We start from the raw sequence: 144179 nt of genomic DNA on the forward strand, positions 1-144179 counted from the left end.
GGATAACAAAGTACACAATTTAAGCCCAATGTCATACCAACTTTCATCACTGTGAGCACTGTCTTTATCAGAGGAAACAACCATCAGCACGCTGTGGTAACCGAGTGGTTACTAAGCATGACATATAACTGCAACGTCCCCAGGTTCGACGCAAGCCTTGGGACCTTTGTTGCAATTCATACACCCTCCCCACTCTCACCTATTTCCACTCTGTCATCTGTCAAATAAAAGTGAAAATGCCAAACAGATTTTTAAAGAAGAAACTACCATGACTTATTTTAACATGATAAAGAGAAGGCAGGTTTCAAGTGTAAAGTATGCATATGATTGCTTTAGACTACAAAATCTCTGATGAGTCAAATTTAAAGTTGAATTAACTTGAAATGAATGAAACCTTTGTATTTTAGTTTGTGACAAAGATTAGTTGATGGCACTAAATTCCTGAGGAAACAGACACACGGGTGGATACTCCAATGCTGCCATCTAGTGGTGTATATGAGTTACAGCAATGCAGGACAGTCCGGCCTAAGATGTAAAGGGATAATCCACCAATTTTATTTGTCACAGTGAAGTCTGTATTGCAAACTGGGTGCGCAGTGCTTGAGAGACCAACCATTTATCAGGCAGGGTGGGTCTAACTAAAGATAAAAGATGCTTTGGCTTTACATATATGCAGAGATTGAAGGTTTTTGAAGTGACTCACATCAGGGAGTAAAGTCAGATTACTCAGCCTTCAGTTTTGACTCTTTTTTTTAAATCTCTCGTTGATATTCCCAAACTTAATCACAGTGAACTAAACCACTGGTGTGCCTGGCAGATATGCAGCACACAAGTTACTTTGACTTGACTTCTGTAACTATAACTTGTAAGGCAAGAGCACAGTCATCACCTCACTTACCACATTGTCAGGAAGTCAAAAGCAACTGGGCATATTGTAGGGTGTTGACAGGACAGGCAGCTGCTTTTAACTGACGAATGAAAGGTTCTGTGACACTGGTATTAGCAAATGGATGCTGAGAATCTTCAATGGCAAGACTGAAAAAAATTAGGATGTCTGTGATTGTGATAGTATTTTGATAATATAGATGCAACCACCTAGAACCAACCAGTTATCAGTCAGCTTCCAGCCTCTTGGAGTCCCCCTCCTTCTGATGTTATCTGACAAGGCATATCTAGATTGCACTGTTAACACACCCATTCATTCAACTGCAGGGTGTCACCATGTGATGGCACTTCCTTCATAAAAACACATAAACCAGTGAAATACACTGAAAGGCCACGTAGCATTTAAAAAAATATATTATTAATTACATATTTGGATTCCCAACTGTTTTCATTCTCAAATATCAGAACGTTATCACATGTAAAATAGAGTGCATTCTTTATATATACATTTTTCATTTAATTACTAAGAACTAAAGGACGGGATATCCCAGCCTTTCTGTGCAAGCTCCTCTGACTTGACTCATAACTTTAACTTGTAAGACATTAACTCACTAGCAGGAAGTCAGAGGCAACTAAATGTCCTGTGATATGGGTCAGCAGAGAGTGAGAATCCTCACCGACAAGTCTGGCAAGATAACGCTCTCCGATCATTATGATAACATTTTATTCATAAATCACCTGAGGCCATTCAGAAAGATCATATCTGCTGCAAAATATTTGGTAAAGGAACAATCAGTGTGAAGACATTCATGCATGTACACTGTCGCTGGTTTCTTTTGAAACTGCTTCTTAGCTGCATTACAATGAGCTCAAACTGGCTCTTGGTCAGGTGATCGTCTCTAGTCTAAGTTTGGTTACAACCGACCAGATATAGGACATTTATTTGAGCATGAAAGTTGCTGACCTTGAAATTAAAAACTTGACTAAGAAATTGTTGACACAAGGTCCACTTACTATTTTTTCTTCCCAGAGCTTTCAGCTTAATCTCAGTCTTTATTGCCTGATAGACTTTACTCAGTAGTCATGAAGATATTTGTATCTCCAAGAAAATTAGATTTAAAAAAAAATCATACCATATTACAATCATGTACTTTATGTTTTTGTATATGTATAAGTATTATCTTGTATTCAGTTTTTTAAGAAATAAATTATCACATACAGTAAAATGCAGAAATATGATATGATCATATATACAAGGGGGGTACTTGGGTTGGAAACCGGATGGTTGGGGCTCAAGTCCCCGTCCGACCAAGTATGGAGTGTAGACTGGTAGCTGGAGAGGTGCCAGTTTGCCTCCTGCACACTGCCGAGGTGCCCTCGAGCAAGGCATTGAACCCCCAATTGCTCAAGGCAGCCCCCTCACTCTGACATCTCTCCATTTAATGCATGTAAAGGTCCTGTTTGTGCATGTGTGTGTATTTTGGGTTTGTGTGTATATGACAATAGAATGAAAAAATGTAATCTTTATTATTAAAGTATTTCTTCCTGTTATTATTATTAATTATGCAGAATGGATCATTAAATAGAGACTGTCTGTGTACATTTTACTGAGAAATGAAAATATTTTATCTTTGCCTGAGATGTCTTCGCTAAAACAGATATCAATATACAATATTGAAAGAATAAAAAGCATACTTCCTGCATGTATCAGTGCAAAGAAATGATTTTGTCATTATTAAACTTTTTCAGAGGATGGACTCTTCAGTGTCATGCAGTCGCGACAGAGACTTTGTGGAACCTCCTGGAAACGATGCTGGGGCTTTGGCTGTGGGAGAACGTGGCCATCAGCAGTTTGGTGCCAGGTGATGTGGCCATGATGGACACCGTCTTCTCTATCCTCTCTCCGGGCTGCAGGAGAATCAGTCTGGTAGAGAGAGGAGAGAATCTTAACGAAGATTTTTTTTGACATGTCATAGTATTAAAAGCACAGGTGTATTTAAAACTTGGGGGAGGGGCCTGTTATTGCACATGTTGATACACTGCATTAGCTTATTCGGACACTGAATGGAACTGAGCCATTGACGATGTCATAAATTTCACCTGTGCTTCTCCAACTTTTACAAGTCACAATGAGAAAAAGGTTTAACTTTCCACATCTCAGCTCCCACAAAGACCCACACAGAATATTTCCCAAGCAGCTTTGAAACAGTCTGGAGATCCACTGTTCTGCACAAGAGTCGGTAATAATATTGGACAATGAATAAAAGGGCAACTGGCATGATATTTGATCCTCCACAGCACAAACGATTAAAATATATCTCTGTGTGTGTGTGTGTGTGTGGGCGATGTTGGCGCAGTGCTGATTAATACCACCAATTATTCAACGAATCCTTTGCCAGGTAGAGATATTTCTCTGGCTCCCTGAAATAATGTTCTGCTCTTTCTCAAGCCAAAACAGCAAATGCCAAAGCCGTTTTATTGTTCGGTATTTAGCACAGTGATGCATTACCTCTTACAGTAACTACATGCTTCTGCTGGATCTTTTCTCTAATTAGCAAGCTTATTCCTCTCTGGGGTAAAACTTTTGCTTCATTGTCTATGCCAATAAAAAAGCCACCATAGCTCCAGGGGACTGAAATAAGAGAGAAATAGGACCAAACCAGAGAAAGATGGATTTAAAACTTTTCAAACTTTTATTGGAAAAGTTTGTCTGGTTGAAGCTAGAAAATAAGTAAAGGAAGGGTGAAGCAGAGGAAACAGGAAATTAAAGGCACAGTTCACCCCTAAATCAAAAATACATATTTTCCTTTTCAATTTAAATCGTTTTGGTGTAAAATGCTGGATTAAGTGTTGGAGATGTCAGCTGTAGAGATGTCTGCCTTCTCTATGGAACTGGATGGCAATTGGCTTGTGGTGCTCAAGGCACCAAAAATATATATTTAAAAAACTGAACAGCAATGTGTCTTTCAAGAAGTCATGACTCAGTCACTCCAGATAATCCACAGACCTTGTTGTGAGCAGTTTCGTGTAGGAACTATTTTCTTTCTACAGAACTACACCTGCCAACCAAATCACTGTGCATCTACTGTTAGCGCTTATAGCACCACTGAGCTAGCTAATGTTACAGCTCAGCCAAGGGGAATGCCATTAATGTTTATATCTCGCACTGTCATGAGCCATGAGTAAATGCTCGCCTCCGTCTGTGTGATTATACAGTTGGTGGGTGTACTACAGAAGTAAGAGAATAGTTCCTACATTAAACTACTCCAACAAGGTCTGTGGATCATCTTGAGTAATCAGGTCATGATTTCTGGAAAGACACATTGCTGTTGAGTTTTTTTAAATGTATGTTTTGGCACTTTGAGCACCACAAGCCGAGTGCCATCTAGTAACATTGCGGCTGATATCTTCAACACTCTGCAACTCACACCAAAACAATCTAGATTGATAAATAGCACTACAGGTAAGGGAAACACATGTATTTTTTTGTTCCATTTAAATACACTTCAGTGGCATTTAGCACTGAACAGGCAATACAAAGTGGCAGGAGCAAAACACACTTATGACAGAGCCTGAGCCTGAGCCTGGCCACTGAGACTGGTCAACACAGACAAACCTGGCAACTCAGAGGAAACAGATTGTCTAAGTTCTGCCGGGGTAGAGGTAGATGACACACAATGCAGCCTGTTTAAAGACAAAGGTACCAAGACCATGACACGCTGTCAGACCAAAACAAAATTCAACATTTACTTGAGTCTGAAAATGCACACAGTGAGCAAAGTTGTCGCACAACTAGATTTGAAGACATACTGTATTTGTAAAGTTAAGTGAATAAAGTTTGTTCTTAAATGAACAGGAACACTAAATATGTCAAAGCATGTCACACGTTTAAAAGAAATCAGAACAACACATAAATATGTCATCTTTTTTATCTATATCTTTTTCCTTATATGGTTTTTCTGTGGTTTTCACCATCACATCCAAATATTAAGTTATTGCCACCTTTCCACATATATTCTTTTATTTATTCATGTGTTATTTGCAGCTGTTTGATATTCTTTTATTATACAACTGTATGCTATTACATGCAAAACATTTGTTATCCTTTTTTCAGTCTGAACTCCTACATTTATACTGTATCCCTTGTGCAATCTGTTTTGCCAATAAAGAAAACAGAACTTTGAATGTAAAATAAGGATAGGAAAAAGAAGAGGGGATCATTGTATGAATATATAAATAAATTTAACCACTGAGGGTGATGGTGCTTCACACTCACAGAGCTACATGACCACATACGGATGTATCAACATTATGTTCCTGCTGCTACAAAAACACACCTGACAGCATTCCCAGACTGCATTCCTCAGACACTTGAGCTACAAACCATCTTTTCCTCCCGGCTCAAACATAAAGACATATTTGTGTAACACCGACACAGGAATGTGACCACAGAGCTGGTTGTCTTTATTTTTTTTATGACACTGTTGTGGTCCTACAGAGCCATGCAGGCAGCAACCACGAGTATCACTTGAGAATGATGATTTATTGTGTCTTTTGAAGTACGACTGTAAACAGACTTACCTGGCTTCATGTTTGCCCTGTAACAATCCAGATCCCTCAACAGTCAGCACAGCTCCCCTCAGAGATTTGGTAAATGTGTTGATGAAGGACACCTGAGCTGTGTGCTCCTTCCTCGTCTGGATGCTGTCCCCTCCTTCAATCTGGGAAATAAATACAGTTATGTGATAGATGTAGAGGCTAAATGAGAATTTTGTCTTCTTTCACTCATGCAAATCACCTGTTACTTCATGAAAAACTAGTTCTGTTGATGTGGTTGTGCCATGTCCACAAGAAATTGTATGATGAGAGCTGTTATCTACAGAGCTTCTTCTGCCTGGAATGTGTTCCCTGCCAACATCAGGCTGATTATTTTGTTTGTTTGTTTGTCTGTTTTGTGGAAGCTAATTAGGGTCCAAATTAAGAATAAAGAGTATGTTTTTTGGTGAGCCAGTGTCCTATACCCTCTACGCCTTTTACCCTAACACCAGCTCCACACCAATGCAGCACAATGCAGTGCAAAGATATGCTAACTGAGGAAATGATCAGACTTTGATGAAGATCAGTGGGATTTTGAATCAGGGCTGGGTATCAGTACTCTATACCTTTAAAGGTACTGACCATAATAACCCAGTACCAAGTCATATTGAAACTTCTCGAGTCAAATGATACCCACATTCAATCTTTTTCTGAAAAAAATACCGTTTGTATGATTTTTCTTGCAGCCAATCACTGAAAGTGTTCAAATTAATGCAACGTGACTGGCCCACTTCTGCAGCAGTTATACAGTCTGTGGTGTGGTGAAGTCAAGCTCAGTGTATCTGATGGAGCTGGCAGTTAAGCGTGCCGAGATGCCACCAAACCGTTGGAAAGTATGGCTGTACAACATGCCTACGGCATCTGGTGGCATTTATGCAACAGAGTGCTTCTATTCACGTGATAGGTACTGAATGAAGTAGTTTAAAAAAATGTATCAAATGAAGCACTCTATTGGTGTCTGTATCATTTTAAGGCTACTGGTATTAGCACTGGTATCATCATTTTTTAACAATACACAGCCTTATTTTGAATACCACAATCCTCTCCCTTTGTGCGCAAACATGAACTCGTGATCTATCTATGTATTTGTATTAGGATTAATTGGGAAAAAAAGTATATTTATAAAAAAACACATTTGACTTTTTCACACTGAGTTCAATTAAATGTGCAGGAAAACCAAGATAGGCAAGAATACTGTCTTATGACAATGCGTCACAGCTGACCAAAGACTAACGCTTGGGGACTGGAATTGTGATACCACATTTCATGCGAGGAATTGATAACTGATAATTGATTACTTTCGTTTTTGGCAGAATAACCCGAGTATGACACTCTCTGCTAATTACACATTATGAGAGTACAAATCAATACTATTGACCTCAAGTCAGGTGGGTGTGATCCAGATGTGCTTAGATTTCTAAAAATCATCCATCTCAAGTAGAAATATATGTTCTGCTCAAAAGGGGAATATCAACTCAGCTGCAAAAATTAAAAAAAACATTAAAGTTACAACTGCCAGTATTTTTTTCGCAGCACAGTGGTTATTGTGACCTCTGAGACTGTAAGAGTGAGTATGACAGGGGAAGTAACTGACTTCACTACTGTTTATGGCAGATTCTGTGCATCATATGATGTGATAAAAAATATTGTGATATGACTTAGTGAATATAAAAAGTTCTGAGATGTAAGTCACCACACTATAGAGAGGGGCGATTGGTGCTGAATGCTTCTCTGATATGAATTTATGTCTTTGTTCCTCATTAAAATAGCTCCATCCTGTCACGGATGGCATGTGAACTGACAGAAGACAGAAGATCAAAGTGAAGAACAATAAAGAAGAAAATATAAGGAAGACAGCACTCCATCATTTATGTGTGAGCTGCAGCGTAGGGAGGCTGGATGCTGCTGTACCTCTATGGTTATCTGTGGTGATTTTATGTTGAACTCCTGCAAAGCCAGGACCCTTTCTTTGGATATCACGTCCTTTATCACCACTGCCACGTTCACAATGTCATCACCTACCAGGACCGACTCGTACTCAGAGGGAGGGATAGTGTGGTGCAGCATCACAACTGCAGAGAATGTAAAAGATGTGGGAAAAATGAACATCAGAGAAACAAATCGTGGTTGTTTTAAAGTTCAAATGCCAAAGTGTACTGTGACTGTCCACATTCATACTGCCCTCTCCTCACCTTCACCCGGCTGTATGCGCACTTCTTTGTGTGTTTTCCAGAAGCTCTCCTGTGGGTTGCTGTTGTACTCCTTCACCTGAGCATTGAGGTGTTCCATCAGGATCCTGGGGCTGCTCGACAGGTTTGTGACCGTCACGCGCATGGCGATGCTCTCACCCACAGATGGCACCCCATCCATATTTAGGGACACCTCCAGAGTGGGTGATGTTCCTCCTAGAGATGAAGGGGAGAGATGTGTGCGTTGTTTCAAATAGCTAGCAGATAAACCGATGAAGAAAAGATCACTTTTGTTACATGTGTTAGATGAACTACTGCTACTGGTGCAGGGTGTTCATGACAGTTTTAGTCCATGGATACATTGGTTTTTGTGTCTGATTAAACACAAAAATTATGTAGACATCTCTTCAAATTAGCAGGTGGAGCTGCCTCAATCACAGGTGATCAAAACTGCTACTAATACTGATATTTCTACTAAGCACATTACTACTTGATAGCACATTTATTTTTAGAGATGGTGCTTACCTGCTCCACCCACTGCTGGAGTGGAGTGCAAGGCATACTGTGTGGAAGTACACATTGCTGTAAAAGTACGAGGGATTTTGTCATTGCAAAAATAGAAACAGTATCAAAGCTTATAACTTGTATTTGTGAACACTTTCAGTGGCTATTGTGCCAGTGGGAACTGACCTGACATTAACAGTGTTAATACTTCTTAGTGGCAATAACCTAAATATACCCTGTTGCCCCTGAGGCTTTGTGACAATATTACCCATTTTCCACCAAAAGTAGCAGGTACTTGCAGGTTTTTTAAACATAGGAAAAAAATGCTAAAAATGAAAAATAAAAACAACAGTAATCTATTAAGTGGCTGGTAGATTTTGGAGTCCACTAACCACAATGGCAGATTGACAAAAACGTTAGTTTCCAACACTGCAATGGACCTCTTTCCCATTTCCAGTGGACCAAAGTCATGTACATGGCTCTGCAGTAGATGAGTATGCCTTTCTGTTTTTGTTTTTTTTTTTTTAACTTGTGTGTCACATTTGACAGAAAACAGGATTTTTAAACAGTAGAAAACAGCATGGAGCCCAGTGAAAATCTTACACTGGTTACATCTTTATATATATATATATATATATATATATATATATATATATATGTATATGTATATGTATATATATATATATATATATATATATACATATACATATACATATATATATATATATATAAAAAATGTTACTTATTTAGACTCTCTTTTCAACTTGGTGACAACTAGTTTTGAACAATATTCCAGGTCTGCTTGTAAGGAGACAGATGGAATTTATGGCGGCACATCACTGCATCACAACAGAAAAGGAAGACATAGCTGCAGCCATAATAACAATAACCCACTTAATTCATTTACTTTCTTTATCATACATAAAGATGGGATTCACAATTTGTAACCCTTACATTAAATTTAAACACCTCTCTTTTAAACTAAAATTTCAAAACTAGCTAAATGCGAACTTAGCTTTTCCTTTGGAGCTTTTGTTCAGACCAAATGGTAGAGGGGGATGATCGTGTAGGTATGGTGGGCAGGTCATGGAGCTGCTCCAGCTGCATACCTATTCAGGGCAAATCTGGGTCCACCTTGGTGTCATGTTTCTATCACTGCCAATGTGATCTGATTGGAACTAGAGCCAATAAATCCCCCTGACTACTGCAGAGTCATGTGTCCCGAGAATGAATGTTGATTGTAACCTTTTCCACTGAGGTCTAAAGCCAGAAGTTAGTGGGTTTTTTTGTGCAGTGGGAAAGGGGCTTATGAATAGTATGAAAGCTTACGTGCTCCAAGTAACACTCGCGTGGACTGCTGAGCATAATGTGACGTAAACCCTGCAGTTAAAGGGAGAAAAAATTTTTGTCATGAAAAAAGCAAATCAAATTCACGCCTTCAACAGACCACAAGAGGCAACTTCCATTTTAAGGTATTTGTGTGCACATATGTATGTTTGCATGGGGAAAGGAGGGAGAAAATGCTTTGTTACACAGCCACTGACCACTCTGCTTGTTCACTGTCACATCGGCTGCAAGTTGACCCCCTAAAAAGGACAGAAAATGGGGAGAAAAACTTTAAAATATGTGAAGAACAAAGATGGCTGTGAAGATGCTTTATCACACAACCACTGACCTCTCCATGCTGAGCGTCCGACAGTGTCTACTGGCTGCCCCCCTGAAAAGGAATAGAAAATAGGGAGAAATACTTTAGCGCAAATGTGGAGAACAAAGACAGAAAACACCCTACTTTACATCGTGCTGACTCATTTCACGTATAGGCTTCTTTTTAAAGACGACACACTGGCTCTGGTCTTACTTCTCTTGGTCTTATAAGTCTGTGTCAGATCCTGTGGTGTGTCTGAGCCGATGCTCTTGGTGTAGATCAGCTTTCCCACCCACTCAGTGTCCACCTTCCTCCCCACCACGAGTCCATCACGCACGATCAGCTGTATGACGTCAGCATCAACAGAGGCATAGACAAAAGACGTGTCATAAAGGGCGTCAAGGCAACATTGCTGGATGGCGACTACCGGGCAAGGGCCACAGCAGAATATCCCTGCCGAGAGAGATGTGTGTACTGTTACATACTAGTTAGTTATCATTCACAAATAAGTCACACTATGTATTGGTTTTCACTTTCTGCGACATTTACTCAAGAAGGAAGCGATTACATTGAATTTTTAAGTACACAGAGCAAAGTAAATGAGTTTTGTCCAAATTTGAAAACTTTAAAATGAAAAACTAAAATCCAATTGACAGCTGTTTAAACCCTCTTGGGGCAGGGGCTCACCTGCGCTCTTCTCCTGGGGGGTTGGGTCCACTACCTGCCAGCCATCAAAGCCTGCACCAAGGTCTGGTCTCCTCATCCAGCACTCCACCCACACATGGAAGTTCCTGCAAGAGGACACACAGGTATGGATGCACATAAACATTTACACGCACTCTTAACAAATGAGTATCATAGCAACAATTGGGGCAAGTGTAGTAAACAAGTAAAAGACAAACAGATATCTTTGTAGTCAGAGAACAAGAGGGACAAACCAAATGCTGTCCTTTGACAGGCTGAGCTTTTCCCCTTGGCTCGAGTAATATTCTTCAATTTTCAGGTTGCCATTGCTGTCATGGGCTGAGTTAAAAGCTGTCACCACCCTGGAGGGAATCCCCAGCACTCTCATCACTGGAAAAAAGGCAGTCTCAAACATTATATGGACCAGGATATTGAAATCATCTATACTGACAAATTAAGGGTTGAAATGACGTAGTGATGAAGATGATATTGTAAAAGTCAGTCCACACAAAATACGAAAACAAACAAACAAAAAAAACCCCACATATTTTCTCTCTTTGCCCTAATGGTCATGCAGATACAGAGTTTAACTTCCCATCAGGGCCTATCCGCGGACACCAACAGAGGTAAATGAGAAAATAATGTCTTGGTTATTTAAGTAAACCATCCATCCCTTTGATCACATTCACACAGTATGAATTGAGCTAGCAAGATCAATATGTATCCAACAAAAGGCATCAAACACAATCAGGCAAATATTGCAAAACAAGTGAGATTTGATTCCGACCGGATTAACATTACACAGGGAGGTGGGGGATAAAATATTCACTGTGGTCCTTGGTATTTTAACTTATTGTTCCAGGTGACAAATTTCAGGATGTGATCTGAAATAGACATATAAATATATGTACTATATGTTAGTGTTTCCATCTGTCACATTAGCAAAAACATTTTTGACTTCCTGCAGAAAAAAAAAAATCAACTTTATCCAAAGATGTTGCTCCGTGCACGATTGAAATTAGAGGAGGACCAGCCATTTCACAGAAAAACAGCAGGTAATTGCATCTGTAATTATCAAAGGGATGAGGGTGAATAAATACCCACAAACATGCCCCAGATGAGATTAAAATCACTGACCATGTTAGACAATCTTCCAACTTCCTATCGAACAGTGTTCCTCTAAAAGATATTTCCTCATTTGTCTCCTATAGGTGTTCCACTGGACTAAGATTTGGTGATTATGAGGACCACAGCTTATGATGCCGCAACTTTTGCAACTTATTAACAGTGCTGATTTCTGGAGGAATGAACGGTTAATAAATGGGATGAAACCAGAGCCCTGCACAGGATTGTTTTCTTATTCCAGCTCCTGCTGAATTTCTCACCATTCCCATCCGCTCCCGCAGTGTTAGCTACTTTTGGTTTAGTAAGCTTACTTGAATGAGAATGAAATAATTTTGTCATGCAGCATACCAGATTTTCCAAATGTTATTGGATCAAATTGATAAAATTCTGATAGTGAAATGAATCATTTCATTGGAGTTGTAATGCTCATATTAATCCACCATTTTACAGTTGCAACAGTAGCGATAGAGTAAGCTACGGCTGAGCTTATGATATGAGCACAAGTTTGACGAACTTCGCTGTGACTGGCCAGTGAGCCCCGTGCACTCTTGTGGCACACACAGAGAGGGCCACTGAAAAGACAGACTTTAGCACTGACAGCGCCTTGCTTTCAACAAATCCAGGGACCTGCAGTTTATTTTCTGTCCACCTGCTGCCAACTACAGATTTGTGCAGGGTCCTAATGCAGTCCTCTAGATGAAACCAGTAAATATCATGGACCAATGTAAGTATCACTGTTATAGTCTACAGCTCCATCTGCATGGGACTAGTATCACCTGGGGGCCTCATGTGATTTAGAAATTACCTCCCCACATCTCTGTTTTGCACAGTGCGTTCACACAGCATAAGTTACGTCTGTATTCAACTCAGATTTTTTTTAAAATTATCCTCCAGATATGATGCGTACAGTCATTTGTAACCTCCTTATTTTCTAATTCTGGCACACATTGTCCCATGTCAGAAGTCCATCTCATCATCTTTCAAGATTTTGCTCTCCTGATGGTTTTGAGCTTGCTCTTTTTGCGAATGGGTTTCCATACTGTGCATAGAGATGAGCCCCCTGCACCCAAAAACCTGTCAAAGATTTACAATTGCCAACGCAGCCTCTGTAATTCTCGGCCCAGAAAGAGGCAGACAAAAGCCAAGGAGAAAACAAATAACCTAAAAATAACCCCAAAATGTTGATTCGCAGTGGACTAATGTGCACATGACCTCTGTGTTTGGTGAAATATGTTAGGTAATTTGCAGTGGAAGTTTTAATTAACAAATTCTGGACATGGCAGATTCACACAGGATTGAGATAGCAGACGTGACAATGTAGTCACATATAAAATAGCCACATGCAAACAGGGCTTTAAACTCATGTAGGTGGGATTAGCTTGTCCTGCTTGGAACTGTAAGAAACTGAAACCTTCAATAACTTTCTGACTCCTAGACATGCTCAAAGGCCAATTCAAATTCAAGAGATGTAGTGCAACTGCTTGACATTACAGATAGCTCAATAAGACTTAAATGTCACCTATGACTTTGGCATAAATATACTCGTGTCCTAATTATTCAAAGTACCTGTGCAGAGGACAGATGCAAAGACCCAGCACTGTCCATAGCGCACGGGGCTGCAGTTGGACGAGACCCAGTGGTGAAGGATGTCAGCGCTGCCGCTCCACTCTGTAGGCTTGACACCACCTTTATAGCTGCCGTGCCACTTCCCCTCCAGGATACCTAGGTCATCGTTACAGTTCACCTTGGGCAGGAGGAGACACATTAGACACTGCAGGGGAAAACTGCCTCTCAATAAATTCCAGTCATGTTATTGAAAATATTAGTAAAGAATTTGGCATGGGAAGGAATGCATGTGCAGAGTGTTGTTTCTCACCATAGCACAGATCACCCTGCTGAGGTAGACAGGGTTTGATCGCAGAATGTAGTCTTTGTTTTTGTCCTTGAGATGCTGTGGGCTGACCTGCAGGAGTGTCAGACATGCGTCGAGGACCCCAGGCTCATACTGCGCACATGGAAACACAAAAATAGCTGTACTATAATCTTATCTGCAAACAATGCTGGGATTATACGTGATCCATGTAGCTGCATGTCAAAAGAGCATCACATACCTGACCAAACGACCAGGGCCGCCTAGTTATGTTTAGATGAGTGCCCATGTACACCAGCCCGTAATCACTCTTGATATACTCTTGTATTTGGGCATCCAGTGGCATGTAAACTGGATCATCTGAAAGGCAACGGCAGTGACAGTGGTGTGAAATGACCTCTATTTCAAGGTAGCAGCCAAAAGTGTAGACAATAACAGGAAGGAGTATTACTACACGGACCCACCTTTCAGCCAAGGGTTGCAGAGAAGCACAAATGCTCCCATCTTATAGCTCTGTCTGGTCTGTGTGGTCTCTATGTGGATGACGAGGTGATAGACAGCCACTGAAGACTGAACGGGGGAGCAGATGTAGATGGTGACTGACTTAGGATGCACTTCGCTTGGGTAGATTTTGGCTGACCAGCGTTTGGGGTCAGATCCGTGTTTAAAGAACTGAACTGGGATCCTCTCTGACATATCACCTGTATGGTGAACAAAACCAGTTAAGTTAAAGTGGGCCTATGTAACTTTTGAATGAAACAAAAAACAAAATTTTCCTCTGAAAAACTTTGAATTCTTAAGCAATAAAACACACAGTTGTTTTGCTGCTACAGCCTTACTTGGTTTGCGTGTCTTATGGTTAGCTAATATCAGCAGATGGAGCATCACAGGCATTACAGACACAGCTGGCTTGGTGATTTTATGCTAAGTGCTACCGCTGCACTGTGTTTTAGTATTTACAGTTATAACATCATGATCAAGTGTGGCCACAGTGGCCAGTGTTGAGCAGATGTTACATACCATAGCCTCACTTTAAGCCTGTAGGCATGGCAAATGGACTTGCACTTGTATAGCACCTTTCTAGTCTTCTGACCATTCAAAGTGCTTGAACACTACATGTTAGATTCATAAACTGGGGGCAGAGGCACTTTTACACGCACATGCACACCATGGCACAGCCACCAGGAGCAATTTGGGGTTCGGCGTCTTGCCCAAGGATACTTTGACATGCAGACTGGAAGAACCAGGGATTGAACCATCCATTTTCTGATTATTAGATGACCCACGGTGCCTCCTGAGCCACAGCCACCCATACAAGATAAAGGCAAGGCTCATCCTTCCTTCACTTTCCTTTCGTGTGAGATGAAATAACTGATACCACTCTTGTGCCTTTGTGCTAAGGGACTGTTTGGTATTTATCAGAGGAGGGGAGTGGCTCAGGTGTGGCTTCTTTTTTCCTTTGTTTTTTTTTTTTTTATGTTGATCCTCAAGCCTCTCCAAGTTAATGGAGGAAAATGCATGACCCTCCTTCTACCTTAACCAATCATATTTTTTCTGCTCACACCAACTGTATGTAGTATCGGAGCCAATGCAATGAGCAGATAGCAGGGATGGAGTGAGAGTTATCACCAAAACAAACAGGTACTTTCTTTAACAAAATGCAAATCAAAAAGAGTATTGGTGCATGACAGCCACCCATCTGACCGCACAAAACCAACAGAATCTAATATTACATCACACACACACACACGCACCACAATATGCCCACAGCAAGCATGCGCATACCATTGACAGTTTTTCCAAATAAACTGTAACATACACAACCAGAGCATCAGTAACTTGGCACGGTGGCCACTAATAGATTTGAAAAACTTTGATGATCAAAAGTTACTTGAAAACAAAATCCTGGAGCTAAAAAAAGCCTCGGTTACTTCAAACTAGACAGAGGTCAGAGGTCACCATACGGGACACACTTTTGTTATGCATGCACCACGTCCAGTAGGTGGTTAAGGTGAGGCACAAGGTCCAGCAAGGTTAAGATAAGGGTATAGATACCAATTTTACTGAGACCTGTTATTAGTATTTCCCAAAATGTTAAACTAGTCAATGCCAATAAAAGAAAAATGTTAAAGTGAACACATTGGCTCAGTAATATGAGTAATGTCTGTACAAAGTTTTGCCTCTAAGCTACTGGTCATACCAGACCAAGTAAGGCTGTAGAAACATCACCCCGGAGTGTATCGAGCATGGGTGCTTTTATCATTATTCCGAAGTAGGACTGTGTTTTTTCTTTCATAAATGACATGGTCTTGCTTTAAATGTGAGCAGACTTAATCCCATTGATACCTAGCCAGACCTCCAGGACCAGTCTCTCTGTGCGAGGATTCCACGAGCCACGAAACAGCAGAGTAACTTTGAATGGTTTCCCTCGTCGCACCACCAGGTGCTTTTGGCTGAGCCCCTGTGTCTCATGGGAAATGTGGTTGTCATGAGCTTCGAAGTTGACCAACTTTAGTTGGCAGTGGCTACTGTCAGGGCCTGGAAAAACAAATGACATATCATATAAACCAGACTGATCTAAAGAGTGTAGGAAAAACACTGCTTTCACTCCCAAGATACATCAGAGTGATCTGTCACACACTAGAGAAATGGAGCAGGAGCTGAATATAAAGGAAGAGGGAAGAGGGCAGTTTTGGAGATAAAATTCCAAGAAGACTTATTATTGTCATTGAAAACACTGGACTAAATATCTGTTAACTCTGCTGCATTTTCTTATAGCTGTTCATATGGTGAGAAACTGTTCTGTCTCTCTGTCACATACAGTACCTGCTAGACCATCCTCACATTCTGTCACTTTGCATGCTATCTACAACTATATATTAAACTTTATGGCCTGTCTTTGGATTATTAGCTCCTCAGTGACCAAACATCTTGTGAATTTAACCACTAGTTTCAGTAAAAGAAATATACATACTCTTCAGGAGAATATCCTGGTAGAAATCTATCTATTCTATTTGATTTATACTGAGATAATACTTGCATGTAATGAATCTGATCTGGAATAGGTTAGTAAGTTTGTAACAAAGTGTTTTGCCAAGCCAGAAATGACACAAGTGAGTCTCAGTGAGCCTGATTAGCAGAATGAACTCACCACAGCTGCTGTGTGTTGTCTTCTGCATGTAGTCCATGGTCTGACAGCAGGAGTTACAGGTGACTGAAGGAATTACTAACATGCTCCACCCTCCCGCAGCACCGATAAGCATCTCACTCTCCCTCTTTTGCCGTTGCCATCCATATAGGGTATGCACCTTCCTCTGGAAGCAAGACAGCGTATTTGTTTGGAACTCATCACTGCAGGTGCTGCAAGTGAACATTCACATTTTGAAATACTCAGGTTTTTGACAAGAACAGTTGAGTGTGTTTCTTTCCTTGTAAGTACATACAGTAAACAGTTTTTGGCCTTTTAGTTAAACAATGTACTGAAAATAATTCAACCGATACAGCTAATGGACCTTTTTCACAGCAGACATTTTGACTTGTGTCAGTAGAAAAAGCACAGGTGAAATTGATAACATTAAGGATGGCTGAGTTCCATTCAGTGTCCCAGTAAGCTAGTAACATTTAGCCAACATGGACAATACCAGGGTCTCCCCTAAGTGGAACGCAGCTGTCATTAGTGTCATTGAACACACCTGTGTTGCTCCTACTCTGACGTGTCAAAATGTCTGCCGTGAAAAAGGTCTATACCAGAGCTGAAAGGCCCAGTGTGTCGGATTTAGGAGCATCCACTGGCAGAAATGGTGTATAATATTCACAACTATGATTCCATTATTTTGACACACCTGAATATAAGAATCATTGTGTTTTGATTATCTAAAATGGGCATTTATATCTGCACATAGAGCGGATCCTCTTCTACAAACACCAGCTCTAGATAGAGCCATTCATGTTTTCATGTCAGCCACTGCGGTTCTCCCACATGCAATCTGTGACCTCACTGCTAGGTGCCACTGAATCCTACACACTGACTGGACCTTTAAAGACATGTCAGTCATTTTCACACACTGACGGCCAACTCATGCTGATCAGCATACATGCTGCAATCACACGTTTTCATTAGGAAATGTTTCTTTAGTTTGATTTCAAAAGTGACTGATTTCCTTTGTAGGACATGTATTTGTGTGTACTTTTTTCTTGAAAGTGAAAGAGAGATTACTAAGACTCCCCAATACACACTGATATCATCATAACAACATTTTTGTGCTGGCTTCTGCACACAGTGGTCCATTGTGCAAGCCGAGCACCTGTGACAATCTTTTTAAACAATTATTAAACCACTGTTTAAACTTGTCATTAAACTACATTTTTTGTTGGTTAGAAAAGCATTTAAAATCAATTTTTGCCACAAAATGCACATGAAAAGCACACTGATATTTGTGACTGTGATTTCCCACTTAAGAGGTAGCATTCTGAAGAAGAAAAAAGAAAGTAAACAAAACAAATGAGGACTGTGGAGTGAAATTTTATCTAAAAATTAGTTGGACTTTTTGGGAAACGGGCAAATTTCTTTGCTTTCTCGCAGAGCTAGATGAGACAATCAGTACCAACCCTTAGAAAAACCGCAGCTTGTTTTTACCTTTTGGTTTTTGTATTGATTAACCAAACAGGATTGTAACATATTGACAATCAAAGAGACGTCAATGACTTTAGGGTGAGCAGAGCAACATTCTAATGTGTTAGCTCTTTTTACCCACCAAAACTCAACAGAACAAGAATTACTTGGGATTTAACAGACAAAACAAGCTCTATGATGTGCCTAAAAAAATAGTGACCGGAAAAATAGAAACTCCCTGTAATAAATACAACCTCTTTGTAAAGTCATGTTACTAACCTTTTGTCACCAAACGAGTGTCATCTCTGAACTGACACTCTGTTGACTACTTTTTCTTATGCACTGTCTGTCTTTCTCTGCTTGTTGTCTTGGGTGAACAGCTCCCTCTAGCTGCACAGATGAGAATGTATTTATTTATATGTAATGAATGCTGCTGAAAAATGAGTTAATGACCTCTAAGGTACTTAAGAATGATAATTATTATGAGATAATGTGAAGTATATTTCCTCAAATTAGACCCCTTTTTCCCCCAATTTGCTGATTACAGTAGTCAGGAGGAGAGTAACCTAAGTGAGGTGGTGCAAAGATAACATGGTCAATGTCAGTAAGACAAAATAAATCATCCAAGGTTTCCTCCTACAGCCCTGCTGGTCCCTTTGCAGATGACAATAAACTTGACCATGAACTGTACAGACAGTAAAGTCCCCTGAAGCTGATTTGTGATTTAAGAAATTAGGGCTATATAGATAAAAATGACATAACTGTTAAAAATCACTATTTGCGTATGCACTGCAAATCTTTCTTACAATGCTGTGTAAATGTCTGTAGCTCCTCAAGAATTTCATGCAATCAATTCATTCTTAAAAGGAGTGCTGTGTAAGATTTAGGGGGGTTACGCTGTATCTTTCAGTGAGGATTGCAGATTGCAACCAGCTGAAACTTCTCCCGGTTAGAATTCCTTCAGTATTCGCTGTCCAAGAGGTTTTGAGCAGGAGCTGGATTATCCACAGAGGTCTCCTCTTCTCCAAAACAAACCATTATTAGGACTGGTAAAGGCCCTGAAATGTCTGAAAATAAAAAAGCAATTTCACATTTAAAAAAATCTGTGTTTTTCTGACGCTGCTAATCACATTGGGGCTGCTAACGAAGCTGGCCAATGTGAAAATGCAAATGGCCCTATCTGGAGTTCGGTTTGTCTGTTCTGGGCTACTGTAGAAACAGTGGCGCAACATGGTGGACTTTGTGGATGAGGACCTGCTCCATATGTAGATATAAACAGCTCATCCTAAGGTAATGAAAACACGATTACTATTTCCAGGTGACAACATATCATGATATTCAAACTCTGCCAATTTAACCCACTTAATCTTACACAGTGGACTTTTAAGTTATGCCAAATTAATGCAAATGATTAAATGGGACACAATATTTTTGGTGTTAGTCACTTGTTTAACAGAAAGACGAGATGTGATGGAAATCGTTAATTTTTTTATTTTTGTCAAAGGAAGTTTTGATACAAAAGGGCATATTGGGGCCCGTTAATAATTCACATGTACAAATCTGTATTTTTTTTATTATTTTTTTACCCAGTATGTAGCAACAAAAATAAAATTTGTAAAAAAAAAAAAAAAAAAAGAAATATGATTGATTGTTGAGTTGCTGGGTACGCTACAGTTTCCCTTAAAAAGCACTTTGAACAGCGACTGAATCAGGGTTGGAGTCAATTCACTTTCATTCTGTTGAACCACAGAAATTTAAGAGCATTTGTCAGCAGTTTCCAACAGTGACTTCAACACATGAAAAGTCACCTTTGTATAAAAATGAACACCTTATAAATATTAATAGTGCTAAATAGCTCAGATCAAATGGCACATTTCACTATGAATTCCCATTTTTTTTTAAGTTTTAACTGAAGGTGATTTGATTTCAACCCTGGTGCAAATCCTATCTTGAACTTTTTCAAACAAAACTCCACAAAAACCACACAAAACACCTGAAAACATTGCATTCTTTCACCACGGCCGCACACAAAATGAAATCCTGATTTGAATATTCATCAACAATTAAGATTTTTACCCCAAGAAGGCACTGCATTTGTCCTGCAGGGAACCAAAATGTGATGCAACGTGACAGGCTGACAACATGAACTGCTGACATTCAGCAACAATGTCCATCAGTTCAGCTGTCGACAAAAATTAAATGCAGAGAAAGATGAAAAATATGATACATTCTAAGGGTTACAAACGGTGCCTAACATTTTAGTGGCTTGTAACACCGCTGTCAGTTGAACATTTTTTTTTTTTTTTTTTTTAAGAAGTGTTGAAATTATACACTGATTTGATGGTTTCTACAGACCTGAAGATAAAGGAAATAAAAGATGACTGTAGTTATAGGTTTTTTTTTTACACACATTCACATGACAGTTTGAGGCACCCAAAGGCGACACTATACATGTACAACCTTAGATCAGCCATGTTGCCTGCAACATGAAGATTTCTGTAATCTGAACTGATGTGACAGGGAAGGTTGCGACTAAAGAAGATATGAAAAATTACACATCAATCAGTTCAAAATGACAAACTGTATTCCTGAATATTTTTTTCTTGATTGTTTTTTTTTGGGGGGGGTTGCATCATTAGCCAATGCAAAGGTTGCACATGCACAATAACAGGTAAGACAAGGAAATAAATTCTCTCTGAGGGAGAAAATATGGCAAAATATAAATGTGCTACTAATGAGAAGCTAATTTACAAACAAAACCCTTCTTTTACCACTAAAATACACATCTGTCAATTTATGTTTTGCTTGGATTTAACTAGAATTGTTGGTGTAAAATTGTTTCCTGCCAGAAAATGAACAACAAATTTTGTACCTTTTTTCTATTAAACCCCCCCCCTTAAAAATAAATATGAAATTCAACACAATTTGTACTTTCAACACACATGCACCTCCACACACACACACATTAAAACCCAATACTTCAGGAATGCAAAAAACATGTTAGCTTACTTAACTTAAAACGAGAAAAAAAAGTTCAACGCAGACATTTCTAACTACAACAACAATAAATGACACACATAGCAGGACAGTTTTTCACCTCATACTCTGAGTTCATGATGTAAAAACGTCTTTGTTATTGCTGTTTATTTTGACTGAAAATCAATGTGGTCTCTTAAGAACCAAGGCATGTAGTAGTACATGGAGACGGAGCCTGATGTGACTGTCGTAGAAAACAAGAAGGAATTGATCTTTTCGGGCTGAGATAAGATATCCTGGGTATCACCTCTATTTACATGGTCGAGGTCATTGATTTAAGGCATGTACATTAACTTTCTGAACTGATCTGAAGTGCATACACTGAACAATAACAGCATGTCCCTGTTCTGGATTCCTATCAAGAGCCAATCACCTCCACTTAAACCCTTCCTGAAGTCAACACTGCTCTACACTGATTAGGCTGGGAAAAGCAAAGATGCAGTTTTAATTCATACATTGTATAAAAAAAACCACACTGAATGCTTTTAGAAAACAAGAGTGTACGATCTTTGAGGATCTACTGAACTTCTCTAGCTGGGTGTCAGGGCTGTGACCCTGCTGGGGGCTCGTCGCATGACAACAGTCGGGTGGTTTCGGGAGCAGCAGTCTACAGGCATCTGGTGAACTTTTCTCACTTGAACTCTTGGCTGAAAAAGTTGAAAGAAAAATAAAAAACATGCACTTGTCTTCAAGCATTTTCTAAACCTGTAAAAACCTATCATCGACCTACACAACACCCACGAAACGCATCTAAAACAGTTACACTCTCATTCATGTTTGCATCGAAAACATTTAAGACCTTGCTTTGCTCCAAACACCTGAGTCTATGGCTAAACGCCTAACTAACTAATAGAGAACTTATTCAGTATTAGTTTTTTAAATATCTAACAACTGCAGCAGACCATCATCACCTGGTTTCCTGCACACCAACAGATCCAGCAGAGCAGATCCATGCTGCTACTAGCACATCACTAAAGAGGACAACTTGAGGAACAGTCCATGGACAGACACCACGATAAACTGTCTGGAGGGCTAAATGTTGGGACTTCATTTCTCATGTTTCTGCGTTGGAAAGCCAGCTCACCAGGGTTGCTACATAGTTAGTGTCGCCTGAGAGCTCATTTATGCTCAATAATTGGAAACTGAGATGGAGACTTCTGTCCATACTCTGTGTTCATCTGAAAGATACGGACGAAACGCAGTGGTACCACCGGAGACCTTGGCGGCAGTGTGGCGTATTTCAAGTGAGATACGACTGTGGGAGATGATAAAGAAATTTAAATAATGGCGGAAAGGAATAATCTGTAGTACACTGAAATGAATTCTTTGTCCACATTTAGGGATGTATATAATGGCCCCACAGACCACTGCCGTCTACAAGGCTGTCTCCATTTAAAGGAACAATATTACAACCTCTTCCACCGTCGTCTCGTTTGTTGTTGTGTGAAACTTTTGACTCTGCCCTCTAGTGCCATCTATTGGCTGTATCTATGCTGACATAAGGGACACAAAGTGTGAGGGCAAAGGCATTTACAACATTTGAAACTGATGTACCTATTTCCATATGTAAAGGAAGTATAAATGAGCCTTAATCACTACCACAGCAACCCATGGAGACAGGCTGATGTCTGAACGTAGCCCTACACTCTCTAAAATGCTTTTTGGGCACCATTCAGTGACAGCAGACTTTCGTCCAGACGGCCAAAGTAAATGTGTCTTTTGAAGAAAAACTATGAATATTCAAAATGTCACGGTAACTCTTTGTTGCCATTTATTTGAGGAAAGATGAGAGTCAAGCTCCCAAAAGCATCACAATTCTTATTTGTGTTCTTTATATAAATACATACTACCTCGTAGAGAGCCCATCTCTTGGTCAGTGGGTTTGAAGGGTGATTCAAATCGGACCTTTTTTTTTTTTCTTTACAAACTCTTAACTCACTGTAGGAGACTGAACGTGTGCAAATCTAATCATTAAGTTGGGGCAATGATACATTTTAAGTGTTACTGTCAGACACTAGTCTGTCAGGATTCCAGTGTTTCAGATAAAACTAATTAAGAGGAGAGAAGCCTTTTCTTTTGTGCTTATAAAGACCTCTATCACTGTGGAAAAACATATTGAGAGTGTGAAACTGCACCATAGCTCCGAGACGCTTCTGACCAGCCCAGCACTGAATCTACGCTGCTGGTTCCACTGAAGCAGCTTCAGCTGAGGGATGTAAACGTCTCCTCTTTGAAGAAAACACTTCAGACTGACACGTCTAAAAACCAGCCCAATGACTCGTAGCATGTCGGATAATCGGGGTTAAGGAAACCAGCCCTATGAGTCCATACTCCGCCCACAAACACCTGCACAATCCACTTGGATAAAACATAATCAATAACAACAAGAAGCACGCTTGATACAAAATATTAAAATAGCATTCATATAAATAATTTAAATAGCTATTCTAAAGCTAAAGTCTTGGTCTAAAATTTAAATGGCCAGAGAGAAGTGCCAATAATGTGCTGTACAATTTTGGGGACTGAGATTTTGTAGTTTTGGGGATCACAGGCAATTACTACACAAAACATTTTCCCACACCGCAAAATTGAAACATTAAGTTTGGGTTTGTTTTTTTTAAAGAGTTGCCCATAAAATGCAGATTTCCAGCCCTCTTTTAAAAGCCCCAGGGAACAGAGGAAAAGTCCTACATCATGAAGCTCACATGCTCCTCGTCTTCTTCATCTAACTGTCCCCCAACACTTGCGATAGGTCACCAAAGTCACAGTCAAACAGTTCACTGATGCCTTCATGGTCCTCCAGTCCGAAGTGGTAATCATGACTTTGAGGGGGGGACAGATTGATGAAACCGTCCAATGGGAGAGAAAAGCCATCTCCACTCAGGAAGTCCGAGGAGGAGAGGGGCGAGAGGTCAAAATCGGGCATGTCTCCGAGGCTGGAGAATGGGTCGCCTTCCAGGAGTGATTCTGTTATAGAAAGTCAAATGTGAGAAAAACCCTGAACCACAATGTGTTTTTGCTATTTAGCTGATTCAACAAAAAGTGCATCATCCATCTTGTGTTGGTGATGATGCAACACATTTTGACATGTCACAGCAGGAAAGGCACAGAAGTAATTAATAACATCAACAATGGCTGAGTGCCAGTCAGGTGTGTCAGTTCACTGGCATGGCTTAACTGGGACACTTAAACGCAACAAAACCAATGATAACATTATAGTAACACATATGACTGTGGTGTCGACACTCCCTCCTCTACACGACCCGTCTGTGTTGTGATATGAATCACTGAATAACGGCTGAGTGCTGAGGTTACAGGTTACAGCCTGTTGCTGAAATGACTTTAGACAACTGGGTCATTTGCCGTCACCACAACCAGATGCATTTAAATAAATATCTTATTGTGGGTGTTTTTATATTTCACATAAAAAAACAACAACGTAGAATTACCACCCCACGGTTGTATGTGTCTCTGTGCACACAAGTCAAGTTTCTCTTACAGTTTACATCCACGTCTGAAAACATAGACGCTTCCCACAAATCTAATCCCCAGCAACACAAAAGATCTATACAGTCAGCACAGTTCCAAGATTAGTGACACCAATTCATCTGACCAAATGTCTCCCCTTCTGTTCCTGAGACATGATGCTGAGTAATGGCCAGTAAAGTGTTTTATGCAGATAAGTATTAAGTCACAGTGATGTTAACTTTGGATATAAAATGTCATCACTTCATTATTATATCCTATGTGTATGAAATTTTGTCATTATCAGCATAAAAATTACTGAGTTAAAGCCAAAAACATGTTTTGTAAGGTCACAAGGACCTTACAAAACATGTTTTTCAAATTATTATTGTTCTTTAGATAGGTTGTTCACAAAAATGAGAGAGATGCAAGGTTCCGGTGACCTTGACCTTTGACCCACGACCACTAAAATCTAATTACTTCATTGTTAAGGTCAATTGAACATTTGTGCCAAATTTAAAGAGATTCCCTCAAGGTGTTCGTTAGATATCTCGTTCCCGAGAATGAGATGGATGCATGGTCACGATGACCCTGACCTTGACCTGCATATGCACAAAAACTCTCTGTATAAGTACTACTGGATCTTACTGCATTCTTGGATACAGCCAACCACCCAATTCTTATAGATAGCCTTCACTATCAAGTTGGCCTCTCTGGTACCTTTTTTAACTGGTTTCAGTCTTATCTTTCTGCCAAAGAATTTTACGTAACAATCTACAAATATTCATCAAAAAGCTATAAAATGGATTGTGGGGTCCCCCAAGGTTCAATTTTAGGTCCAACACTTTAATTTTTACATGCTGCCACTCAGAAACGTCATCAGGAGGCACAGCATCGGTTTCCATAGTTATGCTGATGATACGCAGCTGTACATCAACGTGTCTCCTGATGACTCAGGGACAAATGATACTGTATTTCAGATATCAAGTCCTGGATGGCAGAAAACTTTCTTCAACTTCTTCAACCAGTACAAAACCGAGGTCTTAGTTATTGGTCCTGAAGCTCAGAGAGAGAAACTCAACACAAAACTCCAAGAACTGGCACTAAAACCCTGTAAACAGGTGAAAACCCTTGGAACTGCCTTTGATTCGAATCTTAGTTTTGAACCACATATTAGGAGTATAACCAAAAATGGATTTCATCATCTTAAGAACATTGCCAGAGTGTGACTGTTTCTATCTCAAGCCAACACAGACACACTCATGTATGCTTTTATTACCTACAGAACTGATTACTGTAATGCTCTACATGCTGGTCTTCCTACGAAAAATATTGCTCAGTAACAGTTATTACAAAACTCAGCTGCATCTGTGCCGACGAGGACCAGAAAGAGAGCACACATTACACCAATTTTAAAGTCTCTGCATTGGCTTCCTGTGTGCTTCAGAATTGATTTTAAGATCCTTTTATTGGTTTGTAAAGCTCTGAATGGTCTTAGTCCTACGTATTTTTCAGATTTGCTTTTATCGTATGAACCCTCTCAAAACCTCAGGTCTTCTGGTAGTGGCCTTTTAGTCATCCCAACCCACAGTGAGGCATCATTTCATAACTATGGTCCACATCTGTGGAACAGCCTGCCTGAAGACCTGAGGGCCGCAGAGAGTGTTGATGTTTGTAGAAGCAAACTCAAGACCTACCTTTTTAGTTTGGCTTTTCATTGAACTTTATGTCTTTTTTATTTTGTATTTATTATTGTTATTGTGAATTAATTATTATTTATTTTTATTAATCAGTTTTTCTAACTGGCATATTCTTCTATTTCAGTATTTATTTATTTTAACTTATTTATATCCTCATTCGTTGACATATTTAAAAAATGTTGTCCTCCATCTGTACCCAGCTAGAGCGTGACGTGTACACCATCCACCTCCTTCTTGCTTCTAGTGACATGAAATGTTATAATTTGACTTAGGGCTGCATTGCTCACATTACTGCAGAAGACCGTCAACTCTTTCGGGTTTTCAGTGTAATTAGCTGCATTCTGGCAAAAATGAATGTTTGAAACATACTGAGCACATGGTTTGACAGAAGAGAAGTGGATTATGCAGCAAGAGCAGCTTAAGAAGTCTCTACTGATACTTTTTCCCACCATAAAATCAATTGTAACGGACAGAAATTCAAACTGACCACAGCTACTGTTCTCCATGGGTAGAGTGTAACCTAAAACATTTTTATTTAAAGAATTCCAAGAAGAGTCCATTTATTTATGGAGAAACGTGAACACTCACCTGTTTCGCCACCCAACACCAGTGATGAGGGCTCCTGCTGGGAGGCTGCCGTCACTGTGGATGACGTCGATGCTGGAGATGATAAACCCACTTCTACAGTGGCTGTGGATGTTCTGGCTTGTGATTGGTCTGTGGGTTGTGTAGGTTGTGTGGGAGGTGGGGCCAGGGAGGGGTCAGCATTGGGTTTGGAGGGACTACTTCCTGTCACGGGGCTGCAGACACCGGAGCTGTCTTCTGGACAGAGGAAGACGTCGATTGGACCCCGCGTGCTCTTCAGCGACACCTGGTAACCCTGGAGATAAATTTGGATTGGTTTGGTTTTATCATGTGAAAACCTCACAACCTCCAAATAAATGTGCTTCATAAGGCTGAAATCATTCAAAGCTGGTACCTTGCAGGGCTCTGACACTTGCATCTGGGTCTCTGGTGGAGCTCTGATCACCATGACCAGCTGGTCTGGGGAGTCAAATGACTTCCGCAAGTCCTGGCAGCGCACATAGCCCAATGTGATGAAACAATGATTAAGGAATACAAGTGGTGTCATGCTGAGACTGACAAGGTCCAATACCACAACACTATCTTAAAAAAGCTTTGCTGTCTATGCCTGCTGACAAAATTAAACAAGTTAGTAATACTAGTCCAAAGGATATTTCTTGTTCTGTGGGTCCTCTGTGAGCAGTCGGAGCTGCAGGTTGCATTTGGAAATGAGCTCGTCCAGCTGCTCCTCAGCCTCTGTGAGGTCACACACCTCCCTCTGCAGCTCCTTATGGCGGGAAACCAACGCAGCATCAACTCGATTACCACTGCCGGGGAGGAGAGCACAGATAAAGGAAATAAATCAAGGTTTAAAGACTTCAAATACAACATATCAGACACTTTTTAGTATTTTACTGCTGTAATACAGCACATCCTGTATCATCCTGCATATTCATACTTTCTGATTTTTCATCTCCTGTGTTTGTGCTTACTATGTTTTGGTGTTGCAACAGTTTATGTTTCATATACCAATCTGATGCAGTAATATTTAGTCTTTATTTACACTCACAGCCATTGGATGTTGTTCTTTGACTTCTTGGAGATGAGCTGGATTCCCTCCAGGACGTTGGTTATGTCGTAGATGCGTCTCTTCTGGACATCCAGGACCTGCGAGGCCCAGTTCAGATCCACCACGCCGTCAGCCGACTGGGACAGCAGGTTCAGAAAGCGCTTGGTGGTCAGGTTCAAGGACGTGTCATACCGCGACTTCTCTGTCGTGGTTCGAGGAACTGAACAGACAGGAAAAGGGAACACACACGTTTAACAATTCTGCTTCTAACCACACTTGACAGTTTCTTTTCTCATAAAACTACACCCTTGTTTGCCTTCAGCACAGAGTGAGGCAGCAGTGAAGAAGAGCATCACATGTCTCCGAGCTGACAGATTATATATTCATCCTGTTTATCCAATAAAATTGTGGTGTTGGCCTGAACAACCTGGCAAATTAAAACTCAAGAATGAAAACAAAACTGTGCAGTAAAGAATGAATAACTTTGGATTTTATTTCCAATTTTCGAATTAAATAAGACACGTGGCATGTCGGGGAAGTTACTTGAAGGTACTCTGAGAGATGTTTTTAATGATGGGAGAGAAGGGGAGCGTTCTGTTGATGTCAAGCGCTAAAGGATTATAAATTATAAGCTTCATAATTAGGGCTGTGACGGTATGTATTTTTTCTCACAGCGGTGACAGAGTAACATATCACTGCGGTATGGCGGTGATACGTCACAGCCATTTCTGCACGTGCATTTAAAATAAACACGTTTAAACATTATTTCAAAAAATGAGAGTCCGTTTTAGTTGTTTCAGAAGAGGTTTGATACATGAACTAGTGTGTTTACGTCCTCCGCGGAGGGATACACCGGTGAGCAACAGCTGCAGCTGGCTCTGGGACAGGTACGCTAGGTCACTCGGTAAAAGCTGCGGCAGTTTTCCTCCTGATGATATATCTCCCCAACGAATCCCACCGAATCCCATTCTGTGCAACAAAATGATTCCACCTCCGCAGGAATATGTCAGCTAGCCCCGCAGCTACACCACGAATCCTCCCCTGACCTCCGTCTCCCCTCGGCCCCTTGCTGCTCCGCCGCTCCGGAGGATTCAGCCTCTCTTCTCGCCCGCTCAGCATCCAACACATGGAGTTCCTCATCTGTGTACTCCGGCTCAAACAGGTATGGCTCTGGGTCTGTGTCCACTACAAGAAACTCCTCAAAATCGCGTTTAAAGTCATCCATTGCAGCTACTATAGTCCGGAGATATCGCTAGGCTAAATGAACAGCTGAGTTTTGTTTACAGGCTACGTCTGTGCCTGTGCCTGCTGACTGGTGTATCCCTCCGCGGATCACAGCGCCGGACGTACTGACCCCAATGCTAACCGCTGAGACCCAGCCACTGGACGTACAGACACAAAAACGATATCCATAATGTTGTCTCAATATGAAAATGATAGCAAAAGGGCATAACTCCCAAATCGTCGGAGTATTCTTTTAACATTTGGCTTGGGAACCAGATCCGCTGCCATGATAAATCAGCTTTGTTTTTTTTTGTGTGTGTGTGTGTGTGTGTGTGTGTGTGTGTGTGTGGTGATGACCTCTTCACCGCGGTAGGCATCACGTGGCCGCGGTATTGCGGTGATGCGGTTATTGTCACAGCCCTATTCATAATATAGTTAGAAAGGTTACCTTTGAAATGTAATAGGTTACAGATTATGGGTTACCCAGTTAAAAATGTAATAAGTTGTATTTTATTTTATTTACTTCAACGTAATGTAAGTCATTACAGCTGATTACTTTTTGATTGCTTTCCTAACAAATGTTTTAAACTGGACTATAAAGCTAAAAAAATGTCTGAAAATAGTTTGCTTAAAGACATTCCTGCACAGTGAAAAGATGCAAAGCAACAGAATTAATGTTTTAGTCTAAATATAAACTTAATAGCAAAAATTTTCTTTATCATCTATATATATATATATATATCTTTATATATATATATATATATATATATATATATATATATGAAAGTAAACCCATTGTTATCACCAACATTTTAATTAGTAACCTTAATTTAATTATATAATTTTTTCTCAGTAATTATCACTAGTTCCAATTACATTTACTTTGTAATTTAATTACATGTAAAAAGTTACTAGTCCCAAACACTGAACAGATCACATTTAGATAAAACGTTACTTTTCAGTTTGCTAGTTATTGTTCCATGTTATACTGTACATCCATGGGCAGTCATTTTTACATTTTCATATCTGCGTATTATTGCATTTGATCAAATTCCACAATATTTATATCCTAGAGAACAGAAGATCCTTCAGGGTTCACACTCTTAAAGAAAAAAAATTCCAGGACATTTTCCAGGAGGTTTTTTTTGACAATACAGGGCAGCACTTTGCTCACAAATGTTAGAACATCATATCATATCATTTACCGGTAGTTCTAGTATTGGCACACTGAACCTCCTTTGTCCAGTCTTCAGTAATAGAACATGGCAATACATTGAAAAAATGAATATAATATTTAAGTGTTGCTATCGCCTTCCAGTTGGTTAAGAAGTGCCCGAATGTGATCTTACATCGGGAGCTAACTGGAGTTAAGACGTCTCAACTCAAACTTGTGCTACCAGCTAGCTGAAATGAGGATATGTCCTCAAGTAATCTGAAGTCAGAAGCGATGTAAAGAACTCATGACATGGGAGCTCACGTAAAGAGAGCATTTGAGCGATGGTCTTTAAACTGGACAAAGTATAAAATAACAAACCCTGCCTTTAATATTTTTTGCCTCATCGCTGTCTTAAGGACAATGTCTCTGTCCCTTTCAGAGAGTATTCTCCAGTGTTTGTTACTTCAATGCAGCGTTCACCACCTGCATTAGCTGTGTGTTTATTTTCATTGTCTGGACTTCTTTTGCGCAGATTTATTAAGTAAATACTCTTATTGTTTTTTTTGCTCACAGGGCTTTTGTTGAGTTTGCAGTGGTGTGGTGAGTGTGGGTGTCGTCGGCTCTACACCGTCTCTCCCCCGAGCAGGGCGGTGAAACACCATGCGCCATAGATAACACACCAGCAGTTTCTCACACTGAGCTGAATAAAATGAGTGCTCATAACTTTGGTAAATAACATAAATAAACAGTCTCATTCTGCTTCTTGCTTTCATTTATGGTGTGCAGTGTTGCACTGCGGGCGGGGTTCATCCCCTATAAGCTCAACATAGCTGATCGCTGATCACTAAAAATGCCTTGATCGGCTGATACCAATTTTTGAGATTGGATTGGGACATCCTTACTAATGACTTACACCAGTAGCTCTAGTTTCTGTGTGTGGCAGCACTGTGATGTAGTTTTTACTTTTTAAGTGTAATTATGGAACAAATTATGAGCTCTGATGCCACTTTACTATTTGTAACTTTAATTAAACATGTTATTTTTGTAGTCTCCCAAAGCAAAACAAGCATGTCACTTTAGACCAGAGTCCTTTTCTCAGATTCACATTGAGTGTTAAACTGGGTCAGTGTTGTGCTGCTTCAGGTGTCTCAGTGCCAGTGGCGTCTTTTCACAGCCGACTCATACAGCCTTGCTCACTTTAAACCTGTGAAAATCTGACATTTATATCTGATATTTATTTTAGAAATGGCACAGTTATAAGTGAACTGAACACAGAGGTTGCTTGATTTATGTGGCTCTTATGTAAGCTATGATTTGTCTCTGGCAAGCATGTCATTTTTCCTCCATTTATTTCCAGTGTGTATTTTTCTCTTTCCACGAACAGTGGTGGCAAATACAAAAATCTATTGAAAATGTCATTTCAGTGCAAAACACCAAGCCTTGGGTTTTTAATTTTCTTATTTTACACTTATCCTTTATTAAGCAAAGGTGATTTCTGCTAAATTCAAAGGACACAAAAAGCACATTCTGGGGAATATCTTGACTTGAAGATTCAGAAACACAGCTTTTAAAAAGATCAGCTCCAAAGAGGTTCTGGCAAACCGTCCGGCGCATCGGGGGGGAAGGCGGCAACTTCCTCACACTGTTTACAGTGGGGGCGGGGAGCTGCTGACGTCTTCTAGGGACATTGTTGGGCGGTGGAAGGAATACTTTGAGGAGCTCCTCAATCCCACCAACACGTATTCCAGTGAGGAAACAGAGACGAGGGTCTCAGGGGCGGGTCGTCCAATTTCTGAAGCAGAAGTTGCCGAGGTAGTGAAACAACTCCGAAGCGGCGGAGCCCCGGGGGTGGATGAGATTCGTCCTGGATATCTCAAGGCTCTGGATGTTGTAGGGCTGTCCTGGCTGACACACCTCTGCAACATTGCGTGGACATCGGGGGCAGTGCCTCTGGAGTGGCAGACCGGGGTTGTGGTCCCCATTTTCAAGAAGGGGGACCAAAGGGTGTGTTCCAACTACAGGGGGATCACACTCCTCAGCCTACCCGGTAATCTACTCCAGGGTGCTGGAGAAGAGGGTCCGGTTGATAGTTGAACCTCGGATTGAGGAGGAGCAATGTGGTTTTCGTCCCGGACGCGGAACCGTGGACCAGCTCTTTACCCTCGCCAGGGTGCTGGAGGGGGCATGGGAGTTTGCCCAACCAGTCCACATGTGTTTTGTGGATTTGGAGAAGGCTTACGACCGTGTCCCCAGGGGCATCCTGTGGGGGGTGCTCCGGGAGTATGGGGTTGGTGGCCCCTTGCTAAAGGCCATCCAGTCCCTGTACCGAAGGAGCATGAGTCTGGTTCGCGTGGCTGGCAGTAAGTGGGACCTGTTCCCGGTGAGGGTTGGACTCCACCAGGGCTGCCCTTTGTCACCAGTTCTGTTCATAATTTTTATTGACAGAATTTCTAGGCGCAGCCGAGTGGTGGAGGGTGTCAGGTTCGGTGACGGGAGGATCTCGTCCCTGCTTTTTGCGGATGACGTGGTCCTCCTAGCTCCATCGAACAGAGACCTCCAGCTCTCGCTGGGGCGGTTCGCAGCCGAGTGTGAAGCGGCTGGGATGAGAATCAGCACCTCCAAGTCTGAGGCCATGGTCCTCAGCCGGAAAAGGGTGGATTGCCCAATCCAGGTCAGGGGGGAGGTCCTTCCTCAGGTGGAGGAGTTTAAGTACCTCGGGGTCTTGTTCACGAGTGAGGACAGGATGGAGCGGGAGATTGACAGGCGGATTGGGGCGGCGTCAGCAGTGATGCAGGTGCTTAACCAGTCCGTTGTGGTGAAGAGAGAGCTTAGCCAGAAAGCGAAGCTCTCGATTTACCGGTCGATCTACGTTCCAACCCTCACCTATGGTCACGAGCTCTGGGTAGTGACCGAAAGAATGAGGTCGCGAATACAAGCGGCCGAAATGAGTTTCCTCCGCAGGGTGGCTGGGCTCAGCCTTAGGGATAGGGTGAGGAGCTCAGACATCCGGAAGGGACTCGGAGTAGAGCCGCTGCTCCTCCACATCGAGAGGAGCCAGTTGAGGTGGTTCGGGCATCTGCTAAGGATGCCTTCTGGACGCCTCCCTTGGGAGGTGTTTCGGGCATGTCCAACCGGGAGGAGACCTCGGGGCCGCCCCAGAACACGCTGGAGGGATTACCTCACCCGGTTGGCCTGGAAACGCCTCGGGGTTCACGCGGAAGAGCTGACGGAAGTGGCTGGGGAGAGGACTGTCTGGGCTTCTTTGCTGAGGGTGCTGCCCCGCGACCCGGACCTGGATAAGCGGAGGACGACGAGTACGAGTACAAGCTTTTAAAAACCTTCCTAAATCCCACCTGCTTTTATTTAGCTTCACATAATTCATAGCAACTCTTACATTTCACGACCACTGTGTTTTCAAGGAAGAATTCAGGCTAACGGGATGAAATGAGTGTCACGTTTAAAGCAGTTTCAGTCTTTTACTTCACTAATGCTTCTGCTCCAGTGTCTGCTGCATGTAAAATCAACTCTTTAATATACTTTTAGTTGTTAAAATGCATTTCTCTTACTGCAGTTTATGTTTGCACTCCTCGCCATATCATTATACCTTGTATCTAGCCCATTTTAAAAACACATTTTATATGAAGGTTTGTTATGCAGTGAAAGAACAATGAGTACACCAAGAATGTTGAGCCAATAAAGGACTACAAAACCCATGATCCTGTCCATCTTTTACACCCCAAGTATAGTTTCCTTTTTGTTTGTTATACATATAGTGAAACGTTACTCCTGTAGGCAACCATTTAAGCTCCTTCCTTATGTTTTAAACTGGTGAACCACAACAATTGATCAAGGTCAATAAGGAGGGAGAACATAACATAAATGAATCACAAAATAATGATTGGCTTCCTGTATGAGTCTTAAGTCATTTTGCCAATAGTGTTAATTATTTTAGATACCGATAGTCAGCCTGTGAAGACAAAGAGAGGCTGGCAGGCTGTTGTCTGTGCTGATAAAAGAACAGCTGTTTCTAGGACAATGATGGCTGTGACAAAGGTCAGAGTCTGTATGGATTGGAGGGAGGTAGGGCTCACACACAGCTGACGTGTTGCTGCTGCTGTGAATTTTGGGGAACAATGAAAGAAAAATCAGCAGAAAATTGTGTGTGTGTGTACCTCTGGGAGGGGCAGGTGTGGAGGGTGGCGCTTGGCCTATGGATGATCGAGTGGTGCTGACATACTGATGGTCACTGTCCAGGTCCAACTTCCTCTTTACCTGATATGATTGTAGAAAGAAAACAGACATTGTCAAAACTGCCATCAACATATATATACTACATGTTGTTACAACTGTGTACTAATTATGTATTAGGAGAAAGAAAGTGAAAATGACTGAAAAGAAACTCCCTACTACATGAAAAGCAAAACGTCTTAGAGCAACAGGTGGATAGACTCTTAAAGCTTTGTTTGGCAGGCAGAAACACATTCATGTAAACATGTTAACACATGTTAAACATGTCACCTCCTCAGCTAACCTCCTCCTTTATTGCCCTTTTACTCTCTCTGACCTCTGCCTCTCCCCCTTCTTCCCACACCTCCCCATTCTCCTCACCGGAGGTCTTCCCAGAGCAGGTCGTCTCTTGTCCTGGATCCCCACGTCAACGGGGCCCTGTGGCGTGGCAAACAGCAGGATTTCCCCCGTGCTGCTGGGTGCAGCGGCCGGGTGGAGTCCCTCATTGCTGGGGCTGGTGATGATCACAATCTGGTGGTCCTCTCCCAACTCAATACTCCCAGAGTTCAGCAAAGTCTCAAAGTCAGCCAACAGATCCTCCGATGTTTGGCCCGTTATCAGAGTCTCTGACATGGCAGTGTGTCTCTGGGTACCCCTTCACTGGACTTTGGGGGCTGTAAGCTAAGATGGTGCAGTTTGGGTCTCAGCACCCACTTGGATTGGCTGTACTTGAATTTAGGGAACAACGATGAAACCTTCTGAAAGTTTGCTTGCAGGCATTTATAGGCAGCTTCAACATTTCTTTAAAAAGTTACCCTTTCTAAAATGTCCATCTTACTGCTTCCAAACAAGCTGCTAGAAATACATTAACACTAACAATGTTACTTTATATTAAATATACAGTAAGCTAACAGCTGAGAGATAACTTAAGCTGGAGGCAACACAGCAAGACAGGATGTTCTGCCAAACAGGAAATTTGGCAAATTAACTAATGTTGCTAACTGCATACCAACTCCTCGCCGTGAGCCGCTGATATGTTATCAAAGACAGAGTCGCAAATTGTCCGTGGCCGTAGTACACGCAGGGGGTTAGCGAGCTAGCAAAGGAGCGAGCTAATCTTTTGTTTTCATCTCTCCTGTCAGTACAGTAGAGCCGCGAGGCCTGGCCACACTGCCCTCCACACAGCTACCAGCCCTGCTAACGAGCTAGCTAATGTCCTGACAACAAAGACTGACACAAGTTCACAAACAACCCGCTGCAGCCGACAAACTAGCTATGGAAGTCTGTAAAACAATATTATCTACGCTTACACATGAGACGGGGCTTAGTTATATAGATATTAAAACTTTATAGCAGCATTCCAGGAGTGAGCTATCGAGATAAAATATCGACACTGTAAAATACATCACCACAACTCTGAGGCTCTGCTGAGAGTACATGTAACACAGCGACAGCTAGTTAAGCGGAGTACACTGTGGCAACGTTGGATATGAATATGTAGGGCAGGTTAGCATGCTAGCTGAGTTATTAGCCGCAATTCTTCAACCCCCTCGTTTTGTTGGGGCACGCAGGAAGCAGTCTGACAAAACTGGAAATATGAGGAAATAAAGCGGTTAAATACACGCGAGTCCGGTAAAACAGCAGCAGCTGGTCCGTCCGTGAGTCTCACCGGGCGAGGTCCATTTATAAAAACGCCGTTCCGTCCCCGTTATCGGCTGTTATTGTTGTTATTGTCCCAGCTGATCTACATCTAAACAAGGCTCGGACGGTTTTCGCGCGAAATCTTTTTTGCCGCGAAATCGGCACGTGGTTCAAATTGACAGTTGCCATTGGTCGAGAAGCTGCATTTTCCGGAGGGCGGGACGGCCTGTCTCTGATTGGTGTAACACGGGTGTCTTTCATTTTATCGAGCGCAGAGTCATCGATCGTACGGTGCATTCATGCTCCACGGAAAAAATAGAACTTGCAGCACGTTCATTTTTAATGACATGATTTTTGTTTTTGTTTGGTAACTGCACAGTTTTCATGTACAAACATGACCTTAACATCTTTCATTATATCAAAAACAGACAGAAACAAAAACAAACAAGTTAAATCAAAACAAACAGGAGATTGAGGTATGGAATTGTATACAAAATATGTATGTATGTAGAAATATAAATAATAATAAAATAAATTAAGGGTTGTGCTTTTTTGTAAATCATACTAATCTCTAGTGCTAAACAGTTCCATTGCAATTTTATGTCGAATTAGCTTACTGGCTTTCAAATAAGAAAGAAACTCATGAAACACAGTACAGGTGGTTTCACCTTCATATATTTGGATTTGTGTACATAAGTAAAGTAAATAAAGTTTAAGAACGTTAGTTACCAGAAAGTCATCCTTGCTGTTGTCCATGATGAGTCCATAAACAATGTCCTTTTGAGAAAGGTTTGGGGAAAGTCAGTCATGTGCATCAAGACATAAAGCATAGCCTACATTGAAAAAATAAGTTATAAGTAGTTTCAGTATCATCACAGAATACACAATTATTGGCTTCAATCCCAAATCAATATCAATATAAGTCATGGATGGATACACTCAGTTTTAAGATTTTAAAATGAATTTCTTTTGCCTTTGGAGTTATAGGGAATTTTAGATATTTAGTTCCTAACATGTGAACAGTCCTTTTTAAATAAATTTGTGAAACTGAATATATTTAAGATACAACAGGGTATGAGGTGTAATAAAACAGATTTCTAATTGTTTTGTTTTGTTTTGGGATTTTTACATCATTAAAGTCATAGCTTCTAAGCAAACGTTTTGAGAGATATTGTTATACTTAAATCTCAAGTGTGCCAAAAATATTGTGTCACATAGGACAATGCTGGATTAACTTCAATTGTAATGGTTTGACGGTTTCAGTCAAACAAACAAGCTGTAGCTACTTCGTGTCCAAAGTGTTGGGTCCAAACTCTAGTTTGAGTGTTTTCAATGTACTCTCCTATAAGTCGATAGGAGTGCGCCTCAACAGGCAGACCCTGCTAATCGAGCACCTATCGCGCAGCAGAGGAGCTACAAGATGGCGCAAGCAATATTTGAAGTGCTTGAAGGTAGGCGTAATTTGTCAATAACCACCTAACTGCAGCTGCAGTAACATGTAATTATGTATTTTAAACATCGTCAATATACCAGGATCATATCGGTGTACGTAAAACTCACTGTAAATTGATGTGAATGCGTCAATTTGTGTTATAACAATCAAAACATCCCAAAGAAGGAAGAGTGACCAAACAAACAAACAGATTGATTATTGTTCAGACGTTATGGAGAGCTCACGACTGTAAGTCGGTCTCATCATATTGCAGTCAGGTCATGAAATGATGTCTCCTAATCTTGCTGCACAGATTTTGACATTTCTTCAGCAGCCAGGCCCTGAACACAACACACTGTATCACAGCTACAGTAACATAAGGACTGATATTGCGTCTGTGTTAGAAGTGAATTCACAGCAACCCCATGTTTTGTGTATTTTGATCTCTTAGAGTATTATTATTATTATTATTATTATAATATTTGTGTACATTCTTCCCTAAATATATTATAAGAAAAGGATTGAATTTGCAGGAGAAAACATTTTATAAAGCTGCTAATCCTGATCCTTAAATCATGACTCATTTTTCATTTTACATCTGAAGGTTTAACAGACTGTGATGGCAAAGATCCTCCCTACTGAAATGTATTTTAACAAGACACAGGTTCCTTCCATCTCCAGGGCCTAGCTTATCACCTAGACCCCTCAACGACTTAATACTATGTTCAGATTTTCTGAATGCAGCTCTGCAGCATGTGACTTATTACATGTTTCTCCACCCTCCTCTTCCTCTCTCTCTTCAGGCATGGACAACCAGACAGTGTTGGCAGTCCAGTCTCTGCTGGATGGCCAAGGTGGAGTTCCCGACCCAAACAGCCAGAACGTTTCTGGGACGTCCACGATCCAGTCTATGGGTATGTGCAGCAAATATAGTAAATGACAGCTGAGTGATAACCCAACAAACAGAGGAATACAAATCCTACTGTCAGAACAGTGTCTTTGCTTTATGGAGCCAAGTAAAACCACAAAACAGAAAGACAGGAGTATGAAGCCAGTGACCCTTATTTGAAATGGGCTTGTAAAGGAATACTGTCTTTAAAGCATTATTGACTCAATTAGAAAATATAATGTTGACTAAAACAATGGCCCCACTCACTAAATGTGTGGCATATTGTGTGTGAGATAACACCTTTGCTCTTTTTCCCCCAAAAGGTTTGTGTTCTATGTACTTACATTTGGATTTTTTTTTTTTCCCAGCTCGTCACATGTGGCAGTAGTTTTGGCTGTTATTGAACTGTGACTAAAAGATCTCCCCCTTAGTACTTGTGCACCAGCAGCATTTACTTATAGTCTATCTTCCTGATGTTATGGCACTGCAACTTGTGCTTGTGTCACATATAAAAATGCATGGCTGATTTGCTTCAGAATATTATGACAATGTCGTCATACTTGCCACCTCATTATAGTGGGAGGGTTTGTGTCTCTGTGTGACCCTGGGAACTGTTGAAGGGGGGTATCGGGTCCTGATAGGGTGTCACAACACAAACTGGTCACAGATGAGCGGTAGGATCAGAGGGTGTGGAGATCAAGGACCTCTACCGTCTTTGATGATGCCGTCACACAGGCTTTTTTTCTGCCCATGATAATGACCTGTTTTTTCTATGACTGCAATATACAGCACTCACAGTGCCTCAAACCTCTGTCCTTCCTACAGATGACGAAGATGTGTTCCTGTGTGGGAAGTGTAAGAAACAGTTCAATTCTCTGCCAGCCTTCATGACACACAAGAGGGAGCAGTGCCAGTCCAGCGTCCCCTCCCTGTCCACAGTGTCCTTGGCCTCCACCAATGCCTACACACCGGTTCCCTCAATCAGCTCTGGACCACAAACTCCCGCCAACAGACAGGTAAAGCTAGTGAGGGTGTTTTTATGTGGGTGATTGATAAGGTGGTTGATCAGAAATATTGTTATTGAATTTTTGTAAAAGAGAACAGCATTGAGAGCAGGACTATAGAAACAAAAACCTTAATTTCCTCTTAGACTATGACAAATGTGTCCAGTTGTGATGACAGTCTTTAGCAAAGTAGGTAAGAATGATACATTTTTACACACTCATGCATGCTTACTCTCTTATATTACTCATATGTTTGTGTATTATTCCCCACTTACACATCAGGTATCCACCTACATCACAGTCCCTCCCTCCCCTCTGACACACACTCTGGTCCAAGGCAACGTGCTGGTCAGTGACGATGTTCTGATGTCGGCTATCTCAGCCTTCACCTCCATCGACCAGCCTATGGCCACCATGCAGACGCCTATACAGGTAATACAGCACAACGTTACACACTAAATGCTTTGCCTTCCGTCACTTGTATAAGTCCTAGCCCTATAAAGCGTCATATCTTTGCCAGGCGCTGTTTATCATGCTCTCTTTTTAAAGTCAGTTAAATCACCAAGTGTGAGATGATTCAGAGCAAATTTGGGACTGATGAAAATGTCAATTATGAGTCATTCTGAGCGTACAGTGTCCATAAAACATTTTTTAACGCACTGTTAACCAAACAGCTTCCTTCACTGTATTGCAGAGTAACCTGAGCATGCACACAGCTGGTGTGTCATACCTGCAGCACCATCACCACCACCACCATCATCACCATCATCATCAGCAGCAGCAGCAGCAGCAGCAGCAGCAGTCCTCCCACCCCCTGCCCTCCAGCCAGACACCGGCCCACCCCCTGCCAGCTGGACAGCCCGCCCAGCAGCCGCTCACCTCACAGGTCCCAGCGAGCCACAGCAACTCAGTGGTCCAGGTGTACAGCACGCTGCCCCATATGGCCGGGGGTGGTGGTGCAGAGATCCACACGTTGGGTCTGCAGCCTTTCCATCCTGTACAAGTGAGGGTTACCATCTGAACCATTCAACTCCAGACTTTCTAATGTTGCATGAGGAAAAAAATGTAAAGATTTTGTAGCCGCAGTAGCTAAAGGACCAAATTTAAGAAAACTCCAAGTAAAATGAGCTCAGAAATACTAAATTACACGATCAGATAAGGAGTTTGGTCGTACACACAGAAGACCGACACTGAAAAGCAGTCTGAGACAAAGCACTGAGCTCGTTTGTCTCCCTCAGGTGCCCAGTCAGTGTGTGGAGAGCCAGTCATTCACCACCCCTCCTGTCTACAGCCCTGGGAAGCAGGGCACCAAAACAAAGACCTGCAGCATCACCACCAACCTGACGGAGCTGGGCGACTTCGAAAAGGTCATCATTCCCAAAAGGTCGAGGAGTAGCAAGAAAAGCTCAGATGGAGCCACAGGTATGTGAGGGACATGAACAAAGACCATCACAAGTCTGACCTTTTTAAAATAATAATCCACAGGTGAGATTCTGTTTCACAAACTCTTTATATGTGACTATTTTAGTAACTACAGGAAACATTTCAGTGCCTGCATCACCTTAGAAATCCAGTATGTTGGCACTAATGTTGACAGAGGTGGTTTCAGATACTGTGCACCTCCTTAATGTATTTAACTGCAAACTGCCCCAAACCTGAGTCTTCATTGCCCTTGGAGATTTTAAAGCTTTATTGTCTGATGTTGTTAATGATTCCTGCAACTGTTTCTTATAATTGCCTGTTTATTGTGTCGCTGTGTTGCTCCTGTTTTGTTACTGTTTAGCTGATTGGGTTCATGTAATTGTTTTTGTTCTTTGTTCTCTTGAAAAAGAAAGCCATATCTCAATTAGTTTGCTATATTTTATATGGTTTAAAATACTAAAAGAAAAAAGGAAACTGCGCAGCGTAACATAATAGCCATAGTTTGAAATGTATGATGATGGTTGTAGGATAAAAATTCATTCACTGAATTTCCCTCCTTAGCAGAGCAGCTGAAAGGAAAAGTTCCGAAGCTGAAGTGTAATTTCTGTGACAAAATCTTCTCCAAAAACTTTGATCTTCAGCAGCACATTAGAAGGTGAGATACTGGCTACTATGGCAGACTGTGTTCATCTAAAAATGGACTCAGTGCCCTTCTAGAAATGACTTTCAACTATTTTCTTTCTACAGTCACACTGGAGAGAAACCGTTTCAATGCATCGTCTGCGGCCGAGCTTTTGCCCAAAAGTCCAACGTGAAGAAACACATGCAGACGCACAAGGTTCGAAATAGTTTGTGATAATAATTTTTTTTCAAAACTGTATATTCTTCACACAAAACCATCCTCACAAGTCATCACAGTTTGGTTGATGTCATAAATTCTTACAAACAAATAAAAACAGATTTTAGGCAATGCTAGCCCAAAAATTCAGAATTGGCTGTTTGTTAAGACCTGACCCCCTTAACTACTGTTGCTACATCTGTCACTCTTTTCATTTTTGCCCAGGCACATATGCAGTTTACAGTGATAGTGAAAGATTAACCTTGCAGAATTCATAGAAACAATGAGTCATTGATTTCAGACAGAGGTGCACAAAGGCAGGCTCCTCATTCCTAGCTGGTGACCCTTTATTTTGCCAACTGAAATGATGACTGTCACCAGCAGATTTCATCTGGTGTAGCTAGTTCATCAAATAAGATGATGTTGGGTCCATGAGTCTATGTAAAACATAGTCTGCCACTGACCTGCCGAATGTTTCAAGCGGAATCATGTAACTGAACCATGTGAAAGTGTCTTTGGTATGCACTTGATACAGTTGATATCATGCTATATAAACTGAGGCTAAAGCTGCATGTCCCGGGATAGCATCTAGCAAAAGTTAGCATCCATGTAGAACACATAGAAAGAAAGAAAAAACACTATTCTTGTATTGTAGTGTGGGCCTACTTAGTGCTATAATTATTAATATGATAAGGAAACATAAGATCAGACAAAACCCTGTTTGGATGCTTTGAATGTACAGTTTATTTTACTTTAACTTTTTAAGAGAAAGGTACTCAGGATGAGGATTAACCAGTGTGTTTGGTGAATGCAACACTTTGGATAAGATTGCCAGAGTGTAAATTCCAAATCAGACGACAGAGCAGTGATATGAGTCTAACCTCTGATTTAGTGACATCCAGTACCTCACAGTGGGAGAATACCCCGGAGTGGAAATGCTATTGAGAATGGATTTTTTTCTCTCAGCATAACCTGTAACCCCACAGATCAACATATGCTCCTTTGCTTTGAAAGTAATGCTGAGTTACTTCTGTAGGTAGTAAGCTAGTGAGCCAAACACACTTAAGTTTTTAACTTCCGTTAGAGCACACAGACACACGGTTTAATCCATTCCCAATCTCTATAAACAGATTCTGCATACATATTTAGGCAATGGGCCAAGATTTTTGTATCAGAAGTGCCCTGGTTTCCATTTGTAGTCCCAGTAGTATTGACCAAACACGTTCTAACAGCAGGTAAACAATCTGTGCGGAGAGGTGAAACAGCTTGGCCGAAATGCAATTTTGGAATCCATCGACCACTGTCTCATGATTAGTTAGATTTAGTTTAGCTTTTTTAAGAGTTGATCGTTCATATGCAGATATCTGCTTGTAGAGATAAGCCAAAATGACCACATGGATGATTGAGTCTTGGCTCTGAAATCTGCTGGCTACACCAGATTAGCCTGAAATATTGGCCTGGGCTGGTGTTCCTCAGGGCTCAATGTTGGGACCCAAAGTGAAGTAGAGTCTTATCATCATCAGACAAATAGCAGATAGGTTCCAAGACTGTTCCATTCCTTACACCTTTGCTCTTGTATTTTTGGTTTTGAAATGCTGAAAAGGAGAAACCATGCTCTGACTCTCTGTAAACTCTATGTACTTGTGGAGAAATCCAAAAGTTGACAGACCTGCAGTGTCTACTTTGTTGTTAAGCTATGATTCGACGGTCACTGTTTGGGGAAAGGGTTAAGGTAAGATTGTTAATCAATCACGCTGGTGAAATGTATCTTAAAGCACTTCCTTCGATTTTTACATTTTCTCAAAGGTGTGGCCTATGGGTGTGGCCAGCACAGTGTCCAGGTTACCAATCACAGTCAAGGTGATACCAGTGTCCTCCAATGAGGAGGAAGGGGGTGGGGAGCAGCAGCAGCAAGGTGAACCAGAGGAGGAGGGGTCACAGCAGCAGAACTGTCAAACACAAACTGAAGAAGAGGTAGTTCAAACAGGTAATATCTGTCTATTTTCTGTATTTAGTGAATTGTGGGTTGCTTGTACTTTTGTCCCACACGAATGCTGATCCATTGTAAAAGTAATAACAGCTACTGATCCAGTATCAGATTTACAGCTCTAGCTCTTACAGTGAACACAATGCTTCATTACAGAAGCTCCAGGGGAGTTGGAGGAGAGTGCGGCTGAGGCTCGGGCTGACCAGGAAGGCAGCCATGGTGAAGCCACACAGAACGGGCATCCTCAGGTACAGATGCAGGTGCAGTCCAACCAGGACCAACAGTGCCAAGCTCAGACCAAACAGATAGTTGTAATCGACAGCTCCTACCAGTGCCAGTTCTGTGCCAGCAAGTTTAAGACCTACTTCCAGCTCAAGTCTCATCTGACTCAGCACAAAGGGGAGCAGGTGAGTTCAGAGTCCATGTTTGCTTAGTTTTTGTCTTGTGAGAATCGATTATCTGACAGAGGAGCTCATAGTCTCCCACCAGTAAACTATTGCATGAGACAAGCAGACTTTTTAATTAATTCATATTCGTAATAGAAAGCTGTGGCTACCTAATAACTGTGCTCACCTCCCTCCAGGTTTACAAATGTGTGTTGAAGTCCTGCTCCCAGACCTTCCAGAAGTTGGATCAGTTCCTGGAGCACATCAGGACGCACCAAGAGCAGCTGACCTACCGCTGCCACCTCTGCAGCAAGGTGTTCCCCTCACTGTTTGAACTGGGAGTCCACCAGTACTCCCACTGCTTCTGCCCACAACAGAACACACGCAAGGAAACCACCATATACAGGTCCGCTCAGTCACACATCCTTGTGTTTTGGTTACATATTAATTATAGCAGAACAATAGGAAGAGCACTGGCGTTCCAAAGTCAGCTGAAATGGCCTTAGTGTTTCAACACAAAATATAGGAACAAGGAGTTGGGGCAGGTGAGAGGAAGTCTCCCTCATAGATGAAGCTTCTCAGGAAGAGAAGAAAAGTGGACGTACACTTACATAAAGTATGACTTCTGGAGAATTAAAAGAATGGCAGTGTCTTGTCAGTCCCATGTGCACTGTCCTGCTGCCAGGAATACTCACTAAGGCACCACATGTGTTCTTATCTGCACCAGTTAACCTAACCTGCATATCTTTGGACTGTGGGAGGAAGCCGGAGTACCCAGAGAAAACCCACGCTGACTTGGAGAAAACTCCAACTCCACACAGAAGGGCTCCCCCACCCTGGTTTTGAATTAGGAACCCTCTTGCTGAGAGGCGACAATTCTCACCACTGTACCACCGTGTCAGCCTTGAAAGATTTGAATAGTTTAATTTTCACAGTATCTTTGACCTTCTGTCAAACCTTCTTTCCTCCAGGCTGCAGTTGGTCCTCAACTCATTTAATGTTCTTGCTTGTCTTGACTGGTTTGTTTCTGTTGTTGGAGGTAATTGATTTATACATCATTCTTATCTCGAACGAAAACCCCACTTGTTTTCTTGCCTTTTCAGATGTGTAAAGTGTCAAAGCAGATATTCCACCCAGGAGGCACTGGAACAACATCTACAGACCGCCTCGCACAACTTTCCCTGCCCACACTGTCAAAAGGTGCTCCACACACTGATGTGAACACATCATATGCCTTTGGAATTTGTGAAGCTGTCCTTGTGTTAAGAGCTAGCATGGTCAGCTAATGTTGTCGTGACATTTGGACTCTAAAACTTTAAGTAGTCATTTGTCTCTCATGCTTAATAACTTGGCCTTGAAATCCGCAGTTCACTAGTTCAAGTTTGAGGTGTTCTTCTGTTTTTCATGTCACATTTTAAGACCTTGGTGCAGTGTCTGATCTGTTCTCTTGCTGGCCATCAGGTTTTCCCATGTGAAAGGTACTTCAGACGCCACCTCCCCACTCACGGCGTTGGAGGGAGATTCAAGTGTCAGATCTGCAAGAAAGCCTTCAAGACCGAGCACTACCTCAAACTGCACACGCGTATTCACTCAGGTCTGAGAGAAACTAATGAAGCAGTCTTCTTTTCCCTCTGACATTCTTTTATATGGAGAATTTTAGCCAAGCCACCAGACAATACTGTATTGTGTTCCATAGCTCAATATCAACACATCATTCAAAGGCTGATGTGTTGATATTTTTTGCTGTCTCTTGCTGAGTTTCTTTAGGTAGCACTATTTTTAGTGTCTGTTTAGCCACGGTGTCACTGTCACTGCTCAGGCTAACAGCCCAGTTCTGTTTTTATTTCCATGACACCAGGAACGTTTGCTGCAAGAGAAGGAAGAATCTATTGTTAAAACAAGGAAGTGCTCAATAAAGCTGTAGCAATGCTGGAGTAAACAACTTTATGTTGATGTATCTCTGGCTTAGATGTTAGCATTTGAATATTTAAGGAGACTATACAATTGCAAGAATTTTGCCAGAGCAAACATTTAAGTAACTCTAACATTTAAATTAGAGTTACGTTCACCCCCACCTGTACATCACAGTATCTGTACATGTACAAGTCATGAGTTAAGGTAAAGGTGTGATTGTGATGCTGATTCCATTTTCTAGGTGAAAAGCCATACAAATGCTCCCTCTGTGAGGCGACGTTCAACAGGAAGGACAAAGTGAAGCGACACATGCTCATCCATGAACCCTTCAAGAAATACAAGTGCCCCTTTAGGTGAGGCTCTCCAATGGAAACGCTCTGTTAGCTTTTTGTAAACTCATTCTTTCCTGCTTCACTACTTGATCCATTCTTTTAATCATTCAAGCCTCAACTTGTCTTACTCCTGTCAGTCTTCATTCATTCTCCATTCACTTTTCTCACAAGTTGAGTAGTGTTATGCTATGTATTCTGTTCTTTTCATCAGGACACATGTAGGCTGCACCAAAGAATTCAACAGACCAGACAAACTCAAGGCCCACATCCTCTCACATTCTGGTAAGTGAATATTATCGATAAACATTTTGATTTAAGATTTGACAGAATTGTTTGTATCAATAAAACTTCAGTTTGTAGTTACATTACATGTTTATTTAAGACATGAAGTTAAACTGGGTAAACCCTTAATGTGAATCAAAAACGACAAATGGCATCATTATTAAATTGATTCTTATGAACCCCTCTTTCCTCCAGGTATCAAACCCTACAAGTGTCTATTTTGTCAGAAGGCGTTCAGCCGCAGGGCCCACATGCTCGAGCATCAGCAGTCCCACACAGATAACTACCGCTTCAGATGTTCCACCTGCAACAAGGGATTCACCAGACAGAGCTATTACAGAGATCACAAATGTCCTGCAGCAGGGGACGGGACAGGAACTGAAGGAGGGACTGGGGAGGCAGAGGGAGACGAGATCGTGGGAGAGGTGATGGCAAAGGAGAAGGATGGAGAGGATGACGGGAGGAGGAGCAGGTTCTTGAGAAAAGAAAAAAGGCCAGGGACAGGGGGAGACGACGGAGAAAAGGACGCCAGCTCAAAGGGCAGTCAAGAGCAGGTGGACACGCACGGGGAGGACGAGGAGGACGAGGAAGAAGAGGAGGAGGACGAGGAGGAGGAAGGAGATGGGAGGAGGACTGATGAGGGTTGTCAGGCTGCAATGACTATCACCAGCATTGAAGGGCAGGCGGACAGAGAAGAGGAGGATGATGGGATGGAACATGGTGGCGTGGCACTGGAGCAGATTCAGAGCAATGACCAGAGCTGTTTGCAGCAGCCATGTTTGTAGTTTGAAGCATCACTTCCTGGACATGGACCAAACAAACGAAGCTATTCTTTATTTAAAAAAGTCAGGGAAATTATTTATTTGTTTTAAATTAAAACGTTATTTAAATTATACACACTGCTTTTACTTCTGTTACTGTAAATTAAGTACAGTATGTTTCCTGGTAGATCTATATTGCCAAAATAACCAGTGGAGAATTTACATGTTTTTGTGGACAAATTTTGTGCAAGTTCAGCCACCGTGGTTCAATTAAAATGTCATAATGTCAAACTCAATGGCATCAATCATTCATTTTCGTAACAGCTTATCCTCTTGAGGGTCGCGGGGGGGCTGGAGCCTATCCCAGTTTACACTGGGTGAAAGGTGGGGTACACCCTGGACAGGTCGCCAGACTATCACAGGGCTGACACATAGAGACAGACAACCATTCACACCTATGGGCAATTTAGAGTCACTGATTATCCTAACCTGCATGTCTTTGGACTGTGGGAGGAAGCTGGAGTACCCGGAGAAAACCCACGATGACATGGGAAGAACAGGCAAACCCTACTGTGTTTGATCCAGGAACCTGGTTGCTGTGAGGTGAAACATACCCACTAACAGGAGCCCACATTGGCCAATGCTGTCATTACATCAAAGAGGTTGGGTATGTTGTCGCAAACCAATGGCATGGAAGCTGTAATGCTCTAAAAGTCAGAAATGTACTTGTTCACAGGGCATTTTCTGTTGTTTAAATGTACAGTTAATGCACTAAGACGTTATATTTTTACCTGTTCAGACGAACAAATTTGAGTTCTCAATACAAACATCAAAATAGACATTTAGAGCCCTTCGGTGTTCCATAGACAAACACACACAAAATATGTCTCGTGGAAAATGGGTTGACTAAAACAAAGTTCACCTGAGGACAGTTTATTAAGTAAAGCAGCACATTATGCCCTATAATTAACGGTGTATGTGGTGGTTCAGTATGACTGAAAACAAATTAATACATAAATGAATGCTGAAATAAGTACATGGTTAGGCTATTATCTTTATAAAATATTTTTTTGTCACATGAAGTCATACAAATAGCCTACAATATCAGTGAAATGTAATCCTATAAGTTCCTTAAATACGTGTGTGTGTGTTGTGTCATTTTTACTCATTTAAAAAACAAAGGAATGATTAAGTCAATGCATTAATGTCTGTAATTCATCACAAAATAAATGTTAATCATAGATTAAAAACTTGCAGGGACAGACACACAGATACAGGATGTATTTTCCAGTCACTGATTGTTTCATTCAGCCAGGCACAGACACACACACATTTTTGATTTAATTTATTAAGGTGACAATTTCTATATTACACATCTTTCATGTACATCAGCAATTAAACAGGGAAAAGAAAATATAGTGTTACCATAAACCTCTTATTAAAACCTTTCTTTTACAAAAGAAAATTTGTTATTGACACCATTTACAACTTGTTTTCATGTACAGGAGAGTGACAGTGGTTTAGTTGTACATGGTGGATTCTGGAGAACAAAAAGAAGAAGCGGTGATTCGTGATATTCACACATTTGCTTAACTGCTCTGCTCCTGGGATTTTAACGTGTGATCAACTCAGAACAAGATTAAAATAACACTTTGCATCAAAGGGGGGACAATGTGAGGCAAAGATGTATAGAGGCAACTTCACCAAACCACTTTTCATCATACATTCGTTATATCACACTGACTTTATCTCAGTAGTTGTTTTCCCAGCTGAAGTCACACTTAGCCATCAAAACAGGCCGTGTGAGATCAGCTCAAGTCTTACAGCTTTTCCACACTGGTACAGTTTCTTCAATAGAACATCTCAAACTCCTCTTGATCTGGTTACTTCTCCACAGCAGGGTCAAGAGAGTCCATGTGGTCAATCACCTCTGCTCGCATCAAGTTGCTAAAAAGGATACCTGATGTTGAGGGTGGAAATAAGGCTACCTGAAGGCTGACGACAAACACCATCGCACCACGCATGTGGAAACAAAGAGCCTAGAGTTACTAACGACCAGGACAGGATTCCCCAAATACTGAAGAAAAGAAAGTGGAGGGATATTTTTTAAAAGTGCTTCCGCTTTGTCAGACCAACACCTGAATCCAATGTTCCTCAGTAACTGCACTTGTCTTTTCAGTGTGTACTTAATTCAAAATGACACTCCAAAATGAGCAACCACACTATGAAGTGTTTCATGTTTTCATAGGGATAAATAAGATGAATCATCTTTTATAACTCTGTTACTGATCAGATGTGTGACATCATCCAAACCAAACACGTTTTCATACACACTTAATGTTGGATTCCACACTGGTAAAGCATCTGGAGGTTTCTTCGTGCACACACATCTGTGACCATGAACAGTAATCTGCTAAAATTGTCAGCTCTCAGGTTCCATAAGCAACACTAACATAACAATCTTTACTTGAAATCATAACTTGAACACATCTTCAGAGTTGAAAACATAGCCACATGTATAATTTTAATATGCTGTCTGAAAAACAAAATGACACCAGAGGAATTTAAAGAGTTATGAAGTGAAAATACTTAGAGGTAAAAATGTAAAAGGGAAGACCAAAGTTTTAATACCACACTGCATCTGTTTAACAGCGATTTATAAATTCCTAAGAACATTATTTATTTTCCCCGTTCATTTTGTGATGGGCTTTGGGGCATGAAGAGTTAAAACAAGGTAACAACTCACCTCTAAATGCTACATGTGTATCAGGAGCTACATGCAGTTTCTTTTTGAGTTCTGCAAAGTATATGCATTCAAAATGTCATAAAAGTTTGTTTTTTTTAAACCTAAACTGAAAAAAAAAAAAGATTTGGTTTGACTTGCATTTGGTGTTTTTTCCACTTGTGTTTTGCATTTTATTGTTTTGAATTTTTAGTTTAAGTCAAGTACATCTTGAGTACTGAATACATAAATATCTTAAAATACCGACTTCATTCCCAAATGTATTCTTTCAGGATCTGATCTGCAAAATCAAATGACGATGAATAACTTATAAAATACTCCCAGAATACTCTAATTCAAAATGTCCCACCTCCCACGACAGCGTACAAACTCCAGCCCTATAAAACTAGGGTCAGTTAAACTTCTGTTGAAGTCTTCCACATTTCCCACCACTGTAAATAATGGAGGCTACAACACTTTTCACAATCATGAAGTGATTCACAGATCAAATACTATAGAACCAGGCACACCAAACTGTCTCTCTCTTGTTACTTATATTAGGCATGTTGCCCAAATCTCTTTGGAGCACCAAGATTGTCTGTTATTGAAGCGTTAATTTGGAGCACTCTTCATGAATTCACTATGGCATGGCTATAATCTTATATTGTCACAGGTTACTGTTCATTTTTTTTTTAAAAAGGATCCACTTTAGTCACGAGTAAAGATGAAGCTCAAAGTGTGAGATTTGAGGATATAATCAGGAATGATGATGTGAATGATGCTAAAAGGGGATGCAACAAACAATCTTAGAGCAACAAAGTTTGCTTTTTTGGTGATAGTTAACCCTGTTTTTTAAAAAGCACACCCTCTCAATCGTGCCTTAAAATGTACATTTTGACATTTACCAGATGCTTTAATGCAAAGCATTTCAATAAGATGAAATCAGGTGGTCAAAGACACCTTATGGAGACTGTTTAAGAATATGTGACCCTTCTGGTTATGAGAATTGGACTGTAGCCCCAAAAGCTACTGCAGTCCCATTAACAGACATGACAGTGAGAGTCGACATGAACAGACCTGCCAGTGTGGTCAGCTTCCCCTGGAGGACCGACTTCTCCTTCTTTGGTTGGTTTTTGTTTTTCTCTGGTTCTGTCATTGTTGAGCGGCTGCATCTCCGCCATGACTCCATCCTTGTTTTTGCCTCTTTCCTTTGTCGTCCTCTTCTTGTCCTTCTTCTCACCATCTCCCTCCTCACTGGCACCAAGCAGCGTGAAGATGATTCCAGTTTGAGAGTTCACACCTACAGCAGTGACCAACATCTTACCAGAGCCCTCCATGACATCAACATGGGGTCTTTGTCGACGCTCTTGTTGACATGATCTTGTCAATCTTGAGATCGTTTGCCTGAATCAGGACGCTGTCAGTAGGGAGGTCACCATATTTGACTTGTGGAATGTCCCCGACACCCACAACTCTCTGACACTATGAGCTTGTTCACCTGCCCCCCTTGGACTTCTGCTCCTGCTCTAAGTGGCTCTGGAGGACCCGGAACTGCTTCTCTTCACTCCACTCATTAAGAGATGTAACCAGGACAATGCAGACCACTGAAAGCAGAATGGCAGCGCCTTTGATGCATCCAGTCTCAGCCTCACCCTCCTCCTCTATGCCCCTAGCCGCTGTGCCACAGTTTAGTGGCACAGACCGCCTGTTACCATCAGGCAGTCTGTAGAAAGAAAGGACTAGTGAAATGATTGCTGCCACCTCCACGATGATTAGCGTCACATCCTGCTTCCCACACTAACTGCACAAAGGTTTTTGACTTTTAAGGACGGATCTTGTTCTGTCTAAACTTTTCTTCTGTTAATGTCCTCTGAGTTTCCATCTAAACCTCCGACCGGTGATGTTCTCAGTCTGGCACGCAGTCTGTTAACATCTCCATCGCTCTCCCTGATCTTAGTTACTGCTTCTGCTCCTCTTTGATCCATGAGTGAGCGCAGCTCCTGTAGTAAGCAGCTGCACTCTGTTTCATGGTTGGCCTCGCCACATCAGCCATGTTTGGACCCATGACAAGAATTGTTGGACATGTCTCCTTCCTCTGGCTCTTGACAGAGGCCTCCCAAAAAACACAGACTCAGTGGTCAGCTTGAGGTGCAGATCTGGCCTGACAGGGACTACATGGTCACTAATGGTTAAACTCTCTTTCTTCCTCACCTCTCTAGTGTTCTGTTTTGAGTATGTGTGATTGGGTGTGTCTGTGAGGGTGGCTGGGCTGGGGATTAATTAATTCTCAAGACTCAATATGTTTTTACTCACATATGTTGTATGCAAAAGTGTGTTGAGATGACTTTGTATGAGATGTGCTATATAAATAAAATCTGATTTGATTAAACAGATGTCATGGAGGGTGACTTTCCAGGATCCCATGCATAATGTGCCGCACATTCTGACAGATGAGAGCAGCTTCTGTGTTTGGTTTAAAGGAATACAAAATTTTGCACATACCAATCAAGCATTGAGAGGCCCGCTTCGAGCATGGTGTACACGGTAGTTGCGAATCCCAGTTCTTTTGCAACAACATGCAGGCAACAGTCTCACGCACGCACCCATAGAAGTACCATACAGGTGTGTGCATGCATGCATGAGCAGAAACACATGAAAAAGCCCACTTTGTCTGAAGGGGCTCCCTGATTTGAACACTGGTGGTTTTTAATTCCTTCAGACTCCCGTGCCCACTATTCACACTTCTCCTGGTTTCTCTCATTCCTGTCCGAAGCCCTCTGTCTCCTCGATGGCAAACATCAGCTTCTCCTTCAGTTGCTCGTAGCTCTTGTAGGGTGGCAGGTCCAGTCTGTTAAAGCTGGGAAAGCAAAATTTAAAAAAATAATAAATAAACTGTATTTTAGTGGGACTCCTCTCTGATGTTTAAGACCCATGAAGAACTACATTTTCCTTTACCCAAAAATCCTTGTGCTGTCCGGTCTTTTGTATATGACTGGGATTACGTCTCCACTTATAACAACTAGTCAAGCAAACCAACCAAACTGAAGCGTGAAACACTACAGCTTCCAACAATGACGTGCTACAAACAGCCTTGGTCGGACAGAGGCTTAGTTAACTCACAAGTTAGGTTTGACCCACACTGAGTCAATCTGCTGTGGGTTCTAGTGTAGCTTGCATGAACTCACCATGTGTGACTTCTGGGAAGCCAGTTTTCTTTTCCCACCTTCTCGATACAAAACTTCTGGGGACCATTGCTTCCTATAGAGTGAAAGACAGGTCAGTTGGAGTTAGAATGATCATGGTTAACTTAACACACCATCACCAGAATGAAGACAGTGATCTGAAGAGGAGACCAGAGACGTGATAATGTGGGCCACAACAAAAAAAAAAAGAGATAAACACTGTAAATCACCACTAGTGGTGCGCTGTACTGTTTCTGTGTTGTGTAGAGTAGAGTTATGAATGACTGCATCATCACCAGGGGATAATACCAGTACATTCGAATGAAATACAGACTTCAATAACCCGTGCACAAAACACAGACATGTGGGTTAATTTCTAAATTACTTGAGGTCCCCTGGTAATACTAATCCCATGCGAATAACGCTTTAAATGGTTATATATTGATATTTAATAATTACCCATAAGGTCGGCAAAGCCTCCTACAGGCAGGCGACAGGTACCAGTGACAAACTGCAGCAGTCTCATCCTCTTCTCATTGTCCATTTCCTTAATAAACTGCAGGACAAAGTGGCATGCTGTTTAAAACACTGAAAAGTCTCCAGGAAAATTATACAATTATACATATGTTAATTATGTGCAGTACACAGCAACATAAATAAAGGAATGTGGGTAGGGAAAGATGTGTTAAGGGAATAGGAGGGGAAAAGAAATGGAAAAGGGAAAGGGAATTTATTTATTTTTTTACTACTAATAACAACAGGCATATTAAATGTATAACCAAAAAGGGGAAAATTGGTGATATCCCATGAAAATCAGTGCTAAAAGCAGCAAAGTGTAATGTGCCCACAGATGCACATAAGTTAACTTTTAGCACAGTCCAAAAACATTGCCATATTTTCTTGAATTTGTCAAAGGAATCACAAAGTATGACCTTGAGCTTTTTTTATTTGAAAGTGCTGCCTCACACGATTCTCAGATTTAACTCTTAACTCAGGATTACTGGGTTTACTTCTTGAGCATGTTGTGAACAGGTTCACAAATTATTAACAGCACCTCACTGGTCAGTGCTAGAGACCAGGGTATCAGCTGGAGGTGACTGCTTGGCTAAATGTAGGGAAACTGCTCTCAGATAATCAGTATTTTCAGTCAGAGCAGCAGATAAATGGAAGTCAGTTCCCGCCCATATATACACCAAAGTTTTTAAAACAACACTTAATCATAGCTCATAACAGACCAGTCATGTGATCACTGATCTAAACCTTTGTATGGAACCAACTGTTTTCGAGACAATATAAGCATATGTATCCTTAATGTCTGTGTACATTACATTAAAAAGTTTAAGAGACTGCTGCTGATGTAAACTGACCTGCCAGAACCAGACGATCTGTTTGCTGCTTCTAGCATAGTGTCTGTAGATGGTGTTTCTTTGCCAGTCTGCAAGGTCGATCTCCTGCATACCACACAGCATCACCTGTAGCAGGACACATGTTATTCATATGTAAATAAAAAAGAAACGGTAAAAAAGCTGTTACAGTGAATCCAGCTTATCTTTTACAACCCAATTTACAGCACAGTGTGTGTATTCCAGATGTCAGTCTCTTTTGTGCAACCCATGACACATAAGTTTCCATCAGTCCATCCGTACCTCAAGCTCTTTAGCATCAAAGTACTGCAGGTATTGCTGAGGGAGGACCTCATTAAAGCCTTCAAAGAAAGCCTGGGTCTGCTCTTCCACTCCTCTCGACAGCCTCCACTCTGCTACCAGCCTGGAGACAGAGACACACACACACACACACTGTGGTATTATACTCTGTTTCATTAAACTCAAAAACACTAAAATGACACTAACAGTGAGCTTCACGATGAACTTAATTTTCAGAAAAACTACAGTCTAGCCTAATGAATGTGTGGAAAAAAAGTAACCCCAACCTAACCAATGAATTATTATGTGCTGAATTAAAATAACCAAATCAAAACAGTAATCCACCTGATGTACTCCTCCTTGTTCTCCTCAGTGACTTGGATGTCTCCTCCTCCTGGTTTCAGTTCATGGGTGGAGATTTCACCCAGGATCTCTTTGTCAACAGAGAAGAACATCTCCAGCCCACACTCCTCGATGTCGTTATCCCTAAAGAGCAGCACGGACAGTTACAGCACAACTGTATGGCATCTATTCCAACGACATCTTTCACAAAAAATGGGTGTTTGACAGACTCACAGCATGTTAATCAAAAATTAACAAGTTACGAGAAGTTGCAGTATAATCAAAGGTTCATTTATCCAGATCAGTACGTCCTGAACACATTTTCTCTAAAATCTTATTATCCAAAACTGAACTGAACTGAAAGTAAAAATTAGTCCAACACTGAGGGTTTTTGGTGAAAATGCGTGTGTTAGGAAGTACTGAGCACATACTGGATAAATGAGACTCTGATAGCTTGTGATGTTAGCAAAAGGTGGTTTCTATTTCAGGCGAGTCTCCGCTGCTGAAATTCCATAATCTTCCTCTTAACTTTACCAGCAATGAAGGTAAGTTCTATTGTCCGAAACCTTTCACAGACTTGACACAGACACAAGCTCGAAGGCTAAAGACTTAACCTGGATTAACCATTGATTTTGTGACTAATGTACATCTTCTGGCCATTGTGAGACATCACGAAAGTGCATCATCCACAAACACTATACATTTCGTAGTGCAATCCTGTGTTGTACAATGACAATAAATGAACCTTGAATAAGAAGGATCTATATTGTTTATCTTGCTCTAACACTACCACCTCTCTCACGCTGGTGTCCACATGGCTCTGTGTACTCACTTGATCCACATGAGGGAGTTGTAGAACTCCGGGTCTATAGACTCAAGGTCTTTGAGGGCCAATGGCTTGTTCAGGATGCGCTTGTAAAATGGCAGTGAGAAACCAGTGTCGATGAACTTGCCGTGGAAAAGAGCCTGAGGGACAGAAACACACAAACCACTTACTTGTTGTACTTTGTTCTGTGCTAAATTCTAAAACTACTGAGACAATGATCTTTCTTGCCATACTGATTAATATAAACAACTAAAACAAACAACTTGCCATGGCAATGAAGCGTCCTATGAACTTGAAATACTTGAGGTGGTCAGGGTTGATGTAGGAGGCGGGGTTGATCTGGAGACAGTAGTTATCTTTCCCGGCATATTCAAACAGGCAGTACATGGGGTTCAACACTTCATGTGACAACAGGAAGAACCACTCCCTGTAAGAGAGAAGACCACACATATGAGAAAAGGACAGTACCACATACATTGCCAACTAATCAGCAGTTTGCTAACATATTAAACAGCAGGGAGCATTTTATTGAGTGTAAATTTAAATAAAAGAGGTGAAATTATCCAAGAAATGCTGTTAATGTATCAGGAAAATTGCCAAAATCAACTAATACAACTACAGCCTAGATCAGCCTCGTAGGAACCAAAAGTAGGAACAAATTTCAAAAAAATCATGCTACAAAATTTGAGAAAAATCCTCCCCTTAAAAAATACTTAAATAAGACGTCTGCAATAAAGGTTGTGGTGAAGTAAAATGTTAAGTAAATATAATATACAAGTAAATATAAATATATGCCAATTCATTTAGTAGCAAAAACTCAAAAATTACTGGTAAGAAAAAATGAAAAAAAAAAAAAAATCCAAATAAATAGATAGAAGCAGGCCAAAGCAACTGCTACAAACATACAGTTTATGAGACACAGTAACACATTTTGCTCAACAAGTGTGATCACATATTTGGAAGAATTTATGCTGAGCAATGTTCTTACTTACCTGGCAACACCTCCGTAATCAAGGCCTTCTTCTCCAGGAAAGATGATCCATAGTCTCCTTCGCAGATCTTGAGCGTTAAAGCTCATTATCTAAAATACAGACAATGTAGTGACAGATTAGTGATGTAGTCACTGTTAAAGCTACAGTTGGTAACTTTTATGAGTATAACTTTTGTCGTATTTGCTGAAACTGTCACTATATTCTAAAAGAAGTTCATGAGACAGTCTGTGAAAGAATCCAAGTCCCCCCTCCTCTCCGTACTCCCTCTAACCTCAGTGTATTCAAATCGACCATGGCGCATCAAAAACAACCAATCAGAGCCGAGACGTTGCTAATGCAGCTGTCAATCATGTCAGTCACCCACAGTGAACTGTGGTCAAACTGTCAAACAAGGAGGCACTGTTACTGTTACAACATTACCTGTTATTGGCATGCCTATCTCTCGCCTCTAATGATTTCAGAAATATACTTAGTGTACTGTTTACCTGTAAAATAAGAAAGTTGGTCTGGCTGGTGGGTGGTGCTTGGTTGATTGTTTCCAACATGCCGGCCGGGTCACCACCTTTCTCATTTTACAGCTTAACAGTACACTAAAATGTGTTTCCGAAAACATCCGAGGTGAGAAATAGGTGATGCAGTAACAGGATCTTGATTCATATTTGATCAGCGCAGCCTAGTTTGACAGTGTGACCACAATTCACTGAGAATTTACCAAAATAAATAAAATAAGGTTGCATTAACTACAATTAAAACATGGATGTACTTCATAAAATGTAACACTCATGACAACATCACTTTAGTTAGAGGGAGAGAAGGTGAGGCACATTTTCTAAATACCAAATAAGGGAACAGTCTGAACATTAAAGCGAATCTTCCGGAAGTTCAGTGAGCTCTGTGTGACTGCGTGGGTCTCTTTACCTGCTGGAAGGAGTCCTCAAACAGAGTTTTTCTGGTTACAGTGATCTTGATGTGTTGAGGCATTGACAGTTGCTGGAGAAAAGGGAAAATGTCAAAAGCATTTAGCGGTCAAATTTGCTTTTAGCTGTGACAGCACATATTATCTCACAGTGTATAGGCGCCATAGTGGGACTGGATTTTGCAGAGCTCAAAATGGCTCCTTCTAAACAGGGCATAAAATGAAGCAGTCTACTGATGCTTATGGTACTTTTCCTAAATCATACAGCAGGGAAAGAAACATGTGCACAAGGAGACCTTTACTTAAGTATAGCCCCTTTCACACATGCACTGCAAACCTGAAATTATCTAGACATCACCAGGAGAAGCTGCATGTGGGAACACAGATGTCTGAATCAGTTGGAACGGCAAAAGACTTTGTTGTTTATGAACCAATTACGAACTGGCTACAGGACTGTGGTTTGTATCATGTCCTGCCTCCTGCACACTCTACCCAGGCACCACTCCTTGCATAAACCAAATAACGTACTGAGAACGCTTCAGACATAGACAATCTCCTGCTGTGTGCTGCATGTGTGAGGGAAACTCAGGACAATGTCCAGACCTGATTCTCTGGACGCTGTCCAAAGTTTATATGAGAAAACAGGTTATAACTTATCAGTAATCCTGCCAAACTGTTAACTGTTCACGACTCTTACCTGGCACCAGAATCTGAAGTACTGTACTTTGGCTTTGAAGTCTCGAACGTAGGTGATCTGAGGTCCGTTTTCACTGGAAAGCAAAAGAAGCACAGAGATTTAATATGTTTTCATACCTTAAAACATATTAAATGTTGTTTTTACTTGTTTTTATCCCACATCTAAATACATTATATTATTATTATAGTACACATATGTTAAGGTAACTTGGCCAGTATGTTACCACCCCTGTCAGCTCATAGTGTCACAGTCTTACTCTCATTCACCAAACTGGTTTTTCCACCACTGGAACCAAAGCAAAGTCATTACTCTCAACTCATGTTATGCTCACAAGTTATTATCATGACTCAGCTGAGGAGTTCCATCTGTGAGAATGACAAAATGAAAGCAAAGAGACTAGGTGACCCATTAGTCATATCAGGAAAATGCGTCACAAGTTCTAAAAATAAAGAGGGATTTCAGAGGCGGGGATGTATTTAGCTAAAGCTCTGCATAATCAGAACTACCTGGTAGAACGAAGCTACCTGCTGCTGTACCAATAATATAAGTGTCAAATACATGTTAATACAAGCAAAATACTTATTAAAGTAAATATTAAGTCTCATCTCCAGCTGTAAGAGTTCATTTTAAGTTAATTCATAACATTATGGCAGAAGCACTGTTGTTTTCTCTGGTTGGAAGCACACATCAGACTAAAGCCAGAATGTTACTGCCAGTCAGTCTCGTGTATCCAAGGTGTAACAGTTACAGAGGAGCTACTAGTATACATGTTTTACTATTTTTCCTACCCTCAAAAAAACAAAACAAAAAAAACAAAACAAAACAGGAAATTCCATCCTAATCCATTAAATAAATTTGATCATCCCAGTTCCTCAGTGACACTGTTGTGATTTAGCTTTTTATTTATTCATGTACTCACTTCCTCTGAACCGTCTTCATCTGTTCAACCTGTTAGTGATTTCCTAATTCCTCAGAATGTCTTTTGAAAACAGGAAACATGAATATAAAAACATTATGGTGCTATTAGAAGTCCTTTGTTACACCAATTTGATGCCTCGAGGCCTTAATGTAGAGCCAAACAATATAAAAATATTCTACTTCTTCTTCATCAGTAGTTAAGTATCTGCTCTAGTTATCTAGAAAGTGGGATTTTTTTTAAATACTTGATGGTTATTGACTTATTCAACAAAGTTCACAGATAACTTGATGCCTCTTCAAGCCACAAAGTAACACTGCTGTGTGTGTCTCGAGACTTTGTAGGAAGTAGAAAACCAAGTGGTAAACAACATACAGCGAGGATTTTCCAGTGCGAGGGTCGATGTAGGTGGTCGTTCTCCTGTTGTGGTCTACGAAGTAGGGAATACCATCTACAGTGAACCTCATCTCCCAGCCCTCTGGAAGTGGCTTCTCATTCAGCAACCTGACAAAATTAGATAAGATCAACATTTACTGACATCTCACATCAGAAGAACCAAACAAAGACACAGCAAATGAAAGTATGTCATATCCAAGTGTAGTGCTAAATGCACTGAACTGTAATTTCCATCTGATGTGCAGGTTATCTGAAGGGACAGCAGAGGAATATGCAAACTAACCCCTGTGTTCGAGGGTCCTCCCACTGTGTTGACCGCGTAGGGTGATGTACAAAATAAACTCTGCCATTTGTGTCTGTTCTTTTTTCTGAAAAGGCATAGTTACAAAACAACAACAACAAAAGCTTAACAGTTAGTTGACTGTTCAACCTGTATACACTCACAAAAAAAAGGCAATTTAGGTGCTCACTTGTCAAATATAAATAAGTCGAAAAGTCATAAAGCTCTTACCCCATCCATGTGGCAGAGGCCCGAGAGGATCGAACTCCTTATTTTGAGTGGCTGTGACCTGGTCTTGTAGCTACACATCAGAGAATCACAATCACTCATATGAATCAAAAAGCACCTAAAGGACAGCTACAGTGTTTTGTGATTTGAAGCACAAACAAACAAACTGCAGTGACTTCAGTTATAGGACATATCATGAGGGAGAAGTCAGATATAAAGAAAAATATCAGCTTGAACTAAAGTAACAACTTTAAGCCAGTTGGCTGTTCAATGTAATAAGTAAAAACTCATTCTCAGCAAAAACAACTAAATCTCATAAACTCATGGAGATGACACACATCTGTGTCATCATAGGACAACTGGAGGGCTGGTTTCAATAAAAGTCACCACATTCCAACTTATTACCACCGACATTACCACACAGTGTCACATTACAAAGAGGATGTCTCACCCCAAATATGAACCTCTGGTTGAACTGCTGCATGGCGCCCTGTAGCTGGTTCCGCTGGTGCTGCCACTGCTCGTAGTTACGCACCGTCTCCACTGTGGGGCGCTGCCACGTGGTGGTTCGTGTGATGTGATCGACAAAGTAGACCCTCCCCATCTGGTCGACGCGACGCTCCCAACTAAAGACAAATAAAATAAGGGAAGACGGGGGAGAAAGGAAAGAGTGATTATTGGTAGACAGGCTAAAAAATCTCAAAGTCATCATGCAATCTGTACATCAACTGATCAAATATAATACTGTTACTGGAGTTTAAAAATCTACATTCTGTATAGAGCTTAATAAAATATTAGACAACCAACCATGCCAATAAAGTCTTAGAAATAGGCAGTAAAAATGAGCTAACTTGTGAAGGAAGACAGGAAGGGTGACTCAACATTACGCAACTAGGTCAAATGGGAGGGTTGGAAAAGGTATTGATAAGTAAACGTGACACTGTTTCACAATAACGTAAATTAGGAATCTAGCAGATGAAAAGGGCACAGGATCAGGGCTCAGAAAATTACAGGAGACAGTCCAGCCAAGAATGACCATCACTCCTGTGTGGACTGACTTAACAAGACAAAGAGCAACAAAAACTTTGACAAACTGCCTACGAAATGACTTTATGTCTGCAATTAGTTTCTCACCAAATACACTGCGGATATCCTTGACAAAAGTATAGAATCTCCAATCTCAAAAAAACACTTGGCAATTACAATATTTTTCTATTTTGAAACCTACATTGTTTACATCCACGTTCACCCGCTCAATGCTTTACTGGTACATTGCCACATTTCTTGGCACCAACTGCAGCATGAACCCTTTACCCTCATACATATGTGTGTCCTTGTGCTCATGCAAGTAGAGGACAAGATATAAACAAAACTCCACACGTAGTAACTGATCAAATGCAGGCCTGTCTTGTTGCCAGCATCTTGACCAATTCATTCTGAATTCTGATGATTCTGTACAAGTGTTTAACAAAGCCTCGATGATTTGTGTGAGAAAATATCCAAGTTGGTGGAACAGCAGCAACTGCAATTAACAATACATCTAGATTACATAGTCAGAATCTTAAAACAGGGCATGAGCCAGTGTGTAGTAACCACATCTTATAAGATGGAGAAACCCTCTTATTTGATCTAAAAATAGATCCTATCCTATGAATAGAAGCCAATGAACTTAAAACTTCAAACAAAAGTACTTTCTGAGTCTAAGAAAAGACAGATCAAAAGAGAAGAACTGTTTACCCAGGGGGCAGTGGTTCAGGGCGTTCCCACGTTGTTCTCTTTTCCACATGATCGACAAAATACAACCTGCCGTTCTGATCCACCCTCTGCTCCCATCTAGATAAAACAACAGCAATAAAATGAAGGATATTAGGTAATGCTGCACGGCTCCAGTCATCCTATTACAACAGCAGCAAATAGGCAGTGAAGGTCATGATGTCGTCACAATGACAGCACTAAAACAGCCTGAAAGAGATACTTAGGGAATTAGAGTGTAAATGAAACCAAAGAGAGACAACAGGGAAAACACTGTGATGATAATGGAGTGAGTTAGTGACAGCTACAGTAATGATCGATGCTCAGACACACCCGTGTTGTGTTTTACAGACAAAAGGTAACATGTCATCCTTTACTTTTCATAATGATACACCATCAGTCTAAAACATTTCTCTGTCTTCACATTTGTCACTTTTGCCTGTTGCCATAGTTAATGAGGGTTTTTCTTCAATATCTCATTATGGATTTCAGTGAAGACTTGATGTGATATCTAAACCAAACCAACTAGTAATCCAACAATCCTCATTGTTGTCCTCGCACATCCTTGTGCTTTTCATGTGCACACCTCAAATTATCCCTACATGGCTTCAGGGATTGATAAGCATTCACTAAACTTTGCTTTATTGCTGTATTTTGTTGGGCTGGTAGTAAATGCTCTTCCAGAATCTGACAGACTTTACTTTCTGCTCAACAATGACCCAGTTGCTCTGCAACACATTGATCCTCCTCTGACTGATAAATCAATTTTTTTTCTTCTTGAACTTTCTGTTGATGAAGTTGGTGTTTCTGTAGCTGCAGCTCCTGTCTTCCTTTCTTTGTCTCAATTCATTACACAACATAGCAAAACATAATGAGTTGTTTGGCTTGGGTCACTATAATATTGCTGCTGCTCAGTGTGAGACTGGGAGATCAGCTGATACTGGTCACTCTTCCATGTTTATAAACTTACAATAGTGATATTTGTGTCAAAAAAATACATAGATTGTTTGCAATATTCTTTAACTTCTCAGTTCTTCTGCAGGGATTAAAAAAAGTGAGCTAACCCAGGGGGCAATGGCCCAGTGTTGACAGCAGGGACCCTTGGAGTGACAGCAGGGGTGATGCTGCTGGTTGGCTGTCTGGTTGCTGCAGCTCCAGAGCTGGCGGCCGGAGGGGAGTTTCTGTCTGAGCCCGCCGAGGGACTTGATTCTCGGGCTGATGACGGTACTGTGGCTAGTGCTCGCACCGGTGTATCAGATCCGGACTGACCATCGCTGCCATCAGCTGGTGCAGAGCCGTTGCTGGAAGATGCTGAGACAAGAATTAGAGAGTTAAATCATAGATAAGATTAAAGGCCTTTGCACACCAAAAATGTATTTTTAAAAAAAAAGACCGAAAAAACCCCAATATGACCACACATTGTGTCAATCACATTTAGACACCGACTCCAAAACTTTCGTCCTTCATTGAAGTTTTGGCACAGATTCCATTTTCTGCGTATTTCCTGGAGTGTCCCTACCAGATATACTGCCAGCCGCTGTTCAGGATCAACTGGATCACTGAAATTTGTGGTTTTCGTTTTAATCTGTGACTCCAGTACTGCTAGCAATGTATCTATTGTGCAGCTCCTTTATCAGCAGGTAAAACTCTCCTTGCTCTGGACGCCTTATCTGGTTTTCTTTTTCTATTTTCAGAAAGTAAGAGGACCACAAACTCATCTTCACTGCTTGGCAACATTTTGTCTCATATTGCAACTATTTGCAACAAACAGAACAACAAAATGCATCTGACTCAGTGTGCAAGGTTTCTGTACGTAAGGATGATGAATTAATAAAAACATAGGTAAAACATGGACTTGCTGTGCAAAGGCCATAAGACAGCAATTACAGAGTAACAAAGACGAGTAAAACATGCAAAAACATTTTTGTTTATCAAGTCAGGCAGGCTCTGCAGCTTGAGTAGGCAAAGGAACACCAGTAGATGTGATGAGAGACCTTCTTCCCCTTAACAGATATAACCACTGACACAATTATTTGTGCTGCTCCTCAGTGTTGCCTTGAATGTATACGGCTCATATTAAAGTAACCTGGTTGCATAAAAAATGTCAGTGTGTGTGAGTCAAGTCAAGTGTTAGTCCAACCCCAATTTAGCCTTGGAGTAACTGCTTGACATTGATTATATAGTGACATAGTACACAGTCAGTGTAGGAAGAAGATAGTTTGACCTTTTTAACCTCCCCGTCTTAGCTGAAAAGTGTCTAGAACAGTTCAGGGCAGGACCTTCCTTCAGTAAATGTCTGACCTGGTGAAGAGGTGGGTCTGCGTGGGGTTGGAGGAGGAGGTCTGGAGGGCCTGGGTGGTCGGAGAGGCCTCGAGCCCCCAGATGACACTGAAGGAGACCCCTTGCTGTTTGCTGACCTCCGGCCACTGGGAGAAGACTTGTGATCAACACCATCCACAGCTGGGGAGCTGTCTCTACTCGGCCTGTGAGAACAGAGAGTGGACGGAGATAAATAAAGCAGATGAAATAACGACAAACTGAGTGAAACTCAGCTGAAGATGGGAATAGCTACTGTACCTTATGGTATGATCTCCATTGGGTTGTGATTCCCCATTTGATGTACCTGAAGTAAAAACACACAAACATAAATGAAGCAGAAATAGGAGTTCCTTTTTACACATTAAAAAAAACAGTAAAATGTGGTTAATGTGACAGCACTTAACCCTGTTGATATAAATACAAAGGTTTTGCTTGACTATTCCACATCCTTGAACTTCAGTCAACTTATTGCGCATACCCACCATATGCAACCAGAAATTCGTTCCTATTTATTGTGCATTGAAGCCGACTAATTCGCTGGACAAAGCCGGCAGCATGACAACAGAGTGTGACGTGTATAGTGGGCATGCACTGTAAGACATGATACTGACAGCATGAAAAACATAGTTTCATGATTTTCCTGGCATTTTTAACCAGATAAGTATAGTGAAATAACTATATTTCTTGCATGACAAATAAGCCTAAGCTTGCAAATATTCAAACAGGCTGTTCTGTGACTCACTGTGATGATCGGCCTCGGCCTTGGCGAACATCTCAGGGTCGACAGTCATGCCGTCCAGGCAGACAGACAGATCTCCCACCACATCTGACTGGTCTCTGTCTGCACACAGCTGTAAGGTCTGCACCACCTCAGAGACTGCATTGAAACAACAAAAGCACAAGATGGTCAGTTTAAGATGATGACGAATGAAATATATCACCTGCTATTACTGATGTATGCGCATCTTCAGCCAATCAGTGACAAGATGCATTTTGCCTTCAAACTTTATCAAATTCAAACTGGCAAGATGCAACAGCAGTTCGAAAACAGATTACTAACATCAGCAATTAACCTTTAACCTTGCCTTTAAACCTCACATCCTAGAAACTTGGGGATCACAGAAAATACCAAATGCATTAATGCCCTCAGTGGCACCACACTTTACAACAGTTATCATTTACTTGGCTCAGTGTAGCTCAAATTACAATTAATTCTTTGAATAAATGAGAGCAACACGACAGATCTGCTGTTCCTGTTCAGGCTGAATGTCTTTCCTTGCTGGAATAATCAAGGGTTTAGTTGTAACAAACGCAAAAAACAAGTTTAAATCTACAGGTAATTTAAAAATACAGTTAAAGGGATCAGCGTGTATTTTCTTGCTCTGACACGAAACATCAATCAGCTATTTGACATGTGATTTGTACCCACAGTTCTCAGTCATTAGCACTGCTGGACAGGCTCCATGCATAAAAAATGACTGGGCAGGGAACTGAATGGAGTCTTTATGAGGAACAAGCCAAGGGGGGGAAAAAAAGCCCAAAAATCTACCAGGGCAAAGTGGGATGACAAAAAACAGCAGCCTCTTTTAGGAGTGTGAAGTGGAGTGCCTTGTTGATTTATTATTTGCTCTTAAAAGGCCACATAAATCATATCTGTAAATGCTTTGAAGTACTGTCTGTACCGTTTTCACAGCCTGGAACTGTTTTAGATAAAGTAATCTTTTCCAACATTTTTGTCACCAACCTGTACCACACCAAACAGGTTTCTGCCAAAACCCGTGGTGTGCAGGAAACGATACAGTTTGTATTTCTGGGAGCTGCGATAACAGTTTGAGATAAATGAAAGACGAACCTGGTGAGCAGTAATAGCCATAACTACTGAACAAACAAATACTCCATTTTAAGACACCCTAATTAATTATCTGAAAACCCAAGGAAACACCCCTACACTAAACAAAACATGTACTATTCACCATCCAAGATGTCATTATAAAAAAAGGCATGGTATCATTTTTCAGACGCCATATACAAGATAAAGATCATATTGAACAAATATTTTCACAAAAACTGTGAGAAAACAATGCCTGGATGAGTGTTGTACAGTTTCACATGGCACTCCAGCTCTGAGCACTTATCGACCTACATCATTTCAAGATGACATTTTTACAATCTGGCATGACACCGTGTCTTTGTACGCACTGCAGGCAGCTGAGATCAGACAAAGGTTGGCTTGTAGTCTAGCTATGCCTTGTGCCATTAACCTTGGTTGTTTTGAAGTGGAGAAAAGTCAGTGTGGGTTTGGTTTCATCTTAAAAACTGTACCCCCCCCGTGGAGGGGCAGCAACAGAATGTATTACGTGTACACTATACTGAGAATTATTTCACCACTTTTCCTTACCGTCAGACAGTCCTTTCCTTTGGTGCTACATTTTGTCAACCGTATAACCTTTGTATTAAGTTCACTGGGTATCCTCTTGTCTCCAAACTAAACAATGTTTCGTTGTCATAATCACTCATTGTTTTATTTTCTCATATTTGTTCTCCTTATGAACCACTAAAAAGTCTGATCCAAAAAGCCTATCTGTGGTGAACTACAGTGCGTGGCACAGTTGTGCTTGGAATCGCTGTGTAGGAATACAGAGGTTCTACAACTGAGAAAATGTTGTACCAAAGGAAAGGGGCTATCTGATGGAAAGGTAAAGCAGTGAAAATATTCTTAAAACAGCATAGACTTAAACTGATGTATCCATTTTCTAGGTTTGCTGCTAAACCCATCCCATTTAAAACCCATCTATTATGTCCGCACTTCTGTCTGCTTCTCCAAACTGGGGGTCTACTGACCGCCATGTACTGTATGTAATACACTGACTATAATGAAGTACCTAACACAGCCCCGCTTCAAAATATCTGAACTATCCCTTTCATAGCAGAAACAATGGTGCAAGAAGAAAGTTTATGATGCAGCTTATTCATTAAACATATATACTGAACAATGGGAATAAATAATCTGCCTACACTGCAGACTGCAGGTAACAGAACAGTATTTGAATGAAAGTCATCTGGGACTAATGTATGTCTCATTACACATCTGTAAACATAGCACATTGTGTGTTTATGTCAATGAAATGAAAATTATTTTGAAGCACCGATGCACAAACAGGTCATCCTGAGGGAGTTTGCTCATAATATTGTGAAAGAAACAATGAAATCAATATTATGGAGTGGGCCGGAAAGGAAAAGAATATGTAGAACAGCTGTGTGTGTGTGTGTGTGTGTGTATCATACACTCACTTTTCATGTCGTTAGACTTGAGCGTGTCGCTGACATCCAGCGTGGCCATGCCTAGCAACACATCTGACTTCAGCGTCTGGTGGCTCCACACACGAAACACCAGTTTGCTGAATGGAGTCACAATCCTGTGGAAACAAACAATTCAGTTGATATATCCAAAGCATCGATACTCCTGGATGACAGATGTTCACTGAGGATATGATTCAGAAAGCTCTCCAGGATCTCACCAATCCTGTTTCAAGATCAGTGACTTTTCAGTGAGCACTATTTCCTCCCTTTTTTTCCCCTTTCAGCAGAAAACTGGTAACGTGCTATTCCCTCATTAATGTTTTACAAAACGCGAACAAAGGTATAGCTTGATGTCACAGCTCCCGCCACACGACGACTGCATCCAGTTTAATAAGCATTTAGTTTAAACAGGGTTACAACACATTTTCATAGACAAAATTTCCTAACTTTTCCATGACTTTTCAAGGACTCATAATATATTTTTTCTTGCCCTACTTGCCCATATTATAATTTTCAACTAGCTGGCATACCGGGAGGGAGATGTCAGATGCTGGGAGAAAATGAAGAGATGTAAGTGATGGCAAACAAACATTACATCGATGACTTTAGAAAACAAATTTTCAAGACCACTGTCACAATTTCATTACAAACAACTAACATTTCCAAAACTTTCAATGTTTTGTTTTAATGCCATGATTCTTCCAGGCCTGGAAAATGGGATTGCGAAATTCCATGACTTTTCCAGGTTTTCCATGACTGTGGGAACCCTGTTTAAATAATATTGTGAAACAAAGTGGTATTACTGACAGCAACAAAATGAACTTCGGCAGGCTTTAAAAATGTATTAATCCATTTGGTAGGTGACACACCATTGTTTTCAGGTTAAAAAAAAAAAAAACAGTCGCTAGCTGGTGGTTTACAATGCATCAGCCACTTTGGCTGTGTGAGCTGCAAAAGTCTTTGTCTTGTTGTAAAAACAAAAAAAAAAAAGACAATGAAGCTATTCAGGGACAACAAGTGTATATAACCACCACTGGTTTAGCTAGCAGCACCCTCAGAGAAAAAAAAACATATGCAGGCACACCGGCTCAGGTCCGATTACATCCCATAGTAAACACTTGTTACATAATAACTAGGCCCCCATGGGTGCGAAAGAAACTGTAGGAGAACTATATTAAGAAGGTCACTGTGCCCAGCAGAAGCTCCTGGACAGGCTAAAATTAAGAGGACATCTGATGTGCGAAAATGTTGGGCCGCAGGAAGTCACACAGTGTGGTGCGAGTGCTCTGAATGCAAGTTTCGAAACAGGATTCCTGTAAATGAACCAGACACGCTCTCTCACCACTGTGGGGCATTTTCCTTGTCAGTGCCAACCCTTTGGAGATAGCATATCTGCTCTTTTAACTGCACACACACCACTACCCTCAACTTGAGAGTTACAACACAGAGAAAATCTTTCCAGTAAACCGAGTCCTGGTGACTCATTCAAAACAGAAAAGTGCTGCAGGCAAAATATCTTGATCAAGATCATATGTTACACCAGCAATTTTAAACAATTACAAGGAAGTCTATTTCTGCTTTGGAGAAACTCCTCAGGGTCTGCAAAGCCAAACGCTACAGTCAGCAAGATATGCTTGGTTCTAAAAGCCAAACCACAGATAACTGAACTGGTTTCATTAATCACTTCATTCACACTCTGGGGAGTATTGGCTATCTCAAGAGCAGACACCACAGTTTATTACACCAAAACCATCAACAGACTTGTACACTGTGGTTGATCTGTACCTCACACAGCTGCACAGACACTGATTACTATGTGCTGCTTATACCTTTCTTGATGAGCAACTTAAAGCTGCTTTTACGTTCCCGCAATAACCTTCAACATTTCTTGCACTGTATCAATAATGACTTGTCACCAAAGGACAGAAGTTGTAATTACCCTAACTGAGTCTGTAATTAAACAAGTGCTACACCAGGATTTTCATCAAAAGTACCAAGTGCTGATAGTTCCTTTCAAATTCTTAACGTCCATGTGTGCTCACATATAAACTGCACTGGAGTCAGACCTGAGAAAACAAGCTTCTGTAAATAACAGGGCAGTTTTGTGGTTCCTGGAATACCAGACTGGTAACATTTAACACATTAGGGCGAACAATAACTAGGTTAACATGTCTCTCAGAGCTGAGTACATTGCCTCCAGGATGTTTACAATCAAACATTAAAATCCACTCTGTGTCCCATATGACAAATGGCAGCATGCATGCAGCAGACCAGACCCAACATTTGCTTTTGAAACACAATTTGACACATTTATATCTGCAGTAAAATCTCTTTGATGAGTTGTGACAGTATAATAAAGTTCTGATTATAATAAATGTGATCACATGTCATACAGGGCTGGTAATCCCAGCGAGACTTTGACTCACACAGTGAGTGGCTGCTTCCACTTGGGGCTGTGGGTGTTGTTGCATTTCTCTGTTTTCTTGGACTGGCCGTCGACTGTCACTTCCACATAGGGACTGGGACCAAACCAGTTTTTCTTGTTCTCTTTTAGTTTTGCTGATAGCACTGAAACAAGGAGACAGGGAGAAGGAACCGTGCAGCAGAATGTCAGTCATGTTGGCGCAGAAAGAAAGGGGAATTAAGGAAAAACAAGAATTCAAGAACAGCAAACACACTTTTAAATGAAAAGCAGAACAGGGGAACATGACTGCAGCGCAATCTGGATTTTACCATCGCAAAATGTATTCAGCTGGTGAGGCAGTGGTAGTGACTAACGCACAAGGGTTTACACCTGGTATCAGCATGCGTCCTGAGGGATCAGCTCAGAAGTGGACAGCTTTAAGTACAGGTCTGAATGCACTAAATGTATCTTGAGATCCAATTGCTTGGATCAGGGATGCCTTAACTGTTTTGAATGGGGAGGGGGTTGATGCAAAGTCGTCTTGCTTGATAACCAAAATTGTGTGGTGGGCCACATATAGTATATTTTGATCAACAACCCGTGGGCCATTAAGAATCTGTCCCCAGGCCGGACTTGGACATGTCTGGCTGGCTCAGACCACATTCAGAGGTGGTCTGGGCCGCATATGGCCACACTTTTTAGCAGTATGCATGCTAATGTGTCCTGGGTCACACCGAAGAACCGACTACTCGCTGGTGTCCTGACATATCTGATGCCCTGCGGATAAGAAAACATTTGTTGGTGCAGCCACACAGATGCAGAGCTGAAGGACCACCTCAAGAGCAGCTGCTAAACAGTCTTAAACTCACACAGACTGTGAAACAGCTCAACTCTGTTGTTAATTAATAACTGTTTTAACATTAATACCTATTAAATGACATTAGCTGCGTGATTCTAACAGTTAGCCCTGACACTGTGTGTGTGTGTGTGTGTGTGTGTGTGTGTGTGTGCGGTTTCTAACAAACTGTCCCCAGTACCAAGCTCACATTCCTCTAACAGCAGTCTCATGATAAACAGAGAGATACACCGAGCAGGGTGAGAAGGGGCTGCCAATCAATATGCTGTGCATAGCCCTACAGATGAGAAAGATTTTACTCATTTTAGATAATAAATAGTGTAAGTGTGTGTATAATGTGACAAACCTCCCTCCAGTTAAATACAACACCACATTTGGTCTTTGCAAACAGAAATTATTTATGTGTTTATTTGCATATAGTGCGTGAAAGTGAGATCCGATAACAAGTGGTCACTTGAGACGCACGTGGAGACACACTCCAATGCCAGGTGTGAACAGACAGACACAGAGCCGTCACCCAAGACGCATGATAATACCAGGTGTAAACAAGCTCTTTGGGAATGCAGTGATGGCTGAACATCATCACAAAAATTAAGCATACAAGGTAAAGAAGACACGCAAATGTTCTCACTATAGGCCCGTTATCACAGCCACATTTTGACCTTTAATAGTAGGAAAAGCACGTGTCACTAATAACATTAACATTATTAGGCTCCGTCCTATTCAGGTGTCCCAGTGCGCCATGACAATGTGAAAGTGAGCCAGCACGCGGGACAGCAGGACCCTGAAACTAAAGCAGCTAAACAGAACTCAGCCATCATTGATTGTTTTATTTACAAATGTGCTTTACTTTATATTATGTGAAAAAAGTCCTATTATTAGTATTTCATTTTAATGAAAACAGCCTAATGTTTCATCCAGAATGAGAAAAAAGTAACACAGAAATTAAAAACACAACACAAGAAACAAAATCTGAAAACATTTTCTTTACTTGAACCCCTGTTCATTTTGACAAAGACTCACCAATGATTTGTAGCTGTGCCTTCATAGGGTAACCGTTGGTAGTGCCCGACTTGGTGACTCCACTTGCCATGACATAGGGCTGGGGTGAAGGCCTGCAGCACAGACAACACATCATTAGGGTGATGTTGACAAATCGCTTTCCCACTTCCCACTGCAAATTTGCAGCACACAGATGTGATGATCATTTGGATCAAAGTAGAATTAACCCACATCATGAACAACTTGCAAAAATGACACTCTCCTATCTATTTAGGTAGGAAAACAAAAACAAATAGTGCATCCCCACCTTAATAATTAAACACTGCACATGAGGAGTACTCAACTTGCTTTTCCCAGGGGCCACTTTTGCTAAATGACAGGAGGACAGCAGCAACATTTGTATAAATAATTAGCTTGGACCACTGTCTGGACAATTTAATTTAGAAATATATTAATTTTTAATATAAGTAGGCTGTATTTTTCTGCTTTTTATGCACTTTGGTACCTTACTTACACCCCAAGTACAAAGAAAAAATTCCCAGTGTGTAAAAATGTATTTTCTTGGTGAATTTAGAATTAGAAATTAGAAATTAGAAAATGGTCAGCGGGCCACCCAGCTCCCTATTGCGGGCCCGGTTGGTCTGTGAACCATAGATTGGGTTTCAGTCCTGTATGTTTTAGCCACATCTGAGCCATGGAATAAGTCAAACATAGCTCACTGTGCCCCCATGATTCCCCACGTAGCCCTCAGCTACGTGAAATACTACCTTACTAATACTGTATTTTAAATAACATCTAGCTCCTTTTTCTTCGGAGGTCAAATGCACTTACTGTAAGTTGCATCTGCCAAACGAATGTAACATAATGTAATGTAATAACACTCAGCCAGAGTGTCAGGCTTAATAGACGGGGAGGCTACATTTAAAAATAGTCTTCCTGGAATTCCTCCTCGACACTAAAACAGTATTATAAACTGCAGACATTTGCATTCGATGTCGCAGTAAGAACAGACTAACTGTAAACTAGTAATATATAACAAGGAGCATCAAGTCAAACAAGCTTGCCACTCTGTTAGTTATCTGTCAGATCATCATGTGAAACACACAGACATTACACCATCATGGGAGGTAATAAAAGAAGACAAGGGTCAGGTCTGCAGTCTGTGAAATAGTGCCTGCATAAACACCTTCAACTTAATGCATGAAGGTTATACCTACATTCTGTTCTCTGTGCTAATATTTACTTTGTTCAGTAACTTTTTCAACACATCAATCCATCATTAACTACAAGGTTACCACAGGGGGCTGGAGCTATAGCATTTCTCTCAAACCATGTCCACTTCTACATCAGTTAAGCTGGTGATTTCCTACATTTTCCTGTCTCTTAGCAACACCCTATAACAAGGACCACGAATTAGCTGCTAAGGTGTTCTGACCAAATTTGTCAGCACTGAGAGGAGCTTACATTCATGGCTGCTTCGCTTATTCGCTGCTCAATACTGAGGATGAAACCTATGAATGTGTTTGCCTCCTCTGTGATGGATTGTTCCTGGTGCCTGTTTAGAAATAGCCTTGTCAACTGGCAGCTCTAGAAAGAAGGACTGAGGCCAGCACCTAAAGTTTATGCTTTCAGTTTTAGATTTCTGAAACTTTCATAAAATCCACTTTTGCTGTAAAGGAAATATCATAACAAGAAACACTGAGAGAGTTAATAGGTTTTGGGGATAATTTCCACCTGAAGTGAGCCTAAACACCAGCAGTCATATAATGTTTGCTTGGCAGTAGACAGATATGAACTCTGAAACTCCAATGCTTCATTTGCACCACTGACATCTGTGTCAATCAAAGAGATAGAGTAAGGAAAGGGATACACCAGCAGCACAGGAATCAGGCCCTGTGATCTTTCCTAGACCCTGGTTCATGCGTCACTGAATAATAAATGTTCTTTGGTCTATCTCGTTCAGTGAGCACATGGCAGAGCAGAATAAAGTGAGGAGCTCCTGGGTAAACTTTCACACTGGCTACTGCTTTAGGCTCTGTCAATAATTCATTGCAACTGCTGACTTTGCAGCCTCGCGAGCAAGCCGACTGCGTTTTGTAGACGAGGGTATTCGCTGAATATTAAACTCTACAATGGCCTGCCAGTGCCATGACTTGGATTTTTTTTTAACCAACAACCTCCACGGGCCAGTAAATTGTGTTTGGTGAGTCTGAGAGGCATTTTAAATGGAATCTGAGCTCAAATTGCCTTGGCTGTAGAGCTCTGAATATGATCTATTGTGCACTTGAACAGTGCACTTTAAACAACATCACCCTGATCCCCATAATGACTGGAAAAATCTTAAAAACTTGTCTAGGCTAAAATTGTATAAGACAGTTAGCTCCTTGGACTGGTTAACTCATAGAGATAATCTGTTTACAGCATGAGTAAGCATACAAAACAATGCCGCATATCAACAAAACATGCCTTCATGATGGCCAACATTACTTTGAGATAAAAGGACAAACAGGTTCTTCTATTGTGTACTTCACTGAAACAGCTCTCAAGAGTCCAATGTCAATTTGATCTCAATCACTATACATACTTACAGCAGTAACAGGTTGTCATCGTCGCTGTTTTTTGTTCACCAGAATACCATATATATATGTCAAAGATTCCTGAAAATGTGATCATAAACTAGGTCGCAGAAGAAACTCGAGCATGACTTATGTTGTTCAGGTCAGGAGACTGGATTGGAGATATTGTGATGGATTATTAATAGTCAAAACATTTCCCATAACAGGAGGGCCACACAGGAAAACAGTAGCCAGCCTCCCGGTACAATCACCAGATGACTAACCATTTGATACTACATGTAAAGAACAACAGTGGCAGACGAGGACACAAACTAACTCAACCAACATTGCCAAGTTGCTGACGGCTAATAACTGTGACAATAAAATCATTGTCTCTTTCCTTCTTTGTCTGTTTCTCCCACATAACTACAATTATGCAAGGAGACAAAACTCTGCACTGCTGCTGTCAAAGGGATAATTCAGATTTTTTCCAGTGAGGTTGTATGAGGTACTTATCCATAGTCAGTGTATTACATACAGTAGAAGTCAGTCGGCACGGCCCCAGTTTAGAGATTCAGGCTGGATTCTAATGTGGAAGAGAAACAATCTACTGCTGTGGAGGGGGCAGCGACAAAACTTATTTAAGCCACCTAAAGACAATTCCACCTAAAAAAATCTCTTTCAGTTCAAGTGTATGCTATATTGAAAGTATTTTCTCTGCTTTAACTTGCTGTCAGCCAGTGATTTCCAGTGGGAAAATGAAGCCATTATATTGCTCTCTTCAGAGCCAGACTCCATTGAGAAAAACAGTAATTTAACATTGCTGAACACAGGAGCTGCTGGTCTACTGCTGCCTTGAACCATTATTTTGTTTGTGTTGTTGTATGACTTTGGCGTTTATAGGGGTTAGTTCAGACTCACCAAAGTCACACAATAACAAAAACAAACTAACTGACTGAGGCATCAGAGGACCAGCTTCTCCCATGTCCACTGAGCTAAAATTACTGTTTTTCTCAATGAGGTCTGGTTGTTTTGACAAGAGTATAGATGGGGATCTGGACTCATTAACGGCTTCCCTGTTGGAAAAATCTGTCTGATGAAAAGGTAAAGCACAGAAGATACCCTCAATATAGCATACACTTAAATTGTTATTGTTTCTTTTATAGGTGGGACTTTTTTAATTTGGCTAAAATACATTTTTGTCTTAACCCCCATCCACAGCAGTACACTGCTATGCTTCTGTGTCTGACTGAAGGTAACACCCTGTCTATGAATAAGCACCTCATATAACCCCACTACAAAAAATCCGAACTGTCCCTTTAAACTTTAATTATAAAGTTTAACAACTTCTGTAATTAAATTGAATAGTTGTTTGCTGGACTTTCAACTGTAATACTTTGTCGGCAAAAAAAATAAAAAATAAAAATATTTCTTCAACTGGTTCTCTCAGCTTTAATTTTAACGGGGTTTCAGTTACTGCTTGGCAGCTTTATAGATAGAATATACTATGTGACGTACTGAGGAGTGGCTCCTAATACTTTATTTTAAGTCTTGTATTTAGTTTACTATATGTTATTTAATTGAAGAGTGCGGCAACAACAAACTACCAAATATTAAATGGAGTTTGGCGCAGTTACTCTTCTCCATATGAGAACAAGTAGCTCAGAGGAAACAACTCTAACCACTTTAATTCCAACCATACTAGCCAATGTGTACGTTAATTATTGACAATAATCATCTGTGTATAATCATTACTCTTCTATATTACCTTTCTGATATGCTATGATAACAAGTGTCGATAAAGATTACATAATTTAATCCAACTACGAATGGATAACGAGCTAACGCTAACTCAGTTAGCCGCACAGTGAGGAACAGTATGTCCCGGTTAGCTAACTTCACTGCACTGTCTGTAAACGGTGTGTATATTGACAGTGGCGGTGTGGCCACAGGAGTTGCTGAGTACATGTTGAATGTCAGCTGGTCACCAGTCCTGACAGACTGCTGCCATCCCAGCCCGGCTAACTGCTAGCCTGCTAGCTCGTCTCATCATGGCTGGCTGGAAATCCCAAAGTCCAACGGCTATGAAAAAACAAACACGGCCGGTGAGAGAGCGAGTCATTTGGACTCACCTACCCGGATCCGAAGGGAGGCTGTGAAACCAGACTGGTAACGCTGCGGTGAAGTCCGAGCCCTCGGTGTGTGGGGTGTTTAGGTTCCAGTCGGGGTTTCACTTCAAGGAAGAAGAAACTTCCACCATCTTCGTAGGCATACGTCACGTGACCGAAACAAGGTGGGGCGCACGCTTCCCCGCCTGTGCGCTGTGATTGGACCAGAGTTGGAGCGCGATGGACCAATGGGCGGCCAGTAAACATCATGATGCATTCAGGGTCCTTGTTGCAAACATGCAACTATGCCTTCCAGGTTTAATTAGGTTGCATTTTGCATTACAGGTATTTTTTCAAGTGCCATGGAAATAATATTGGTTGTTGTGTTCCAGTGAACGAAATGAAATACAGCATTTGCGTGAGCATTTGTGGTCTAAAGCCGACTAAAATCTAAATAAAATGTAATCAAATTTGGCTGATGATAATGGTCAGTGTTGGAGAGTACTGGATGTCTTTAAACTACTGGTAGTTCAGCTACATTCATGTTTGCGTGCTGATACAAGCAGTTAAATTACTTTTTAACTACTACTTTTTTATGTGGTTGTTTTTTGGTTTATCACCTATGAAAAAGTTGGCACTTATTGCAATAAACTCATTCTTTGCTGTCATGTGACTTCTTTGCATTATAGCCCATTTTGTTATAATTTTGTATCACTTTGTCAGCTTGAACTGCTTTCTGTAAGTCACTTTAGTGATCCAAACTAGATTTCTCCCTTTGCTGTAACTTTGCTGTATTCATCTTCTTTGTGAAATAATTGGTAGCTTGCAAAGCAATGCTTTCTTAATAGTTTTGCTAACACCATCATAGCCCTCCATTAGATACAACTGAAAAATATACAGCACAATACATGTTTTGCCTCTCCTCCCTTGATTCTCCACATCTTACAGTAAGACCTATTCAAGTTACAAAGATCAATTTATTGCAACTGCTGCAACTTTGTATGTGCACTGCTGCTGTGACGCACTCTTGTCTTTATGACTGTATTGTACATCATGCACAGCCATAGTCTTTCAACGTGCAACAAAATACAGTCTTGCCGACTTGTATAGTAACAAAAAAGTAACAACTACACATCATGACGAGATACACCCCTGCTACCCGAAATAAAGACGTTTCCCGGCAGCACGAAAAAGCAACATTTACTTAGATAAACTTGTCGCAAATGTAGTTTCACCAGAGATATTAGATAAAGATCTCTGGTTTCACCTTGGAATATCTCCTCAAATGACATGATTCGTATTCAACTTGTTATTGCATAATGTCAATGGCATTATATCATTCTTATATTTTCTCCTGTTTTTAGATTTTGCTCTATATTGTAAGACACAACGGTCCAACTGTCACTAACTATACACAGCAGATGGCACTGTTGTACTACCATTTTTATAGCACAATAAGTTGCTGCTGCAGACAGCATTATTAGTAGTAGCTAGTAGTAGTAGTAGTAGTATGATAGGACTACTACTACTACTAATAATAATATTAATAATATCAATAATAATAATAATAGTTTGCATGTTTATACGTCCTTAGTTTACAGATATTGTGGACACAGTGATCTTTCAAAATGTCTTGATTGGGACATTTTTCCATTGTAAAGAAAACTAATTCCACACATATCTGCCTAATCTCTCAAGCCTCATGGTACTATGTTGTCTGTGCCAGTTTTGAAACAACTACTAAGCTCTGGTGTCAAAATATTTATTGGTTTTTCCCCCTCCATTATTTCAATGGAAGACTTTTGAGAGGTCAAACTGACAGAGAAGAGCAGGATGATACCGGAAGTAAGCCTATTCTTTACGGTCAAAATAAAGGCTTCGAATTTGTCACTTGGAAAAATATGAAATAAAATACAGCATACAAAGTAATGTTTATTAGCCTACTTAGATTTATTTCATCCATATTACTCTTTCATTACATCACCAGTCACAATCTCTCTTGCCTTCAACAAGTGATCATGAATCAGCTCCATGCTGATGTTCAGTGCTCATGTCAGTTACTGTGGGCTGGTATCAAGTTTACTACAGTCTCTTCCTTAGTGTCTGAAGATGCTTCTGGCTTATTCTGATAAATTCCATTGGACAGTTGTTGTGAATACATTTTTAGAATACATATCTGCAGTGTGATAGGTATGATGTAACCAAAGCAGAAAATATTTTTCTATTAGTCACTCTAACTGTGCTCCTAAAGCTGACTTTGTGTTCTCAACAAAGAGAGTACCTTTAAGCTGTAGAGTATAACGATAAACTAGTGCCAAAGCTTCACCTTGGTTGTCCTGAGACCTGAAAGACAGAGGGTTTTGATATTTTGATATTCTTTTTTATTTATTTATTTTTGACAGTGTAAGTGATGTAGAGAACATATCAAAAAGATTTGTTTCTCAAAAACGATGTAATTTTTAATTTTTTTATAGCATGTCCCTTGTGGTGGACATCGGGTCAGTCTTTTCCACAAAAAGTACATTACATTATTAAATTCTTTTTTAAGAAATGTAGCCTAATATTAAAGGTAATGTGTGTGCTTTTAAAAATTTCCTTTGCTTCAACTGGTGCTCTGTTTCCTGAAGTAAAGCGGTTGAAAATGAGAACAAGCAAGTCCTACTGTCCCCCACAAAGGACATGGGTTAACGTGTGTATTTTGAAAGGCTTAAAATTAACATGCACTTCTTAAATCTTAATAGCCTATAATCGGGATAACTAAATAAAAACAACACTCTTATAAAAAACTGAAACAATACATGCTTATAAATTTGCTGAATTTTTTCCCCTCCTTGAAAGGAAGATATCCTCTGTTGGCCACACACTCCCATGTGTGTTACATCACTGTAAAGCTCAGAATGTGCTTTTCACAGTACATTAGGATACATAATAATAATAATAATAAACTGCATGTAGGTAATTTGAAATAAAGGCCTCAGTGTCACGTTAGTCACAGATGACAAATGCGAATTGGCAGGTGTCAGGAGGATGAAGTCTCCCAGTCAGTGCTTTATTTTGAAAGTTACAACAGGAAGTTGCACATTTGCCACTGTGCCTCTCTTGACAGCTGTAGCGGAGTGGTCGGGGCTGATCAGTGTTGTCAGAAGGGCAGCATGAGACCCTTCTCTGCTCGGATTATGAAAGCATGGGAATATTTGGCGGAAAAGACAGTTTGACAGCTCAGCCAAACAAAAGGTAAGAATCGAGTCTCTGCTTTTCACTCATGAGACAAGCTGCCAGATACTTGAAACGGTCCAGGCTTTACTTATTACAGTGGTTTTATGAGGCTTCCCTTGCATGTGGCCGTGTGAAATGTGTCCATGCAAGTCAGGATGTGATGTTGTATACACCTTTTAACAAAACTATGGCAATTTAACAGTCAATATAATAATCATACTAATAGAAATATCAATAATACTAAGACTAAATAACTTCATATTTTAAATGAAAAGTAACTTTGGGAATATTATGGGGATTCTAAAGTATAGAACAAACACAACAGAAAGCACTTAAAGTTTAATATTGTGTTTATGATGACAAACCATATAAAGTGACCACTGGCTGCCACAGACTAAATGTGCTTATAGTAGTGGTAAAGCAACATAACAGTATTTTCTCTGCACAGGGTCATAAAGAATATCATTGAGGATGAATGCACATTGAGGGAAGGTCACACCCTCTGTTGGCTTGTCGCCTGCTTCTACAGTTGCAATTCTAAGTACCATATGAATAGAAATAGAATAGAGTTGAATAGAGTGTTGCTGTGATGATATCCACTAATATGAAAGACAACAGATGGCTGATGAGTCTTTGGTCAACATACTTGGGAGCCTATACTATGAGTCAACACAGAGTTGTAAGCAAATGATGTGACAGTAAAGATGGGCAAATATTGCAGTGATGTAGTCATTTACTGGAAGCTGGTGGTGTTTCCTGTCATTAGGGGAGCTCCGAGACTCAATCAAACTCTAATCAGCTTCTATATGCAGCAGCTTTTTAAACAGAAGTCATGTTATAGTATCAAAGTATTAAAGACTGAGGGTTTCAGCTTTTATTGATAGCATTTAAAATGATAAACAATTGAAAAGGAGCTAAATCAGATCTCTCTTACAGACTTACCCAGTTGGATGAACTAAAGAGAACAGTGCAAATTAAACAACGAAGCTGCATTCCAGTGTCTGAGTATCTTTTCCATTTGACATTTAGTCCGCTTTCAAAGCACCAAGAGTAAAACAATGAAGGTTACACTGAGGTATAGAAACACAAGGCCACCTGCTCCCAGCAGGCTGAATGAGCTCACATGTGCTTTGTTATTTTCTCTCAGAATTTGCATTTCCCCTGGATGATTTTCATACACTTTCACATGCACATGAGCAGTCGCCAGTGAACCATACAGACTTGCAGGAGTTGCTTTCTTGGTAAAAGTCATTTCATGACACTTGCTGTGCCCGAATACTCGGCTGAAACCAGTGTCCGGTATAGATAATTTACATTTTACAAGCACGAGTATCATCATCATTGTACTAGTAATGACTGTGTCATTACTAGTACAATGATAGGGGAAAAACCTTATTTGGGTAGCCATGTTTAATCTATTACTCTTGTTATAAAAAATGTCTGTTGAGAATGTTCTGTAAATACCTTTCTCATAGATAAAAAAAAAAATTGCAACTTCTGATTAATCTATATAAATTTCAGCTTCCAATGAGGCCCAACCCACTTTCGATTTAAACCCGCCCATTTCCGGCACAAGCCCCGCCCATTCCAAATACAAATTCAGATAATTTAGTCGGTACATGTACAGATAACACTGTACTCGCTCAGCCGCAGTCTGAACCACATTGAAAAGGAGACCTGTATTCTGTATAAACCAGTGGTGGGACCAAGTCATTGTTTCTCAAGTCACAAGTAAGTCTCAAGTCTAGTCCTAAGTCAAGACTGACAAGTCCTGAGTCAAGTCCCAAATCCTAACCTTTGAGCTTCAAGTCCTAAACAAGTCATAATGCGCTCTTCACCAAATGTAATGCCATTTCAACAACATAATATATTAAGTTTACGAAAATCATGACTGCTTTTTAAATTTTGTATCCATTTGTTCGGAAGACTTTGTTGGAAGTTGTCTCCGTCTGTAATTTTCAGCCCACACATTTTGCATAGTCCAGTGGTTTTTTTGTTGACCCCCACAAAGTGTTTGCACAACAACAAAATTATCTTTGGTCTCATTTATTCCAGCTGGCATTCAGTAACATACCGTTAGTTCTTCATGGTTCTCTCCTGCAACTTGACCTGATGCTGTCAGATAGGTTCAAACAAAGTGGATCATCTGGAGAAGAAAGTGTCAAATTGATTGAGTTGATGGTGGAAATGAAGGGAGGGAAATGAACTGATTTGTCGCACATTTTTTAAATAGCATACTTTTTAATCTTTGGCTTTGGGGAAAGGTATCAAGTATCCAAGTCAACAGGTTCAAGTGAAGTTCAGACTCATTGGTGTTAAAGTCCAAGTCGAGTTGCAAATCTTTTTTGATTTTGTCTAGTCGAGTCTAGAGTCCTGAAATTTGTCATGAGTCATGTGACTCAAGTCCACATCTCTGGTATACTGTATGCATATGTAAACTTATTCCTAACTTGTCACTCTCTGCAATAGAGTGACACTCACTAATATTATGATAATACCATCCCCAGTTTCATTCTTGCCTCTGCAAAATTTGCAAGGCAGCTTTTGTTTCCCCAGCAGAGGCTATTTCCATGTTCACTTTGTGTGCCTCTATCTATAATTGGCTCTATTTCAGCAGAGTGTCTTCAGGAATATCCTTTACCCCCTGTGCCTTGTGTTGCCAAGTTGTAACCCTCACACCCAAGACACTGATCTCAGACCAGCTCCTTACTTAACATTTGATTGCCCCAGAATGAGTCCTTGACTCTACAGTCTGACAGTGTCCACTGTGGGAAACTTTCACCCCACTCGTGCCCCAGCGTGTCTTTGACTGGAACAGCCTGCTCTTGGCCGGGCAGCTATCAGTGTATTAATAAGTGCTTTGGCAGCTACTTTGGTCCCAACCCCCAACTATCTGGCCACCCCCCCATTTCATAACACAAACAAGCCAACAACCCTCTCCAAGTACCTGAAAAAACATGTGCTTATTTTAGGCTCGGGGGGAGATAACTGACATGTCAGGGTTGCATACTAATAGTTACAGGAGTTTGTAGTTTAGATTGGCAAAGATTTCCAAAGATTAGGAAATGATCTCATCACATGCTTGATTCATGAACAATACCAGCTCCCTCTATTATGTTTATTTCATGCTGTAAAGCTCTAAAATATCCTATTTGTTGCTCTTTCAAAGGATTCAAGACTGCTTTATCAATAAAACTATCTTGCTGATTAAAAATTTGAGTTGCATCTAATTTTTACAAAGAGAGCAAGATGAAGACGGAGCAAGCCAGGGTTTGATAAAGACCTCAGTGAGACAAGAGATGGGATGAAGAAAGCACAAGAGTAGATGCCTTGATGATGAACGTGGTGTCAGGCTGACCATATCTGAGAACTGTGTCAGGGCGTGCTGGCTCCCACACTGATTGATAGGTAGGGGGAGACTCTCATATCGGTGCTGATTTTATTCTCTTTCAGTCAGCGGCAGTCAGCTGTCTGGTGGGAGAGCTTGCTTTTGTTTGGATGAAGGAGTTAAGGAGAAGTGCTTGTGATCATGTCATGGTCTGGTCATGTCTGGGGAGCAATGCCTCTATTCTCTGTTGTGCAGTGCCTGTGCTGCTTTTAAAGCCCCGGGGACAAAAAATAGAAACAGACACCGTGTGGCATAAGTCCAAGCTGGAGGAGCTATTTTTGGGTCTGGCTATGGGAAAATAACCAAGTCCGTAATCACTCATACATGGTCGGCTTGGTTTCTGTAAATCCTGGTGCTGCTGGTGTGCTGGCTCCCTTATGTGATTTACAGGATCACTGTGTCAAGAGCCCACTTTCAACGGGACCTAAGGCCAGAAACACTAGACTTTAACGCTGGAAGCAGAAGATGTGTGCTCATTCATAGTGGCAAACAGATGCAGAGCCCCAGAACTGAATGAGGAATGTGCGAAAGTGTAACACTACACTGTGTGCAGATGCTCATGTTACAGACATGTACATGTTTTTAATGTTTAACTGGGAGACTGCATCCAAAACAGTTGTTTTTTTGATGGCGCAGTACATCCTTTGTTATTCACCCCCTGCCTGCAGGTTCAAGTACCCTGTTTGACCTGTAATTGAACCTCTTTGTGGTTATTGCATAACACAATCTTGTGTGTTGACTGTTTTTTGACTCTCACTGTGCTACATACTTGGTTAGCTGCACCACATTTTTTGCATGTATTGCATTTCAAAGTAGCTGCCCTTAAAATGCATTATGCCATATTTTCAATATAAACATTGAGTCGGTTATGAATGTATAATGTGAAGCCCCATTTCAGAACCTACGGAGAATTATTACCCAATTCTGAAGGTCTACAGAACTTTACAACCTCTTTTAGCCAATTCTATTGGTTTTAGAAATGTGGGCACTGTACATTTCTGCAAAAAACAGACGTTAGATTTGTACCTTTCTTTCATATTCATAACGCTTCTAAAGTGACATCGCTCTGATTACATGTATATGTGCAGACTTAGTCATTAGTAGGTGGAAGGAATGGTGGATTCATGAGAGCTTGGCAACACGGCTGCCAAGCAGCAAACCAATCAGACACTGTAAACATCAAACGACAAAATTGTTTGTTTTTTAGCGAGACATTTCCAGCATTTCCAGCAGTGATTGTGGCACCAAAAGTGGCTGTTTTTAGTAAGACATTGACAGCAGACCCACTGTTTGATCAACAGACAATAAAAGTAGTTGTTTTTTAGTAAGACATTGGTGGCATTTCCAGCAGCGATTGTGCCGCCAAACGTAGTTGATTTTTAGCAAGACATCTATTTGTTAGACTGGTATGCAGTTGTGATAAAACAAGTAACTTGTAACATAGACAGGGTAATACAATATGTATCCTATGGTGTGTAGGGGTATGAACAGGAGGTAAGGTTCCAGTGTGTACTAGTGTGTTGTGAGTAAGGTGGCAAATAGTGATGAACTCGCGAGCTAAAAAGTTCAGCAGTATTATGGCCTGAGGGATGAAGCTGCCCCTAAGCCCAGTGGTGTAGAACTGGATGCTGTGGTATCACCTGCCAGACAGAGGCAGGCAGATCAGTTTGTGGCTGCACTGGTTGGGATCTCTGATGATCCTGTTGGCCTTCTTCCGGCACCACTGGGTGTTGAGGTATTGCAGCAGCAGGGAGCTGATTTTCACAAAAACTTGCTGGTGAAGACATACAAACATCTGTCTTAGCAAGCTATAGACCCAAATATTTTTGTTAGGAGTTGTTTGAGGCCAAACTAGACTTAGAACCAGAATAATTATTTAACTTTTATTCATCAGGAGGTAGAAACATGACTCCAAATGCCCCCAAGTGTTGCTCCGTTACAATTAGCCAATCAGCTTTAAGCCTATTCTATCCAGATGACTGTAAACTTCTCCTTCCTAGCAAAAAAAATAAAAATCAACTCTAAGCTACTGTTCAGCCCCGGCAGAGTTCTTCTTTGCTGCATATGGTTTCTGTTGTGTCAGCTGGTATCTTCACATTGCTATTTGGCCCTCACAGCAGAGTAACTGCTTATTTTTCTAGTGATGAAAGGCTTGAGAGATAAGGGAGGGTAGTTAACGTTGCTTTGTGTCCAAACATTTTATTTCGTTTTATCGCAGCCAATGCTAGACTGCTGAATGATGTGTTTTAATTGCTACTTTGATAGACATTTTTCAAATACAACTAATAATATTAATGATGGCTGAATTCCATTTAGGCATTCCACACTGTGTCTTTATTGGTTATGGTTTTTTTTAATTAAAAAGATGATAGAAATCTTCAAAACCTTTGCAGATATAGCAGCACTCAGACTAATAATTATGATGACATCAGTTGTTTGTCATGCTATTGCTGCAGTTCAAATTGTTTAGAAAAATCACTCCAGACAAATTTGAAAAGCCTCCAAAACAGTTTTTGTATAGATTTTACTAACTGTATTAATTTTCTGGCTGCAGAGCACTTTGCAGAGATTTCAGTCAGTGAAAGCTATAATTTGACCTCAGTGCACACAGTCAGTCATGTCACTTGATGGACAATTTATTTTTTCATTGATTGCTTTAAAACTTGCTTAAATTAAAAGCAAATTTTCAATCATTAAGCATTTTTTAAGCAAAAGGGGTCAAGATAAACTCATTCCAGCTTCCCAAAGGTGAAAGTGTGTTGTTTTAACTCCCCTCTATGGTAATTAATTGAATTCCTTTGGGTTTGGTTTTGTTGGTTGGACAAAATCAGAAGTTTGAAGGTGTCAGCTTGAGAACTATTGATACACACATTTCTCCACTTGTTGACATTTTATTGGCCAAATGCTCAACCAATTGATTGAGAAAAAAACTGATTATGAAAATAATCCTAACCAGTTGCAGTCCATCTTCAGCTTTTTTAACTTAATTCTGTAACAATAAACTTGCTCACCTTTAAATGTCTTACAGAGACTTTTCATACCATAAGGATGATAGCTGTGTCCCCTCACTGTGACAGTCTTTTCCACGTCCCTTTGTGTATGTGCAACAATGGCTTATTTTTAACCTGTTGGGCTGTTTAGAGTTGCAGAGGGGAGAGCAGGGAGGAAGTGGTTGCAGCATGACAGAGGAAGGTAATAGCATCCTCCTCAACCTTCATCCTTCCTTCGCCTTCCCTCCCATTTATGCGTACACACACACTTGTGGGATTTGTGGCTCTCTGAATCCCCTGCTGGAATACAAATAAACAGGAGTGCTGCGTGACCAACAGACACACTTCTCTCCTTGGATCGCTCCGAGAGAGAGCTTGACCTATAACAGTGAACAAGAGCAGCTTATTAGAGGGAGCATGAGAAAGATGAAGAGCTATGAATTTGGTGTCAGTGCTGAATCTTAAGTAACTCTTACTGAGCTCAGTAGGTCTCATTTAGCAGATGAGATGCAGGTGAACACTCAAAGAAATTATTTGGTCTACATCAAGATTACATTTTAATTACATATAAAATTTAATCCAACAGAGTCAAGTAATAAACAAAAACCAATGAGTACCATTTATGTGATTAAATCAAATAAAACTGAGATAAATAGAATGAAGTTATTAAACTATAGAATTTACCTCATTTACTTTATGTAATTACTAGAGGTGGGGGAAAATCGATACAACATAATATCATGATATATTTATGTGGCAATATCGTATCGTCACACAGTGCCAAGTGATTTTTTTCATTATAGCCCGATAGAACCATTTTTCTGCTGCAAAAAAAATGGCTGAAGTCAGGTGAACAGACTGAAAATTTTATATTGTTAGATAAAACATATTATTTGCAGTTGAAAACAGGTAATAAATTAATGCAATATCATACGAGAGGGAGTGATGTTGTACTGTATATTGTCACGGCTGTGATTCGGTCATAGGCACGAGGCTGCAATAGCTCTACTAACTTCACTTAGCTATAGTTGGCCGCAATAATGTGTCAGTTTGCATCAATGTAGCGAGTGTGACAGTTGGTTAATTAACGGTTGAATTTATATTTATAACACCTGTGAGCGGAGTGATTTTACTGTTACATGTCCCATTGATGTTGTACTCTGTGTCATCACTCATGGAATGCCTCTCGTCCAATCAAATTACTTGGTCGGAACTAACTGTTGTATAATGCAATATATCGCAGTACACTCCATATCGCAGCATATTTAAAATTGCAATAATATTGTATCACTCTGTCCTATACAATAAAGGCAAAAATAATCTAAAAAAAAAAAAAAGTATTGTGATAATATCGTATCATGGATCCTCTGGTGATTCCCACCCCAAGTAATTACTGTTAATAAATTCTATGTATTTAAAATAAGTTGATGTCTTGAATTTTATATGTAATTAAAATACGTAATCCTGATAATAGACCAAATAAAATATTGAGCCAAATCACTTTATTTAGCTGATATCTAATCTAAAATGTGAAAATGTGAAATGAACACTGAGAGGTGAAAGTGAAGTAGCTTTTAAACGTGGTGTAAGATTGAGCCACTTTTTATGATGTAGGCTACATCCCTGAATGAGATAACTTCACAGTAAACAGTGGTACGGTACTTCAGTACAATTTTGAGTGCTTCCATTTTGTGCAACTTTTTACTTCTAGTCCACTTTATGTCCAAGAGAAGCATTATGTTTTTTACTCCACAACATTTGTTTGACAGATATAGTTACGAGTTTCTTTTTAGAATAAATCATTAAAAAAAAACATTTGATACCTTAATGAAATGCCATAATTTTTCAAAGCTTCACCCAGTGGTTCCCAACATCTTTGGCTTGTGTGACCCCTCACAACAAAATAGTGTCGAGTATTTGAGTTGTTAGCAGTTCAACCAAAGAGTGTTTTTCCCTCCAAGCTTCTCAGATGTTTTCTTTGTATTATAGTTTGAGGCCCAAAGAGGTATAATCATGCAATATCTCACCAAAAAGGCAAGATTCAGTCTAAAGTCCACAAAATAGATATTCAATTTTGTAGCAGAATTTTGCTTTTTTTAAGGAGACTTATTTCATCACTGATAATATACATTGTGTTTTAAAGAGTGTAGCAGAAGGAATAGTCGGCACATTGAGAATCAATTCATTTTAATCCTGGTCAACAGTTTTCATTCTCAACTATCCTGGTTCTAGCTTCCCCAATGTGAATTTGGTTTTACTGAAGGCATCCCATTAGTATTCAGCAAATTAACTGATGGTAAAATTGTTATTTCTTATTGTTAGTTACAGCCTTAGTTTGTGGTATTGAATCTGCAGAGGGTTGAAATGAAAGGTTAAGCCCATTGTTTCTTATCCTTGGTCGGCTCTGAAGTGATTGGCTGTGTGTTTCTGCTCCCTTTGCTTCTCTCTGGTGTTGTGTTTCTGGTATTTTATCGTATTTCTGCCAAACACTCCCATCTGCAGCACAACACTCAATTGTTCCTTTGAATCCGACTTGTTTTGGGCTATCTTAAAAAGTAGATAATGTAATAATAAAATGTTAGTTTCTCTGTTGTTGAGGTCAATAATGACCTCTAGGGTCGGGACAAAATCCTGTTTTACGTCACAGCAGCATCTGCAGTCCATTTCACTGGGTGCAACGGCCAATAAAGCTAAATCTGGTGTTGCAGAACAGCAGTGTTTGGATTTCCCATAGCTCCATCTGATGACCCATGACCCCATGAGAGCAGTCTCTCACAGCGAGGTTTGAGGATGTGGAGTGCTGGCCATTCTCTAAATGAAATGGGATCAAGATGACCAGGATTCAAATATACACTGAGAGTCCTTCTATAGAGAATTCACTGTAAAACTCTCTCAAACCTCTGGGTTTTTCCCATCGTCATGGATACAAGCCAACCATTTATAAGAGTAGATATGTTCAGCAGGCACAGTGGAGTTTAATGAAAGATGTGTCAGTGATCTAAAACAGGTTTTGTGTCGTTGCCTCAGAAGTTAAGATCAGTCATTTATTCGGTGCAGCAGTTTAACATAATACTGGAGGAAATCCACTGCAGTTGATGCAGAGATATGAGTTTCCCCACAAAGGCACTGCTGTTAAAATCACTACTGCTTCTACATGGAACATTACCATTCCTTGGACAGTTTCCAGAGACATTCTGGGAAATGTAGGACATCAGTAATTGATTTCCAAGGGGGGGTGAGTTTAGAGGAAGTGGGCGTACAAAAAAAACTTAAGACTTCAAGAAGTGATTAAATATTTCATTGTGGCGATATTAAAACATAGGAAGGGGAAAGCAATGGCTAAAACATTTGTTGTTTTAATGAGATGTTTTATCTCAAAGCTTTTTCTGAATTATTGATAAAGGATTGGCTAATCTATGCCACACTTCGGCATAGTGGGCCTCAGAAGGATTTATTGAAAAATGCAGTTCACATTTTATCAGATGGAAAATATGTGATGGCCACAAATACACCTACTGTATGTTCTACCTCCCAGCAAGAACATATTGTACAAACAAAGGGGGAATTATTGGAGCCACTCTCTCTTCATTTTGAACATCTGGCTTATTAACAAATCCTAAGAAATATATTTGTTTTAGGAGAAACAAAATTTTGCCATAATCCCACTTACACTGACTTGTCCTTTGATCGTGAGGCATCATATGACTTTTTGGCTTGAGAGATCCGTGTTTAATTTCCTTAGTTGATGTTTGTGTCCTTTGGAATGCTTCTAAACGTAAAATAAAGGGCCCCGAGGCTCAGGTCTTTGTGGTGTGTGGGTCTCTCCTACATCTAATCAAAATCAGTCAAGATGCACTAATATACTGTGCAAATAATATTAAGCCTCCCTCTTCATTCCATTAAGTAGACATACATTAAATCCCTTTTTTAATTATGCCAGAATGACCACGTCTTTGCGTTAAACCCCTGTGAAGTTGCTGTTCAGCCCAATCTTATGAAGCTCTTTGAATGTCTGTACATATCCTCAGTTAATTCAGTACGCTTCCAAAACTAATTGGACAGTTTCATCACTGTGATTGTTATGCGTATGTTGCTTGGTGTGTCATTTGTGCAAACATAACACACATTGATTAGAAATATCCCTTACCTTGACACTGCTGCTTCACATTTCTCAGCAGTTGGTTTCAGAGCCAGTAGATTTGACAGAAGATTGTATTACATAGATGACTGGCATTATCATGTCTGGTTTGGATTTTTAAAGGCGTATTACTCATGTTTATATTCTTATAATTAAGGCTGGCAATAGAGTGTGAATTTCTTCTGTATTCAGGAGTTTAAGTTTCCTACACACGGTGTACCAGTGGCTCAGTGTTGTTGCTACAGCTGTTACCAGACAAAAGTTACACTTTGACAATGACTGCTCTCAGACCATCTAAACATCACACTGGAAAAAGAAATCAGGACTCCTTTAAAGGAATGTGTTGAACTATTGAGCTATCTATCAGCCAATAGAGACACCAACAACTACCAGTGATTTACTTGTAGCTCATTGGCTGTGGTGCCAGTTATACTTCAGCAGTAGAGAGAGAGCAGTGGGAGTTAATACAGTTTTGTAGAAACCAAGCCATTATTGATTCTGCTAATTGGTCCGATTATTTTATCAAGTCCTTTATTGATTCCTGATCAATTTTCTTTGTTGAAAAAAGTAAACCCACACAGGTTTTCAGCATCTGTGGAACATTTAAATTTCTCTGAGGCTAAACACAGTGGAGAAAGTCTGCTAGCCCTAGCAACAGTGTGTCTGTCATCATCTAAAATGAATGATGTGAGAGAATATTTCTACAGCATTTGTTTTCATTTAGGTTGTCTTAGTGAAAGAAAAATCTGCTAAGCCTGCTTGATTGGTGCTAATGTGATTACATCATTGGATACTTATCCTTAGTAACGGACATGCATCATAATAGACGAATGTCATTACATGGCATTCCTGGTCAAATGAAGACACTCTTTGAGCTGTGTCTTCCTATCCACCACAACTTCTTGTTGAAAGTGCAAGTTGTAGTGAGTTGAACATCACTGAATGTTTTACTATGCAACTGTCAGAAAAACATGCCGACATCAATAAAAGGAATTGCTAAGCTTGGAAGCATGTAATTCCAGTGGATGGGAGACTTTGAAACCAGTTCTCGCCTGGAATCAGACACATGTTAACTTAGAGTGAGAAAGTCAGAGAACTTTAACAAGCACTGCAACTAAATATGTCTGTACTTGAAACATAATAAACAGAAAATACAAGAGAAAAATAATATCATAATACCAACTACTAACTTGTAAACATTACTCAAATTGAAAGAAGTAGTGTATTTGTCGGGGACTATTTTCAGTCCTAGATTTGGTGTATTGCTGTGTTTACAGCTGCAAGGCAGTGTGTGGGATCCACTCAAGATAACCTTCAATGCCCACAATCATTGTAGTGAAGTAACATGTCACCCAGTGCAACATGTGGCTCAGTTATGTGATTCTTGGATAGTCATGGTGCTCTATAGCATAGAGAAATAAGCTATATCAGGCTTTGCATTCACAGGCAGTACTTGTTAGTAGTATCAATTCATTGCTGGTTTTATGGAATTTGTTGAATTTATTTGTATGCATTTCGGTTTATTTCAACCCGTCTCCTATTGTCCTAAATTTGTTTCAAGTCACTAGTGACATAGGAATAATAGTTAGCATGTTAGCCGTTAGCCTAGATACAGCCGTAGCGTCAGACCTGTTAAAACGTAATTGAATGGGCATCCTTTCAAGTGCAAAGTTAGTCCACTAAACAAGCTTTTTCTCCACAAAGACCACTTCATATTGTTAGAATAAATGTCAGAGAACATATAGAAAACGACATGTAAACGTGTTGTCTTACCTTACCGGTGTGCTGCCATGTTTGTTGTTTACCATTTAGCTAAGGCTGCAACCGGTCCCATTCCTTGCAACAGAGGTATTCCTCTTCTGTGGGCATTGGGGTACAGCAGTCACAGGTAATGTTACACCACCAATCTCCAGAGCTAAATCCTTCCAGCAGCCATTCATAACGTTACCTGTTGTGCCTCTCTCTCTCCTCCTCTGTTCTTCAATTTCACAAAGCTCTTCGTCAGTGTATTCTGGCTCAAATAAATAAAGGCGGCCATCGACTCTCAATGTGGAAAGCCTATATACTAACATTCCACATTTAGGTGGTCTTCAGAGTTGTCTTACTTTACGGTGTGTTTACCGTTTACCTCTGCTTCCCAATGCGCGGCTGAAATATCGCAAGAACAAGCAGCGATCTCATACCATGCCTGAAATCTCGCAAGAACAAGCTGCAGCAGCTGCAAGGCAGAACTGGACAGTACCCTGAAAAGTTCATTCATTTATTTTATGAAAGATTTATAGAGGAGGAATGGCTGCTGGAAGGCTTTAGCTCTGGAGATTGGTGGTGTAACGTTACCTGTGAATGCTGTACCCCAATGCCCACAGAAGAGGAATGCGTCTGCTGCAAGGAATGGGGCCGGTTGCAGCCTTAGCTAAATGGTAAACAACAAACATGGCAGCACACCGGTAAGGTAAGACAACACGTTTACATGTCGTTTTCTGTATGTTCTCTGACATTTATCCTAACGATATGAGGCGGTCTTTGTGGAGAAAAAGCTTGTTTAGTGGATTAACTTTGCACTTGAAAGGATGCCCGTTCAATTACGTTTTAACAGGTCTGACGCTACGGCTGTATCTAGGCTAACGGCTAACATGCTAACTATTATTTCTATGTCACTAGTGACTTGAAACAAATTTAGGACGATAGGAGACGGGTTGAAATAAACCTAAATTTCCCTTTAAGTCTCTTTGTAGTTGCTTTGAGTCTCTTTGAAGTCATTTTGTGTCTGTTTGTGGTTATTTGTTTTGTTGTGACTTTCTTTGTGTCTCTTTGCATCTCTTATGCATCTATTTGTTGTGTCTTTGTCATTTTGGGCCTTTTCCTGGTTGGTACTCTTACAGTGACTTTTTGAAGGTGAAGTCAGTGGGTTCTCTGACTTTAGGCCCGTGGGCCTGTGCCTGCTAGGCCGGTTCAGGAATCCTCCAAGTCTAGACTTATCCTTTAAAGTAAACCTGAGTACGTGAGCTGATATTTCACCTTTTTAAATTAGTAATATAGGTTACAGGAGTAGGACGAACGGCAATCGTAAAAGAAATTCCACCAATTTAGCATTCTTAAAACATTCATGGTCTCACAATGAAGAACGTAAAAGTTCAATCTAAATCGATGCAGCAGAATCTGACTTCATGCAGCTGCTTCTAGAGCCCCAAAGGGCTTTACACAGTTTTTGTCATATATGCAGTAGTACTCCTAAGACCTGCAAACAGACTTTGATGTGTAAAATTGGGCTTCATCTGTGTGATTTTGGTGTTTATGTCCTCATAACTTTCCAGAATTGAGCTGACCAATAGGACATGAAACGAAAACCAGAGGGAGTGGGCAGAGTTTGTGCACACAGAGACTCAACGTGTGACAGAGTGACAGAGATAAATGTTGACAGATGACAGTGTAGAAGAGAAAAAACAGAAGAGGTACATTAAGAGGAAAGACTGCCAAAGAATTGCCAAGATACAACAGGACAGAAGAGAAAGAAAAAGAGAGTTGTAGCATTTATATGTGTGGGTGTGTGTGTGTTTGTTTGACCTGAGTTTAAACTCCTCTTTTCCTCATTTCCCCGCACAGGAGAGACACACACAAAAAAAATGGTTCATCCAGATAGTGAAAACACAGACACTCATCTTCAATATGGAGTAGAGTTTAGACACACTTTGTCATATACACACAGACCCATACAAACATTCATAAATAGTATTAGTCTGTGTGGGCTTTATTTTGTTGACATTTAAAGCTCAAACATTAACCAATGGTGGACCGTTTGCAAGACATGTTTTAATTTTTTCTACAAGTGTCTCTGCACTTTCCTTCGTTGCTATTGTCAATGTATTTGTTATTTAGTATTTGCTATTTAGTGTGTCATAATTATCTGATGCTCTTGATCACCTCAATTACCAATGGTGGCCCTGGACAAAATAAGGGACAGAGGAAGTGACGAATGCAGCAACCTTTCAGTTTATATTGTTACCAGAAAACAAAGACAAAGCAGACAACTTGGCAGCAGTTCACAGATAGATTGTGGGCAGTGTTTGTTGGTGAGAATGGCACACAGCGATCACTGCCAAGGTATTATAATGTTTGAGTCTGTGTGTCCTTGGATTTACAATGTTCTGATGGGAAACAATACATTGCTAGAGGCAACTGTGGGCATAACAGATAGAAAGGCATTCATTTGTTGGTTCTTATTGAATGGAATTGTAATTATAGGCTAAATGATAAAGAGTTTGTAGATTGAAATGTTGCCTTGAAAAGACAAAAAAAAAAAGAGAAAGAAAGTAGAAGGCTGTTATAGAGTATGATTCTCTCGTGTTTTGCTGGTAGGAAACAATTTGCAATCTGCAAAGAGCAGATAAAAGGCTTTGAAAAGTATTTATGTGCTGGTGTGGTCGTATAGAGTTCAGATAACAGACATTACAAGTGACCTCCAGTGCAGTATGTTTAGGAGATAGGTTTTAGAGCATTATAGCCTATGCTCTGTGTGTGTAAGAGAGAGGAAGCAGGAGAGAAAAAGTAGTAGAGACACAAAAGCAAAATCTATATTGTAGGAAAGGTTTGATTGCCAAGCGGCATTAAGTAAGTCTATCACATCTACCAGTGACCATTCACGGTAAAGAATAACGGGTCTTTTTTTTCCTCCGTCTGTTACAGAGTTCTCCCACCATGATCCACTCTGAAAATGGTTATCCTGTTAGATTTGGCAGAGAAGGTTTTAGGGAGCTCTCAAAGAACCCCAACTAATCTCACTACTTAAATTGTTTTTAAAAGAAATAGCTCTACATGAACATTAGATCTTAGAGCAGTCAACAACACTAAAACCTTTCTTGGAGGGGTAGAGGAAGCTGCAGCACCGAGCAGTGTTATTGGCTTATTCACTTTTTGGCAGAGAGTTAGACGAGAAGATACGATACCGCTCTCATGTCTGACCTTTAAATATGAAACTGCAGCCAGCAGCCGGTTAGCTTAGCTTTGCACACAAAGACTGGAAATAGGAGGAAACAGCTGTTCTGGCTCAGTCCAAAGATAACAAAACTCACCTAACAGCAGTTTCAGTTTCAGTTTTACACAGGGTTATACAGTGATGTCGTGGAGGGTTTACGCAGGTATATGGGGGTATGCCCACCTTCTGTTCTGTCTGTTACAGTATACCCACCTATTAGCCAAAAAGCTATTGGAAAATAAAGGAGTATACCCACTTCCTCATCAGTAACCTACTTATCTACCAAGTAGTACAACCACTTCATCATCTTCCACTACACCATGGGGTTATATTGTTTTTGTATAGAGTGCTGAGGAATGAGTTAGCATTTTAGCATTCCTGCTTCCCTTGTCTCAAAGTCAGGGTTTTTTTTCAAAGAGGTGTTTGGTCTGTGGTCAACACAAGCCTAAGAGACTTTCACATTTTGTTACACAACATAAAACATATCAATAAATAACCCCATTCGTGAATTTTGAAGCATTTACATATCTTAAAAAAGACGGTTGCTAACAAGTGGCTACATGAGACTAGAGAACGTCATTACGCCAAACACGGCTTCACAGCTTTGTTGCATTTACTCTTCGAAAATCATAAAAGTGGTGTTCATTTGTGAAGATTATCTTGCTGAACAAAACTTTTTGGCGAGGTAACCAGGGTGATGCTAACTTCGGTGTTGGCCAACATATAACTTTCATCCCTGCAGAACTCTATAGAGTAAACTAACAAGATGCTATTGTAAAGTGTCAGAGGTGCTGTTATGCAGATTTTGTCATCTTCGAACTGTGGCAGGTAGGCTGTTCTGTATCCAATCGCAACTACTTGTAAATAAGACAGGGTTAGAGTTGTTGAAAGAATCTTTGGCAGAGCTAGGCTAGCAGTTCCTCCTGCTCCCGGTCTTTTTGCCAAGCTAACGTTAAAGCTAAACAAGTCAGGAGCTACAGCATCTGACACACAGAAAGGAAATAGTGTACTTATCTTCTCATTTTCTTAAATGTGTGAAATCAGACCCATTTTCAGTAGTTTGCACGCTGCACCTTTCCAGCATCAAAATGTGAGTCACTGTAGACAATAACTGAAAGGTTAGCTACATAAATATTACATTCTTGAACACCAAAAAGTTATTTACTGCAAATGTTTTAATAATTACCTTTGTGTCTTGGGCTGAGTCAAAACAGCTTGCTTCAATGCAACCTTTGCACATCATTCGCTCTAGGTATGAGCCTTTACACAAAATCACTGTTTATGTATTAACTTATGCTTTAAATACTCAGTGCAACATAATTTATTAAAGTGCTCTGTTTCAGTTAAATCTGGGCTATGTTGTTTTTCCCTCTATATGCTCGTCAACAGTCATGATGCTCACATGTGTCTCTTGCTCTGCATGAGCAAGTAGATAGAAAGGAAAAAAGAAAGTCTAATCCCATGGGTTCTATTCAAGGCAGTTGTTCTCAAAACCCCTTACACCCCTGGCTCTGACCTCATATTTCTCTTTCCTTTACATCTCCATCTCTACTCAAAGAAGAGCTTTCTGGTATAAAATTGAACTGTAACTACTTTTAAAGGTCTAGTGTGTGGGATTTAGTGGCATCTAGTGGTAAGGTTGCAGATTGCAACAGACTGACACTTCTTCCGTGTGCCAAGGGTGTAAACTATGGTGGCTGCTGCAAAAACACAAATAGCCCTATCTTGAGCCACTCTGGGCTACTCAAACCAATCTGCTCCATATGTGGATATTACCAGCTCATTCTGAGGTTAGGAAAACACAATTCTTAGTTTCAGATGATTACACACTAATGAAAACTTAGTTATGAATATTATATTCTATTTCTGGCAATATATCCCCCTAAATGCTACACACATTTAAACTGGGCTTAAGTCCCTTGAATCCTAATGTTTCCAATATGCCAATTACATTTCCTTCACAGTTATTGAGAATTTTTTTTTTTAAATCCTGCTGATCCACAATGTTAAATTACTTTAATATTCAGGCCCAATAATATTTTTTTAAGTGTGCCATTTTATACATTTGCAAGTAATTCAGTTGATATGTTTTGTAGCCTTTAATAGATTTTGAATATTGAACATGTCATCTGCACAATATAAATCATGGAGAATAATGGGGATGATGGACGTTCACATAATTGCTGCTGTGGAGACAAATTCAGCTTTTTAGAGAAGTGGTCATCATTTGGAGTCATTCCTAAGAAAGGGTCAGGTTTACTACCTTTTAAAGCTGGTTGGCTCCTTTGCCTTCATCTCCAAAGCTTGCAGCACAAGTCAGCACAAGTCTGCATTCAGCTGAGAAGAGCATCTGACATTGTGATTGACAACAATGACCACTTTATATTGCATTTTAAACCAAAGTTAAGAGCACTGAACAGCTGAGGGTGTTATGTCAAGCTTGCCAAGCACTATGTAGCCAGTAGTCTGTCTCATAGATAAATAAAACCCTATCATATTATCACCAAAGCGACACTTTGTGTAGCATGTATTGGTTTTCAAAGACTCTGCCATTGTCACCTCTCTCTCTTATGACTCCTTACACTGTGTTTATTTTACTCTTGTTTGGCTCATTACAGAGGAAACACGGGGGGGGGGGGGGCTTGCTGACCTTTTGCCCAAAATAATAACAAACACATATCTGTTACTCTGACCCTGAGTGGGCAGTGGAGAGCATGAACTTCCTGTCCTGATAGATGAGAAAATACACGGCTACTGTAAATAAACATACATTAGCAGGCTTGTGAGATCATGCACTTTCACAGACTGTTTGAATTTAAATCACCACAGGCATTAGCAAATTTATTTATTTCAGGGACTCTCATACATTAGGTCATAGACCTAGAAGTTATTGTCGTTCATCAGCCCTGTCTCCTATAAATGTTGTGTATATATAGCTAACATGAAAGAGCAAATAAGTTTTTGAGGGAAATATATTAGCGTAATGAGGAAATGTTGCTAACTGCCTTAAAAAAATGTTTATATGGAGTGGATCAGCAAAAGGTTCACTGACAACATATTTAATTGGTTTTTCCTCCAGAATAGACAATCTTGCAATATAATATCCACTCACAGAAACTGCAAAGTTTTGTTTTTATTATTACCTTTTTTATTAACATTTAACCAAGATCCCAGTCTTTCCCTAAACGTACCCAAAGTACTTTTTTTCCCTAAACCTAAGACAGGAGTCTAGATGTGAACCTGGGCTTCTAGTGTCACAGTCCTGCTCTTTTTAAGTCGACCGTCTACCCCAACCACCTCCGTGCGAATTGAGCACACTACGTAATCCAGAAAGCGATTATGTCACATGATAATGAATGCAATTTGGTAATATACAAGCGTTATTTTCAAAGGAGACAGGGTTAAATACATATGCTAAACTAAGTCGCTGAATATACAAAACTTTATACTTGCTTAGCATCAGCATGTTAGCATTGTTGCTGCGTATGTGTTACCGTGCTGACATTAGCATTTAGCTCAAAACAATGACTGGCTGAAGTACAGTCTCACAGAAATGCTAGCATGGCCATAGACCATCCATCCATCCTTTTTTAACCGCTTGTCCGAAGCCGGGAACACCTCTAACAGGAGGCGCCCGCAAAGGAGCAGTGGCTCTACTCTGAGCTCCTTACCCTATCTCTAACGCTGAGCCCAACCACCCTTTTGAGGAAACTCATTTTGGCCGCTTGTATCTGTGACCTCATTCTTTCGGTCACTACCCAGAACTCATGACCCTAGGTGTGGTTTGGGACATAGATGGACCAGTAAATCAAAAGCTTCGCCTTTCGACTCAGCTCTCTCTTTACCATGACGGTCTGGCGCAGTGCCTGCATCACTGCAGACACTGCGCCAATCCATCTCACATTCCATTCTACCCTCACTTATGAACAAGACAACTGCCCCAAGCAACTCCCTTGCTTGGGGCAGTAACTCCCTTCCACCCCAGGGGGCAATCCACCATTTTCTGGCAGAGAACCATGGCCTCAGACTTGGAGGTGCTGACTTTCGTCCGGACTGCTTCACACTCGGCTCCTCCTTCAAGAATCGTCACTTTAATGTGGTGGAGCGGTTTGCGTGTCCCCGTGATCCTGGGAGCTGTGTTGTCCAGGGTTAATAGCCCCTTGTAGCGTCTCCCAAGGCAAAGTGGTCCCAGGGGACCATGGCCAACCATTGGTCACTACAGCAAAATTGGATAATCGAGAAGTGCTGGGCGTGAAGCCAATGTGACATAATGGCCAAACTTTTGAATTACAACTTCCAGGTCCTTTCTATGATGCCACTGGGCCCCAAAAAATGTTCCCTTACACTTACACTGTTGGAGAGGTCTGTAAATCAGTGGGTAATTTGAAAACTTAAATAGCCAGTATCTAAATTATTATGTCCCAAAAGATATAAAATTCACCAATAGCTGAGTCCAGAGTTATTTTCCTACCGTTTCTCATAACATGAGCGACCCAGAGACCATGCACTAGGGAAGCGCAGGGTTAAAGGGAACAATAGTGCGCTTGCTCTTTGGGCCCATGGATGAGAAACATCCGGATAATTTTATACCCAGAAGGGGAACCACTGAGCAAATTTCACAGGAATGAACCAAGCCTGGGCTCCAATGCTGTATCCTATTCTCTTACATACATGCTGTAGACTCTTATCCTATCTTACCTCTTATTTGTGTAATACTACAAGCTATATATAGAATACTCTGTATATCCTAAGAACCCCAGCTTTGGAATAAGTAACTTCTCACATGTAGTAATATATGGTTACTTGGCGATCAGGTACGAGAGTGTCTAATAACTGTTTTGTCCTTGTTCTTGTTCTTTTAGAAACATGTGGAGGACCCTGACACTCTCACTGATAGTTGCACTGGCATTGGGCACAGAGGTGAGTGTGATCATGTGAGTGTGTGTAGATGCCTAGCTCTCTCCTTTTCAGTCTATATAAATAGCTGATTACTCTCAACGCCCTGAATGTTGACAGTAAGGTTTTCACGCAGTATTGAATCTTTCCATACTCCAGTAATGTCCTACCTTTACATTACGTTTTAGCCGAGTATGTTTTACCGGCTATTTGCAAGTGTTTATCACTTCCATGTGTTTATAAAAGCCCATTTGCTGTTCTCTCAGTATACCTTTTTATTTTCCAATTAAAACTTACAATGGTAATGCACAATTTTCCTCTGTCAACTGTTGCTAGTCTCTAACAAGAAAGCGTATATCAGGAGGAGACATTCATTTTTCTAACATCTCTAATATACAGTGTGTGAATTTTCACCCAGGTGTGCCAGTGTGAGGATGTGGGGTCCATGGTTGCTGTCGAAGAGGCAGTGTTGGAGGAGCAGGAGGAGAACTTCAGTGACATATCCACCGTACTAGGAGCGTCCCGAAACCAGATCCTGGCTGCTCAGTTTGAGTGTTACCTGAAGATAATCCACGATCCGCCGTGTACAGAAGAAGGTGATAAAACTGTTAAACCTTTAAAACCTTTTTTTCTGTTCAGTTTCAATTCAATCAATTTTATTTATACAGCCCAGTATCACAAATCACAATTTGCCTCACAGGGCTTTACAGCATACGACATCCCTCTGTCCTTAGGACCCTCGCAGTGGATAAGGAAATGCAGTAGATGTCGTACAGAACAGATCAACATAATAAATTAACAGTAATCCGTATGACACAATGAGACAGAGAGAGAGAGAGAGATGCAGGACAGACAATAATGTTAATAGCTTACAACAACATTAATGAAAGTAATAATATTATAATTATGATTCTGGCTATTGTGGTACAATATGTTGAAAGTAAATATTAACATCTGATAGTATATGTATGTGACAATAATCACATGTGTATAATAGCAGTAGAAGTATGACTTCATTCACAGTTCACCAGATGACAGCCGTCCAGCTGGAACGTACAGTACATGTCTTTATGGTATTAACGTGTTGTTTCTGGCGGTTGGCAGATAAACATAAGGCTACATCCACACTAATACGTTTTTGTTTTAAATTGGCGTTTTGGAACCCTAAAACAGAGACCTCTGTAAATGCTTCTGACGCCATTTTAGTTTAAAGAACTCTGGGATTGCGTTTTGTGGAAACAGAGACTTTGGGAAACTATGAGGCAGACACCCATGTTCACTTGCCAATTGGATCTTATCAGTCACAGCTTGTAAAGTCAGAACATTATAGCTACATTTACATAGCTTAAGTGATTTTGTTTTTCTTGTGTAAGTACTCCTTTCCCATTGCCATGACCTCCTCAGGCGATGGATAATGCTCCCAGTACCACTCTAGTATGTTGCTGTATTTGCTTTGTAATGACTTAATGACTCTAAGTGTTCCTTGTTGGTCCAAGCAAAGAAATCTCTGGTCTTACTTTAGCCATCTCCATAGTATTCTCTGTAACTAAGCAACCAGCTGCAGAGTAGACAATCACCTTCCTGTTTACACTGGCACATGCATGCACAGTGTACGTATTTTTGGGTATGTTGATATGGATGGAGATTATGGTGCTAAAACGCTTGTGTTAAAACGAAGGTGTGTGTGGCCTCAGTCACAACAGTTTGCATCTGAGTTGTAGTGCTGAAGCAGTTTTAATGAAATCACTCCCTCTGCTAATTTATTCACATTCATTACAAATCCATTTAAAACAAATTACTTTTTATTGTGGTTAGATAGCCTTGCCATTAACTCTATGAACTCCTATTTTAGCACCATTGTCGTGCTGAGATCCACAAAGATGTAAATAAAAAGGAGGAAAAAATATTCTTGTAAGAATTAATAAATGCTTTGACTGCACCAGTAATAGATACAGTTTACTACAATAATGAAGTCATCTCAAAAGCGTATGTTAACCTAACTGATGGATTGCTTTAATTCATGGTCCCCTGATGATGAAGCCTACTGACTCTGGTGATCCCTTGATTTATCTATGTGTGGAATAGCCATTCATGTAATTGCTTTGGTTGTCCTCTGACCTTTCATCTTGCACCATCATCAGGTATACATTTTCATTTGTCAGATATTTTGGTTCATAACCAAATACTGTCCTTGCATAACTAATGACGTTCCCATCAGCCTCAGCTACGTGCTAACAAGCAAATGTTAACACCCTAAACTAAAATGGTGAACATTAGACCTGCTAAACATTAGCATGTTAGCGCAAATGATGTCACATATGTTTATTTAAAATAGCTTATTTGGTGCATTTCTCCTCTGCTCTGCATGATGTTCAGTGAGTTTAATTTCTAACGTGCAGAGTTAGATATACTTTAGATATACAGAGAGAGAGAGAGAGAGAGAGAGAGAGAGAGAGAGAGAGGAAGTGAGTCTGAAAGAAAGGAAACTTGCCCTTTGTCTCTTTCCCAGTATACCTTAGTTTTTCACTGCCTTTGAAATGTTATTTTGTGCTCCATTTCCCAGCATGCTGCAGTACAACCTGATACCGTCAGGTTTCCGTCTATTGTTGACATGCTTTGCATGGGCCAGTTGCACTTAAACACATAGGTTATATAAGTGTAACGTACTGTTTATGTTAAATAGATCATTTACATAGTTCATCCTGCCAGGAAGTTGATTAAAAATTTAAGATCTCTACCTTAATGATTCTCTGTTGATATGTGAGCCACTGACAGGACAGACTCATTACACAGCTGTTACAGTTTATGTGTTGAGTGATAGCACATTACAGTAGAGTTTCTGCTACATTGTTTCTCAAAAGGTTGTTGCAAATGTTATCCTGGCCTATTATTTCTTACATATATGAATGGTACGTACCATGGTATAATCTTGTACTTTATTGTTTTTAAAAGTTCACTGAGACAAGCACTTATACATTTCTACAACCTTTCTAGCCCACCACCTGTTTGGGATTGTAAGGGACTGATTAAATTAATATCTAAAGACTGCACTTACAGCAAGCAGTGTATCATTAGTGTCAAGTGTCATTTTAAAAGCTAATGCATACATTCCCATCTCTAATTTCCACTGTCTGCAAGCTCTGCAAGTTTAATGTCATGTTCACACTGCCCTCTGTAGGTACTTACTGTAACCGTACGTGGGACGGGTGGCTGTGCTGGGGGGATACAGCTCCAGGAACTGTCATGCAGATGTGTCCTGGATACTTTTCTGACTTTGACCCTTCTGGTAAGGACTTAGAACACACACACATATTCACATATACAAAAGGGAACTGTTTATATTGTGCACTTTTAGTTTTAGCATGTGTGAATTATAATGTTGTCTACAACAGAAAAGGTCACCAAAGTGTGTAATCCTGACGGCCAGTGGTTCCACCACCCAGAGAGCAACAGAGTCTGGACAAACTACACCCAGTGTAGCTTCTACACCAAAGAAAAACGCAAGGTAAAACTCAATACAGTGAAACTGCTGTGTATTTCAGAGGTTTTACCTCGGCTCCTTTGACCAAATTAATGTCACCAAGAAAAAAAAGAGGCTTGTAGCCCTGGCTAGTTGCTACATACTCTTCAGGTATATATCTATGTTTCTTGATTTGAACTGGGACAATGCACAAAGAACATTAACCTTATATAAAACAAGAAGAGATGTCATTTACTGGGTTTTAGCAAATTGCTATCAGGTAGAGCAATGGTTTTCAAACTTTTTGTGTCCAAGGATATATCTGTGCACAATAGCTTCTATAACGTGTTATCACTCTTATCACGACATAAGACAACTAGAGCACTCCTCCGCCAAGCAGCTCGGATTTCCCGACATTTTATTATTTTATCCACTTTGCTTCAACCGATCACCACCAAAATTTTATCATCTGTTCCTTGTCCCATTATCAACCTTTCCTGAAAATTTCATCAAAATCCGTTCATAACTTTTCTAGTTATTTTGCAGACAGACAAACGCCGGCGAAAACATAACCTCCTTGGCGGAGGTAATAAATGTTATCATCCCTCACACTGGCTGCCTATCAGGGCTTTTGATATGTCACACACTAATAATTCCCTTTGTATAGGCCCATTTGAATATTACAGTAGTAATGTGTGGTTATCAAAAAATCGCATGGCACACCTGGATTTGTATCACAACACACCACTGTGCCGCGGCACACCATTTGAGAACCACTGACCTAGACTAACAAAATAGCAACACAACACAAATTTACAAATGTATGCAAGTTTGCTCTGTGAGTATCCAACGTATAACAGAACTAATAACAATATTGTGTTATGGGCATAAAAAGAAAATGCCACACCACTGGGTGGCTGACCTAGTGGCTTGTGTCATTTTTTTCTGAGCTGAGTATAACAAAGTTCCTCAGGGGAAGCTTAAAGCTACAGTTAGTAACTTGTATGAAAATAGCTTTTTGTTTTTGTATTTGCTGAAACTGTCATTATATCTTGACAGTGGTATATGAGACAGATAGTCTGTGAATACTGTGAATAAAATCATGTCCCTCCTCCTACTGCCTCTATTGGCATCTGCTAGAATCTACCACGGTGCACCGAAAACAGCCAATTGGAGCCAAGGAGTCTCTAAAGCAGCTGTCAATCATGTCTACTGCACTGACTATTTCTCACTTCAAATGTTTTCAGAAACACTGTTTAACTGTAAAATAAGAATGTCTGTGACCTGGCTGCCATGTTGAAAACAGTTGAGTAAAAATCAAGCACCACCCACCAGCCAGACCAATTTTCTCATTTACAGCTAAGCAGTGCACTGAAATACGTTTGTGAAAACATTTAAGATAAAAAATAGGCAATGCAGTAACAGATTCCTGATTCATATTTGATCAGCACTGCCTAGTTTGACAGCAGTAATTGACATGATTTAAAGCTGCATTAGAGACCCCTTGGCTCTGATTGGTTGTTTTCGTTCACATCTGGTAAGGTCATTAGAAGCAATACGAGGAGGCAGAGGAATATGATTTTTTCACAGATTAACTGTCTCATTTTTTGTTGTGTGGATAAAGTGACAGTTTCAGTAAACATGACAAAAAGTTAACTTTATAGACTGCAGCTTTAAGGATTAATCAAACATTTGAGTTCACAATTAGATTTTTAAAATTCAGCATAATATATTTATTTATTTTTTATTTAGTCATGGATATTAAGTTAAAGTGCCATCAGTTATAGCATCATTTCATTAATGTTCCTGTATGACTGACTTCTTTTACAACATTGGTTATTTTGCACTAAACCCTATGGTGAGCCCTGTGAAATGATGAAATGCAAAGTGCAGCAGTGCCCCTTTTTTGCCTGGCACGATGTGGAATTGTAATCTGAACTGGCTACAGGAAACAACACCACAAGGGTTTATGACAGACGTTGATATCTGATAGTCAAAAGTTATTTGCGCCTGGACAGCTGAGCATGACAACATAACCAAGGGTAACTGCAGTCTTCACTCACTGACTTGTGTGTTCTGAACACCGGAGCCTGTAAACAGCAGCTAACAAGTGACATAAATACCATCAATAAAATCCACTACATTCCACTACTTTTTTGTATAAATTGGTTATTATATATGATCAGATTAGGAGATGCAAAATTACTGTTAGCGTCACAGAAAAACTCTATAACTTTGAAGCAGATCATGAGATTTCTGCACACATTATTTCTTCCCCCCCGCTTTACATCCTTGGAATTCCAACTCATCTAACATGTAGTTATGTCTCTGTGTAGTTGTGATTTAAATGCAAATCTACTGTGAATTCTCTGTCTCTATTTTTTTATGTTGGATGAATCATTTTTAATCCACCTCATGTCTACAAGTACAGTCTACGCTGACTTAAACATGCAAGTCATTTAGGATTTGTTCCACTTGGTGAGTGGCGAAGCTTACAGCGCTGCACACAGACATTTCTGTAGGAATGGTAATTGAAAACATTGTCTCAGACAGTATTCCATGAATCTCATTTTTTTTGCCATGATATTTGGCCAGCACTGTGATCATTTTCTTCAGTGCATCTGACTTCATGGCCGTTCAGGAAACATTTTCTTCTCTGTATTTCCCCAAAAAGCTCATATTCTCTACAGATGTGTCCTTTGCTTTTGTCAAAGAGGTGTTTGAGCTGTTGATACTGTATAGATGCAAACTATGCAAACACTGCAAGTGCTTTACTCTGCTGGTCTCGCTTGTGAACTTAAAATATGTGCATTCTTAATAAGTGGAGAATTGGTGTATATTTATTATGAATAAAATGTTTTGTCCTTGCAGTTTGCCATCAGTATCTACTACCTTGCCATGTTGGGTCACGGCCTGTCTATAGTCTCCCTGATCATTTGTCTCATCATCTTCTCCTACTTCAAGTGAGTCAAGGTTTTTTTAATGTCTGATCTGACTTAACATCAACAGTCTTCATATACAGTACCTCTCTGACTTTTTCTTTCCTATTTCAGTGTCAGTGTGTGTATGATGGCTGAAGCTGCTTGAATGTAGACCAATATAAGTAGACAATGCTGATGTTTATAACATAAAACAACTGCGCTGGATATCAGTTTTAGTGTCACATAATGCAGAGGCTTTTCCATCCCAATGAATGTAACTGTGGGAGGTAAATAATAAATAAATAATTGAAAGGAGTTCTATACATTCAGAGCATTGATAGAGCAGCAAACCTTTTTTTGTCTATGTAAAGATATAGTGAGGCAATGGCGTCCTGAGCAGAGGATGAAGTCAAGTTACCTCTGTGTGTGTTGTAATCTAAACTTCTCTGTTCTTTGTTGTTGTACATGGATCGGCAGTGTTTGCAAGTTTAGCACAAGTTAGTGCATCATGTCCCTGTGGGTGTATCCCACTGACTAGCCAATGGCCAACGCGCTACTGGTTCCAGTACCTGAATTCAGTACTGGTATCTTTTTTCAGTACTTTACAATCTCTCACTGGGATGCCGACTTAGCGGCCGCTTAGCTCCATGGCTAGGGGCTCTGCAGAGCTCTGTTGCTGGTCTCAGAGCTTCTTGGCTAGCTACCATGCTTCAGCTTGTTGTCTAAACCCTAGCATTCTCACCCAGCTGCACTCTCAGGTACCGACTTTTGGCCTCTATGGATTTAACGTGAATTGTTAACAACATGTTCTTAGAAGTACTGAGTTCAGAACCAACCCTAGTGCTCATACCTCTGCAACACTGAGGTGTTGTAGTGAAAACCTAAAGCCTGTCAGCACTGTTGCTGTTGTTAGCACAGTTCATGCTATTACCACCATTAGCTGCTAACTGCCGGCTCAGCCACCTCCTTGTTGAATTCTGGCACAGAATATCAGCTATAGCAATTTCAGTTTAAAAAAGTTTGTAAAAACTTTTAAAAATCTAATATATCCCTAACTTCTCTCTTTCTGTTTCTCTCTTTCAGGAGTCTTAGCTGCCAGAGAATCTCCCTCCACAAGAACACGTTTCTCTCCTTCATCTTAAACTCCATTGTTACTATAATATGGCTTACGCTCACTATGGTCACTGACGAAGGCATAAACACCAGCCACCCTGTGAGCCACCAAATTTATGTTTTATTTATATTTCATCCCATTGCACAAATGAATTTCATTTCACTTGGCTTATTTCCCTATGTTAAAAAATGACCCACACGTAATTTAATGGTGTGCTCATTATGCATTAAAGTCCATATCTTAGTACATCACTCAAACTGTGGGTGGGTCTCTGTTACGAATTATTTTCCTTATGGACAAAAATCGAATTCTTCATGTCTTACCATTTCCTGTCCGTCAGGTGAGCTGTAAGGTCCTGGCTACGCTGACTCAGTACACGTCCACTTCCAACTACTTCTGGATGCTGTGTGAAGGCATCTACCTCCACACACTCATCATAGTGGCAGTGTTTGTGGGGGAACAACAGCTCTTCTGGTACTACGTCCTGGGATGGGGTGAGTCAGAAGGATACGATATTTTTTGTGTTTGTGGATCTCCTCCAAGTAAGTCCTTATCACCTGGCAATCTAAAAATATATAAAAGTGGTTGGCCTCATTTGACCCACAAAATCTCCAACAATCATTTCCGCTGCCTTGGTGTGGCGTCTGAATGGGTGTGACAAAAAATCTCACAATATTTTTCCAGCGGAGCTCCCACTATGTGTTCAACCTGGTTGAGAACCATTGTAGCTGGCATATTTTTTCCCAGCTCTCCAGCGTGATCAGTATTGTCCTTCCTTTTCCCACCTCTTCTTTATGTATTCTGTACTTTCTTATTTGGATAACTGTATGGTTATATCATCCATCCATCCATCCATCCATCCATTTTCTAACCGCTTATCCTCTTGAGGGTTGCGCGGGGGCTGGAGCCTATCCCAGCTGACATTGGGCGAGAGGCAGAGTACACCCTGGACAGGTTGCCAGACTATGGGGCCGTTAGTGGCCGTTTTGGTAAGGAAACGGAACCAGGGCGAGTAAGACAGGATCCGGAATTCGATGGATGTGCCTTTCCGTAAAAATAAAAGCACCAAGCTAATAAAAATGCGATGAAACTTTTAATTTAAAGAATATAATTTACAAGAAAAGCCCCAAGCCATTAAGTTAATCGATTTTCTTACACCCCTCATCACCCCAAATCGATGGTGTGCCAGAATTTAAAGTTTTACTATGGTGAACACTTTTAGTTTGGTGAATTTGGTGAATACAGCATCCGCTCCCTAGACTGGAACCAGAATCCAGACAAAATTCAGAGTGAATAGACACCAGGCTCTTTGCTTGAAGAGCCTGGTGACATGAGGCTAGGCAGGGCTGACACATAGAGACAGACAACCATTCACGCTCACATTCACACCTATGGACAGTTTAGAGTCACTAATTAACCTATCCCCAGTCATGCATCTTTGGACTGTGGGAGGAAGCCGGAGTACCTGGAGAAAATCCACGCTGACACGGGGAGAGCATGCAGGCTCCGCACAGAGGGGCTCCCATACCCGGGATCGAATCAGGAACCCTCTTGCTGTGAGGCGACAGTGCTAACCACCACACCACCGTGCTGCCCGGTATTATATCATTTAGAGATAATTTTATTGCATGATCTAGGCTTAATAAATGATAAAAACACCTCCATGATCCCTGATTTACCTTTTCCTGGAACCTCTTTCAGATTTTTGTTAAAATAATGTCTCACTTGGAGGTATCTAAAAAACATCCTCTCTTCCCAATCCATGATCCCTCTGTAGGGCTTCAAAACTCTGAGATGTCCCCTCATGGACAAATGAATAATAGGTAGTCAAACCTTTTGAGATTCATATCTTAAATCTGCCATCAGTTCCATTTGGTGCTAAGTCTGTATCATAAACATTTCACCTCATAATTTTGGATACATCTCTTAATCTGCAGATTTTAACTATTACCTGCCAGGGCTTCAGAAAACTGCCTGTTACTGAGTCTTCTGGGATCTCCTGTTCTCCCTGTAATTTGTTGTCACTTAGTCAGGCTGTTATTGGGATTTCTTTTATCATCGTGCCTTCTATTTCCTTCCATGCTGCAGCGTATGTTGGTGAACACAGGCAGACCAAAGGTCTCAGCTGGGCTGCATAGTAGTATTCTTGTAAGCAGGGAAGGCCCATTCCCCCCTTTTCTTTTCTTAATTGCAGGGTTTTTTCCCCTGCCGCAGATATCTTGCTATTAATCTGCCCCATGCTACAAATGTTTGAGGTGGTATTTTGACTGGTAGACACTGAAAGAGATACAGCATCTGTGGGAGAATATTCATCCTGGGTTTGTTTTCCATAACCCAATTGAACGTTTTTAATAATGTTGGAATTAGTTGATCTTGCATTGTTTTGTACCATTCTGTGGGAAAACCATCGGTCCCGGGGGACTTCCCCCCCTTTCATTCTCCCTATTGCTAATTGAATTTCTTCTTTTGTTATTTTAGATATTAATTTTACGTTTTGTTTGTCAGTGATCTTTGGAAGATGTATCTGGGACAAAAAGGCATCAATTTGGGGTCATCATTTGTTTGCAGTTGGGAATATAATATTTTATAGTATTTTTGGAAGCACTGTTTAATTTTCTCCAGGTTAGTTTCTGTTTCATTTGTTGTGGGGTTTCTTCTTTTGTGAATAGTTCTGTCTGCTTTGTGTTTTCTTAAACTCTGTGATAGGAGTTTCAATGATTTTCCCCCTGCCTCATAATATCGTTGCTTTGTAAAAATAAGCCTTTTTTTGGATTTCCTCTGTGTTTATTTCTTCTATTTCTTTTTTTAGTTTTGTGATATAAGATTTGGTGTCATTTTAAAACAATTTCCTTTGCCTCCATTTTATACTTGTGTCCATACGACAAATATTGAGGAATTGCAGTAATACAGTAGCCTGGAAATCCACACCCAAATTTAGAAAGATTTAGGGTTAGGGTTGACTCACTGAGCAAATTCAAATTGTGCTCTCGTGAGAACTCTGGATTTCCAGGGTAGTAATACAGTACATTACAATTGCATTCTGTGGGCGACTAACAAGATGCTAATACCTCCTTTTACATTATGAGCAACCCAAGTGGAGGTACTGCATTATCCTCAACAGACACTGTTTTCAAAGTTAACAGTACTGTGAAGTCTTCCAACTTCAAGTGCCAAAACACTCATTTAATCATAAGTGCACCTGAATATATGTGAGCATCAGCAATTTGTGATTATAATTCACAAGAATGTAACCTTGAAACCTGAATGTATCTGTGCTTCAATAAGTGGGCTTTCACTTCAGCTCTCATCCAGGCATCCAGCTCTTATGTGTTAATGATGGATTTTTTTTTCATGTCTCTACAGCTCACATCTTTTTTATTCCTATGTATAACATGCCTGTAATGAGCAAGACACATGTCCTATGTGCCATCTTCACTTTGACCTCACTTCTTTTGCTGCCGATACAGTACCTGTAAACTTTCTAAACTTACATGAAAATGTATTTTACCCACTTTGGTTGAATAAGTTACTTCAAAGGAATGTTCAACTTTTTCAGAAACATGCTTATTCCAGACAGTCCACCCCCAAAGAACAATACAATAGGTTGTTTTTACAAGCAGCTTATTATGACTATAGACTGTGTAAAATAATGGACATAGCTACCCACTGGTTTGTGGATTCTTGTTCTTGTTCTAGTTTGGCATCTCAGCTGTCGCCATCTTGTTTTTTGGAGCCAGAAGTGACCATATTTGGATGAGGGGGTGGAGCTGTGAGTAAGTGAGGGGTTGATCTGAATCATAGACTGTAGTGACGACTTGCAGACAGTCTATCATTCACCCTTACATATGCGTAACTACAACTTCAATTCAGGTCAATTTTATTTATAAAGCCCAATATCACAAATCACAGTTTGCCTCACAGGGCTTTACAGCATACAACATCCCTCTGTCCTTAGGACCCTTGCAGCAGATAAGGAAAAACTCCCTTTAACAGGGGAAAAAAACGGTAGAAACCTCAGGAAGAGCAACTTAGGAGGGATCCCTCTTCCAGGATGGACAGACTTGCAATAGATGTCGTACAGAACAGATCAACATGATAAGTCAAGTATTAGTAAAATTTAGAGAATGACAGGCCTCAATGTCTTTACTGTTCACAGTTATTCCTTTGCTATCAAAGAAGGTGATAACCTCTTGTTCTATTGAGTCCAAATCCGCCTCGGTGGGCTCCCAACTCGCAGTTGCAGCAGCTCTCGCATATGACCTGGGTCTGGTCTCCAGCCCGCTGATAATCAGGTCATTCATGCAAGTGTACTGTTCGAGATCTGCCACCCGAGACTCCAATACTGCTATCTTTTTGTCTTTTTCAACATTTGGTTTTTGCAGATCTTTGATTGTCCCATCATGTCCAGTAGCAGTTTCTGTTGTGTGGCAATGTTTGAAATTTCTCCTGACATGAAGTTGAGCGACCGCTTTATGTCCTCCATCTCCTCCTCCGTAATCGTAGGGTTTTTTTGGTGGCATTTTGCTTGATTGATTCAAGCATGTGTGTATGTAATTCCAGGCAGTAGTTCGCCGGCTGATACGTCTGATGACGATGGCAAAGGCGACCAATCGCAGCATCGAGCGGCAAAAACAACACCAGAATACGGAAGAGATGCACAGGGATCAAAGACACAGCTTCCACAGAAAACTTTTACTGTAGTTTTATACAGCAAAAAAAACAAACAAACAAAAAAGCACACAATGCTGCGCGAGCAGGACCGATTTGTAGCATATGATTAGTATAGCTTACTCGTCAGACATACACACCTCCACACGCAGACGGGCGAGCAGTTGTGTAGCACCTACACCATCCAAGGGTTAACCTGGCGTATAGTTATGGGACACCGATCAGCAGAGCCACAAGAGCGTGTCATAATGACAAATGTTGGTTCAGCTAGTTTGCATAAAATTAAACTGGTTTAAGCTCGTACACTGAACCAGACCGGTAAAACTGGAAATCAACCCAACTTCAGTATAACAAGCAACAAAGTCTGCGTAGAGAGGCTGTCAGGGTGAATGGATTGGTCAAAAAACACAGGACTTTGACTCAGGAGATTGCTGTTTGTCCCCTGTGTGAAACCAAAAGTCAGCATTGAGTTATTTTGAGTTATGTATCATCACGTTACATGCTCATGTTATGTAGATAATGTGACGATGCCCAACCATGATTCTTTTCCTAAACCTAACCTTACTAATTTAGTAAACGCTCATGTGGGTCAAATTAGAGGGTATGAACAAATGACATATGTGGTCATGTGGGTCGGAAGACTTGAAGAAGAACAATACCACTGTCATGCCTGTGCAACAAATATGAAGCTACAGCCACCAGCTGGTTATCTTGGCACCAGAAACAACGTGTCTGGTTTGTTTAAGCTGCACAAAAAGTGAAGAAAAAAAAAAACAATGTGCCTGTAAAATAACAAACTGTTTTTGCAGTTGGGATTTGTATGAATTTGTGAGTCTTGGAGGTGCTGTTAGCTGGATTTAGTTACTTTTAAATAGAGCCAGGCTAGCTGTTTCCCCCGTATGCAGTCTTTATGCAAAACTAAGCTAACCATCTCTTGGTTCCAGCCTCATATTGAGCCACAAGAAAGTGAATACAAGTATTTCCCAAAATGTCAATCTAAGTTACTCAAAAATACTACATGACTAAAAGCTGTTGTCTTTACATGAAACACTTAAAGCTGATCTGTTCTATTAACATAAGAAGGTACTGTATTACTTTACACAATATTTTTTAACATTATGACGTAACAGCAGAAGCCTCTGTAGAGATTCAGGATGTCAGTCTGATATTCTGTGTTCCTCTCTCTCTGTCCAAAGGTTTTCCTATCATTCCTGCCATTACGTATGCTGTGGCTCGTGGGCTCTACTATGACGACAAGTAAGATTTTGTTTTTCTATTGTCACAACTGTAAAGCACAAGTCCAGATCAAGGCCAAAATGTTGCCGTATGCAGTTTACTGAAGCATATCTACAGGCTGGAGTTTCTCCTTCTCTTTCTCTCAGCTCTGTAAGATATTGATTTGTCTCATCAAGTGGTATTTGCGTGAGCCCTTTGTTTGCTGACTCTAGCACTACTGAGGATTGATTCAGGCTTTCATTAAAGAGGACCTTTGTTGCTCATTTCCAGGGTCATGGTTGTAATTTGGGTTTCTACTAGAACACGTTTACACGCTTTAATGTTTTAAAAAAACACTTTATTTTCCTCAAACTGTCTGTGCTGAAACACCTGTATTCACCCTCTGTGTGAAACACTCCATTTTAGCATCTGTCTCTTTAAGTCCCCCCTTCTGTAAAAGCCCTGTCTGCTCTGACTGGTCAGAGTTTGTGGGTCTTATCTTGGCGTCTCTGCACCTCAATGCAGCTGCGAGAGTGACTATGATGGAGAAAAGCTGCACTTTCTGCAGTGGAAAATCAGCAATAAAAGCTTCAGCTTCACAAGTTCCAGCGGGAATATAATTTGATTTAAGTAGATGACTATATAAAGAAATTTGTCACAAGCTGACATCAGCTTGTCTTGAAAGTAGAAAAGAAACGGAAACAGAGCATTCAGAATCTGAAGCCTGACATTTTTGCTCTAAGGGATCACTTTTACATAGGTTTACCTCATTATTTGAAACTTTTGCCACATTTTGCCACATCCAACACTTTAACATTACGGGCTCTAGTTTCGCAGACCGGGCGCGGCGGAGGCGCAGGGCACCTGCGCTTTGCCAACTGGGTGTGGCCAGGCGGATTTTGTAAGTTTGGCACACCGTGCACCCTGGCGCATCTACTCCTCTATCCCACCTCCGTCCCTCCTACCGGCGCAAGTCGGACAGAGGGAGGAGAGAAGGCGTGGAGTGAGTTTTACACTGCCCATTCACGTCAGACCAATCAAATAAGCCCCTCTCCTCGCCCTTAAATGCGCCGCGCGAAGGCGTAATGAGAGTTTACTCAATTCGCCATGGCAGAAGAGAGCAGCAGCGTCAGACGGCCAAACTTCTCCCAGGAGGAAACTAATGTTTTGTTCCGGGAGGTCCAAGCTCGCAGTGTCTGAATATACAGAACTGCGAGCAGACCTCCACGGGCTGATGATGCAAAGGTAGCCTGGGAGGAGGTCACCACAATTGGAAATCAATGTTGTGTTTCTCTTGTGCGCGCGTGCTCTCTCTTTCTCTCTCGCAGTCTCACTCGGTTGACTTTTCTAAGATGAGAGATGCTGAATATGTACTCCCTATCTGATGCTGTGGCTGTTTGTGGTTGGCTGAGAGGGATGTGAACTCATTAGTTTTCAGCTGTGTTAATCAAATCAGGTTGGGTTTCCATTATGCGTGCCAAACGGTGCCAATCCCCTTTGATCTGACAGCAGATGTGACGGGATAGTCGATATAGAGATACATTTATGTGCTGATTGCAGATAGTTGCATTGAATAGTGTTTTTTTGGGTATTTATTGCATTGTTAATGTGCCTGATATTCTGGAAACCTGCCTGTGAGGTTTTGGTGACGTGTGCGCACTGTCCGCTGGTCAGCCAAACTTCGGCTTACACCGGCTGCGCTCCGCCTGCGCTGACAGTAGACGTGGTTTCAGTTGGCGAGCTTTTAGTGCACCTTCGGCGAAGCCTTTTGGCACGAAACTCTCACTGCACCAAGCTGGATCTGTCGACACCTCCCCCTGCTGCGCCGCCACACCCATCTCAGCGCACCTCGGTCTGCCAAACTACCAAACTGAGTGCGCCTCGGGTTGCGCTGCTCGAAACTAGCTCTGCGCGGGGTTTGCCACCCTGCGCCACCCTGCGCTGTGCCGGGAAGCTAGAGCCCTATATGTGACAGAAAATATAGAAAAAGCATAACAGGTCCCCTTTAAGTCTTCCAGTTTACTTATGTCACTGTGCATGTGAAAGCTCACTGGTGGTGGAAAAGTGTAATTCAGGATTTCTTGTTTTCTGCATTTGTTTCAGGTGTTGGATCAGCTCACACACACACCTGGTCTATATTACTCATGGGCCCATTCAAGCTGCACTGCTTGTGAGTAATCAATAAAGGCATACTTTACATACATTCAACAGCCACTTTATTAGGTACACCTGTTCAACTGCTTGTTAACACAAATAGCTATTCAGCCAGTCATGTGGCAGCAATTCAGTGCATTTAGGCATGTAGACATGGTCAGGACGAACTGCTGAAGTTCAAAGTTCGAGTATCAGAATGGAGAAGAAAGGTGATTTAAGTGACTTTGAATGTGGAATGGTTGTTGGTGCCAGACGGGCCGGTTTGAGTATTTCAGAAACTGCTGATCTACTGGGATTTTCACACACAACCATTTTTAGGTTCTAGTCTTGATTTCTGCTGCGACATTCAGATGGTAGGGTCAGAACTTGCCGTAAACAACATGACAGCATGGATCCATCCTGCCTTGTATCAGCGGTTCAGGCTGCTGGTGGTGGTGGTGGTGTAATGGTGTGGGGGATATTTTCTTGGCACACTTTGGGCCCCTTAGCACCAACTGAGCATAGTTTAAACACCACAGCCTACCTGAGTATTGTTGCTGACTGTGTCCATGTAATTAAATCTCTGAGGAATGTCTCCAGCACTGCTCAATCTATGCCACCAAGAATTAAGGCAGTTCTGAAGGCAAAATGGGTCCAACCTGGTACCAGCAAGGTGTACCTAATGAAGTGGCCGGTGACTGTATACACACAGTTATTACTATTATTATAAATAGATTTTATCTTGTTTGTTCAAAGATGACCTACAAAACTGCTTTTCTAACACTTAATAACAACAAAAGGCAGAGTGGTAGAGTACTTAGAGCTGAAACTCATAATGTAAATACTCTGTGGTATACAGTAGATGCAAATATACAGTCAATTCAAAAACACTACCAGCAGTTATTAACCAGTTTCTCATTTACTGCCTTTATTGGCAGGTCTGTTCATCAGAAACAAAATACCAAACAGTACTGATAATAATATACAGCAGAATGTGAAAGCAGTTAAACATTTTTGACCTTAGTTTGTGGTAGTTTCATTTGATTTACTGTAATAACTTTGTAATGGTACAACAATGGGGCAATATACATATAAGTACATATAACATTCTTTAGATAATATGTAAAAAATGTCCCTTCCCTGTAGGATTAGTCAAGTCAAATACTGAATGTCATAAATCTCTGTCTTTCCCGTCTCTTCCACTCTTATGTCATCAACCATCAATATATCCAGGTGAACTTTTTCTTCCTCCTGAACATCGTCCGGGTTCTAATCACCAAGTTAAAAGAGACCCACTGTGCTGAGTCCACAGCCTACATGAAGGCGGTCAGAGCCACCCTCATCCTCATCCCTTTGCTGGGAGTCCAGTTCATCCTCTTCCCCTGGAGGCCAGAAGGATACATCAGTCGGGCCATCTTTGAGTTCGTCGTACATATCTTCAGCCATTTCCAGGTACAGTCAACAATTAACTGCACATTAAAGTTCGAACAAAAGGCTGTTGCTGCTGCTAGCCACAGACTCGTTCAAATGTGTTAAACAAACTCACTATAACCAATTTTAGACTTATAATCTGCAAGTTTTTCCACAGGAATACTTCTCTGCATATAAGATTTTACATTTTCTGTTGGTACTTGGCATGAAGGCTTTTCATGGTATTAAATGTCATTAAACTCCTTCCATTTTCATTGAGCAACAACATCAAGCGAAGGACTACTTTCAACAGTTTCCACTACACTGCAAAGTATGGTAGTGTATTAGAATAAACAAGTGCTATTACTAGGCTGAGGCTTCTGATTGCCAGTTCTGAATTCACAGCAATTAAAGAAAAAGATTGTGAACCTCATTTGTTCCATGTTTTTCAAATAAACCATGATGATTCATTTACATTTATTATTTACAGGATAATCTCACTGACATCTGTTCCTGTATGAATATTTAAACAACGTCCTATTGCTTTGCAGGGACTCCTGGTGGCAATTATATTCTGTTTCTGCAATGCTGAGGTACGTTAAAACCTTCACATTTCATGTTTTAATGATACTTAAAACTGTTGGGACTCAGTTATGGCCCAGATAATGAACTGAAATCTCAGTCTTACTAAACTTAACTCTAAAAAAATACAATCACATTAGTTTGGAAAAGAAATAGAATAAAATATTGATGACTTTATTTAAATTCTCACTTGACATTCATTGTTGACATTCAGGCCCAGACAGCGCTGAAGAGGAAGTGGGCTCAGTGGAAGTCAGCCTGGGGTAAAACCGGCTGGGGAGACACACCGATCAACAACTTTAGCTACCACAACAACTCCTCCATTACCGAAACTAGCCGTGCCACCATCAGCATGGAGCATCCCACTGCTGCACTGTCCGAACAAAATGAAGACAGCCACTTTCTGTCCCAGGTACAGCAGAAAGCCAACGGGCAGCAGAAGACATGCAGCAACGGGGAGGTAGACATGCTCTACAATTCGGAGACCACTAACATCTGAATGGAGAAAACAGAGTGGTGATAGTTGTGGTGCCAAACACTGACACTTACTTATGTGTAGACAGAAGGACAGAAGACTGAAAAACAGAGAGGCTGCGGGTGAGTTTTTAAAATAAAGTGTAGCTGATTGGACAGTGTATGTATAGTATGTAGCTCCAAAGTATCTGAAAAGCACTTAAAAAGCATGTGATGTTCCACACACACACACACACACACACACACACACACACAGTACAGAGTACAGTAACAGCTCCAGTTTTTGGACTTGTATGAACTGATGAAAAAAAAGTCATTTATATCATGGTGTCATTCTGTAATGAGTCCACTTATGTGTTTCAGTTATTGTTTTTATTCTTTGCCTTGTTTTTATAATTTTCTGTTTAAATGGAGTGAGTTGCAAATCCTAAACCTGTTATTTTCATATTACAAATGCAGAGCTGCATGTTTGGTCAATCCACTGCCTTATAATGCCTCTGAATGGCTGCAATTAGATGGACATCAATAACCCATTCATGAGGCTTATCCCACTTATGATCATATTTGGGATATGGCATAACATTAGCACAGAGAAATAGGGTTATTGATATTCCTTGTATACATCCCAGTTTCTTTCAGAGTACTCCAGCTAGCATATTTAGGTTTCTCATGAAGGGAATATGGGGTTTATATGCTGAAACGCTTAAAGGGATAGTGCACCCAAAAATGAAAATTCAGCCATTATCTACTCACCCATATGCCGACGGAGGCCCTAGTGAAGTTTTAGAGTCCTCACATCCCTTGCGGAGATCGGCGGGGGGAGCGGCTAGCACACCTAATGGCAGACAGCACCCCAGACTAACATCCAAGAACACAAAATTGAAACCACAAAATATCTCCAGCATGCTCATCCGTAGTGATCCAAGTGTCCTGAAGCCCCGACATAAGAAGTTGTTTCAAAAAACGTCATTTGAACTCTGTTTTTAGCCTCACTGTAGCCTGTAGCTCTGACTGCTTCTCTGTGCGAATGAGCATGTTGGAGATATTTTGTGGTTTCAATTTTGTGTTCTTGGATGTTAGTCTGGGGCGCCGTATGCCATTAGGTGTGCTAGCCGCTGCCCCCACCGATCTCCGCAAGGGATGTGAGGACTCTAAAACTTCACCTGAGCCTCTGTCAGCATATGGGTGAGTAGATAATGGCTGAATTTTCATTTTTGGGTGCACTATCCCTTTAAGTGGATTACTCCAAAAAACCTTAACATAAACAGGTTGTTCATGTCCATGTAAACGCACTGCCTGCTTTACCTGTGCATCACTGTGACCAATGAACGTCAGCCCATATATATTATCTATATCAGGGGTAGGCAACCTGTGGCTCTGGAGCCACATGTGGCTCTTTAGCCCCTGTCCAGTGGCTCCTTGAGACTTTGAGAAAAGAATTCTATGGAAATTGATTCTATGAATCCAAATGAGTAAAAAAAAGTCAAAAAATCCAAAAAAGTAAATTGAATAAAATAGAGAACGTAGTAGTGTGTGGACAGATTTGTTTGCTCTCACTGCCAGCTCTTTAAATTTAAGTACCAAATAATCATAGATAGTGCCCTGCACAGTGGTCACCTTGTGGTAAAGCATATTAACAAATGCTTATTTAGACCACAAGTATAAGCTAATTTAGACATAATACGCTATGTTACCTTGATTATAAGGCTCAAACATGTTTTGCGGCTCCACACAGATTTTTTCAAATTATTTTTGGTCAAAAATGGCTCTTTTAATGGCAAAGGTTGCAGACCCCTGATCTATATGTTCTTTTAAATGTTTATATCGAGGAAAGAGCATCCCCATTTAACCCTTCTTTCAGGAAATACAAATCACACCACACAGAGAATTATTTCATTAACAAGGTAAAACAACAGCAACAGGAAGTGTATGGTGGTTTTGAACATACACTACTTCATTTTGAAGGGCAATTTGGACTAATCCACCCTACAAAATGTGTAACACTATGGTGTGTAAAAGCATAGAAATTCTATAAAAACAAGGTGTAACAGAAAAACCAAGCTAAAACCCAAACTGGGGTCCGTTTCACAAAGCAGGTTCAACAAACTCTGAGTCTAATCCTGAACTCTGAGTTGATCTACTCTGAGACAGGAAACTCTGAGTTTCCGGTTCCAGAACAGCTGATTTGAATCAGTTTAATCAACTCAGAGTAGTTTCACCAGGAGTTAAGCGCCTGCACCACGACTATAAAAAGCCAGCATCAATGGAGCCCCGATTCGACGAGTCACCATGGCAACGGGGAAGAGGAGGGCTGCGTTTTTCACCCCACTAGAATTAGAGATATTAATGCGGTCATACGGCGAGTTTGCACATGTTTTCAAAAAGAAGTGCAACACTGCTGCAGCTGCAAAAGAGAGGGAGACGGCGTGGGAGAACATTGCTGCTCGGGTCAATGCATAAGTTTAAATGTAGTCCTTTGCAATCACAATAATATTACTGGGGAAAACTGCTTGAATGGTAGCCTATTAATTTATTTCATTTAGGTGCAATCCCGCGGGGGAGAAACACACTTGGCAGCAGTTTAGGATGAAATATAAAAACATTGTTCAAACAGGTAAGACCTCAGCATAATATCATGGGGGTGCCTCATTTTGATCATGTTTTACAATGTAAAGTAAATATTAAGTGGCTGTTTGACTGTGCAGTTGTTTTATCCCCAACATAATGCTGTTTTCACACACATAAATGTCTTCTCATCTATATCATGTTCTGTTAAATAATTAAGCCTATTTAAACTAACACAGTCTTCTACTGAGCCAGCAGAAAGAGGGCAGATACCCGTAAAACGAGCACACTTTTCTGACCGCCCTGCATACAGCTGCCTTACTCAAGTGCTCAGCATCTCCGACATTGTACAAAAAACTTCCATTTGCAAAGAAACGCAGCGCAACACACAATATCTGCTGGGATGTGAGAGCATGACTATGATTGGTAATGTTGCAAATGTAAGGACGGATTAGGTTGTGTATGTAGATGATGGACTGTGACGTGAAACGGTAGGCTACAGCTCGAAAAGATAATTGTGTGGAAATGCTAAAACATCTATGCGTGGTCTGATAACCATCTCCCGACGAATATTTAATTCTCTGCGCAGTAATGCTGCACCTTCATCCACGGGATCGTTATCAAAAGGACATGCCATGTAGTAGTGAAAAAAGTCGCCACCTACTGTGCCTAATGGACTTCTGATATACTGACTCTGATTTTTTTTTAAATGACAGACGGCAGAAGTAGGCTACGCCAAAACTCACCTGCTGACTGAATGAATGAGGAAATCAGATGGAGTGTGTGGCTCTGAAAGAGGGCGGAGACAGAGAGAAACTCGAGGTTCATTGAGAAAAACCTGGTCCCGACCAGGTTAGGTTCATAGAGTCTGTTACTACGGTAACTGACCGAGAGCTTAAGTTACCTCTCTCTCTGAAACAGGCTAGAGTTACCCCTCTTTCTCTGGTTTGAGTTACCTCCCTTTTTGAAACGGAAAACTCAGAGTTTCCCTCATTTCAGGGTTAACAGACTCTGAGTTTTCACTAAACCTGCTTTGTGAAACGGACCCCAGGTGTGACTGCTCTGAGGTTTGGTAATGTTTTGCTCATCTAGAAGCTGCGGTCACACTTACTGCCATCAGACAGACAGCTAACACGACAGCTAAAGCAAGAGAGCCACTACAGGTTAAAGCTAGCTGGTGAGCTAGCCACAGCTAGCCTAGCTAAAGCTGAAATTAAATGTATTTACAGATTATTTTTGTCATTTTTTTACCTAAAAATACCCATTTGTATTAATTTAGTAATCCAGTTTGTTATTACACATGATTAAATGAGACAGCATTAAAATTCAATTTTTGAAATTTTGAAAAATTTCATCAAACGTTGACCCAGCTAAAGTCATGCTAACGCTACCCAGTTCAGCAGAGTAGAAATAGCTGTCATTATTAATTAATTATGTTGGTTTCAATAAACATTAATAGTATGTGGACAAACAGACACATTGTAAAACAGAGATAGGTTACATTTAATGTCTTCATGAAGATTGTCCAAAAGCAAAACACCATAAAATTAAAGCATTACATCCTTTCTGTTCTCAGTCACCCCATTTGCCAGCCAACCTGAAAACCTTAAACCTTTTTTCCTAAGTGTTTCTGTAGTTTGTTATTTGCCTTTGTAGGGCAGTCATATTTTGACTTTTGGTTGGTAAAGCTATAGGCTAGTTCTTGGCAGGTAAATGAATGGAAGAAATTATGGCTATAAAATAAATTTGTTAAAGTTGATGGCCATGGTGTATGCTTACACAAATCTTTAGTTTACCAAAATGTGGAATGTACTTACTTAAAGGGCATCTAATTTTAATGGTTTATATACACAGCTCACAAGATAAGACGGTGGCACTCTGTATGTAACCATGAAACCTCTCCATAGAATAGCATCCTGATTTCATGGCAGCTAAACTTGTATGTAAAGTTTGGTGTAGCTAATTTTGAGCCTCATCTGGTTTGAACTGATTGACTTCCTGGAACTACATTATGTGCTGAACATTACAGGCTTCAACTCTCCTAATTTAAAAGGTAGCAGAGCTTTGAGTGCAGGAAAATTACTGGTGCAGAGATAATGGAGCTGTGGAGTGCTGTGATAATTTCACTCTGACTGACTCTCATCTCTGAACGTCATTCTCTTTACTCACTCCATTAAAAAACACAGGGTTGGGGAGATTTTGCCTAAAAAGTAAAACCCATACAATATATTTATAAAACACTATGGTGTATGAAATAATGTATGTGAGGAGTGTGTGCACAGGTGTTTTTCACAAATAGTCCCTTGTTACAATTGGTGGGGCAAATGTCAGTATTTCATATCCCACAATCTTCACATTCTATTGTAGTACAATGGGAAATCTTGATGTGATTTAAAGCTTTAATATACTGATAATTGAGGATGAAAACAAAAATGAGACAGAGCTAGACATTTATGATTTTATTTTTAAATGTTTCTGTCACAAATATAGCTTTTACAGGCAGAACACAACTGTGCCAAATTAGTATCTTGTTAGGAATAAATGTTTTTTACATCTGTTTTTTACAGAAGCGCAGAACTGCCAAGCCAGAGAAAAAAAAAGATTGGTATCGGGTAATAACATGACGAGTTTTTTGTTAAAACAAAGATAATTTCATGCTGTAACATGATGTTTACATAACAACAAACTTTTGTTGTAAAAAAAAAAAAAAAATACTTAGCACATATACTTATCTTATTTTAACAACAAAACGTTTTATTATAACATATGAAAACAAATTGTAAAAATGTGAAAAATATCTTGTTATAACAAGAAACTTTTCATGTTATTACCTGTTACTGATTGTTTTGGTTTTTTTCTGGCCTGACAGTTGTGTTTCTATGCTTATTTACTTCAGTCTGCATGGGGAGGATGTCATGTCTTTTTCATTATAGTGCTCCTGTTGCTTTGTAATGTTCTGTCATTATTGTCATGGCTGTTAAAATGGTCTGTTGTGCTATTTCTTTGATTTGTAATATTGTCACAGTTTTCTTTTTTTCTGCAAATTCACTGTTTTTCCACTGCATGTGTATCGTGCTGTATGTACACTGGCAGGCTACAGAACCAGCACCTTTCCAGTTTCCACTGGAATACTGAGCAAGTCTTATGTTTGAAAGTGAGCTCGTAGCACATGTATTTTGGTGTTCTGCCAGGACGCATCCACACGCACACACACAACATACTGGGAATTCCAAATGTTCCAGTGTGGATACAGCAGGCTACACTGATGCATGGGGAATAAAACACTATTGTGGTAAGAAAACAGCTGAGTATGAGAAGGCTCTGTTGAAGAGCAGTGGCTCTCAATTCATTCTGCACAGGGATCCCATCCTGTACACTTCTGCCAATGCTGCCCAGTAGAGAAGCAGCTGTCAATGACTTATAAAAAAAAATAATTGAAAAACATTCCAATAAAACATCAAAATAAATGTTCAATTCAAGCATATTATTGTATATATATTTTTAACTGCCATTTATGTGTGGAAATAAAGTTGTTTGAACATAAACCTGTGGTTTTCAGAGTGAGTGGTATTTCTGAGTGAAATTATCTAATTTCCACAAACTTATAAAATGTGATGGCCTGATATGGAATAAACTAACAGTATATTTAGTGGTTAAAATGAGCCCCACCTTGGAGATTTTATATTGCTACAATTAAGTAGAGTGTGTGAGGCAGAGAGGGCAGGGCAGTGCCTACAGTAGAGGGGTCACTTTGGAGACAGAATTTGCCTTTCCACTGTATTTTTGGCTATACAGGCAATGCTTTGTCCCCACGGCAATAAGACTGTTTAACACCTCCTCAATCCAGTCGCACACACACTTATACACATTACATTAGCCACAACTGGCTGGACTATGGAATGGACAATTTTATCTTAACTGAATTTCAATTTATGCTCTTATTTTAATATATTTAATTTTATTTCTATTTCAGTACCACTGTGTTGTTGTCAATGAGGGGAAGTGTTTTTTTTTTTTTGTCTTTTATGAGCTGTTGGACAGCTGAATTTCCCTGCAGCGATAAATAAAGTTTTCTATTCTATAAATTTTCAATAGGCAACATAAACATCGTATGTCCAAAAAGGAGTCAGAAGAAACAATGCTTGTCTAGTCCTACCCCGCGTCCTATTGTAACCCATCAATACACAATCTAACTCATAAGTCCATCCCCACAAATAAATCAATCTGTTCGTGCTTTTCATATATATATGTATAATCAAAATACTACCCCCCCAAAAACCCATAACATCACCATCAGTGTGATTTACACTCCCAGTCCTCATTTCTGTATCTTGCAAAAAGTTTTGTATATATTTTTAAACTGTCTGATGTTTTTACTTTGATTTCTCCGTCTAGTCCATTCCAAAAAAGCACCCCATAAATAAATATACACACACATTTAGGTTGGTGGATTCATATGATCATCATATGTGGAAAATAGCAGGTCATGGTGGGCAGTCTGTCATCATCTGATTAACCACAGTGTTGCTTCAGTGGTAGTGACCCTGGTGAATGCCACAAGCCTAAATGAGCTGTTCTTGCAATGAAGTTGTTCTTTTACAGGTGTTGCTGCAGTATGAAACTCATTTGACTTTTTTACTTCTCTATGCAATTTGGAAGTAGGTGATATTGTTCTAGACCAATACTCTGCTTCTTTTAGCGGTTTGTGACAATGATTTGGGAGGTACTGTTCGTTATTTGTCCACATACACAACTGTGCAATTTGTGGATAATATTGTGTTTCCAGTTAGAGAAAAAGACGAGGTCCCACCGAGATTTGAACTCGGATCGCTGGATTCAAAGTCCAGAGTGCTAACCATTACACCATGGGACCAGATGGTAGTGCCCGCACGGGTTGTCGGATTTTGAAGCCGAATGTGAGCCCCCACACACTTATGTTGACTGTGCTCAGTGCACATGAAATTTTACATACATTATACTTGTTGCAAACCTGTCTTTGCTCTTTAATTGAGGCGGGGCGCAACGGCGCAGCTGTAAATTTCAAAGTGAAATTAGCTAGCTGACGTTAGCTATCAGAGGTAGCTTCGCTTAGCTTGTTGGCTAACATGCGTAACATTAGCCTCAGTACCGCTCGGTGGCTCTCTGTAAATTTAAGCAAAAGTCGTCTTATCTAACCGTATCTAACTCTCAAGGCGACCTTAAAACCAACTCAAGTATACCGAAGCTTCACGTTAAATAACTAACGTCTATGTGCACGTTGCTGTATCCACAACTTTTCATGTAAGTAGAGAGTATAATAACACGACAAGAGACTTCACTCCCCTTTAACATGTGTTGTTCGTTAGTTAACGCCGTTAACGTTGGATAGACTAGAGTCTAGCTTCAGCAATAACTGCAGATGCACTTATTCCTAATTTAAACGTAATAAACAAAATGAAAGGGAGCTTGGGTACAGTAAACGTAACTTTAAATCATCTCTAATATTGGATGCAAATTATCTAGTTCATTTAATTACGGAGTAATAATCACTGTCGTCTGGAAATGACAGACCTGCCTTTTTTGTGTCAGCAACATGTTCATAAATTCATATAAACCCGATACAGCCATTGTAGTACATGGTATATTCACTTTTGTCAAGATAATCTGTTACCAACCTCGTACATAATGAGATGGGCATTATCTTGATACTGTTGTATCTTTGGTTGTAGCCGGTGTGGTTATTGCTGAGTTATTGCTTAGTTGCTAAAATGCCACGTGGGGGCAGCAGATGATCTATCTATCTATCTATCTATCTATCTATCTATCTATCTGTCTGTCTGTCTGTCTGTCTGCCATTCTTGAGAAGTGGGACATAACTTTTTTTATTTTATTTTATTATTATTTTGTTTTTTTGCTCTTTGTGTTTTTTGTACTCTTCAATTAGATCAAAGTCTTAACTGTTAAACCTTGTAATGGGCCAACCTCCCAGAGGATTTTTTTGTTGTTGTTGTCAAAAGATGTCAGAAGTGAGAGAATCAAAATACTTTATTTAATTCATTTTTTATTACCATAATTCTTATAGATTTTTGAATTAGAAGGCCTGTGCAGTTGACCTGTTATGGTGGATACTCACTCAATGTAATGGAATTATATATAAAAAAAAAAAAAAACGGTACTTGAGCAGCATTCCCACTTTTTTGGAAACTGGGAAGTGAGACAGGAGTCTTTGAGAAACACCTTTAATGCCTGATTAAATTGTGTTTTTTGTAGAAATCTGAAAAAAAATCTGGGACACATCTTTAAAGGTTTTAACACTTTTTGTAACTGTTTGACGATGTGAATTTTTGTCTGGGCCAAGGGTGTTCTCTGGCTCAGGCCAAGTTTTAAAGCGAAAAACAAAAGCAGAACAAAATGTTTTAGAACTATTTATTTCATATAAATCAATCATTTAAAAATAATATTTCACCCCAAAAATAAAATATCCATCTATCTGGCTCCATCCACCCATAGCTCAACAGAGGGGTGCTGCGGGGATACATTAACCTGACGTCCCATGCAGGGCTTAGTCTATACTAAAAGCTTAATGCACACACACTCAGCTCTGCCATCACAATCCCTAACACGTGAGCAGAATACTCCCACTTGACTGGCTGCTTCTTTACCACCATTAAAGACCAGTGTATATGCACTCACACACATGGGCAGAGATGATAAGGCATTCACATAGATACACCCAGATGGACACACACAGAGACACACATTTGAGCAGCTAAGAAGGATTGGTGGTAAATCAATGTGGTGCTGGACTTTGGATGCAGGAGTGTGCCTGAAATCAATCCAGCAGGATGTAATACTGTCTGATTATACAGAATGGCGTCACCGGTTCAACCTATACCCCATATAGCTCATTGGAAGTAGGTCAACCACACAGAAAGAAATTAATTTTGCATGACTATTTGTTTTCAGCTCCCTGCTTTGTCATTTACACGTTCACACAAACAATCAGTCCTGTATTAAATCATGTGAAGGGCAAATCATCTTACCTGTGATGAAAAAAATCTAATCACTACACAGAAAATTGAAAGACCACGAGGAATGAAATGAAAGACGTTTTCTCACTTTAATAATCAAATTCTTGTTTTCTTGACAGATGGTGTGACGTGTCGAAAAGTACAAGTGTGAATATACCACACAGATACACATAATGCAGTACGTGCTGCACAGGCAGAGTCTCACATAAGCACACACAGAAGTAGATCTTTGTTTGCTTCTCCCCCCTGTAATCCCAGTCTGTCTAATTGGGGCTAAATCCTATTTTAGAGATAATCTCAATTTTTGCCTAATTAGAGTTGGTCAACAACCAGACCCCAGCAAAAGGGACTGTGTGGTGTGTGCTTTTTTTCCATGCATCATTCTGTATTTAGTAGATCCTAATTTCATAGTATCCTAGTTTTCATTCATTTTATTCAAGCCATTTATCTGAAGGCTACTGCACCTGTTGTACTTCTGCTACTGTGACACTTAAATTCCTCAGCGCAGTCACCTGAAGAAAATGTTGTCATTGTATGTCTGTGCAAACCACAGATACATTACATTTATATGTTTCATATGTATCATATTATGTTTCTAAAGGGATGAAGTATATGAGATGGAGGGAATGGTGGATGGTGTGTTACATAGCCAAGGCGCCTGCCAAGATACAGACCACTGTTTGAGACTGACAAACAGCAAAATCAGTTGTGTTTTGGAAAGTCATCGCTGTGTTTTCAGTAGCTTTTTAGCCAATAAAGGTGGGTGTATTTTAATGTAGTGTTGCTGTGTTTCGCATTTTAACCAAAACATGAGCTTTTCCTAACCATAACCAAATGGTTATTGTGCCTAAACATAGCCATACATTTACCACAGCATTGCTGAAATGTAATGTATGTATCTGTGGTTTAAAGAAATGTACAGTGCCAACATTTAGTCTGGTGGTTGGGTTGTCATTTCCCTGAATGGGATCAATAAAAATAATCAGACAGCAAGGCATTTCTTTATCGCGTTAAGGGTTCACTGCTACGAAGAAGGTTTACAGAACCTGACCTGGACGCAGTCCAAACAGCGGGTCAGTGGGTTGTCGGTAGAGTTACCTTTGGTCCAGTTTTAGATTTTGTTCACTTTTAAATCAGTTAACAGGACAAATATAAGATAAAAACTCAAATCAGTTCCCAAAGATGATCATTTTAAAGCTTTTTTAAAAATAACTTTATTGACATCTATCCATCAGATTCATGTAGATTAGACGAGATGACACATTTCTGTGGTATTACACACTGTATATAGAAACTCAGCTGAAAATTCCAATACCAAAGCATGGTGAACATGTGCATGTGGAGTACAACCTGAGGAAACAATGAAATTGAATTTAAAGAAGCTTAATGACAACATTAGTGGATAGTTGTATTGTTACGCTGCTATCAATACAATACAAACAAAACTGCAACCCAAAGGTGCGTGTGTGTGTATTTATTTCTTTTCTGTAGTTAATGAATTTATAAGTAAGGCCTGAAGCATCAGCGGAAACCGTATGACAAGCTAGAAATTCAGAGCAAAAAAGTCATCAAGTGCATTATTAAAAAAAAAAACAAAAAAAAAACCACATGCCAGTCATTTTCAAATCCTTTCTAAATACAACATTAAAGTAATAGCACTGGCCTGGTGATTATTGCTTTGGGCAATTACAGTAAAATGGGAAGCGGAGAAAGGGAACAAAAGAACTGTGATTTTAACCATTATATACATGTGATAAGATATGTCAGTCATAAGGGTTTTTAAAGGCTTGTTAAAAGCATGATGTGAATTTTCAGGGCATTCTTTTCTTCACACATCGCTGAGGTCAGTTTGGCTGAAATGAAATTTATAATGTAAGACACGTTAAGATTCTTGTCTAAATTGTAGTTAATTTATACCATTGTTACACTCAGCCTACTGCTAAAGATTTATCTTAGTGTCAGTGGGTAGACGCTTCTTCCACTATCTTGGAGGATGTCCTGGCCAACCTCATCAGGCTACTAAATTCTTTTAAGTAAATCTCTTCCTCCTTATCACATTCCTTGAGCCAGTTTATTACAGTGGGGGAAAAACAGATTCCACAGTTAATAATAAATCAAAATTATCATAACATAACATGAGCTATCACAATCTCTTTTGTCTCTCTATTTTATTCTGTCTTTTTTTTTTTCTTTTACCCTATTGAGCTTCCTTTTCCTTTGTTGATGTTTGGTGTGGTTTGCCTGGTTTGGTTTCAAACAGATGAGACTGACAGGACGTGGCTCCCGAGTTAACCGCCGAGAAGGTTTGTTATTGGTTGAAAAATTTACTTTGGAGATGAAACTGGACACAGAGTGTATTGGGAAACTTGAACTTGTTTTATTTACCCCTCCAGTCTTTTTTCAGCTTACAGTGTTCCCAAAAGTCTGCTCTAATATGAACCTGTGAATGAAGCTCTTTAGAAAATGTGTGTTTACTGCCAGGTATCAGTGTCTGTGGTGTGCATAGACTATCAAAGGGCTGGAGGACAACAAGGGACATCTCTGCTGCGTGCAGGTGTAGGGTTAGGTAAGGTTACGATTTCATTTTTGTGCTTAAGTTACAACTGGGCCTCTCAAATGTCACACTGGGCAAACACGAAAAGCGGAAGTATCTAATTAGTGCTGATAAAGTGCTAATAAAGGTCAATAAATGTCACTTAGAACCAAAACAACAGAGGCATAGCTGAACAAATGATATCCAACATGTGTGGTGAACACAGAACAGATGTGAGGCAGAATGCATTATGTAGCCCTCATCTGAACTTAAAATATTTTGCACAGCACCTCCAAAAGCCCACATTAATGCCTCCAGGTGCACTTTAAGGTGTCTCATGAGGTTTTTCTTTCAACAGCCCCTCTCCTGACATGACAACACAGTCACTCCCTCTCTGGCATTACAGGTGAAGTGTGTCCAAATATCAGCCTTCTGAGCCAGCATGCGTATTATTCACCACCCTCTGATATCAACCGAGCTCTGAAAATTTACGGTGTGTAGCTCCAGCACTGCTGGTACTGCAGGTGCACATGAAAGAGGAAATGCAGTGTCCAATGACAATGAGACACACATAAAAAAGATTGTGTGTATAAAATATTTTATGGATCAACTGCTGTATTTTAGTGATGATACAGAGTTTGTTGCTTGTTTCTAGCTACACTCTAGGGACTTTACCCTGTTGGCTCATCACTTTGATCCAGATTGAAACAACTATCCGATGCATTGCCATGAGCCTTTGTGCAGGCATTGTTAGTCCTTAAAGTATGAAGCCTACTGAGGCTGCAGATTCCCAAGAGTACCCAGCTGCAGGCAAGACGGCGGACAGGGGCGCCACCATGTATCCAAACCATATCGGAAGTCCATACCAGAAGTTAATCTTCTTCGTGTCTACATACTGGAAGTCCATATGTTGTATACATACCAGAGGTCAGTTTTTTTGTTTTGTTTTTTCTCCCAGAAGTCGGTTTTTAAGTCTGTCTTTTTTATATTATTTATTTTAGCAATACATTTACAAACTTTGAAGCAGTCAACAATTATAAATATATATATATGATAAAATAAATAAATAAATAATAATAATAATAATACAATTATTTCAGCAATTACGGTATTTTAAATACAATCATGTTTTGTTTGGAACAACATTGACCCCAACAAGTTAAACCTACAAAAATTGCAGAAAATCAGCAAACACATGAATTTTAGTTGGATTAATTTTTAACAAAGATTAAATAAGGTGAGCACTTTCATTTATTAGGCTACAGTCACAACATGCAGATTACTATCAGGTCATTCAAAACAACTGAAAACCATGGATACAACAAATGTCATACTTACTCTTACACCAGTATGGTTAATTGTAACTATTTAACTATTAAATGAACGTAATAATTAGATTGTCATATTGTCAGGTGTATTCTATCATATTTCAGGAACACATGTAAACACAATATACTATTGTACTGGCAATATAAAGAAGTAGACTTGGAGTTCTCTTTTTTGTGAACAAGTTTTTATTCCAGATACCCATATCAATCTCAAAAGCAGAAAAAAAAAACAAAGAAAAAAAATGGAAAAACAGTAAAATAATTTATTTGTTTGGTCTATAAAATGTAAGAAAATGGTATAAAATGTCAGCCACTGTTCCACAAATCACAAGATCACAAGATGCAACCTAAAATGTCTTGTTTTGACCCAAACAAATATCATTAAACATTACTGTTACATGTAGAAGTATATGATCTCAAACAGATACTTCTCATCAACATACCATGGAAATGAACTGCATTTTCCGTATGGTTTTTCAGGTGCCTCTGGATCGCACTCTCATTTTTGGTTTTAATTTTGGGGCAGAGAGGACACCCAAACTCGGATGGTGAAAGGGTTGTGTGCCCCAGACTGGCTTCGTCACTCAAAGTAAAGCAATCACCATTGATGGCTGGAAAACATACTGAACATCAACCATATTTTACCGATCTAAAGGACTCATGGTGAAGGAGGCACTACAGCTATTTATGTATCCACATATGTATGTGTATTAAGTGTTCTGCATTACTAAAACATAATACAAATGGGGCTATGTATATGTTATTAATCTGACCCGGTTAACCCTTGGAGGTCACTCATGTCGTAAACCACATAAGACGACTCTCGTTACTAGGGAAAAAAGATGTTTAGAACTTGATTGAGCAGGACAGCATTGAGGTTATACAAGCATTAATACACAAGGAGGCCAGGCGAACCAAAAATTGAAAAAAAAAACAAAAAACAAAAGGCTTGTGTCCAGTGAGTGTGCGCAAAGATGTTTTACACCACAACACACCAAAAAGCAGAGGAACACATATTTACCCCGCCGCAAACTACACATCTAAATTAACCAACACATCAAGCGAGGGCAGTAATAGTCTCTGACCAACATTAACACTGTTTACACACAGACATTGATGAAAGGGAGCACAACAGACCTTGAGCAGCTAACGTTAAGTTAAGACCAATCAAGCCCTCGTTTTTACACAACAAATGTAGCTAAACCCACCATCCAGTGGTAGTAATTTGTGCATGCCGAGATTCCCCAAGATAGACGTCCCCCTAATTATTCCATACATTACGTAGAATTGCATCTTAGAGAACATAACACACGTGTTAAAAGATAATGAAGATGACGGCGCGTGTAAATGCAGCGGCTTGGTATTCTATGCTAGTGCTAGCTACTAGCTAGTATTGCTAGTGCTAAGTGCCGAACAGAATTTCGTTGTACAATGTATAATGACAATAAAGTTGTCTAATTCTAATAATTAAAATACTTGTCCCCCTACCGCTCTTTCTCTTACTCCTGCGTGTATTGTTCATATATGGCAGGGAAGGTTTCTGATTGGATAGGGGGCGGGCTGGATGTTACATGTTTATGTTTACCGGAAGAAAACACTGTATAGTCCTCGCTCCGGATAACAAGATGCTTGATGACGCCATTCATAGTGCCTTTTTCAGGCTTGTTTTGCTTATATTCTTGAAGCAGCAGTACGACAACAACCTTGTTCTGCTAATGCTTCATCTGTTGAGGAGGAGAAGGGAGGTAGAAGGTCGAAGAATGGAAATAGAAGACTGCTCGGGACCATCTCTTGTTTTTAGAAGCTGCCATCTTGTTGCGTGCGTGCGCTACATACGTCATCACGCCAGAAGGGCAAGGAAATGAGCATGCGCAGAAAGACCGCAGATGTTACGCGATTACGTTTACCGGAAGAAAACCCTGTAGTCCTCACTCCGGATAACAAGATACTTGACGACGCCGTTCTTAGTGCCTTTTTCGGGCTTGTTTTGCTTATATTCTTGCAGCAGCAGTACGACAACAACCTTGTTCTGCTAATGCTTCGTCTGTTGTGGAGGAGAAGGGAGGTAGAAGGTCGAAGAAGGGAGGTAGAAGACCGTGCTGTGGCAAATCGAAACCAGTGAGTGCAACTAGTCTGACTGCTCTATCTCAGCCCGTTGCTATGCGCGCTATATACGTCATCGCGCCAGAAGGGCAAGGAAACGAGCATGCGCAGAAAGACCGGAATGAACATAAAGAGGAATGAGTGTATACATGCATACAAAATTCTTTCATTCGGAATGACAAACGGAATAAACCACCCCCTTTAATCAGATTTAATTTTCAATCGGAATGACTGTTTACATGACCACTTTTAATCGGAATGGCCTTTCATTCCGATTAAAAGTGGAATTAAACTGTTCATGTAAACGTACTGCATAGCCATGCCAACATACTGGATTTAAGAGGGTTTTAAGAGAGAAGTGTAGAAAAGTAAAAACAAGTAAACAATGGTGATATTAACAAGACAAGATGACGTCTATGTCATCAGTAAAATTGGTGGAGTTGGTGGACTCAAAGGTCTGGACCTAGGCCCAGCGTTAGTCCTGCCTGTGACGCTGATCGGCAAATGTTGCATTCGCATGGAGTCAGGCAGATGTTAGCTGGCAGACTGACAACACTGTCTGGATGGCACAGGAAAAACAAACAAACCAGAATGGCAGGACAGTAAAATGAAACACAGATGACGAAATGTTGGGGTGATGTTGTATTGTTTGCATAGAATGAGTGGCACGGTTAGCATTGTCTCCTCACAGCAAGAGGGTTTGTGGTTCGAACCTGGGTCAGGGGGTTCAAACACCAGGGTCGGGGAGGCCCTCTGTGTGGAGCTTGCATGTTCTCCCTGTGTCAACATGGGCTTTCTGCGGGTACCCCAAGACATGTAGACTGAATTAAATTGGCCGTAGGTATGAATGTGAGTGTGAGTGGTTTGCCTGATTCCATGTGAAAGCAGCATAATCATTAGTTCCCCTGCGGCGCTAATTGGATGGATTGTCTTCAATCAAGAAACTGTTGTCTTGTCATGATGCCAGACTATTCAGTCTTGAGTAGGGGGATTCAAAGGTCTGGACCCAGGTAATGGTAGGTTAACATTACCTGCTAAACATCAGCATTTGTCATTGTAAGCAGGTTAGCCAGCTTAGTTAGCAATAAGCTCCAAGCACCACTGTGCCTAAGTACAGCCTCTTAGTGCTAGCATGGCTGTAGATTCTTGGTCTTTTTTCAAACTCCATTTTTGTCTCCTTGTTATTTCCAACAATAACAGATACGTCATCGTTTTTCATTGCTGATATCATTTTCATATCTTCACTGTCTCTTTGTCTTGGCAAAAAGACCTTGACTAATACAGAGTTTTGTCACAGCTTAGTAAAGAAAATTACCAAAATATGGGCAGTTTATTAGCAAATGCTAAAAGCTTATCGAGAAACCCTATCTGTTTACCCAGTGCCGTTTTCTAAAGGCGAACCACTGATCCTGTTGATGTGACTCACCTCCTACATTCTGAAATGTCTTACCACACTGTGGAGACTACATTATCTCATGTAAGCACTGCACCTCAAAGGGATTCTGCTATGAGGCAACAAGCCTAAAGAATCAATTTCCTAGTGAACCCTTGTTAATAAGAGCACCCCAATGTGTCATGCATGTTATTGGTGTCTCCTCCTGCTGTCTCTTGTTGGCTGTACATAGTGACCTGGCTGTCACTGTGACCTCACATGCTCTGATTGGATCCTGCAACCGCACTTCAACCTGGCAGGAAAGCACGGATAGTGTTTATGTAACACGTACAGCCTCAGATTAGCACCTTTGGACCTCATCCCCCTCCCATTCTCGCTTTTATAATCTCCCTTGATCTCATTTTAACACCTCTCTCACTCTCTTTCTCTAGTTGGCAGGATGTGGTCTCATGGCAACCCACATCTTAATGATTTTTTTGCTTTCACACTCAAACACCAACTGTTGGTCACCTCCTTGCTTTCTATTTCCTCTTCTTGTCATGCTTCCTTCATGACAAAAATCCTGTGTGCGTCTTAATATACAGTTTGTGAACACCCCCTCAGTTCCCCTGGGCAGAGACTGGCCTTTTCCCTCAGTGTCTCCACATCTCTTCCTCCTCGTCTTTGTTTTCTCCATCATCTCCCTCTCCTTCCTCTCTCTCTCCCACATGCAAAGCTCCTTTACCGCAGTTCTGTCACATGTGATCTTGTCACTCTGTGTCCTTGCTTCACGCCTGCCTGGATGTGGTGAGAGTCTCCCTGTTCGACCTCCACAGAGGAGACAAAAGTAATGTAAATAAAAACAGTCATCCTCAGCTCTGGCATACTGCTGGGGTGGAATTTACTGCTACAACACACTGTTGACCATTGTTAGGAATATTAATCTGATACCCAGAGGAGATCGTGACTTCAGATGTTGTGTTGGTTACAGGTGTTTTTCAAGGAATATTTAATTCACAGCATGATTAATGGTATGTCAATTACTCATGCTGTGTTATGTTCAGTTTGTGAAGAAGGTGTTGTTTTTCTCACATGCCTTTACGTGGACCGACGAATCCAAAAACTGAGAAAATTCTTGATTGACTGTAGTAAAAGGGAGACTGCATTTAGCAACAGCAAAACTATATCAAAATATTTGTTTACAAGCTGTCACAACTGGTGCAATCTCATTTATCCTATTGTATGTTCAGTATCCCAAACAATATATTCTCATGTTTGGTGCGCTGGGTGCTTTGGTGGTTGACGTTCTGGACACCATGTCAAGTTCTGCCTGTGACATGCATTGTCTTCTTTCAGAATGCGCAAACATTTCACAGAAAATTTACTGTTTACATACAGTCTCTTTAAGAAACAAAAAAACACTATGTTGGTACACCGCAAATTGGCGTTTTTTCCTTTCACAACAAACGCATGTAGTTGGGTTTAGGCAACAAAAATATGTGGTTGGGTTTCGACAACAAAGCATGTGGTAAGGTTTAGGAAAAAAGAACAGGGATTGGTCTTATAATTTTATGGGACACAAACACCGCTCTCCCGAGTGAAAGTCAGTTTTCGTTTGACCCATCCATCACCCCTCTCACCCTCCCCACTCAGACTTTTGCCACCTTAACTTTCGTCCTTGTCCCACCACTTTTACCCCTGACACCGCCAGACGCTGTTAAACTATAATTGCGACCAGCTGCATATCATGCCGATGGTAAAGAATGGCTTTTTTTGTCAGTGTCTGACGCTGCAAGTCACTACCCAAGCGCCGGATTTTGATAATTTCGGAGTGAGACCAGGTTCCCCAAACATATGCATTTTCAATAAAACCATAATATTTAAACACTTCTATGCTTCATGCACGGACAGGCAACAGGCTTGGACGACTGGGCAACTGGATAAATGTGACTGTGGTTATATGGCAACAGTTGTGTGAGAGTTTGTAAAATGAATGTTTTGATATAGTTTGCTGTTGTTAGACGTGGCCCCCATTTACTTCAGTTCGTAAAGAATTTTCTCTTTTTTGGATTCTTTGTTCACTATGGAGGCTTGCAAGAAAAACAAAGCTGTCCACTCAAATTCAATGTAACTTGATGTGAGTAACTGATATACAAATGATCATTTTGTGGGTGAAGTGTTCCTTTAAGCAATGTTGTAGTGTTAGTTGATGAGGAGGGTGTACCACTAGGTGTATGGGTAGTTTATCTTGGAGGAAGTTGGTATACTCTTCCATATATTCCAACTGCTTTTTGGCTGATATATGGGTGTACTGTCAATGGCCAGAAGAGAGGTGGGTGAACCCCGTATACCTGTATACCATATACCTTGCACGACACAATTGCCTTTTAACCCATTTTACTGGAATATTTTCATTGTTGTTACCTTGAGACATCAGACATGCTGTGCTTTTTTGATCATCGCATTGTTGCTCAAGAGTTTATTTTTAGCTTCCTCAAACAGAACTGACTGTACTTCAGTCACAGTCAGGCACAGACACTGTGTTAACAATATTCAGAAATGTCAATGACAATTGAGAATGAAATAAAATAGAAATGAAATGGCATGTTTAGCTGCAAAATCATCATAAATTTGTTATCTTCAGATAATGACATAGGTATGATCATTGGAAAATAATGTGATCTACAGAGATAAGAACATGGATAGTGAGTGTAAATGATAAAAAGATCCAAAATACATTTTCTCAGTTCTCTTCACTGTGCTACTTTCAGGCCACTGTGCTGTGATTCATGTGAGGACTGTTTGGCACATTTTTACTGTAACATATTGAAAGTGTTCAGTATGTTATTTTATCACCTCCATTTTCCCTCCCTTTCTTTACAATACTTCAGTTTGGCTGAGCGGACCACATAGAGGGTTTTCTCTAATAATCTAATAAAATACAATATTGGAAACACGACAATTCGCAAGATTTCACAATAAACACTCCTGTCACCGCTGTGTTTAATTTGTCCCTGGACTGTCCTTGGTTCCAGCCTGAATGCTTGCTGTCACACAGCTGTCCTGCACTTCTCCTCTCTTTTGTTCCGACTGTCTCATCTATTTACTGTCTGTGCTGTAATCAATGTGTAGAATAAAGGGTTGCGGCAGCCCTTTAAAAGGAACATTATTAACCTACCCGGCACTCTGATGTGTGTGTAGTGCTCAGGATGTTATTATATCTGTACTTACTGACCATGGACCACATGAGAAAATAACTTCCAAATAATGTAAATGTGTTTGCTTATTTTGCAGGTTTATCTAAAGCAAGTATGTACTTTTGCTAAAAAGCAATGTGGTAAGTGGCAACTCCTAGCATTTCCCAAGGTTCTCTGAAGTCAGTGGCTTTAATAACTTTGGTGAAAAACACCATATACAACAAGATAATAACAGCACTTTAGCAGAATTAAAGGGAAAGTTCACCCTACTGTTAAAAATTCTCATTTTTCCTCTTAGTTGTCATATTATTTATCAGTCTAAATGGAGTTGCAGAGAGTCAGAAATATGGGCCTTACAGATGTCTGCCTTCTCTTGAACATAATGGAACTAGATGGCACCTGGCTTGTGGTGCACCACTAAGCCAGCTAACGTCACAGCTCAACTGAGGAGGGCGCCATTAATGTTTTCATCTGCATCGTCACAAGCACGAGCCTCTCGTCCATGAGCAGATGCATGCTTCCTTCTGCGTGGTGGAAGGGAGGGTGTAGTTTGATAGAAAAAAATAGTTCCTGCATGAAACTGCTCACATCTTATCTTGAGTAATGGGGTCACTTCCAGAAAGAGATATTGCTGTTGAGTTTTTCAAATGTATTTTTTTGGCGCTTGAGCACCACAAGCCGAGTGCCATCTAGTTCCATTATATTGGAGAGAAGGCAGACATCTCTACAGCCGGTATCTCCAACACTCAGCAACTCACACCAAAACAATCTAGACTGATAAATAGAACTACAGGTAAGAGGAAAAATATGTATTTTTGAGTTTGGGGTGAACTGTCCCTTTAAGGTTAACATTAAACCAGGTGCTTATCAGCTTGCTTAGCCTAGAATGTAAACATGCAAATGTCTTCATAAAACACAGAAGACAAAGTTAAGTTTTCCCAGCTGTGTTTTTAAAGCTTCCACTCTCAGTGTGGTTTTCTTATAGATTTTATTTCCCCTCATAATAACACTGTTCACATGAGTGTTTAGGGACAACTGTGAACATGATCTTTAATCATTAATCCTGTCTCACAAATATCAAATTCAATCAGAACAGTTGCCATGATTTTTCTCTTGGTCGCACTTGTGCAACAATAATAATATACCCATCAACTAAAGTTATTCATTCTGTCTGTTAATTAATATGATGCAGTTTGCAGTGCAATGCAATCAGTTCCATCAGACTGAAGTGAACAAATGGATAGGATGCTATGCCATGAAGGTATAGATCATTAAGTATAACTGATGATGTTATACATTATGCCACAGACTACTCACAATATGACTATGAAAAATAATGTGGGGAATTCCTAAATCATATGGGAAGGAAGTTACAGGAAATAAGGGCAAAGAGAGGGGCAGTGAGACGCAACAAAGGCCCATGACCGGATTATATGGTCAGGATCTCTTAAACCTTTAAGCCAGCAGAACCTCCCTCCAGTGTGATTTCTCTTGGGAGGGAGAAAGAGATTTCAGATTTTTTTTAAGCATCATGTCAATATGTTATCTTACAGACAGTTTCAAACTGGATAACATGAACATTCTAGGTTTAAGTGTACGTTATTTTGGAATATTTAATCCACTTTACCTCACACATGAACCAGTCAAGACAGGGGTAGACCAGCAACCCCCGTGTTCTGCAAAGTAAAATTATGCCCTGTGCATAAGCAGTCTCTGTGAGCTCCCACCCTCCCTCTCTTCCATGTCACTCTGGCACCTTTTTTTGGGGGGGGGCGGCAGTACCTCAGTCCATAGGGACCTGGGTTGGGAACCGGAGGGTCGCCTGTTCGAGTCCCTGTCCGGACCAAAATATGGAGCGTGGACTGGTGGCTGGAGAGGGGCCAGTTCACCTCCTGGGCACTGCCGAGGTGCCCTTGAGCAAGGCACTGAACCTCCCAACCACTCGGGGCGCCTCACCAAGGGCAGCCCCCTAACTCTGACATCTCTCAACTTCGTGCATGTATAGGTCCTGTTTGTGCATATGTGTGTCTTTCGGACCTGTGTGTAATTGACAAGCAAGAGTGAAAACATTGAATTTCTCCTCAGGGGGATTAATAAGGTAAATAAACTTAAAACTTAAACTTTTATTAGCAAGGTCATTTTGCTTTCTTTCCTTTTTCTTTATTTCTTGTCTTTTTTGGAACCCAATTTTTCTTTTTTTAGGGAAAGACATGACATTGGTGCTTGAACACCATAAGCAGTCTCTCATTTGACTCTGTGTTTAGAGATGAATCATAGTGCCGGGGCGGACTAAACCATTTTGTGCCTTCAAGTGGTGAGAGAGGCCTTAGAGTGTTTTTTTTTTTTTTAATACAAATCTTCCAACCAATTTATTCAGCCAATTTCAATTTGGTGGTGGCACTTTTTAGTTAGAAATAAAATAACTGCAAACTAAACCTAACTTTTTTTTCAAGGCCTCTCTCCCACTGGGGCCCTGCCCGATCAGTCTCACTTTTCCCCCCAATACAATGCCCCTGCTTTGGGAAAAATGGCCTCAGTTCCACGTTGCATAGCGTACACTTGAACTGGCCTTTTTTACAAACTAATTGAGTCAGCATCAGCTCAACACCATCTCATTTTATGTACGTGTGCGGGGGTTCCAGAAGTTATTGTAAACAAACATAGTGATTCAGTCTATAACATATTTACAAGTATTGTCACTTTATAAAATTCCATTTCATGTATGTGTGTAATGCATTGCGTATATGCAAATATGCAGCACTACACTGTTTTGATTTAATGTCATCAGCATTTGAAGATGAAGAGGATAACCATGTGTCATTACATTGTAAAATTAGGCAAACACAATCTGAGCCATATGTTATGTTTTACAAAGCCTACACATGTTCAATTGTAACCACATGTGATATTATCAAATAATTAAAAAAGCGTAATACACGTGTAATATATAAACATATTCCATTTTAATCGTATGTGCAAAAGAAATATCCTTTATGAGCAAGCTGCTTTTAATTTGGTTTCAGTCTTAGTCAGCCTGACTTAATTTGATCAGAGTCGCATACTGCACCAGGCCCAGAAACAGGCCTGTGACTTATTCTGGGTCCTGAACTATATTTTAAGAAGACACACAGTTCTAGCAGACAGCTGCTGACCACATGGCTGGTTTATCTATCTAGAGGACATATATGCATATGCCCCGAGCTCCAATTTATGGTGTTTTCATTTTGACTTTTAAACTGACATATTTATGTGGCCTCCGTTTCTTAAGTGCCCTCTTTTCCCAGCATCAAATGAAGTGCTAAAAACCCAGGAAACAAAAGTTATGAAAAAAAGGAGCTCATGTGGGAAGAGTAACGACTCACAGGCCAAAAGCATATTTGAATCGGACTGTGTTTTTTCAAAAAATATGTTTCAATGGGGCTTTTGTCATTTCTCTCACTCCATTAAAAGCTGCTATTCTGCAGAGACTGTTGTTTATGAGAGAAGGTACATTCTCTGACAAGGGCCGCGGACCATTTAATACCAGCTTTTAACTGAATATCATTTAAAGAATCCACACAAATCAGTGTCTACCTTGCTAATTTTTTAAGGTCAATTCTGCGTGTTGATGTTTTACAGTTGCAAGCATTTTACCCAACAGCATCATTATGCATCCTCACACTCCAGGAGCCACTTACCAATGGGAGGCTCACTCCAAAAAGAGCACTATTCAAACACCACACAACACAAACACTGCTCATTCATTCCTGCGGAGCAGAAAGAGCTCTAAATCTGTCTGAAGCTGTGTTTTTGCTCCCAGACTCCCTCCAGGTGGGACACCTCTGATAAAACCCACAGACTGCATACTGTACCGAGGAGAACTCCCACAGACAGGCTTACACTGTGAGCGAAGACTGTGTGTGTGAGAGTGTGTGTGTGTGTGTGTGTGAGAAGAGGGAATAGCAAGACTGTCAAACAAATAAAACTGAGACATAAGGAGAAGCATCTAAGGCAGGAAAACACATGAAAATGCACCTTAAATGACTCAGATTAATCAGGTAGTGTAACCTGCGGCGAAATACATATTTATTACCAAACAATCTTATGGAGAAAAAAAACAGATGAGGCTGTGTTGGGAGAGATGGAGGGATAAGCTATATTATTGCTCTGAGTTAAGAAAAGTCTCAGACCAACAGAAAATGAATCCACAGGTGATAATAATTGGCATAAACATTAACAACAAGTGCAGGGTTTGGTCACATGGGAGAGTCTTATGAAGGGTTCTTACACAGAGCAGCTGAGATAATGACAGATATCACAGAGGTGAGCTTGTGAACAGATGAGAGCTCACGAAGCCTGTATTGCCTTTTGGTTCTCCAGGAAGGGAAAGCCAATTAATGTTGTCCATCTCTACCCCACACCATATCATGTGTACCACAGCATGCTAATGCAGTAGTAAAGGTTGTGGTGAGTGCATTAGAGGTACATGAGGTACATTAGACTTTTTCTGTACAAATAATGAATCGGACTTATGAGATACAGACTGGGAATGGGGGCATAGACTGATTGTCCTCTGTGGCTCAGAGGTAGAGCGGGTCGTTCATTAATCAGAAGATCAGTGGTTTGACCCCCCCTCTAGTCTGCATGTCGAAGTATCCTTGAGTAAGATACTGAACTCCAAATTGCTGTGAGTAGCAGGTGGCACCTTGTATGGTAGCCTCGGTCACCAGTGTATGAATGTGTGTGAATGGGTGAATGTGACTCATGGTGTAAAAAGCGTGTTGAGTGGTCAGATGTCTAGAAAGGCGCTATACAAGTGCAGATCCATTTACCATTGTCCATCTTAAAGTTATAAAAATTATTATTGTTTGAAATTTCTTATCAAGAGTTATTATCACTGTTAACATTAACTAACTAGAAATATCATGGTTTTTTTGTTTCCTTTTTTGTTTGTTTTTGTTATTTTTACTATAGATATTAGAAAATGTCCTGTTTATATAATATAAACACACCACCAAATAATAATAATACAGTGTTAAGGTTTTTTTCTTTCTTGGTATACCATTAAGTAACACACACACACACCACAGATACATCATTAAATAATGACATTAAAATGTCCTCTTTTTTACGATAGATACACTATTATATAATGAATATTTTTTTTGTTGTTTTTTTTTTACTGGTATACAATTAAATAATAAAAAATATATGTCCCATTTTTTTTACTGTGAGCACACACACATTCTTTTTAATTACGAGACAAAGTCCAGGTAATAAGCTGCCAGTACTTCTCTGTTCTTTTACAGATTTAATTATCACAGCGCAGATTTTTGACCTGCCGTTTTAAGTTTTTTAAGTTTTACAAGGACATTATTATTTTTGGCCCACAACGACGCAGAACCACTGTATCACTTCACCAAAAGAAACTTCCTACCCAAACTTCGAAAATTTATTCTTGACCTTGAGGGTAGTATTTGAATATTAAAACTTATCCTTGACATAATCATATTTTGTCTAACTCTTTCCCAAAGTATAAAACAGTTTCTGCTTAATTTGTTGGTTAATTTAGTTCACAGCATCAGAAAACAGTTTCACAGGGTTTCTCTGCTGAATGAAATGCTGGTGTAACAGTTTAAC

General features: G+C 40.3%; 5 protein-coding genes, 1 non-coding gene and 1 pseudogene across 11 annotated transcripts; 2 read left to right on the forward strand and 5 right to left on the reverse strand.

Annotated features, from left to right (window-relative positions):
* Nucleotides 1–1281: 1281 nt before the first annotated feature.
* Nucleotides 1282–17041, reverse strand: LOC125892221 (protein-glutamine gamma-glutamyltransferase 5-like). Of its 4 annotated transcripts, none has more exons than XM_049582062.1 (18): nucleotides 16942–17041; nucleotides 16650–16812; nucleotides 15845–16036; nucleotides 13963–14199; nucleotides 13740–13858; nucleotides 13505–13633; nucleotides 13195–13372; nucleotides 10758–10893; nucleotides 10507–10610; nucleotides 10033–10272; nucleotides 9850–9891; nucleotides 9719–9760; nucleotides 9504–9554; nucleotides 8196–8252; nucleotides 7674–7886; nucleotides 7393–7553; nucleotides 5467–5606; nucleotides 1282–2809 (listed from the first exon to the last, which is right to left on the reverse strand). In XM_049582062.1, the coding sequence occupies exons 2-18, from the start codon at nucleotides 16759–16761 to the stop codon at nucleotides 2653–2655; spliced, it is 2310 nt and encodes a 769-aa protein (XP_049438019.1). In that variant the 5' UTR covers nucleotides 16762–16812; nucleotides 16942–17041; the 3' UTR covers nucleotides 1282–2652. The 4 variants fall into 4 exon arrangements, with proteins under 4 accessions (XP_049438019.1, XP_049438015.1, XP_049438018.1 ...); XM_049582058.1 differs by having other exon boundaries at nucleotides 17011–17028; XM_049582061.1 differs by lacking the exon at nucleotides 8196–8252 and having other exon boundaries at nucleotides 17011–17028.
* Nucleotides 17042–19593: 2552 nt separating this feature from the next.
* On the reverse strand, nucleotides 19594–36508 carry e2f1 (E2F transcription factor 1). Its single transcript, XM_049581946.1, has 7 exons — nucleotides 34933–36508; nucleotides 34497–34596; nucleotides 27945–28164; nucleotides 27548–27702; nucleotides 27291–27403; nucleotides 26900–27191; nucleotides 19594–24113 (listed from the first exon to the last, which is right to left on the reverse strand). The coding sequence occupies exons 1-7, from the start codon at nucleotides 35182–35184 to the stop codon at nucleotides 23872–23874; spliced, it is 1374 nt and encodes a 457-aa protein (XP_049437903.1). The 5' UTR covers nucleotides 35185–36508; the 3' UTR covers nucleotides 19594–23871.
* A 1071-nt stretch (nucleotides 36509–37579) lies between these two features.
* Nucleotides 37580–48624, forward strand: znf341 (zinc finger protein 341). Of its 2 annotated transcripts, none has more exons than XM_049580275.1 (16): nucleotides 37580–37643; nucleotides 38428–38538; nucleotides 39339–39529; nucleotides 39800–39949; nucleotides 40212–40520; nucleotides 40756–40939; nucleotides 41501–41594; nucleotides 41687–41777; nucleotides 43584–43764; nucleotides 43921–44171; nucleotides 44348–44556; nucleotides 45254–45350; nucleotides 45612–45744; nucleotides 46306–46417; nucleotides 46608–46678; nucleotides 46874–48624. In XM_049580275.1, the coding sequence occupies exons 1-16, from the start codon at nucleotides 37613–37615 to the stop codon at nucleotides 47461–47463; spliced, it is 2805 nt and encodes a 934-aa protein (XP_049436232.1). In that variant the 5' UTR covers nucleotides 37580–37612; the 3' UTR covers nucleotides 47464–48624. The 2 variants fall into 2 exon arrangements, with proteins under 2 accessions (XP_049436232.1, XP_049436231.1); XM_049580274.1 differs by having other exon boundaries at nucleotides 37603–37643; nucleotides 41504–41594.
* Nucleotides 48625–48769: 145 nt separating this feature from the next.
* Nucleotides 48770–52146, reverse strand: LOC125891211 (plasma membrane calcium-transporting ATPase 4-like; annotated as a pseudogene).
* itchb (itchy E3 ubiquitin protein ligase b) lies at nucleotides 48770–77061 on the reverse strand. Of its 2 annotated transcripts, none has more exons than XM_049580277.1 (24): nucleotides 76904–77061; nucleotides 72234–72325; nucleotides 70377–70518; nucleotides 67942–68066; nucleotides 65393–65527; nucleotides 64909–64954; nucleotides 64633–64814; nucleotides 63396–63642; nucleotides 62317–62412; nucleotides 61031–61205; nucleotides 60583–60652; nucleotides 60355–60439; nucleotides 60051–60179; nucleotides 58760–58832; nucleotides 58065–58136; nucleotides 57147–57235; nucleotides 56422–56581; nucleotides 56161–56294; nucleotides 55332–55472; nucleotides 54990–55110; nucleotides 54711–54815; nucleotides 53803–53899; nucleotides 53347–53419; nucleotides 48770–53018 (listed from the first exon to the last, which is right to left on the reverse strand). In XM_049580277.1, exons 2-24 carry the CDS (start codon nucleotides 72301–72303, stop codon nucleotides 52919–52921), a joined length of 2667 nt encoding a protein of 888 aa, XP_049436234.1. In that variant the 5' UTR covers nucleotides 72304–72325; nucleotides 76904–77061; the 3' UTR covers nucleotides 48770–52918. The 2 variants fall into 2 exon arrangements, with proteins under 2 accessions (XP_049436234.1, XP_049436233.1); XM_049580276.1 differs by having other exon boundaries at nucleotides 76900–77037.
* Nucleotides 77062–79996: 2935 nt separating this feature from the next.
* calcrl2 (calcitonin receptor-like 2) lies at nucleotides 79997–119185 on the forward strand. The gene is made up of 13 exons (XM_049581603.1): nucleotides 79997–80109; nucleotides 100442–100499; nucleotides 100894–101071; nucleotides 103654–103761; nucleotides 103868–103980; nucleotides 106807–106898; nucleotides 107940–108069; nucleotides 108311–108464; nucleotides 113835–113895; nucleotides 115957–116023; nucleotides 117220–117438; nucleotides 117948–117989; nucleotides 118193–119185. The coding sequence occupies exons 1-13, from the start codon at nucleotides 80060–80062 to the stop codon at nucleotides 118475–118477; spliced, it is 1557 nt and encodes a 518-aa protein (XP_049437560.1). The 5' UTR covers nucleotides 79997–80059; the 3' UTR covers nucleotides 118478–119185.
* Nucleotides 119186–125818: 6633 nt separating this feature from the next.
* Nucleotides 125819–125890, reverse strand: trnaq-uug (transfer RNA glutamine (anticodon UUG)). The gene has a single exon. It is a non-coding gene; the product is annotated as a tRNA-Gln (tRNA).
* Nucleotides 125891–144179: the final 18289 nt, after the last annotated feature.

Source organism: Epinephelus fuscoguttatus, linkage group LG7 (genome assembly GCF_011397635.1).
Source record: "Epinephelus fuscoguttatus linkage group LG7, E.fuscoguttatus.final_Chr_v1".
Taxonomy (NCBI): domain Eukaryota; kingdom Metazoa; phylum Chordata; class Actinopteri; order Perciformes; family Serranidae; genus Epinephelus; species Epinephelus fuscoguttatus.

What these genes read in the sequence shown, in the direction of transcription:
- LOC125892221 (XM_049582060.1), bottom strand. Translation starts at nt 16,872, where the DNA reads ATGTTCACTTGCAGCACCTGCAGTGATGAGTTCCAAACAAATACGCTG. An exon ending in GACAGTGAACAAGCAGAGTG is followed by an intron (nt 9,555 to 9,718) that starts GTCAGTGGCTGT and finishes CTTTAACTGCAG; the next exon opens with GGTTTACGTCACATTATGCT. An exon ending in GCGAGTGTTACTTGGAGCAC is followed by an intron (nt 8,253 to 9,503) that starts GTAAGCTTTCAT and finishes GTACTTTTACAG; the next exon opens with CAATGTGTACTTCCACACAG.
- e2f1 (XM_049581946.1), bottom strand. Translation starts at nt 35,184, where the DNA reads ATGTCAGAGACTCTGATAACGGGCCAAACATCGGAGGATCTGTTGGCT. An exon ending in GGACCCACAGAACAAGAAAT is followed by an intron (nt 27,404 to 27,547) that starts ATCCTTTGGACT and finishes GTTTCATCACAT; the next exon opens with TGGGCTATGTGCGCTGCCAG. An exon ending in GGTGTTGGGTGGCGAAACAG is followed by an intron (nt 24,114 to 26,899) that starts GTGAGTGTTCAC and finishes TTTCTATAACAG; the next exon opens with AATCACTCCTGGAAGGCGAC.
- znf341 (XM_049580275.1), top strand. Translation starts at nt 37,613, where the DNA reads ATGGCGCAAGCAATATTTGAAGTGCTTGAAG. An exon ending in CCTGCCCACACTGTCAAAAG is followed by an intron (nt 45,351 to 45,611) that starts GTGCTCCACACA and finishes GCTGGCCATCAG; the next exon opens with GTTTTCCCATGTGAAAGGTA. An exon ending in GCACACGCGTATTCACTCAG is followed by an intron (nt 45,745 to 46,305) that starts GTCTGAGAGAAA and finishes TCCATTTTCTAG; the next exon opens with GTGAAAAGCCATACAAATGC.
- itchb (XM_049580277.1), bottom strand. Translation starts at nt 72,303, where the DNA reads ATGGCAAGTGGAGTCACCAAGTCGGGCACTACCAACGGTTACCCTATG. An exon ending in ACTGGGCCATTGCCCCCTGG is followed by an intron (nt 62,413 to 63,395) that starts GTTAGCTCACTT and finishes TGTTTTATCTAG; the next exon opens with ATGGGAGCAGAGGGTGGATC. An exon ending in GAGGACCCTCGAACACAGGG is followed by an intron (nt 60,180 to 60,354) that starts GTTAGTTTGCAT and finishes TAATTTTGTCAG; the next exon opens with GTTGCTGAATGAGAAGCCAC.
- calcrl2 (XM_049581603.1), top strand. Translation starts at nt 80,060, where the DNA reads ATGGGAATATTTGGCGGAAAAGACAGTTTGACAGCTCAGCCAAACAAA. An exon ending in ACACCAAAGAAAAACGCAAG is followed by an intron (nt 103,981 to 106,806) that starts GTAAAACTCAAT and finishes TTGTCCTTGCAG; the next exon opens with TTTGCCATCAGTATCTACTA. An exon ending in GGGCTCTACTATGACGACAA is followed by an intron (nt 113,896 to 115,956) that starts GTAAGATTTTGT and finishes CATTTGTTTCAG; the next exon opens with GTGTTGGATCAGCTCACACA.